The sequence below is a fragment of the Onychostruthus taczanowskii genome, unplaced genomic scaffold (assembly GCF_017590055.1).
Source record: "Onychostruthus taczanowskii isolate IOZ18803 unplaced genomic scaffold, ASM1759005v1 scaffold8, whole genome shotgun sequence".
NCBI classification, from domain to species: domain Eukaryota; kingdom Metazoa; phylum Chordata; class Aves; order Passeriformes; family Passeridae; genus Onychostruthus; species Onychostruthus taczanowskii.
The window spans coordinates 6,437,067-6,552,895 of record NW_024505892.1 but is presented as its reverse complement, the minus strand read 5'-3'; the positions used below and the strand labels follow the sequence as shown (position 1 = coordinate 6,552,895).

The 115,829-nt window shown below is 39.4% G+C and overlaps 3 protein-coding genes across 3 annotated transcripts in view; 2 read left to right on the top strand and 1 right to left on the bottom strand.

The window, feature by feature from the left end:
- Nucleotides 1-1,533: 1,533 nt before the first annotated feature.
- On the top strand, nt 1,534-72,958 carry THEMIS (thymocyte selection associated). Its single transcript, XM_041423952.1, has 6 exons — nt 1,534-1,624; nt 15,185-15,343; nt 23,118-23,576; nt 26,280-27,322; nt 62,915-63,065; nt 72,810-72,958. The coding sequence occupies exons 1-6, from the start codon at nt 1,534-1,536 to the stop codon at nt 72,956-72,958; spliced, it is 2,052 nt and encodes a 683-aa protein (XP_041279886.1).
- Nucleotides 72,959-85,085: 12,127 nt separating this feature from the next.
- Nucleotides 85,086-97,486, bottom strand: CUNH6orf58 (chromosome unknown C6orf58 homolog). Its single transcript, XM_041424003.1, has 6 exons — nt 97,168-97,486; nt 92,944-93,030; nt 89,344-89,528; nt 88,148-88,281; nt 87,460-87,698; nt 85,086-85,213 (listed from the first exon to the last, which is right to left on the bottom strand). Exons 1-6 carry the CDS (start codon nt 97,484-97,486, stop codon nt 85,086-85,088), a joined length of 1,092 nt encoding a protein of 363 aa, XP_041279937.1.
- A 17,405-nt stretch (nt 97,487-114,891) lies between these two features.
- The window catches only part of SOGA3 (SOGA family member 3), a 28,014-nt gene continuing 27,076 nt past the window's right edge, over nt 114,892-115,829 (top strand). The window contains 1 exon segment of the mRNA XM_041424031.1: nt 114,892-115,132. Within this exon segment, the coding sequence (XP_041279965.1) occupies nt 114,892-115,132 (241 nt within the window).

Sequence of the window (115,829 nt, the reverse complement as noted above, 5' to 3'; positions counted from 1 at the left end):
GATGTCCCACTGAAATAACTGAAACCACTCACACATTTCTCTGCTTTGTGCTTGTAAGAACCAGCTTTTTACCATATGGGTCTTTTGGTTACCACTGAATACATGTGATTTTTCCACTTCTCTCTCAAATTACATTTGCATAATTTCAAATATGTTTCCTTGGGAGGGGAGAATAAGTAATGTATTGTATTAAAATAGTTGATGAGTTGTTGGCTGTGTATATTCTCTAGGCTGGCTTTTAGTCCTAGATTCAAAGCCCAGTTACTTCTCTTCCCTGTAGCACCTGCAGCACTAATGACCAGCAATAGTAAGTTCTGCACTTGGAGACTCCCCACTTATAAAATCTATTTCACATCTCTAGAGAAATATTTGTTAAGACCAAGTTAATAAACTTTTCAGACTCTATAGGTAGCCCAGCACCTCAAAGGTGTTCAAAGGCCAGTGCATCCCCTTTAAGAATTTGAGACTATTAATTGTAAAGTTTTTAATATGTGAATAATATTGTCTCCTGCAAAATATTATATATAGAGGAAATGAAGCTAGCAAGCTTTTTGAAAATAAATGATTGATTATCTTGCTCACTATTTTGTCACAATGTCATGCTTTCTACTTTCCCTGACCCCCAGAGACACAGGAGAGCATTGCAAAAAAACATCAAATCACAGTCACATAGGTTTTCCTCATGATCTGAGTCTGCTGCTAATTTGCTATGGCCTTGTTCTTCAGAAGAGTCCTTCTGAAACAAGAGTGCTTGATCAAGTCCACATTGGCAGAGCTGGGATCAGTGCTGGGGGTTTGTCACCAGTGCAGTCTGATTTTCACCTGGTACTGTCTCTTAAAATTCTTTCCTAGCTGAAACACCTCAAAATCAAATTCCTACGAATTGTTGGTGGTATAAGAAAATGTTGACTGTTTTGTGTAACACTACTGTGTTTAAATGTCCGTTTAGAGGATGAAGTAATTTGTATTCTATCTGTATATCTTAAATCCAGATAAAATATTTAGGACAGCAGAGTGCTTCATCTCTTTTCTTCAAAGGCAATTTGGTTTTGAAGTGAAAAACCAAACTATTTTGCTGTGTTCCAAGAGGAGGAAAGAAAAACCAACAAACCAACAACACCCCACCCAGATATGGTGGTTTTTTCCCCACTCTAGGCAGGGCTGATGTTCAGTATCTTCTTTTCACAGGGCCAATAACTATCACTGATGAAATTTTGTAGCAGATCCCCCTTTTCTCTTTGGAGCCCAGTACCTACAGTAATCTCCCACGTCTCCCAGCCTGGCAGAGAGCCTTGGCGGGTGTGGGTGCCAGAAGCGGCTGACGGGACCACCAGCCGCCTCACCCCGCTCCAGCTGCACATATGGGAGGAAGCAGCCACAGAGGGAAGGAAGCAGAAGTACCTCCCCATGCCACTCCTCCCCTCTGCTGTGGAGCTTCTGAGCACAGCATGCACCAGGCTGAGAGTGTTGCTGCCTTGAGAACTTTTCACTGGTCTTTACGTGCCAAAGCCACATGCTGCAGTGCTGCGGACCATGGCCTCTACCCTGCAGAAGTTCATTCATTCTCTGGACCTCAGAGCCCTTCCCAGGGTCCTTCAAATCCAGTCAGGCATCTATTGTCAAGGTGAGCATCAAATATTTTCTGGCAGGGCTTTGAAAGCCTTTATTTGACATCAGGTCCGACTTCAGACTGGAATGTAGAATGTGGGGGATAAGGAAGGATGCTCATGGAGTTGTCTCCTAGTGGTTTCCCACCAGCTGAAGAATGGGTGTTTTATCAATAGCTTTGGAAATGCCTTTGGTGCAGTGTGCATTTGGTCTTCTCACTGACAGTGAAAAAGAAACTAGTTAGCCCTCATCATATCCCAGAAAGAGTATTGGAATAAGACATGAATTTGCTTTGCACTTACACAGACCCATAAATCCAGCAACTGCAAATCACCTCACAGAAGTTGATTTATTTAACTCATCTTGGACTTCTGGGGCTGCCATGAAGAAGTCTCTTCTGTCTCAGAAATAAAGAACCAGGGAGTCTGGAAAGTGACCATGAAGGACCATAAGATTTTCCTGAAATTCTGTCCTGTATTTGGGGGCACTTCAAGTGTGCAACAGTGCAAAGGAGTTGGTTTGAGCTGGACAGGACCAGCACAGGGGTAATATTTTACTGGGTTTTTCTGGTGCAGATCTATTTTTATGATATTTTTAGTGCTCTGGTTGTACACAAAACACTCTTGAAAGGTGGTAAAGAGGCTTGCATTAGATGGAAAAATCTGCTCTTGGTTTGGGCCTGGACTTTGTTCATTGATAGTGAAGACATCATGTCAAGCCCATGTATCAGTCTAGAAAAAGAAAATTACTTCCATGCCACTGAGATGGAAAAACATGGGTTCAACTAATAAAACAGAGAGGGTTTCATGAAATGAACTGAAGTCTGCTTCAGCTTCAGCTTCAGCCAAACACCCACTTCGGGATCCACAACATCTATCTTTATTTACATCAATCTAAATATTTCCATGCTGCTCCATAGTAGGAGAGAGGAGGTGGTCAGAGTCTGACTGGCAATCAGTAGCTGTGGCCAGAGTGGTGGTTTTTCCCTCCATGACAGCAGCCTCTTTGGGCAGAAAGGAAATGGGAAGGGGCATACTGAATTTGTAATGGTAGAGTATGTCCACGTGCTCCTGATTGCCAATCCTGCCTGCCCTGGAAACTACCTATGAATAATACTGATATATAGAAAAATGTTCTGGGAAATAAACTTAGCTAAAATTACCAGAAACTTTTGAAAATACTCTTATTCTGAACTTTGCTGTGTGGCCTGTTCAAGTTTTATCTTTTAAACTGGTCCTGCAGCTGTGACAAATAGGTTTTTGATAAGAAAATTACAGCCTAAGTGATGAAGAGTAGAATTAAAACTAAAAAGGAGAAAATCACCTACTTAAGCTGGAGTACCCACAGTATTCATCTCTTTTCACTGAGCTAGGAAGCAGAAGTAATCCAAAAACCAATTTATATGCATTTTTACATGTAGATATGTGTACATATACATATATATGTGTATACATGTGTACTCAAAATATTATGGGATGTGTGTGCATATATATAGATATATATATACAAAATGCTGTGACAAAATGATGGTAGCCCAGTTGTCTGCAGGTTTCTGAGTTCCTACAGTCTGCATCCTACTGCTCAAGGATGGTAAAACTTATACCAGTACATTTTTGTAGCCAGAGTATTTCAGTTTGTGATTTTACATGCTGTCTAAACCCTTCAATTTTCCTGAGGAGAAAAACACTGGTGAGTAAGCACACAGACCATTCTGTAGCAATTACTCACATGTGAAAGAAAAAGTCTATTCACTGTTGATTAGCCTTGGGAGGGGTGGTATGTGCTCCAAAGACTGGAGAATATTAGCATTAAAAAGAGACCTCATACTGCTCTGGTGCTTTTTTGGTCTTCAGAAGCACTACCTCTTCCTATCCTCTGCTCCTGGTGGCTTCTCAGCTGTTCTCATACTTGTCCCACCAGCGCAGCAGCTGCAGCACCAACAGCCATGCACAAGTCTCTTGTTTATACAACAAGAAAGACTGATACATTCTGCCTGGCTCCTTGCCCTCAGAGTCATCATATCCCAAAAAAATACTTGCAAGTACCTAGGAACACCAGTGTCTTGTAGTAGGCTTCTGTGGGTTCCTCTTCTTCCTTGCTTCAGAGGAAGATTGAGATGATCAAGGCACTCGGTGCCTGACAGGTTTGCAGGATCTAGGGCTACAAAAGGTCTTCTCAGGCCAGGCCCTCGCTCCCTTTCTCTCCCTCCTGAGCTCTCTGTCTGTGTCAGATCTTTCCTGAATATTTTCCTTCCTTCTGTGTCTGGCAGCTGGGGTGGACACATTGTTCTGTGATTGCATTATGATTTATGTTACATTTTCTGTTGAAATACTAGTGCTTCAAAGAGAGTCTGGAGTAACTCCTGTTATATTGCTAAACAGGAGAACGGGCCACTTTGAGCACTTCAAGTTTCCATTAGGACAACTACTCTTTAGTCCTTCCTCAGGCAGATGCCTCTGCCCCTGCACCAACCTTTTTGATGTCTCTTACCCCATGCAGTACACCAGCAATCACAGTGTGGGTAATGGCAGGTCTATCGGCAGGGAATATGGGTTTATTGCTCTGGATGCTGGGACCAAATCTGAGCGTTTGTGCACTGATTGTAATAGCTCCCAAATGGCTACACAGTCAGCCTGGTCAGCTAAGTGCTTTTGTGGAATGGGATTTCATAGGAATCTGTAACCATTCTCAGCATAACCTGCAGATAGTAAGGGAGAAGACCAATTGTTAAAGCATTACATGTGATCGTTTGGAACTGATCAATCACCAGGGATACTTAATTTTCCTGTATAAGAATTTAAAATAGGAAGAATTTTATATATGTAAATGTTAATGTATATTTCCCTCTTCAGAATCCCCCCACAAAAAGGGCAAGATTTCTTAACATAGTATAGGCGGGTATATAGAATGGCTAATGGAGTAAATAATGATCTATTACATCCATTAGAGCTGTCACCTTAAAGCTGTAGTAGCCAACCAAAGAAGGCTACAGCAAAATGCTTGATAATAAGACAACAGTGTGTAATTGATTCACTGCTCTTCTCTGGTGCTCTGTGTGCTGTGGGGATTAAACTCTCCATTTACTCTGTTGGAAGCAGTGTTTTCCACACACTGCACTTAGGTCTTATGATTTTGTGAATATAGGACTTGCAAACTAGCAAGTTCCTGACAGATTTTCAGTACCTCTGGAAGCATAAGGAAAGTTTAATGCTTTGTGAGGATGGATGTTTTCCATGTGGTGAGGTATTTTTATTAGAAGCTGCAAAGTCAAGCACCAGTGAGAGAGTGGGAATTTACTTGCCTATGGCAAGGTAACATCTCTGAAAGAATCCATTCTGCTTCTTTATCCATGTTGCACCAAATACAATCTAGGTCTCTCCTTTCAGACCCAAGCCTGCCTGCTACTGTTCCCAGTGGAGAGCAAGTAGAAAACATATGCTGTGTGCGCTCATTCTACCATTAGTCTCTCTACTGGCCTATAAAAAAAAATTATGCTTCTGCTGATACTACTGGCATGTGATGTATTTAGCTGTAGTTCCCCAAATTGCAAATGGACAGACCTTTATAGACCCTGCTTTCCATGTGGAATACTTTCAGCTAGAAAAGCTCTGGGCAATTGAACTTTTGCTGTTGGTAGTGAATACTATGTTTTAGACACCTTTCTCAGGAAGTTCTCTTGCTGTTTACCTCTCTGTTCTGGCCCTGAAGAAGAGGAAAGTGTTTTCTTTGAATGATATCAGTGATTTTCATGCTACACTTGGATTTTGGGGTTGGTGGAAGCCTTACCAGTTTGCCTCTAGGCAGAATAGTCAAGGTTGGAGGTGCTTATTCACACTCCCATGTTTCTGTTCCTCTTTGGCTCCAGCCGTGTGGGGCTGCATAGTCTGAGACCCAACCTGCAGTCATCACCTAACACTGTCTGACACTTTGCAAAGTCAGAAACGTGGGGTATTAGTAAGAGCCCTGAGTACTTCCAAAATGCTTTTCATCATCATATTCAAAAGTCCACACAGAAGCAGAGAAATTATTGTCATCCCTGGTTTGAAAACAGAAACACTGATGAAAGGAGATGCTGGTTCTGCTAATGCCAGTGATGCCTCTCAGGGCAGTTGCTTTGGACTCTGCAGCTGTAACGTCCTTGCTACAGAAACTGGACTGTTCTGTTGAACCTCTGAAGGGAATAGGAAAGATGATTTTAAAATGAAAGCAAGTCTGCCAGATACAAATAACTTGGTAATCAATGCTGATTAGAAAGGAACTACAGTGCAGACTGAGGCACATGATAATTTAATAGCTCATTAAAATATGTTATTAAAAAATTAAATTGCTGAAACTCCATTGGGGACTGATTTGATTGATCAAATATCTTTCTTTGAACATTTTAGTAAATATTGATACTTAGTGAGGTAAATACTGTCTGACCACTGATTTTTACAGATAGCATGCAAGTGTAGGCTTTCATTTTTATGTTGCAAAAATTATGTCTGTTTTAATATTAATATAATTATTTTATAGGTAATTGAATTTAATATTTTACAGGTTTAATTTAACCAATGGCAAAACAGTAAAAAGTGCCAACTTTAATTGTAAAAAATTAAGAACCTCTCAAGGCACCTTTTCTGTTGGTGTTTGTTATTTGCTTACCCACAGTCTTCCCATTCTTGCCCCACCTAAACACAGACATCAGTAATGGTATTCCCCCATTTCTTCAGGGGTTGGGACTTCCCAGAATATGGGGAGAGTTTGTAGCTCAGCTCTGTGGTTCAGTTATTTGAAACCAGCATGCATGTTGTGTAAAATGAAGTTCCAGAACATACCCTCTTTTAGAACAGGCCTGTGAAACACATCAGGAAATTCTGTGCTCCTTCTCTGAGGAGAAGGGAACTCTAAGGCAGCAGCCTCTGTCTCTGCAGTCTGGGTATGCAGTGAAGCAGTTTGTTGTAGCTGTGGTACTCCAGTCTCTGGGGTTCAGGAAAGTGCCAGATCTGTGCAGGGAGAAAATATAGAAAGAGGCAACTGTGGAACCCCACATGTACATCCTTGGTTAATGTCCTTCCAGACCTAAGGGATTTAAAGATTCTTAGAATTGACAGGTTGGGATTCCTCCTCTGGGCAGATGCTTGGTGCGCTCTGACAGCTGCATGAGAGGCAGGGCCAAAAAAAAACCAAAACCCCTTTGGGTGAATTGGTTTCCATTTCAAAACTCATTTTGGTCAACTCTAAACAACATGACTCATGGTTCCTCTTGCTGACTGCGTATTCACATTCACTCGCTGTCTCTGCAGTTTCGGTTTCACTCTCTCTGCTTTGGTGACTGGAAAATGGCAACTTTCCAGCATGCATTTCTACAAGCCTTTCAGGGAAGTGATGGGCTCTGCTGACCATCAACAGAGTTCAAAAGATCTTGTTAACCCTCTTATTGTAGCTAGGAAAACTGAATGCAAAAGGAATCCTTATCAATCCCAACTCAGCTGCCCCGAGTCCTAATTTAGACAAGAAATATCTCTCAACACTAACAGTTCAGAAATGATCACATAGGGTAGAACTTTTTTACTGTTTCTAAGCCAACCTAGAGAGAACAAATCCTTCTCCCTTGTCAAGTATGATAAGCCAATGAGTTGATGAAGGCTAGGATATGCAGTCTGTAATACGTACAAATAAAACAAGCAAACTGCCTCTTCAGGATTAATAAAACTACTTTTTCTTACAAAAAGCAACAAATAATTTAAACAGAGGCTGAGCATAAGACAGCTTTGATGAAGATAATTAAGGCAGTATTTCTTAGAGGTGAAATATCATTAAAAATTATTATCATTCTCTGCATTTGCTGGGTGGATTCTCAGTGGAGTGCATGCCAAGGAAGAACTGCATGTGAAATTTGTGAAACTTGCGGTACAATGCTTTCACTTACTAATTTGTGTCCTTTTTTTTTTTTAAGATAGAGAAGATTTTTAAAAGATAGATAAACATATCAAAAACTGGAAGGGTGGTTTCCTTTGAATACATTTGTTTCTGTTCCTCTTGATTGAGCAAGTTGGAGCAAGAGCCTTAAGTACAGCCAAGAGTAACAAATAGTTTGGATTATTTTTTGTGGTCAGTAGTTGGAGCATATTAGTAAATTTTCTCTATTAATACAAACCACTGAAACTCTCCTGCACTTGTTCAAGCTGCTTCAAATGCCTGTTTTATTCTAAACAAGAAAGAAAGTGTTCTTCAGTTGAAGTGAGAACAAACCCTGACTTTTTTGGGTCAAATATTGCTCATTTTATTCATACTGCTGCCCTCAATGAAATGACTCATTCAGACACAGTGAGAAAAATCTGACCCTGGGTAGCTGGCACTCAGGGTGAAACTGATTTAAGGATCTCCTTTGAGGGGATTTTCTTTCTGTGACATTCAATTTTGGGCCTCCCCACGGATGCCACAGGAGGTAGGAAGAATACCCAAATTGCTTGGTTTGTCTCAATGCAGGGGTTAACCCCTTGTCTTGTCTTGCTGAAGCTCCCTCAATGCGCTGGTGTCCTGTAGCAGAGAGCTCCCCAGCTGTCACTGCACTTGGGCTCCAGGGATGTGAGGAGGAGGAGGTCTGCAGCAGGAGGGGCCCTGTTTCCCTCCCCACAAACCTTTAAAAAGCCTATAAAAGTACCGAGATAATTTTCACAAACTCAGACTCTGGAAAGACAAAGGAACAACTATGTTAAATTGCATAGGAGGAAAGATCCTGGGGTAAACATCCCACAATACACAAGCACATGACCACACACTGTTTCTGAGCTACAAGGCTTTTGTGACACAACTTTTTCTTCAAATACCTGGTGATGTGTTCATGAAGGAATATGGCATTTGTCCAAGTCCACTATTTCTGGTTAGTTCCCTTGGACACACAGAAATGGCACAAGGGGCATCATGCTCTGATCTCAGTAGGGAAGATGCTTGAACAAGTTTCCAGTTCTGGACTGCACCTGTGAAGTGCTCAACACTCTGATCTGCTCCTGCAGCCCAGTTTGAGCAGCCTTCCTAAGCCTTGTCCAACAAAATCTAGTTTTCTGTTGAACATATATATGAATAAACATATTAAATTCAAAGTAAATTAATGCTGTAAAGAAAATTAATAAATCTAAATAAATCATGAACAGCTATAACAGTGACTAATGCTGTTCAAAATCAGGTTGGTCATTGTCTTCACTGCTGTAGTAATTCTGACTCATTTGGGTAAACCCAAATAAAAGGTCAAAGGTGTTTCATTGGGAGCTGTGGTTTTACTTGCTCTTTCCATTATAGTAGGTGCTGCATGCACAAAGCTCTGCTGCCACATGCAGTGTGTGAGCCTCTAGATAGAAGAGAATCAGAAGAATGCATTTAGCAAATAAAAAAGGCCATAAACTTATCAGGAAAGTAATAAATCAGAAACCTCAGAAGTATTTTTTTTTAAAGTCCATTATGATAAAATGGCTTAAAGCACTTGACATTTAAAGTTTGAATTTATATGGCAAAAGATAAATCTTAACAGCTTTTGTTTTTTGATGGTTTTGTGCTGGCAAAAATCAGATCCTTCACAGCCTAAGTGGGTATGATCTAGCTAAGATGCGTCTTTGCATCTTACCTAGAGTCTTTTGGAAGATTTGTGTCCTAAAATTATCAAACCTAAAGATTTTTGTTGCTTAGGACATGCTAAAGAGAGAAGAGTTTTTTGAAAGCCCAGTAAGTTGCTCTGTCACTTGACAAAGGACCTTCCACTCAAATTCACATTGCCTTCATGACTGCCATCCTCGGGCCTCTGGAGCACCATGTGGGCACTGGGGATCTGGGCTCACCTGCTCTCAGTGTGTGGCACCTTCTGGGGTTATGGAGGGAGGGGTGGATAAAAGCCATACAGGTGTTCTCTCCTGTTTGCAGCCACTCTCACAGCCTGGGGTTAGAGAGAGAAGCTGGGGCACGCTTCCTTCTTTGTCTGTCATAGTGCATGATTTCCAGCCTCTTCCTTACAAGGCATTAGATTATTTGAGTTTAGTGGGGGAAATCCAGCAGACTGCTGAGCATCTTTGGTGCTCAGGAGGTATTTGACTGGAAAAAAAAGCCACCTAATATCTCCCCATCTGAAATTGTTTGCTTTTCCTTCTGCTTAATCAGAGTATAAAACGATTTAAATGATTAAGCAAAACTCTCCTCCTTAGAACTGTAAAATAGATCTCTTTTCTTGCCAAAAAGCATAAACTCTGAACAATTGGCTAGCCCTCAAATAATGCCCATAAAGAATGATACCCTTTTTTATTGACACTAATTATAGATCCATTATGCCCTTCATATTACTTTGAGAGCCTGCAGCAGTCTTAATAAAAATGTGATTTCAGCTGAGCTATGTTGTAGGGGAGAATGGACTATTGTAATTCTGGCTGAATGGCTGCACCAGGGCATAGGGCCTTTATGTGAAAGCAGAACCATTTCCCCAGCCCCTGAAACAGAGTCACCTCTGATAGTGAAAAGAGCACCTATATGGGGAACTGATGACAAATTAATAGTGGAGAAAAGAGCACTGGGAAAAGGACACTGGGACAAAGTTCTACTCTTTCAGGAGATGTAGGGGGATCTTTCATCTCCCCACTAAGCAGCCAGGTTCCTGGTTCTTTGGATCTCCTTTCAAAGACTATTCATCCTGCCAGCTGCAATGAATTCAGTGCGTTACTGAGACATGAAAGAGAAAATATTTTCCTTCAAAGATTCAAACTCATGGGACTAGGCAGTCAATGCCTAGTGTTTGGCCTCCAAAGTAATCTGGTTTTGTTAGGAAAGAAGCTTGGTCTGTTACTAAAAAAAAAAAAAGAAAAAAAAAGAAAAAACCAGGAGGGGTGGGTACTTGGAAGTGCTTAGCAGCACCCTGTATCAGACAGGCTGTGAGACTGGGAGTCAGCCAGCCTGAGCTTGAGCTTCACCCCTGCTGAATAATCCTCTGTGCCACCTTAGTCAAGTCTTTTGTCTCCTTTGCATCGCTCTCCCTGGCCCTTCGTGCTAAAGTGCCCGGAGGCATTTGGCAGAAAGGAGTTCCACAGCAGTGATGTATTGCTGCTGTTTACTCCCTGCCCTGATTACGAGCCGCTTGTATCAGCATCAGTGAGGCGTTCACTACGAGAGCAGTCACCAATGGAGCTCCAAGCTGCTGGGAAGAAAAAGGGACATATTACTGAGATATTTTATTATTTCACCTTGTATTATAAAATATTTATCTCAGTGGTACTGGCAGATACCCTGACATTAAGAATGATATCCTCCATATCAGGCATTCACTATATTTATATTTTATATTGCTGTTTTTAATACAGAAGTGCTGTTCTTGTAGCTATAATGAGAAATAAATCAAATAAAGGGCTTATGTCAGGGACGATGGTGGTGTGGCTGTTTAGCATTTTAGAAAAGACGGAGGGAAAAGATATTGAACCAAATATGGTGTTTGCTTTGTTCTGATCACAGTGGTTGATAACACAGATTGTCAAACTGGAGATGAGTTTATGAAAGGATATAAATGTGGTTTTTATTGAACAAAGTAACACTTCAGAAAAGGTTCTTTCAAAGGCAACAAGCTCTTTAATTACAGCCTTCGGGGGCATTGTTTGATCACTGTAAATAAGCTGCTTTATTCTGGGTTCTGCTAAAATGTTGATTTGGGGGGTTTTTTGCATTCTATTGCATACCTCTTTCTCAAATCAAAAGATTCTGTTCTCAATGTTATTTGATTTACATTTTCAAAGAGTTTCATTTTCTTTGTGACTTGAGTGGGAAAAACAAAGTTATTGTTGTGCAACAACAAATAAATGTTTAAAAAGTTCATTTTAATTAAAATTTTATTTTTCAATATATCGTGTGAGGGGGTCTGCCTTACACAGCTGAAGTAAAATCTCTCAGGGTCACATTGTCACAAAGTGGGAATTTTCAAAAAGTTTTAAGATTAATTATCATGGCTTCTAAAGGAAAAAGTACTTTTATTATCCTTTTTGAAAGCGATGCAGTTTCCCTGGCTCCCTTTTACCAGCACGAATATTTGCTGCAAGTGCCTAGGTAACATTGTTCTTGTCTGAATGTAATCTTCATTGTATTATTCCAGGCAAACTGCCAAGCAAGGGCTAAAATCAGGGCCAAAGCAATCTAGTTGCAGACAAATATGTAATTAAAATCAATACTGTATGTGCAATCGTACCCCCAAAAATGTGGCTGGCAGATTTTAAATTTTACTTTTTTTTTTTCTAAATCCTATTATTGATAAAAATGAGGCTTCTGCTATCATGGTCTCAGTCAGTTAGCAATCATTAACCCAACCTCTCACCCTCATAATCTTTCAACCTCTTGGCCTATTTCAAATAAATCTGGTAATATGTGTTTTACTATTGATAAGCTGTTGAAAGTTGGTCTCTAACATCTTGGATGGAAAATGTGGTGGCATGCCTCCATTATTCCATGGTTATATGACCTATTCATCCAACTTCTCTTCTGCAAAAAAAAGTACTATCCTATGGTCCTTACTGGTGGTATTGCAAAGCATTTTGTTTGCCAGTGGATTATGTTCCCATGTTAATTTTTTTGACGGTAGGACAACGACCTCCCTTGATTTTAATTTTAATTTAGGGGGTTTTGTGGAATCACTCTGTTGCAAATATAGACTGAAATAATCATTAAATATTCTTCAATAACAGTTTTTTGAGAGCTTAACTCCTTAACTGCTCAATTTAGTGGATGAGGGAAAGGCTGTGGATGTTGCCTACTGAGACTTCAGGAAAGCCTTTGGCACAGTCTCCCACAGCATTCTCTTGGGAAAGCTGGCAGCCCACAGCTTGGACAAGTGCACTCATCACTGGATATAAAACTGGCTGGATGGCCAAGCCCAGGGAGTGGGGCGAAATAATAACAGGAAAGACATTGAGGTTCTGGATCATGCCCTGAGAAGTAAAATGGAGCTGTGAAGGGGATTGAACATAAATCCTGTGAGGAGCAGCTGAGGGAGCTGGGGAATTTAAGCTTGGAGAAAACAAGGCTAAGAAGAGACCTTGTCATTCTCAAAAACTACCTAAAAGGAGGCTGTGGTGAGGTGAGAGTCATTCTCTTCCCCCAGGCAACCAGTGACATAAGGGAAAAAAACCCCAAGTTGTGCCAGGGGAGGCTCATCTCAAATACTGGGGAAAAAATGTTCACTGAAAGAGTGAACCGGAGAGAAGCACCGGAACAGGCTGCCCAGGGAAATGGTGGAGTAACCATACCTGGAGTATTAAAAAAATGAGTAGACATGGCACTTCATGATCTTATTAGCAGCAGCCAGGGTCCTGATGGGAGCTCTAGCAATTTCCACAGAGACAGCTGAGTTAGTCTGTATTGAATTGCTAAGGGATTGAACAGAGCAAACAACTATGCGCTATTTTTACAATAAGAAAACCAGATTGTTCTTTTTTGTTAAAGGGCAGCAGTTCTCTTGGTCTTCTGCTCAGTACCAAAATTGTTGAAAGCATGCATAAACAGTGTGTATCTTCACCTGGCACTGGTTGATATTTGTGTGGCACTATCATCTGGAATACCTCTGAGTTAGTCATCATCCTGGTGTGCAGCAGGAAGCCTGCTGGGTGAGTTTGGAATCTAAGCACAGCAGGGACCTTAAGCCTGTATAGGGTCCTCAGCAAGGGAAGCCAGGGGATGTTGTCCCATCCAGCCTGTGAAAGGCATCTTCCAGATGTTTTTTTACTTTATTTTTTTCAATCAAGATTCCTTCTGCAGAGCTTTAAAAACCTACATCTTCTTCAGGGAAGCTGAGGACTTTCTGGTGTCCATCTCAATTGTTGAGAGCATTGTATAAGCAACCAGTAGGTTTGTCTGGACATCTATTCACAAAAGAGCACACGTACCCAGCTGTTCAGCTTTACTCTCCATCATTCTTCTGCTGTTTTGTGGTGCTCTGTTGAGGCTTTGGGTAGGTTTAGGCTAAAACAAGAATAAGTTATGCTCAGGCTGGGCTCCCAGTGACTTCTCTTGAGGTCTAGGAGATAGTCAAGCACTTGCCATTTGCAGGTGCTGCAGGAGAGTTAATAAATAGATCTAAGACTCAGTAAGAGATGCTTGTCAGTCCAGGCTATATTCAGGACTGGAATTGTTCTTGAATGAACACCAGGAAGATCAGTCAGCTAATAGTTGGGGTTTTTTGGTGTGACATCTGGGTGGAAAAAGAAAAAAGCTAAGCTGGTTTTTTTTTTTCTTTTCTCCTCACCTTCCCCACCCATTACAAGGAGAGATGTAAAGAGTGTTGCTCTTCAAGGAAGGGAGTTCTGCCAGCAAAAATGATATGTCAGTACTGGCCTTCTCAATTATTGATTGAAACTATGTAGCCAGAGGTCAGTTTTTAAATATTTCTCATTGCTTGATACCATTCTGCTTACCTAGGTTAAAAAAAATTTTAAAAGTAAAAAGACAAGACTTTAAACTGAACAAGATATAACTAAGGGCTTAGAGCAGTTGTCTGAAGGAAAATCTGTCTTCTCAGAGGAGATAAAGCAAAGGGCAAAATTAACCCTGAGAACCCTTTGGGGAAGGAAAAATGGAAATGAGAAAGAAAGTATTTTAAGTAGCTGAACAATATTAGTAGGAGAGCAAATAAATACACTCACCAATGCATTGGAGTGGAAATGAAAACAGTGTTTCTCACCACAAGGGAAATGAAATTTTGAGATGAGATTTCAGGACAGGAATGTCCACATTGCTTTAGGACAGATCTTGGTTAGTTCTTGGGAGGAAATGCCCAGAAGAATGGAAGTTAGTATTAAAGTCAACATTTCTGGTGTTCTGTGTTCAATGCAATTCTATCTACAAATGGAACAATATGTGTTCACTGTATTGCCTTTATATATAATTAATTGATCCCATGCCCCAAAGCTTCTGCTAATCTCCTGCATAGACCAGGAGGAATTTTCCTTCTTCTTCATAACTTGGCTTTTGAGTTTTTTGGATTTATTCTTCTCCCTGTACATCTGCTTCTGAAACAGTGAAGGTTGACCACAACTAGAATGGAGAAGGGAGGGAAGACTGGTTTTTGTGGGACAAGATACAGTTCCAGGTTTTGCTGAGGAAGTGCTGAAACACTTGGCTGGATTGCTTTGTTCATTTTCTCAAAGTTCTGAACATGACAGACAGAAAAGGAATTTTTTGCCACCAGGTCTGAATCAATATGCTCATTTCAACATGGGACAGGGGTTGCCATTGTTAATTTGCCAGTTTTCCAATTTCTAGTACTTTCTTCAGGTCTTCTGTCACCACAGGAAGCTCAAATGCTGGTTGCACTTGGATGTCTCCTGTCGTCTCCCTGGGTACGTCAAGGGTCTGTGGGTTTTTGTCTCCTGCTGTAGTCTGTTGTTTCCTATGGTATATGCTATGTCCTGTGCTGTGCAGAGGCACCTTTAGTGTCTGAGCTAATTAGGCTAATTATCACAAGATAAGTATTATTTCTTATATTTTAAGTATTATTTTTCTTTTCACTCAAAGAGGTAAAGACACATGACAAAGTGAGAAAAAGCTAAATAATGGTTTTCTTTCCTTTTGCATTTCTTTTCAGACTCCATCTATGAGAAGTTTGGAAAAGAATTCTCCCTCTCAACAGAAGATGTCATTAAAGTTATTGGCTTCAAAATTAATAAACTCATAGCAAGTATCTGTGAAAATAATGAAGTCAGCCAGTTTTCAGCCAAAGTGGAATTACCACTAAATTTTCCTGGTATAGTATTTCATTAATACATGTTTTTTGAGAAATTATATCCCTGAGTAATCACCTTTGTTCATTTTATTGATTTGCGATCTTGATTGATATTTGAGGTTACAACTCAGCTGTCAAGAATACAGTTTTATCAGATGATACAAGACACAGTCAACTAGTTTTTAAATTTCAACTCTTATAGTCCTTTCTCAAACCTGGATAGAAGTTATTAATGTTATATGGTTTCGTGGTAATGCTTTCCACACTTGGAGTCCCTTGGTGTAAGAATTACAACAAAAATCTTTTCGTTTACTTATGACTTTGCCAAACCTTGTCTGAGCTGAAATCTTCCTTGTTGTGTTCTTAAACTATGATGTATTTACCATTACTACACCTGTATTTTATTATTATGGGTACAAAATATTTTCAATACTTTGTTTTCAATACTGCTTTTGTTTTAATGATTTATTCCATGATTGCCAGAGTGGCTGTTCCATGCTTGGAAACAGGATTAGAGGGGAATGGATGTGTTTTTCTGGTTAAAAAGTCTCTCTTTAACTGTTCTATAGAGAAATCCAAATATATTCGTATTTTGGACGATGGACTTGAAATTTGGCATGTGGTACTGACTTGTTACTTGAACCATATTTTCCCCTCTCCATGTTGCCTTGTTAAGGAGAGCTGGTCAAGTACTGAACCCAGTACTAGTTCATCATGTGTCATATTTATTGATTTCTGAATTTGGCTCTCATCTCAGTTCCTCTAATGTTTGGGCCCAGCAGCACTGAACAGGGAAGTGATTAAAGCACAGAGGGAGAAGTGTGTATCCCATATGAGTATCCCAAGTGTGGGAAGTGGAGGAGACAAACTGCCTTAGGAAAATGGTAGAAAAAGTTTTGACCTGAGAGCATGACAGAAGGATGAAGATTTTTTTTGTGCAAAGATCAGAGGCTGGAGGCAAGTGCAGGTGGTTTCAGCAGCACAGGAAGACCCCACCCACCCAGAGGCTTGCAAGTAGGGCATTTAATATGCTGGGAGTGTTGTAGACAGCAGAAGTAATGGGAACCACTTGGTGAGAGGAGATGAGCAAACTGGAAAGCTGCATGAGGAGGGCAGTGGGGGTGGGAGGCAGACTGGGGCAGAAGCTTTAGGAAACTGCATAAAGGAAACACTGGTACAGAGCACACACAGAACACAACGGATTTCAAGAGTCTGAGATCATGCCCAGGACTCACTTTGGCCCTCAGTCTAGCTAATGGACTGAACGAGGTTACAGTTTTGTAAAAAAAAAAACAAACAAAAAAACCCCACTCTAAATATTTAATTAGCACTGTATTGTACTGAAAGCACATGGGAAATTAAATTGATGCTGCATTGGGAACATAATATGAGTGTTTTCTAGTTTTTGAGTGCTTGACTTAATAACCTCATTGACGCTCTTCTAAAGTCTTGCTGAGTATGCCAGAGTGTGCACGTGCATATAGAGGGTTTAGGTTATGCCAGCATCCAAGCTGGGACATGCTTTTTCTGCAGAGGAAGACAAGACACACTTATTGAAACAAATAAAATGTACAAGTCCATGGGAATGAAATATTTCATCTGAATTCTACAGAAAAATATCTTCTGCTGTGCCTTTATTTGCCATCTCTAAAATACATATTTCTCTCTGAAATAGTTGCATATACATAACTTTCACCCCCCCCCCCCCCCCAAATAGATCCTCAATTTACTTTCATGTTTCTCTTATGCTGTGAATCAGAGTGGTTTCTATGACCACTTATTAAAATACTTTTTTGGAATGCCATTTTCAAGCACTAGTAGGGCCCAGACGTAGACATCAAAGACCTTTTAATTATCTGTGGCTATCTAGAGATATTAAAATATGACTCTCCTGTGAACTCTCAAGATACTTGGTATTTTTCTTGTAATCCAAGTTTCTCTGATATTATTAAAATTTCTTCTATCTCTAAAATATATACACCGATAGAAATATATTCTAAATCTTGATTGACAGACGAGGTTGAACATTTGAATCCTAAAATATCCAACACCACAGAGTGATAAAAGTAATCCTAAATTTATTAATGTTGAAGGTCCCGATTGTTAGAACAGAAAGACTTGTGATTTCAAATGCTTGAACTTGGTGAATCGGGATTTATTTGCATTCAAGTGATCAGTTTTACAACCTGGCATTTGGATGCTGTTGCCCTGCTGAGCACATTTTCAAATTTGATCTAATCACTACAATTTTCATGCATAGTTATGAACTCTCCCAAGCAGTGTTCTAGAAAACTGGGTTATTTCACTTGAAAAATAAATTCAGAGTTCATTTTGCTGAAATTTATCATTATTATCCTCCACATGATGGGTATTACTGAACAGCAGCACTGAAGAGGGGCATAATGACACTTCTTATTAGCCCAACAGGGAGCACTTCTTTCCTCTTTTTCTCTGTATATGTACTCTTTTGCATTCAGGAGCTATTTGGTAAGACGTAAATTTGTCATTTCTCTAGTTTAGTTCTTAGCTGATGAATGATTCTGCTCTGCAGAGTCAAGGCTGCAGAGTCTCTTGCTCTTTCTTGACCTTTTTCCTTTTCACTTTATTACATACACGTGCTAAGATCTAACTGAAACATTGTACATGAAACACGGCTTGCCCCATCTCTTGAATGAAGCACAGAACTGAATTGGAGATTATCTTTTTCACACTGCCTTTGACTTAATTCAATAAAAATACCCACAGGTCTCCAGGAGGCTGACCCTGTATTTACACTGTATGTACAGTCCTCTCTTGCCAGCAAGATGCAAAGAAATCCATTTCTTTGATGCTCTTTTCCTTTGCCATGAGCTCTTTTGCATGTCATTGGCTCATGTATGCTTTCACTGTGTGCATGCTGTCACGAATGAGCAATGCTCCTATTTAGTTTACTCTGGGGATAGCAGTTCTGAGAGTGAAGAACTAGGCTCATTGGCCTTAAATGAGCCCTACTCTTTGTCTTTCTGAACATATTTGCAGTCTTCAGGACTAATTTTTTTCTTCTCTGGCAAATCAGATCCTTGATAAAGGCCTAATCTGTGCTTTGCATTACAGAAACCGCTGCAACCGCAAGTTCACTATCTGTGTTATTTCGTTTTATCCTCATTCTAATTTGTTCTTCTTCATGCCCCAGAGGACTGGGCTATTCTTTCTGTGCTCATACACTGGGTAAAATAATAGAAGTCTGCTGTTACTCTAGACACTTCAATGACTACATCTAACCACATTTTGAACTACAATTTTCACATCTAGCAAATTAGCAGACAGGTAATTTGCACAACAGCTGAATTGTTTGCCAGCACAAATGATTACATTTCAATCTGTTGTATTCCTTCTTCTGCAAAGAACATTCCTGGACTGCTCCTGTTCTCATGAGGTCCCTGGCTGTTGCTGCTGCTCATTCCTATATGGTCTGACAGACTCATAGCTGAGCATGACTGCCATTTTGAGTACTCATCTGTAAGTCAAAAGACAGAAGACTTGTCAGTGACCACCCAACACATCCGTGGAAAAACAGAGGTTAGGCATTAAAAGGCTCATCTCAGTATTAGGTGAGGAAGAGCTGGACTTTGGGACAGGATGAGAAGAGGAGGATGCTGAAGCAGAAGAGGTAGTGAGTGGGTGCTGGAGGTGTGAGAAAAGAGGAATAGCAATTAAGTCTTCTCCAGAGAAGGTAGAAACTGTGCTCTTCCCAGCCTTACTTTGGGAACAGAAACTGCTACTCTGGGACAGATGATTTGTTCTGCTCTTCTTTTTTCTTGAAAGCTGCTTGCTACTCTACTAGGCAAGCCAAACTATTGGTTTTCTCAGCTTTCTGTGGAGGAAAGAGAGTAAAATACTCCCTTCCTTCAGGACTCTAATTAAGACGGAAAATAAGAAGTTCATAAAGCTCCAGGGTGGTACATTTTACACTACAGCCAGTAAAAGAGAGCTGCGTATACTCTTCTGTAAAAAGGTGGTAAAAATATCCTTCTATCAAAACATGCTTTCCCATAGCACATTCAATCTTGTGATCCTCTGGCTATGTTTTTTCTCCCATACCAGTGAAATAATTTTCTCAAACTCTCTCTGTGTCAAGTTGTTGAAAAGATGGGTTGATGATGTTTGGGGCTTACTAATCATCATATTATGTCTAGGCAGACACTTCAGCTAGTAAAATGTCACTAGTTACAGAGGCTTCATGGAGTGGAATGGTTACATTTTCCTGTAGCATTATTATATATGTGTATAGTTCTACTTATATGACTGTTTTATTTTCCCTCAAACCATTGGACATCAGTACAGTTTGGTTATAGACCAGATTGCATTTAGAAAGTAGGAGCTATAGGAGCAATAATGCCAGATCTTGATAAACCAGATGGACTTTCTTCCAAATTTGTTATTCCCATCTGTCTTTCCTCCTTACCGTCCACCAAGATCTCTTGGGAATGTCTAAGTCAATTTGATTCAGTCATTTTATGGTTTATGAAAAAGTACAAAAATATTTTTGTTTGACCTCAAAATGTCCAAATTTTAGCATCTCAAACTTACCATATGTCTCCTCCTCCTGGAGGTTTCCTTGTTCTCTTAGATTTGGAAAACATTTGTTTTTTGGAATTTGATTCACAGTGATTTTAATAAGGCTCTGAATTGTTCCAGAGACTATTGTTTGGTGGTTTTTGTGGTTTTGTTTTGGTTTTTACGTATATACAGTATCAAGGAGGGCATTTAAGAGATGATATCATGGCAGAATATGGCAGTGACTTCCACCCAACATACCAAAATAGCCTTTTATATATTTAACTATGTTGTGTGTAGAGAGAAACATATGGAACTTTCCATGTTCATAGCCACTCAGAGGTGGCTCTTAGGTCATGTCAGGAGTGTTATCAATACAGAAGCTAAGTATGCAAGGGCACATAGCTCTTCTCTTGCTTAAGCAAGCATTCTGTCACCAGAATTATGAAAATTACTAGAACAGAAGGCAAACATTCTTCTGCTCCCATCCTTGACAAAGCCAGTCTGCCTGACCCAAGGGGTTAATCAGGTGTCTAGTTTTGCATGAAATGTGGTAATTATGCTTCCATGTGACACCTGCTGTCCAGCCTGGGATGTTCATCGGTTTCTTGCTGAAATAGTTGCCTTCCAAATAACTTTGTAGTCCCAGCAAAACTAGTAGCCCTAGACTATTGTCAAACTCATACAGGAGAAGAATGTTCCTCATATCTGTACCTTGCCAAATACTTTCAACTGGAAGTTTCTTGCACAGTTTATGGAGGCTTTTCAATGTAATTCGGGGGAATTTGTGGGAGGCATACACTTGCTCCTGTATCACAGATGGGTAAGCATAGTTACTGCCTTTGGGACACATCATAAGTATTTTGAATATCCTTTTTAATGAAGAATGTTCCTATTTGTTTTCTCTCAGCACTTCCAGGAGGTGATACCCATCTTGTGCTTGCAAAGCATGGTACTAGAACACTGTTTGTCTTTTCCGCAGTTTCAGTTTGTCACTGGTGCCTTGTCACAGTGATACTTTCTAAATGCTGATGAACCTGTTTGTGTTGATGTGCACTGACATGCTCCAGTGGTGTTTAGTACTGTGGTAGATAACTTCCTCACTAATAATTGTGTTTAAAATGGCAGTGAGAAACATAGCAAATATCAGTAGGAGGGAAAAGTGTGTTCAAGTTGTACTTTGTACATTCATGCATGTGCCTTCCTTGCAGCCCAGGTAAAAGTCTGGAGGTTTTCCTGCAGTGAGGGCATATATGTAGAGGATGCACTGACACAAGGGTGCTGACTTCACACAGGAAAAGCTGGCTGTCATACAGACAATTGTGAAGGCACAAAACTGCAGAAATAGGTGACATTGGTGCAACTGGTGACTATTTCTGCAGTAGATCAAAGAGGCTATTCCTGCTTAGGCTGCTGACAGGCCCTCAGAGAAGTTAGTTCCCAGAGTTACTAGTGGCCACATGGGACACACAGAACCAAATATGCCCAATCTTTTGATGAATCCAGTTAAAAGCTACTCAACAGACAGAATCTTAATTATGCCTCCTTTAACAAGAGTGATGCTACAGTTACAAAGTGAAAGTACAGGGTTTTGCTACTGTAAAGAATCACAGCAATCCTGTAACCAGAACCACCCCAAAAAATGATTTTTAAAAGGCTGTTGTGATAGAGGTAATTATTTGATATATCCATTTAAAGAAATACAATCTTAGGGACTCCCTGATACCATGCAGGTCCCTCAGTTTTGTTTATTATGGTCAGTAATGAAAGTCAGTCAGGGAAAATGTTTGGAAGAAAATAAGCACCTTGCTTATTTTCAAAAGAAACAATATCCTGTGATGCAATTTGTTAAACAATCCCACAACCAGGTGAGGTCTAGCGAAGGAAATTAGTGTCTTCCCAAGATCCAGCAGCAACTGTGTGTTCTGGCAGCATCTCACCTTACTGAAATCTAGGTATCTGCTGGGACATCCTGCACTTGGCTGAGGACAATTTAAAACCTTTCAGACATAAAGCTTGAACTACTCATGGGATTTGAAGCTGCCATAAAAGTGTATTTAGTGGTACCAACCAGGCTCCTTGATACCCCATCCCATGCTTCCTCCGTGACAGCCCAAATGGGAGTATACCTTTACCACAAAGAGCCCTCTCTGTGGTTCAGAGGAGTCAATAGCACAGGGGAGTGAGGCCATAGGATTTTTGTTGGTTGACTTTTGCAGACAAAGGGAGAAAAGGCAGTGTCTCCCAGGGAGCTTGGCTTCTTTGATCACTGTAGCTGTCGCTATTGTTTTATTTGTGACTAGCAAACTTGGCCTAGAAATAACCCTGTTCTTGCTTATATTCACTCGAAAGCAAGGCTTTGTCAATGTCTGTCTCAGGAAGCTGCACTGCAATTCCATAAGGCAACATTCACAATGATGCCACGCCTTGTGAGGAAGACAGATGAATCACACAGTTCAGCTAAGACCTGCTTTTTAGTCCTCTCAACCCTTCAGTTCATCTTCCTTTATGAAAACTCTCATGCAAATATAGAAATGTACACATTTTCTTGCAATGGAAACTCCTAATGAGACAGATCCAAAGGGCATGATTAACATGAAGTAATAATGTCCCTAGGAGATAGGGAAGCTCAGATACAGCTTCTGCCTTGCAGAACTTCAGCATTTTAATTGCCTCGTGATGGCTGGAGTGCTAAACACCCAGACTTTGAATTAATCCAGCTGGTGGACTGGGCTGTCAGATATGCTGAAATCTATTTGCTCTTTCTATCTGTAGGTGCTACTCTTTCATTTGGGATGTATCTTTAAACACACTTTGTCTAGGAATTCCCAGTCTTCATGTGGAAGGTAGCAGAGTACTGATGTTTATACAAGAAACTTATCCTGTATGAACTGATCACATTAATGTTGTGTTTCCTCATACCACATCTGCATTTAGGTCTCAAAGGCTGGTTTCCTGAGAAGACAGATAGGAATTTAGGATAATTTTTCTTTTTTCTGTGGCAAAGAAAAATTTTACTGTGGATTAAGAATGCTGGATGTCAGAAATCAAATACACGTCAGAAAGTGTTAATTCCAGCTGTCTATACATTGCACCAGCTGATATTACCTCTACAGAGTCATATTTTTAGCAATTGAGCTATCATCTATGAATTATTTGATGTGCTTTGCTCCCTATTTTAATAACATTCGCAGTGTAATATTTGGCCTGACTTTCTTTGTGTATTTCCCTTTTTATAATGCAAGTTTTCTGGTTTTAGGTCTTTACAAGGTTGTGGCAGATAAGACTCCATATATCAGCATTGAAGAAATTGCAAGAACAGTCTCTATTGGGCCAACAAGGTTTGGCCATCCTTCTTACTACAGCGCCAAGGATATAAAATTGGAAAATTTCACTATCAAACATGATGAGCAGATCACCTTCAACTCAGTGGAAGAGGTCCATGGGATGATGGCTGTGAACTGTGTCGTGGTCAGAAATAACCAGTCTCATTCTTTTACTTTGCCGCTTTCCCAAGAAGGAGAATTCTATGAGTGTGAAGATGACCAGATGTACACCCTAAAAGAGATTGCAGAATGGAAAATCCCTAAGGGTAGAAACCGGATTGTTAAACTTTCCAATACTTTACATAAGTGGGACTCCTCTAGTCCACTTCCTGAGAATTTTCATGGTTGTTTGATTCTCATGCCTGTCTACGATGTGCAGGCAGTAATGAAATGTAAGTAGGAATTAAAGTCAGTGTTCTGTTAAACTTGGTGTAGCAAAGTACCAAAGTACCCTTAAATACACAACATTTTCTTAAAATAACCACGAAAGATTCAGTTTGTTAAAAATTCCTTATCCATATTTGCCACTGTTAGTTTCAAGAGGAAGAAAGATAAAAACAATATTTTTAGTGTTTCTTTATCATCTGCTAGTTCAGATTATTACCTTGCATTTCTTTCTGTTGCCATTTTGTTGATCACTACAATTAAATCCTCACTGAAAATATACTGCATAGTAAATTCCTAAGCTCAGCTTTGTAAAAAGGTTAAGCTTAGGAATTCTGTCCAGTTCCCAGATTCTCTTTCTTTGTGTCTTAGACTTTGGCCATGGAGAAGCCACTTGATCATTTATGGCTATGTCTAGGAGGTAGAAAAAGAAAAGAAAAAAAAAAACAATTGCACATGTTGCAATACATGTGTTACCATTTAATTTTCAGAACGAGGATGTCAGAGAAAGGAAAATCATATTATCTTATTCTGTTGCAGAAACAAATATCAACTGAATATAGACACAAAAAACTCATGGACAAATTCTGAAACCTGTGGGCTTGAGCAAACAGAAATATTAGAAAACCAGCATCTTTAAAAGTTTGTACTCTGAGTTTTTATTTTAAAAAACTTCAAAATATTTATGAACTAGTTGTTCCACCAAAACCTTGATACAGCTGGGTTCTGACTGGAGGATAGTAGCTTAGCTTTTGGGAAGGTTTTGCTGCTCGTTGCATTTACTAGAAGCAAACCAACAAGCTCCGTAGAAATTGAATCTTAACAGAAGTATGACATTCCTGAGGATATTAAGCGAGACATCTTTTCACAATTGAGCATTTCTCTGTTGAATTATGTAAGCAAATGGACAGACGAGAAAGAAATAAAAGCAGGCAGAGACTGCTAACACAATATACCATAGTTGTTATATGCTTATCATAAGACATTCAGCTGTGCTTGCTATGTGATTTAATGTGTGAGTTTGGAAAATATAACTTCACAAGTTAAGGTAACTGTAATGTAAAAGTAAAATGTAAAAGTAATGTTTGCTGTAACTCTAGCTAGATTCAGAGATCTAGCTCATCTCCTGAAGCTCAATTAACTCAGGTTTATTGCTATGTCATTAGATATATGTGCAGAATCAATAGGAATTTAATGCCCCTGAAAACCTTCAGAAGATTCAGAAATATATGGTATTCACTTGTCTTTGTTGTATTTGTTGTTTTTATTTCAAGTTTCATGGTGTTCTCAACATTTAAGAAGCATTGCATATGTCCTAAATAACTATTTAATACAAACTTGAAAAGTAGGCTTCATGGTACATGAATAATTACTTTCTTGTGGACCATGAAGAATGGATTTTCACCATTTTTAGAAGACCTATAAATAGGCACAAGATAAAGTATGAGAATTACTACCCATTATAAAAAAAAAAAAGATTCCTGATAACTCGGATAGCTGATTACATTTTCACAGGCTGTGAGCAGGAATCTTCTATACGTCTCATTATTAATAATGAACAAGATTTTTGTGTGGAACTCTCACAAATGCTCATAGAAAGTTTCATTTTCACCAGTCATTTTCCTCTGTTATCTTTTCCTTGTGGTGCTCAGAATGTTTATCACCTCAAGGTGTCAATGTGACAAAAGCAGAGGTGGAACAAACAGACCCTGAATCACTGTCATAGAACTCTGTCATAGAAAATAAATCTGATACCAACTTTTCAGTATAAAATATTGGTATGTCCTGCTACAAGGAAGTGTGAATCCAGAATATACTATCCCTTTGTGTAAGTCTATGCAGAATAAATCTTATTGAAGAGAGTAATTAAATATTATGTGTTTGTTAATTTTACTGCCTTGGTCAGTGATCTGTTGTGTCACTGACTTGGAGCCAAATTCTTAAACAAGCCTTAATTACATAGTCAGCTTTGTTCTTGGAAGTTTTGCATTCAAAATTTTGCAAGTTCAGTTGTGGTTAAAGAGCTGTTGCTCCCTGTCAGGATGTTAAATTCACTGGCTCAGTTCTGAAAGTGAATAAAACCAGGTGATGCAGAAAAAGATGCAACAGTTCCAGAGAGGAACATAATATTTAAATGTCTTAATTCATAAAAATAACTTACTCTTAGTTATACAAAGGCTTTTCCATTTTGTTAAGTGATATTATTTCCTAATAATTACAGATGTTTTAATTATTCCTATAAATATCAAAATACCTTTTTTCTCCCAGCCTGGCTATAGCAGCAACATATTGTTAATGGATCCAAATGCTATTTATTTATTAAAAATGTTTCCCCACTCATTTCTTTAGAGAAACCCTAAACCACTATGAAGTAAAAGAATAAAAATACATCTTGCACCCAAGAGTTTGAGAAGATAAACAACTGATTAAACTTGGAGGTGTTGTGGGGGAAATGGTGAACTAGACTTTTCTTTTTCTTAAATTTGCACACCTTATTGTCTCTCTTCATTTGTGTGGTCTCATGCATATCTGATAACCATATCTTTCAAATTACTACAATCAGATTTTGGCTGGCCCAGTTAGTGGTGCACATTTACACAGGGACATGCACACCTCAGGGAAGGTACTTTTAGTATCTGGCCAACAGGATGTGTATTTTATTTCAGTGTCAGTTTTAAAACAAAACTCAATATATTTATTTTTCTTTTCAGTTCGAAAAGACATCATTCATATCCTCTCAGATCTGGATGTTGAGGTCAAGGATGTAACAGACCATTATGATGTTAGCTCTTTCCTTCAGCCACTTTCTTTGGAAGATATATTTGAGAGAACCAGCAAAGAATTTCCTATGGTTGCTGAGATAATGGAAGGGCCTTCAGGAAACCAAAAACCTTATAACTTATTGTCTACAGGGAAAGAGATTGTCATTTACAAAAAGTACCAGGCAGCAAGAGTTCTAGCCTCTGAGATGAGAAGTGATTCCTCCAAAAGACATTATTTAATCCCTATGAGCTACAAAGGAAAATTCAAGAGAAGACCTAGGGAGTTTCCAACTGCCTATGACTTAGAGATAGTGAGAAATGAAAAAGAACATCTTCATGTTGTAGCAACTAAAGCCTTTACCTCCCCTCATAAAGAGTTTTTTTCTGTTTCAGTTGGAGATCAATTTCTAGTTCAGCAATGCCAGACTAGTGAAGTTCTGTATGAGGGAGGAAAGAAACTCATAGATGTTTTAGCTTGTGAGCAAATACTAAGTGATTCATATAAAAAAGTGCTCCTCCCTATGTACATGGAAGGTGGCTTTGTGGAAGTGATTCATGACAAGAAACAGTACCACCTCTCTGAGATTTGCAAAGAATTCCACTTGCCTTTTAATGTCAAAGTGTCTGTGAGGGACCTTTCTGTCGAGAAAGATGTCTTGGCTGCTGCGCCTGGTCTGCAGTTTGAAGAAGAAATCACAGACTCTTACTTGCTGGTCAGTAGTGCTAGCAGTCCAGCAGAGAGCTGGGAGATTCCTGTGTATCGTTTAAACATGTTGGTCCATTTGCTCAGCAAAGATGTCCAGACAGTTGCACCGCCTGTGACTAGGGCAACTGTGGAAGAGATCAGCAAAGAGGAATACTATATGTTGAGAAGATATGAAAACCTAACCCTCCATCCACCACCCAGGCCTCCCAAAAAGCCCACAACAGCACCACCACCTACTCTTGCAGTGCCTAAGCAAGATGTGTCTGATGTACTACAAGCTCCAAAGGTAGGGTGTCTCTTCTTGTCCTACAACCACAGGTCATGTTCTGTGGGTTTAAACTCTTCATTTCACTGTTGTATCCTTATGCCAGGTACACAGATGGCTCTCAGCTCCCTGTAATGGGCAAATTAGCAATTACAGACAGGAATGGCTAAAATCTCCAGTGTGTGTTAATTGATCCATGAAAAACAACAGAACCATGCCGACTCACAGCAGAAATCTTGGCTGTATAATTTTGCATGGATAATCCTTTACTGCACCATTGTAAAAGTGAAGGGAGGGATTTGAAGTGCCTGTATTTAAATCTTTATTAAGGGGAAGCATATGTTTTCACGATGTAAAGATAATTTTGCTCAGCTGGAAACTGTGGAATTCAGTTCACAGAGAGACAGGTTGTATTGAAATTTTTGAATTCATTGTTTTGCACTCACTCAAGTGGGAAATAGGTTTGGAACTTAAAATAAAAATAAAAAAAAACCAAAACAACAACAACAACAAAAAAAAAACCAACAGTTCTTTTAGAATAGAAGTTGATGTTAACAAAAACAAAGAAGTGTCCCTTCCATGACAATTTTAATTAACTAAGACAATGCATTTGTTCATTAGTCTTTGTGAGGCTGAGGTGGAGTTGATTTTCTTCACACCAGTCTGTAAAGTATTTTTATTTAATCTGGATTGATAACACACAAATCTTTTGGCTGTTTTACAGCCATGTTCCCATAGTGTCAAGGCCTTCTTGATTTCCCAGGCTTCCCCTAGGAAGTTCGCTGGGGTTGGGCAAGAGGTTGGGAGAGGACACTCAGCTGACCAAAGGGATATTCCATGACACATAATACTGTGTTCAGCAATAAAAACTGAGATTGATTTGCCTAGGAAGGCAAACATAACTCAGAGACTGGTCAGACAGCAGTCTGCTTGTGGGAGGTGGTGAGGGACTGCCTTTGCATCACTGTTTTGGGGTTTTTCCCCCTCTTCCCTTCATTTATTAAGCCACCTTTATCTGAACCCACATGTTTTCCTATTCTTGCTCTTACTATTCTCTCTCCTGATGAGATCATCTTGACATCAGGGTGGACTGAGCACCCTGTGTTGTGACTGCTATGCTTTAAATACAATGTAACTCATGTTATTATATTTTGGGGGATTCAGATGGAATTCTTTTTTTGTGTGTTGTTATGCAACTGAAGTTCAATTGTAGCCTCTGAAAGGGCAGCATTTGTGAGTACCTCTCTTTGCCTGCTGGAGGTGTTCCTTCTCTCTTTCCTCAATTCCAAGACCACATGCAGGTCCAAAGCTCCACACAGAACCTGGGAAATGGTTCCAACAGTCTATAGGAGAATTGAATGGATAAGGTGGCTCCCTAAGGTAAGGGTACTACCAAAAAAAGATGTGACATTTTCTCCTGTCTTTACTACAGACAGGTCTTTCTTCTAATTTTTACAATGAACAATGGACAGCTTAAATAAGACGTCCCGTTGTGCAAGGAAGGATACATGAGAGACTTGTCCATGGAGCTCACAGGAAAGCAATCACCCTGGTACTGGCCAGGGATAAAGAACTGGGGGAAAATTCCCTAAAGCTCTGTTTCTGGTCAATCTGTACCCTTGTCAGGAGGATTCAAACCTCCTGCAGCTGCTGATGGCTGTGTGTGCAGAAAAGCAGGTGGATGCTGACTCCTCATCAGGCTCATGCAGAAGATAATATTTTCCTAAAGTGAGAAGAGAGCGGTAAGGGTAGAGAAGGGATGAGCTGAGGTTCTTTTGCACATTCATTAATGAGAGGAACCTTAGACTGCAGCTGTCCACACAAAGGAGATAATTTAAACACTATTTCAGAAGATTCTTTTTAATTTTTTGAGGGGCAGGTGCTGTTATAAATAAATAATAAACTGCAGTCAGAATGCTTGGAGTTATGCATATTGTAAATCTCCTCCCCTGGGAAGGTGAAACAAGTAGAGATCCTTTATTCACTAGATTAAACATCCTGAGCTGTAGCATATTGTGTTTAAAGTCACATAGAATACATTATCTTTTCTATCCTGAGCACCATGAGTCCTCTGAGAAGAGGTGGATGGTAGCAGCTAGGCTCTGCCTTGGCCCCTCTGCAGCGCTAGGGGACGTTGTGCTTTCTTTTTAAATCTATCAGGAACGTCTGAAGGTTCAGGAAGTCAGAAACTGTGCCAAACTGATAAATAGCCATCTTTGCATATTTTGTGACTATGCATAGGCTTATTTGCATAAATAACAGATGAGCGTCCTAATGAGCTGAACTTAAGCCTGACAAGGTGGCAGCCTGGGATAAGCTTTAGTGCTGCGTGAGTTGCCACGCTCCTCCTGCAGGCAGCTCCCTGCCTGGTGCTTGGGGAGTTCTGGCTGCTTACTGGAGAGTGGTGAATGGTTTCCTTGCACATCATTTGGGAAGCTCTGCTTGGTTTGGAGCTCCAGGATAAAATCCTGCAGCTGCATGGGTCCACAGAAGACTAAGATCTGTCTGGTTTTTGCCAGTACCTGAGGATTATCTGCAAGCATGGGTCACCTTTAGCTACAGCTTGTGCTTTGATCGCCTCAGCTTGCAGAAAGGCTGTGAGGACAGAGAGGCTCCAGCTGTCTCTTCCTGCTGTTCTCTGACCTTGGTAAGGAAACTCTGGGCCCAAGAGCAGGGCTGCGTGCTTCACTGCATAGTTTTGGTCATGTGAGTCACTGGATTGTATGAGATTGGCATCCAGCGTGGACTGGAACCACAGACGAGTGTGAGAACTGCCTCTGCTTGTGTGCAAGGTGCAATGTGAACTCTGCATGCATGTCTGCACAGTTCAGCAAAGTCCAGAGACAGCAGATGAATTCTCAAACATGATACAGCTGCATTAACTAAGCACTCTGTCCAATCCCTTCACAGGATTAATTAAGTTGGCTCAGCTCCTGCTGATGCAGTTTTCACTTCCAGAACCTGAGATCTCTCCTCTCCCCTCTACAGAACTGCATAGACTTTTCCTTCCACCTCTCATATCAACCTTTTGTTTGTGTAAGAAACATCTAGACCACATATGTTTGCAATTTTGTGTTACTTGCTCATTGAATTTAAAAAGACAAACCCCAAGAAAATGCATGTAAACTAAAGAAATGAAAAAAAATAGCTTGTATTGAATGATGAAAATAATATATACTTCATACACCTGATATTACTAGCCTACAGCAGGTATTTGTCCAATAGCCAATACCTCCACACGCATGCACCCCAACAGCTGAGGACAGGAATGACATTACAACTTGTATCCTTTGTCTCACGGCAAAATGTATTATAAAATTCAGCAGAAATCAACATTCTCTTTGCTAGAATCACTGGAATGCATTTCAGAGAGGGTTTTAACTGACATGTAGAATTAAATGGTCATTCAGCTCCTGGTTTGTGAGCCTATCTAGAAAGTGAGAATGACCCAATAAAACCCTAGAAGTTAATGCTACTGATTCAACAATAGAGCATCTCACCCTTTTGCCAAGAGGTTCCTGAAGTTCCTGTGGGAGTACTCAGTCAGTATTCAGTGTACTCACTCAGTACTCACTCAGTACTCACTTTCTAGAAATGAAAATTCATATAAAGGGAACAACCCAGATGTGCCTGGCTTTTCCACACATTAGAAACATCACTGCAAATATGACAAACCAAGTTTTCACTTAATAACTTCCTTGAAAATAATTTTCTAAAATTCCTTTTTCACCTGTTTGGGAACCTACTCTTTCCTCCCCTTCAGGAGGGTTCAAGCAGCAAAAGTTTTCTAGTTTTCTTTTTGCCTATCAGTTCAAGCAGTAAATATCCTACACATTTAAGAAGATGTTAATCTATGTCCCTCTAGTGCTTTTGTATTAAATTGAAACAAAGTGTCCACAACAAATATTGCTAAATGCAATCTTGATCAATGTATGGAAAGCCACAATTTAGCCTTGTGTTCCTAAACCTATAAGGGCACTGCTTAAAGGACAAAACAGGCAGTATTACACTCCTGATAAGGAGTAAGAGGAGTTAGCTCCATCCAATGCTAACTTCCAATGGTCTGTTTTGTCAAGTATCTAACCTGAGCCACAGTAGAATCAGTAAAATATCCACCAGCTGGATTGCTGCTAAATAACTTTATGAATGTGGAACTGGAAAAGTCAGTCACAAGCAGTAATCTGCTCATCTCTGGCAAGAAAGCTGAGAGAATTCCAGCCAAGGAAACTGGAATTTAATAAAATAGGAGCATCAGGGCATGATAGTTAATCGTCATTTTGTGCTAAGGTCCATTATCCTTTCAAAAGTCATTACAGTGCTAAGATACTGAGAACTTTCTTGCTTTCTTGCTTTTCATTTCAAAATTAAAATGAAAGAAAAATTATCACTTCCATCTGGCTTTGCAGTTCTACAAACTGAGCTATCGAAATCTGCCATTAACATATTTATCACATCTGTCTTCACAGCAGAATGAAGACTTATCTGGAATTAAGATAAGACATAAGCTGCATTTCTCAGCAAATGAGTTTTCCTGCAGCGTCTCCTTTCCTTGCTCTTAAGTATTTCTTTTCTGCTTCCAGAACATTTTTCACATTTTTGGCTCCTTTACAGAGTAGATTTAACACAAATATTTCTGCTGTGTAGCAAGAAACTAACCTTCCTAAACAAAAGCATTCTAGAAAATGCACACTAGACAACCAAGAAAGAGTAGGCAAGAGCAGACTTCAAGAATTAACAATCTTTTGGCTCTAGAAATGAAAAAGAAAAAAGAGGTTCATTAGTGGATGCAGAAATGTGCATATGCAAACATAAGGAGAGGGTTTCTCTCTGACAGGTGCGGAATTGCGGTTGTTGATGCTGCACCTGTGCTTCCTCTTCCTCTCTTTTTTCCTGTCCCCACAGAAGAGGATGTTTCCCACTCCCTGGAATCTCACCTTCCACCCTCTCTTTCCCCCTCCTTTCCCACATCCTATCTATTCTTTCTCCCTGTCATTTTCCAGTTGCTTTGTAAATAACATGTGAAGGATGGAAGTACAGATCTACAAGTTGAGGACCACCCCATACTGTCATTGTGGCCAATTTCCTGAAGTGTCTCAAAATCCTATCCCCACCACAGCCTCACCCGGTGAATCAGGCCCCAATTCCCTCAAAATCAGTTTTTTACCTCTCCAAGAGGTGCTGCAGCATTTTACCACTCCAAGAACAATGTCCGCACTGTGCTGTGGGTTCCTTTCCCTTCTAAAACCCATCTGGTGACAGACATGCCTGATTTCCCCCAGACCCAAATGTTTGGGTGCCCCCATGCTACACTTTCCATGTGCCCTTCACCCCACCCATAACCTATATGACATTGGTTCCCCAGTCCCCTGTACTGCTTTCAACAGGCTTGCCTTTTCCTGTTCCTTGCTTTTTCCCAAAACATCTCCTCTTCTTGCTCTTCTGTCATGCAGTGAGCTGAGGCCGAGGTCACAGGCACAAAGGAGTTTGAGCTGCAGGGACATCTCAAGTTACACACAGGCTTTTGTTGCCTTCCCCAGCAGCATGTGTGCCAAACCTCAACACAGGATCGGTCTCCTGCTAGGATCTTAGGGGAAAGCAGCGTCTAGGGGCTGACAAGTGTCAAGCACTTTGATTATCTTGTTGGCTGGACAGTCCAAGCTGAAGGATTTTATATTGATGTAGAGATCCTTGTTGCTGTGTTTGGATCTGCTGGAAAGCCTATCCACATCCTTATACTATGCTGGGCTGAAGTCTACACGTGTGCCATCCCACTTCACCTCCTGGGGTTTTCTCCAGAAGAAACCAAGCAATGCTGGCTGGAAACCAGGACTGCTGGGTACCCTATGGACTCTCAATGAACCAACTGGAAGGGGTTAGAGGAACTGGAAACCTTAAAGCCCAAGCTAATGAAGCGCTTGAGTTTTCCTGATATTCTCAGTACTCTCTTTTCCTTTTAAAAAATACTGAAAGCTTAAAATTTCCACAGAGAATCGTCAAGTCTGCAGTAGGCACTTACTGTGGTTTGATGTCAGTCTTAAATCTGAAATACAGTAGAGAAGATATCAGTGTGCCTGCCAGAAGGACAGACAGTACATAATTGCCTGAAGAAACAGCAGGGCAATCTGAGGTGTAAGTCTCATTGCAGAAAGACATTAGTGATACAGGAAATGCTGATATAGTACATGGAATTAAGGAAGGTACAGATGAACATTTGGATATGCTGACAGATGAAAATGCCAACTGGTTAAAAGCAAATTGCTTAATTTAGAGCTAAAAATTAATTACTTGGAGAACAAAGAGAAAAAAATATAAAAATAAAGAGGATGCCCAGAAGAAATAAAAAATTGAATCACATGAAAATATGGAACCCTTGATAAGAAGGAAAATCCTGAACAGAGAGTGTGAGCCAAAAGCCATTGATGTCAGTAAGGAAAGAACTGGCTGGAGCATTTTTTTTTCTGTCTCACAGAAAGCACATAACATAATAAAATACACAGCATAACAAAATCATATAATTATGTATAATTCTGAAGCAGGACAAAAATAAGTAGAAGAATAAATCTAAAATTCAAGGAACCACTGCAGCAGAATAACTCTCCAAAAATAGAATTTGGGGAGTGGGGGCACAGAAATGTCTTTTTTTTTCAACTTGGGTTCCAAGAAGCCTGACTTCACACAAAGCTGATCTGCAGGCTTTGAATTTTACTGTTTGTCCTCTCCCCACAGCAAGAAAATTGGAAAATTACGTTTGTGAATAGCTAGCTGTTGATGCACTAGCTGTTATGGACTGTGTTTTAGACTTCTGTTTGGAATCACTAAGGAATTTTCCAGTTTTAAATAGCCAGAGATAATCTAAAACCCAGCAAATTTCCAGCAGGAAGCACAGTCCCCGTACTCCTGCAATGCCCGTCTGCAGCAGTGGCAGTGACCAGCCAGGCAGCTCCCAAGACTGCCACAGACCAGCTGCCAGGGCTCTGGGCAGCTCCCAGGCTCTCTGACTTCACCCTGCTCAAACAGCTTCAGGAACTTCTCTGGGCTCTGAAGGCCAGCTGGCCTGGGGTGGCTGGTGTCCCTGCTAGTAACCCTTTGGACTCCTTATTTGTGGAATGGACCTTGGGGTGCTTTAACCACCAGATTAGGCCTGGGAACTGTGTGGAAAGAGGTAGTTGGCACAGGTTGAAATGAAGTACAGAGATGTTTTCCAGGCACTGTGTAATCAACTAGTGTTGATAGAGCCACTGCTAAAAAACTATGGGGGAAAAAAAAAAGAGATGGAGCTTCACTAAAGTCACTTAAGTGTTCTATGTAGTCAGTGTAAGGGACAGCACTGACATTGCCCATTCACATCATGCATTCTTTCATGAAATTCAGGATTTGGCAGTACTGTCAGCTGAGCATTCTGGTAATGAAAGCATTCCAGAAGGTTGGGATCATGCTTTGAAATATATGCCCCATGACAAGAAATGAGAAAGATGCTGTCAGTGTGACAGCAGGGTCACATCCTAAAACACCTGTAGCCATGGTTCACATTTTTCAGCGAGTCCTTGCAGTGAGGAATTGAGCGATTATCAAGAAACAGAGAGTGCTGCGGAGGGACTCATCAAGTCCATTAAAATTTGTAATGACTGTTTAAGCCCTGGGCTTTCTTTCTTTGCTTCTTGAATGTGTTAGTCCGTAGATACGGCATAAAAAATATGACGAGGGAGCTTTTAAAGGCTAAAAAAATAATGTATTTATTGTCTCTACCAGAAAAAATTTTTTCCCCTTATGTATGGAAGTATATCATTTACACTGAACTTTTTCAAGGTATTTAACAATAGTTTGGTCTTGTTTTGCCTCAGAACATGAAACAATTTTACTAGTAAATAGATGTCATGGCAGTATGTTGTGACATAGTGGTTCAGATTTTCTTTTCTTTTTTTTCTTTTTTTAAAATACAGAATAACAAGAGGAGTAAAAATGCACAGAGTGTTCAAGTCTGTTGTGATTCCTGTAGTGCCACTGAAAAACCAGAGCAGTGATCACAGGCTTGCAATGAGTGTATGCAGTGGCTTGTATCAATGGTTCATCTGAAATAGTGTGATGGAGTGTAAGTAGAGGGTCACTTAATAGGAGTGACTGGGGAAAAAAAAAAAAAAAAAGGAAAATAAAGAAAGTTCTTTGCTAGTTTGTGTCATGTCATGGGCCACCCTGATGGAAAACACTGGTGGTGAACTCTGCTTAGATCCTGCTTTAGTTTGGCCTCTAAATTAGCTAGAGTTGAAACTTGATTAATAAACCAGGATAAAGCTATTCCCAAAGCATCACTTTTAAACCTTAAATTTAAGAGTCTTTGAAAAAGTAAATAATATTTTATGTGTGAAATGAAGAAACCATATCTGGAAGCTACTTTAAGGCATCCATCTGGTTTGCATAAGTGGTAAATGCATGTTCTGCAGTATTAATGAGGAAAAAGTGGTTCAGTTTGCTTGTGAATTACTGTCATTTGAAGGGAAATGTGCCAAGCAATTGAACAGTAGCTCTACAAGAAAATTCTGGCCGTGTGAGGAGAGGGGTTCACAGGAGTTCAGTAGGTCTGGCTTACATCGCCACTTCTGTAAATGCTGCTTCAGTGACCACAGGCAAATCACAAAAATATCATTACCTCCAGATACATGAAGAAACTGCCAGGTGTGAAGAGGGATTGTGGATTTGCAGCTCATTAGTTACTTTATATGGATGCTTAAAGCTCAGGTAAATGCAAGATACATTGCCTCACTTTCAGTAAGGGTCAGAGCTACCTCGCATTTACTCTGGAGCAGTAACCACACAGACAGTTACCATGGAGTATTAAATGAGCTGTAAATCCATGCTCATTTACTAGGTGGCAACTTGTTCATGTAGCTGTCTCCTCTGCCTGTGAAATGGGACACGATGCTTCATTTTCACATCTTGGTTATTAGTATAGACAAGAATGATTTTTCTACGTATGCAGAATGTTGTACATTGGCTACTGCAATAGCAAGAGCAGTATTATCATAAAAATAATATCAACAATGGAATTACTGGAGATTAGTACATTTTAGCCTTATTGAAAGTTTTTAGCTGGAAGTTAATCTACAAAAGAGGTGAAAAAAACAGGTGACAGTTGTCTAGGACAGATGGATTCTGAAGAGTGTGTATTTGAAAGAGGAAGAAACAAGAAAGAATAACTTATTTAAGAACTTTTACCATAGCAAGGTGTTAACCCTGAGGCTCACTAACACCTTTGTGGGATCAGTCTTTTGTTGACCACTTCATAGTTTATTCTACTAGACACAGGTCTTTGTGCTTGTTTTCTGCATCTGCTGTGGTCTGTCTGGTGTCTTTAGCCTTGTCTTCACCAGTTTGCTTACAGAAGGTAGCAGTTAGTTTCAAGACAAGGAGAGTTATGGATGGAAAGTCAGACGTTTCTTATAATGCCTCCATAAATTTCCCCAGCTTGTAGAACTTTGGCAGACGTTAACATTACACTAAGGGTTTCATGTTAAAGGTTAGTTTGTGCAAGTACGAAAGGTGCCAGCAAGCGAAGAAAATGAGGAAAGAGATAGCTACAGTACAGGTTCCATCTATCTATCTGGCTAGCTCCCTAACTCTATATATCTGTACATCTGTACCTTATATTGATAAATCATATGTGTATAGAAAGTAATCAGACATAACTGATGATGTATAAATAAATGCTGGGCTAAAAGGTTATTTTTTGAAGTCAACCTGACACACCATTTATACTAGCAATGATGGAGCAGCACCTCCATTTGGGTGGAAGAGCAGATTAAGGAGCTAAGCTAGGAAGGTGAAATTGAGAACTAGTGAAACAGAAAAACAGAACATCCAGTTACATTCTATCAAACTGTGAAATGGGATGGGAAAGCAGAATTTATTTAGGATGGAGGGAATTGCATTTTTGTTACAAGAAGGCTGAGGGTGAGCACTTCTCTTTCTAAAAATGTTCTTTTCCCCTTGTGAATATCTTAATTCATATCAATCCTGCCCTCATTGTCTCTCATATAAAAGTGAAAAACAGTGTTATGTAAAAAAATCTCCTCTGTTTGAGACAGCTGAATGCATACATACATGGTGGCTAACATGAAATATCTGCTCTTTATCTGTTCTTTGCACCTCACTGAGCACACAGACCAGAGAGGTCTTGGTTTGCCTCATACTTCTACTCTGTATCACCAACATTTGATGCTGCGAACACCCAGGGTATCAACCTCCTACACTATTCATACTCCTACTCTGTTCTCATGGTTCAAGTAATAGGAATATGGATGCAAAAACATGGGAGCTAGAAGGAAAACAGAAACTACATCCTCAAACAGCAGGCTTAGATTTTGTATAAGGTTTTTCATTAGTTTGCATCTTCAGGAAAAATAGAGATAAAATCATCTCATGAAATATTGAAACCTCTTCTGCCCATACGAATAGCTGCATGTGAAACATCTCAGTCTATGCTCTGAAACAGAAAATAAACCTTCTTATGAATGCTATGAGTTATTGAATAATAATATGGCAGTAGTCTAATGCTGCTATTGTTGAACCTAAATGAAAACCCTTATTAATCATGGATTTGACAGCTCATTCAGTTATAATAATGTTTCCTGTCAATCCAAGCTCTCATTATAATTGGATCTTACTTAGGAAGGAAGATGCTCCATTGACTGCTCAGATGGAGAAAAATACAGGTTTGAAAATGAAAATATCAGCCTGAATTCTGTTTCCAGGGAGCCTGCTTATGCATTTACAAGTTGGATAACAGTTTAATCCTTGCTGCATGTCACATTTGGATGTTACTATAATAAGATTCTCTCACTGACTAGACACCAGCTCTACAGTCATGACAGTGAAAGTGAAAGCAGGAAGAGCAAATGGAACTTCTTCTCAGGGATGCTGGTGTATCATCACCGCGACCTAATTGCAAAGAAATAACTGAAATAGATGGCTTTTCTACAGAAAGTAGTGTGATCAGCTGGGATTTCACAGCTAATTTGGTTTCCTGCTTGCCCTCTTTTGTGGTTACTCAGTTTGCAGAAAGTATTAGATATTTCACGTGGCATTGAGAGGAGATTAAGTTGCTTCAAACTGAGGCAATATAGTGTGTTGTAGGAGTGTTTACAGAGAGAGTTAGTGGCAAGGAGCTGTAAATTCATTCCCTAACTTACTGCACAATATCTTTATAAACAAGGCCAGAGACAGAACAAGCAAAAGCATCCAAGGTGGTTATCAAAGCAGAGGAATATTCAGGGTGAGGCTGAAAACACTAGGAAAAGCATTTCAGATAAATGTCATTTGGAAGACACTCTGTGGGCTAAATCTGTAAATTGCATATTGGATGCCCCAATTTTGTGGATGTAATAGAGGAAGGTAGGGCATTCTGTGCAGGTCACAACTCGTTGAGGACACAGAAAACACAAGTAAAACTTAGACTCAAATTTAAAAAGAAAGGTTTTCTAAAAATCTCTTTTCTAGGGTATCTGAAACAAGAACTCTCACAAGGCGTTCATGTTCTTGTTCATTGGTAAACTGGTGTAATTACAATAAATTGGAATTTAGAGTCATTTTCTAATGAGTAATATAATACTAAACAGCATAGAGACACCAGACTGTTTTCACTGCCTTGCAGGACAAGGAGTAAAAAATCTGATAACCTCAGGAATTCTTTGCATAAGTATAACAGCTAAGTGCTTGTGTGCTTGATCCTACAGCAGACATGAACACTGAAAAGAAATTAAGTAATATTTTCTCCCTCCATGGCTCAACCAGAAGAGGCACAGATGGGAGGAGAATAGGCTATAATCCACACCAGAATTTAGTAGCTGCATTGGGACAATATACTTCTATTATTTGTCTTCAATCACAGCAGCTTAGCATCATCTTTTATTTTGCTTTGTGCCAAGTGAAGACAACTCAGGTCCTCACAGAGATTGCTTGAGAGAAATAAGGGCAAGGCCAAGAATGAAAGTGTTACAAATGTGAACGGGAATAAAAATCCAAGGGAAAGTGGAAACTGTTTGTTTTGGTTTTGTTGTTATGCCTTCCTATTTTATTCACAATAGCTGACTGATTTCTTATCTCTGAATGAAGAAATAGAAGTTAAGAATTGTTTCAGGTGAAAAGTTGATGCCAGAGGAGATTTCTTGTATTGTTACAGTGCAAAGATCACCACGTTACAGACAATCATATGCCTCTACAACCACTCATGCAGTGTGAGTTCATGGGGGTTATGCAATGGTTTACAAAGTGCCTGTTAGCATAAAATGCCTGCAAAATTTATCATGGAACTATGTAATTTGAATGGTGGAATAATAATTCAAAGAATACTTTTCAAAATATATAACTTGATCAGTAGCTGTTGAATCCATAAAATAAATATTTATATGCACGGAATAGTTCTGAAAAGGTCAAGTAGGAGACACTTTAATCCATGTTTTCAATTTGTTGCTATATGTTCAGAGTAATAAATCATAGCAGCTTTCAAAAATAACAAAGGCAACAGTAACATATGGCTCTCAAATGTCTGTGGACTGTAGATTAAACTAATTTGTTTTTCCACAGCACCTAAACACAATTTCATTATTTGTTGGTTGTGATCTCTTCTGTAATTACAAAAGGAGTTTTGATACCTAATGGCATAAACCATTATGCTAACAACTTCAAATTAATGGGCTCTTCCAGCTTATTTCAAAAGACACATTGCCAAGTGCTGCCATCATATTTTTCATAACTTTATCAAATGTAAATATATTTTCAGATGTACAAATGCAATTTGTATTTGCAATTTTCAAATGTAAATGCAGCATCTCACGCTGTCTGCAGGTACAGCACAATTGTAATAACATGACAGTCTGAGACACTAATTTGTTTATTTAAAAAATACTTTACAAATGTTTTATGTGCATATACATTGCATGCACCCCTAACCAAAATGCCGTGCTTGGTTTTCTCTCCACATGTCGTGTCATTCAGATGTGACCACAAAACCTCCTCTCTGGTATGAAGTCTCCTGAGAGAGCATTTGGTTTTTCTAGCTGACTTCAGTCCTTAGGCAGTGCTAAGCAGTTTCCTTTCTGAAACCTATGCTATGAGCACACTTTTGACTGCTGTGCTGTTTGCCCACCTCCTCTGCTGTGTATACATTTTAATGTCTGTGTCCTGTCTTAAAATGTCTAGACTTGGGTAGATGGACCTCGTGGGATATGTGTGGGAATGGTTTAAGGAAATACAGCTCCATTTGCTTTATTGGAATTGAAACCCCTGAATTTGGAATATTTGTTTAGGAAGAGCAAAATGGCATGAGTTTCTCTTCAAAGCTGGGCCAGCATGCTGCAGTGATGGATGGCCTGGTACAGCAGAGCCACAGAGAGGGGTGCCTTTGCTTAGGTAGTTGCATGTTAGAGATGTGAGCTACACCTCTATGAGTACGTTTCCACTCTGGTCTCTACTCTCAGTGGTGCCTAGAGAGCCAAGTAGACACTTTGTTGTTAGCTGGATGCAGTTCTTAACTGCATTGTGGAGGTTTTCTGACTGTAATCAGAGCAAGGACATGTGAAACATGCAGATGGATACATGTAGTTATGTATGTTTTTGTGCCTTGATCTGGAGCTGAACTCCACTGGTGGCATAGGTGCTAACCCAAAATGAATCATAGACCTGTTTTTCACTATAAGGCTGTGCTTAGTGCATTGTGTAGGGAAAGGATCACCACGTGATGGCTGCCAGTACGCACAACACCCATCAGCCACCTGGGGCCACAGATATGTTGACTTGGACTCTGCAAAATTGTGCAGGTACAAGGTCTGAGGGATGAGGTACAGCCTGGTTCAGAAGGAAATGCTTTGGCAAGGAAGGCTGAAGCTTAGGTGTCAGCCAGAAACCTACAGCCTAGAGGAAAGCCAACATTGTCATACAACTGTTTTCACCCCTAGCCTACAAGCTGTTCTAGTGTTTGCCTTTTTGGGTTCCCCAGGTAGGTAGCATGTGCCAATCTCTTAGCCTTGCTCAGGAATCTCATGGGGTCTAGAAATTTGGCCATATGCATATCAAAGATGAAGTTCATCCCTTCATAGAAATGGGCATAAACACAATTTAATTTAGAAATCAATCCTCAAGATAATGGTCTGGGTGGGGACACATGCTTTTCTGTTGTGCACATTTCATTCCTACTGAAGTCGAAATACGTTCAGGAAGAAATGTATAAATAAACATTTAATGGAATTACTTAGTATGGCTGGGCAAAGTTTGTTTTTTTGCAATTTGTTTTTCTCAGTAAAACTAAATCTTGCCATGCAAATTCTCTCTGGACAAAGAGACAAAGTAAAAATTCAAGTGCAAGCTAGTCCCCCTGTTTCCACAGCTCTTGCAGTGCCAGTAATTGAGAGGCACACTGGCCCTGAGACACTAATTTGTTGATTTAAAAAATACTTTACAAATGTTTTCATCCACCACTTTGCTTTTGTAGCATTTTTTGTAACAGAAACCAAAGGCACAGGTGACAAGATCCATACGTATTTCAGTGACATAAGAAACACTGGCCTGTCAAAAGCAACAGTCACAGTTTTTTCTTCGAACCTTTATTTAAAACAGATTGTGCTTGGTTAGAGGTTGATTCTTTGTTTGATGTCTTGAAATTGTGGAAGACTGTCCTTTGCCCTCTGCAAACATGCACACATATAATAAGTAACAAAGATGAAAACTGTTTATTCTGACAGTCTAATCCCAGAGCATGTCCCTTGCCTTTCTTAGAACAAGATGAAAAATTGGGATTTCTAAAATCTTCATATTTACTGCTGATAAAGATGTAAAGTATTGAATTTTTTTTTAAATAAACAATTTCAGTAAGTTTTTAATGCCTTTGTTGTGAAAAAGAAAACTTTAGTTACATCTGCATGTGGAAAATCCATATACATTGGCAGAAAAGCATATGATTTGTAGTTCTGCCATAAATTTTGATTCCTATATACTGAAACACTGCACACTTTAATGTGTCTGTTCATCTTCCATTCCAGGTAAGAAAATAGATACATGTGTTGTGGCTTTCCCTTCCTTACTGGTACATAACCCTTAAAATGTGCTAAAATCCTACCCCACACATACAAGGTTGCTTCATCAAATAGATCATCTCCTTCTCCCTCTCCATCTTCCTCTCCCTCCACACTGTATATTGATAATGTAGCATGACAGAAGCACACAATTTTTTAGCTTTCCTCCTCTTTTTGAATTTTATGAATCCATTTTATTCACGCTTATTACACAAGCATCTCACTGTATTAAACTTCTGTCCTAGATAATTTTCAATGGCAGATAAATGAAATCATCCACAGAATAATTTTGGTCTAAAATTATTTTTATTTCATCTGTATTTAATAAATGTGTCCCCACCTACTAATCTCACAGGGTTCATATTTTCTTTAATAGGTGCAATAAAGTAAATTTATTTCTCTTTCATTTTACTTTTTGATTTTTAGTTCACTAACATTTCTCTTTCATCTGGCAGATATATGTGAATAGATTGACTTTATAGAGAATTATGTTTTAAAATACACTATACCAATATTGGGAGCCCTTTCCCAAAACACTATAAATGTTTTTCTTCCAAAAATTTACCTGATATAATCATAGTTTAAAGACTGATAATCTTGGACAAGAAAAATTTGTTTGAAATCTAACTAAACTACTGATACACAACCACTAAGAGCATTTTTGTGCATCTATTTTCATTACATTTAAAAGCTTGTTCAGTTGAGGAAAGATGCCAACTCTACTCTTTCAAGGAGAGAAACCAAACCCATAAAAAGCACAGCTTTTCACATTAGAATTTTGTTTACTACTGCTTAGTCTAATAATAAATGCCATATTCATCTTATTCATCTGTATTTTTTTGAACCACTTAGGTTATGTTCTACACTTTATAATAAAAGGGGTGATATAAAATCCCTATTTAATAAATTCAACATTCTTGATAAACATTGCTGTCGTCTACCAGCAGAACATAACTAATGAGTAAAATGTTCTAGTAAAGCATATTCAGTAGCAGTTCAGAGCAAAGTCCTTGCTTTGCCTCTGTTCAGAGCCTAGCCTCCTACTATGACAAATCTTTTTTCTTCTTAAATAGTTTAATGCGTATTTTTAACACTACCTTTATCTTGTTTATTTGCTTTTTGGGGGTCCATTTGGATATAGTCTTTGAGAAGAGCATATGCATCAGCACTACTTTAAAATAAATGGAATTAGAGGTGTGAAAATAGGAGTGCAATTGTTGGCTTTCCAACATTCTCAAGGAACATTTAACAACAGTCTTGGTGCAATCCAGCAGGTAAAAGTACCATTACCTAATGTCTCCTGAGAGGAAAAAGAAAAGGAAAAAAACCCCTAAACCTACAAAACAATATTGTGTCACTTTTGAAGTGCCATCAATGTACCACAGAAGGATGAATAGCCCAGTGGTAGTCCCTCTGTTTGAAGGGATCTCAGCCAGTTGCAGTAAAGTACAAATGCTTTGCCTCCCAGGCAATGCTGAACACAACCATGTGACTGAGTCCAGAGATCTCGGGTCCTCCTCTTCTCTGAGAGTTCAGAGGCACAATTCCTTCTACCTGTAACTTGCACCTTTTTTTTTTTTTTTTTTTTTTTTTTTGGACAGGGGTTTAAATCTTCTTATTAAAAAAAAGTTGGATTTTTGCTACTGTTTTGTGACTCATATACATTCTTGCAGAATATTATATCCCATATGTGGATACCAATGGCACATAAGAACGACGTGAGGAGCTTGCTCCAGTGCTTGCCCCTTCTCTTCAGAAAGATTTAAGTTCTCCACCAAGGGAACTGAAAGTTCAGAGAATACACCGGCTCCGACAATAATTTATAGTAAAGGGATTTTTTTCTCTAAAAGTGAAAATATCTATTTTTTACAACCCTTTTCCCTGTTGGCAAATGTGTCCTTTAAAGCCAAAATTGCAGGAGTTTTGCATAAGCTGCCTGGAAACCTTGGTTGTAGATTTCCCCTGTCCTACATGGTTCAGCCCTGTGCTTCATGTTTTTGAGAGCTTAAAGGCTTGTCTTATCAATTCAAGTATCTATATATGCATTCTCCAAATCTACAGAAGTCGTAAAATCTATTCACTGGAGGTGCCCAGAGGATTAATAATTTGAATAAAAACAATCAGGACTGAGGTAGTGTTTTATAGTCCAAAAATGTCTTTTCCCTATACTATTTCCCCTTCTAGTGCATAAATAATTCCTCTAGCATTAGTGGAGCTATGCTAATTTATACCCACAGAGGACTTGGTCTCAAAAGCCTAATTTAGATGACAACACTGAAGTGCAAAGACTTGCCATTTTTATTTGTATGTAAAGCACCAGCACTCAAGTAGTTGCATGTCATTAAATTATTTCTAGAAAATAAATTGCCATTTGGAAGGTTTGCTCTTGGGTGAAATTATATCTTTTTGTATGAGTTTAGACAGATGCAATGAGTTAATTTGAACAGCTGCTCTTCAGTTCCCTAATTTTTTTCTATCTCCCATCTCTCCATTACTGAGCATGCCTTGTTCACCACATCTGACTGAAATGAATACATCCTTGGACAGTAGCTCCTGTACTTCATTGCAATGTTTCCTCTGTTCTGAAAAGCCTTGGTAAAAAATGGGGTGATAGGGCATAAAACAGTTCGATGCCAGCTATACCTCCTACGATAGCTGAAAGTTGGATGTTTTAAGCCATCAAAGGTTCTTCTTCCTAGCTGTAATTTTTTTTTTTTTTTTACAGCACAGAATTTCACCCTGGGGTTTTCACTGAATAGTGATGGATTTGATAACAGTCTCACTTGCACACTGGACATGTAACCATTGATGGGGCTCTTAATTTCAGAGGAACCATGAGATTAAGACAGGTCATGTGCTTCTACTTTTCAAGCCTCCTGTTAGTACTTTCATAAAGGCTGTCTTCTGTATTCAGCAGTCAGTTTTCTCTGCATTAATTGCTGTAGTATTTGCCTTAGTGGTACCTGAGGCATGCTTCCTTGTAGCTCTCCTCCAGCTCTGATGTCACACATTGGCCTTTCCTTGTGACAAAATTATTTTGAAGTCAGCAGGACGGCCATGAACATATGTAAATGTTTCTAAACATGAGAGGGCTGTCTTGTTTGCAAACAGGGAAGAAGAGAGGAGCCTTGCTCAAAGATCTTGTCATCTGGGGAGGAAAAAATAAACCTGCCAAAATAGCGTGTATCAAGGTTAAGGCTGGTGTTACAGTTGATGTAACTGAAACAGAAAACTTATGAGGCCTGAAAAGACACTATGGGTAGTGAGGCAAGCTATGAACTGATCCCATTGCTTACTCACATTTGCTTCTGTGCCTGTCATTTAATCTCAATATTCATCGATGCTTACCTGCCGTATGGCCCTGTGGAGTGCACTGTACTTCATTCTGCTTCCTATTTTGTGCAAGGCAGGCCCCCTTAGTGCCTCAGATAACACTCTGAGTGGCTCGGTAATTGTTGTCGTGGTGACCCAAATACCGGGTGAACCTTCACTAAATGCAGCCCTTTGTTTTGAGGAATCAGGTTTACATTTTTTTCAGTGGGTTTACGATATTGGGGTTCTGATGAGCACATTTATGTGAGGATGCCATTTTTTTGATAAACAAGTCAGAGATTATTTTCTTTATTAGCTGAGTATATGAAAATCAATTGAACTTTGCACCCTTAATCATAACTTCGGGGAAGTTCTCTGACCTCAGACATCTGCTTCACTTAGAATGGTTCCATCATTCTGTTCAAAATATATTTTATAAATATTTCAATATTTGTGATGTTGTGTGGGCCTGTTTCGTCAAGACTAAGGCAAGCTGGAGTTTTTTCCACATTTTCATGTTGCTATTGGCTGTACCAGAGAACTATATAAGGGTAATATGAAAAGAGATGGGAACAAAAGGCTGCTGCTAGCTATAAGAATCCTGGGGAGGTATTTAATACTTGCAGCTCTCCTTAGCTTCAGTTTCTAGGCAGCTGGAGAGCTTCTCACACGTGGGGACTTGCCTTAGCTGATCACTGAAAATAAGAGTAGGATGTTTGGATGAGATAAAATTCCACTAGGAAATGGTGTCATGGTAAAAATCCATTTCGCAGATATTTATAGTCATCATATCACCTACAGGGCCATATGGAATGAGGGTCTTGAGGTCTCTGAGCCCTGCGGAAACACGCAGTGAGTGGCAATCCCAGCAGATATCCTTATGTTCTAAATAGGTGGAGAACGCATGTCAGAGGGAATAGACAGCAGACAACTTGCCTGCAGTCACTCAGCAGGTTAGTGGTGAGGCTTCTTGGCTAGCAGACCTGTTTTGTCCAGAACTAAATCTCTGGGCAGAACTTTTTCTCTGTAGTTTTTAGCAAGAAAAAAAATAGAATAAGATCCCAGATACAAAGTTTGTCAAACAGTCAGCCTACAAAATGAATTCACAGCAACCACTTGTATTTTTTAAGGGCGTAGTTGTCATGAGTTTGTAATGTGTCCCTACACATCTCCATCAAGTCTTAGGAAGAAGTTCTGTGATAAAACAACCTTGTGAAATAATGTTAGGTATGAGTTTTTCAAAATAATTCTGAAGCAGGTGGAGATCATCGCCAGGCAGCTCTTTCTTGAATGACACCCACTTTTGTACTGACAACCAGAATAAATTTGCCTCTCCAGGAATTCCCTCCTCTTCCTCCCTTTATAGTGGAAAAATAAAATTTATGGAGGCAGGAAGAAATGCTATGGCACTTGACTGCTGTACTTAGCTCTCCTCGGGAACAAAATCCTTGACACTCTTTTGTGCCAAAATGTGTTGCTGTTTCCCTGGCCCAAAACACTGAATTTCATGATCATGAAAGAGCTGGTCAGAGGACTGCCTGAAGTGAAGAATTTTGGTCAGGTGTGAAATAAATGCTTTTAAAGAGGTAATTTTGAAAGGAAGAAATTTGAGATGAGCAAAAGAAGCTGTTTTTACAAAAATAAAGTTTACTCTTCTGTACTACTGCTCTGAACCTTTAAATTACTTTGCAACCATTGATAAATTGATTTTCATTGATAAAGCATCTTTCACAGTAGTGAAAAAGTGTGTGGTTCCATTCTTGCCTCTATACATTCATTAACCGCTAAAATCTGATCAACTGTTTAAGACTGGGATTTGATTTGGCCTCTTCATTTTATGCCTCTGTAAAGATACCATGTTCAGTAAAGGAACACCTGCCTACCTCAGAAATCTACTACAGACCTTCAGTTTAGCTATATCTTCCACGTAGGGCTGTGACCTAATAATTACCAAGCAAAACAAAGATACATCTTGATTTTATTTAATGTCCCTGTGATATATGTCTAGCAAATAATAAATAACTAAATAAGCCTTTTGGTCCATAAGAAGAAAAGCAACATACACCCTGATATATTTACTTGAACCAGGGCTGACTTCCCTACTTTTATCACAAGCAAGACAAAAGTAACCATTGGGAGTAAGAGATGTGCAAGACTGTAAGAAAACAGAGTATATTAATGAAAAGTACTCAGCAGAGAGCCTATTACAGTATCTGTCCTCTCTCCTGTGCCACTGCAGAGCTAAAAGTGATTGATAATAACCTTGTAGTTACTGTACAATTTTCCTACAATTTTATCGTTGCAGTCATGGCATTGATCTACAGTTAAATGAGATAATTCCTGTGTGCTATCTTGCCAGTCTGCCAGGAGCAATGTACCAACTGTACCTGTAAAGTCACAAAAAAAAAGAATACCTGCTTGAATCCAGGGCTTAATATAGAAGTTTTAGATAGCTACATTATGAAATTGCTATAAAGAATATTTTTAAGTTTGTAAGAGAAATGTGATGAGGACTATTCAAACCTAGAAATTTCTATCAGTAATACTGCTTTTATCAGAAGAATATTTAATAGTCTCTGCTTTTTTCTTTTCACTATATGAATGTTGCAAATCTTTTTTTTTTGGGGGGGGAGGAAGTATGAAACTTTGTAACTGCAGTCTTACTTATATTAAGTTCTAAGATATGAGAAAATGTTTATGTTACAAAACTGCAAAAGTTAGACTATTACAAAAAACAAAATAAAGTGACTCAAAATACAAGATCTTTTATTTCTGCTTTATTTCTGATGGATCAAAATTCAAGCTCTTAGAAATTTTACTGGAAAATTCTAGTGAAATCCTACTTTAGACTAGAAACCATGCAGTGCAGTGAAAACTTTATGAAGCTTTCAGAGATATGTGTGTATCTTTTACCCACATTTCTTCTCAAATGTCTCCTTTCACCCAACCCCCTAAACTTAAAATGAAACTTTTGGGTCACAAAACCACACAGACCACCTCCTGCAAAGGTTTGCTAAAACCAGAACACAGTAAAACTCACTGACTTCAAAAAGCTCTTCACTGTAAGTGTGGCTTCCTACTCCTCCCTGGGTCTAGCTCTCACTTGCATTAAAGCTTCTTTTTAGTTTTGCAGTGCAAAATGGGGCCTCAAAAGTTACTGTCACATGAGATGTGTTTCCCTGTTGCTAACACGCTGGCTATAGAGGTGGCCAAATGGGCTAGGAGGAGTCAAAAGTTGCTGACCCAATAAATTGTCTTAAAATGATGCATCAGGGATGCCCTCAGGTTGCCTATGACACAGCTTTTTAATTCACAGTAGGATTCAATAATTTGGGAGTTTATGTCTTTGGAAATTAATAGTGCTGAAGGGAAGGCTTCTGCTGGCAAACAAGACTGTGCCATCCACAAATGTTGCTGCCTCACAGATGCTCTTTGATGATCCATGTGAAATTAATGAGAGATTTCAGTCCAGCTCCAGGTAGATTTGAGAATTTTCTCCCTAGAGCCATTGTCACATGCAGTGTCACCTGCTGTTGATCTTATTAGTTATCTAGGAAGCTGAAGTGTTGGATGGTGAGACTAACCTGAGACCTGCATTACTTTTATAAGATTTCAAATGTCACAGGCGCCCAGAAAACACAGATGGATGTGTTAGTTCTGAAGTTTTCTACACCTAAATAAATAAAAGACTATTAACCCAGAGAATTAATGACAACAAACTGTATATTCTTTTATTCTTGTCAGTCTTCTTATACTTTCACAAAGAAGCAAATAAATAAATTATGTCAATTTATTTGCTCTGGTTTTTATTTGAATTTTGGTAGCACCCACAATATGTTAAGCATTGTCCTCATCTATGGAAATATACAGTTTGTTCCCGGAATACCTTTTGGTTTAAGATGTACAAGATTTATATATCCGACAGATTATTCATCTTCCTTCGTGTCAGAAAACACACATTACTGTAGAAAACATTGTTTCCAAGGTCCTGACTTTGCCAGCTGTTAGGTTTGTAAAAGACCGTGGTGAGATTTTCCACTTACCAAAGGGGATTATTCACCATAGTAAACTTCAGAATGTGTGAATGTGTGGGTCTCTGAGGCTCTGATCCTGTAAACAATGAAACATGTGCATAGCTGTACTCATTCAAAGATGCACACTGATTTCAATAGACTGATTTCTTCAGCTGGTTATTGCATTAATCTGTTTCTCACTGGGTCAAGAAGATACCAACAGCCAAAACCAGCCAAATGAATTTGAGAATTTTTGCTGCCTTCACTGAACTCTCAACAAGCCATTTTTCAACCAGCTTGAAACAAGTACCAGCCACTTCATCTTTCTGCAGCTTGGCCAGGCTCATTACAGGTTTTCCATTTTGTTTCAGCTGGGACAAGTTCACTTCTGCCACATGCATCTTTGCTTGCATGTTCCTCAGCACTCCTGGTATGCTCGTGGCTGGCTGGAGCCACAGCAGGGAGGCAGCCTTGTTTTCCCGGAGCTGCAACATTTTGCATCTGCTCAATGCTGTGCCCCTGTGCAGCACTCTACTTCAGCAAGCTGTGGTTTTGGTAAAATCACAGAAAATAACAGCTCTGAAGAGAGAAATGTCTTCTCACATCCGGCTTCTTTCTTTCCCAAGCCCTTTGTTTCTGGTTGGCAGTGCCTGGCAGTTTCCTGAGGCAACGACCAACTCCTGCCACTGCAACCAAAGGTCCAGCCTCTTCCTCTCCTACCTGCCCTCATTTTGCAAACCAGATGAAGGGAATTATAGAAGGTTGGAGGTCAGCAGTCATTTCAGCTGAGGAACAAAGTCCTGCTGTTGACAAAGCTGCCAGTTTGATTGGACACGTTTGCCATTTTTCTCCGGAGCCAAAGCACGAGAGCCAAGTTGGTAGATCTGGGAGAGCAGCCTGCAACATTGCTTGCAAACTTTTCTGCAATATGGATCATAATCATCTCTTGATAATCTGACATGTAATGCGTGTTGTTGAGGGGAGACCTAGCCTGCATGTTTGGGCTATTTACTGTTAGGAAGAGTGAGAAAATTTTCTTTCCTGTGCAATTAATAGAACTGCCAATATTACCTTTCAAAACTGGCATAAGATTGATGTAATAATAATCACTTTTAAAACCTCATGTGAACTCATGTAGAGTCATCTCAGTTTCCAAGTCCTGAGAAGAAAATATTCACATCTGAAAAAAAGGCCCAGCTGATCATCTGAATGTTGAGCACAAAACATCAGGAGAAGACAGCATTATGTTTTTAAAGGCTGGCTGCTGAACTGAAAAGCAAGTGAACAGTTAAGTTTGGCTCAAAGACTAACTGAGAGGAAATGTTAGACTGCAGAAATAAAATCTTTTCTAAATTCCCAAGGTAATTCTGTGGGCTGATGAAACCAAAGCAGTCTTATGGATGAAAATCATGGGAGTTACACAGCTCTTTGCCTTGTGTCAGTAGTTTAAAGAGTTGTCCACCAAGCAAGTACTTATTTGCCCAAAGAATCTTCTGTTTAGTGTATATATGTGGTCATTGTGAAAAAGCCCTGTGAAATCCATGTTTGTGGATGCCCTAACAGGGCAGAATTTCACAGCAGAACTCTCCATGCCAACAGCTGTTTAATGCTTTAGTCAGCTGCAACAGTGCTTAAAGCCCAACCAACCTGGATGTCCTCCTGGGTTCTGTAAATGTGTAAATGCTGGGAATTATTTACTTCATTATTTTGGTTAGGAAATGTAGATACTTACAATTTAGAATGTCTTCTGCACATAGAATCTTTCTGCAAAGTTTTGAACAGGGGGTTCAAAAGACAGGTTTGATACATTAAACTACCTGCCAAGTTCAGACACTATTTCATGAAGCTGGATATATGCTGAACATGAATGAACATAAACTGGGGGAGAGCAATCTCCACTTTCAAGGTTGTGCAATCCTTAGTGTCATCTACAGAATGGTTGGAACTAACAACCAGGTATATCTTAGGTATGAAGAAAAATTACTGAATATTAACCTTCTCCTGCTATTTGACATTTCCTAGCATATGAGCAAAGTACGACCATGGGTGTTTTCCATGCTGCTTCTTAGATTGACTTTCCAGTTGTCTTTTTTTTTTTTCTTTTGTAAGCTAGGAAACAATGGGTTGAGATCCTCTCTTTTCAGCAGACTATTTCTGAATATGCTTAAAAGGCCTTCTAAATGCCACTGAGGCATAGCTCTGAACACTGTTGGAGTGCCAGGCCTATCTACAAAGCCAGCTCTCAGGAGAGAACCTGGAAAGGGAGTGGATGCAACAAAAGCAATGGAAAACAGTTATGAGCAGAGAAGGATATTCAATTCTCATTCTCACAGCTTGGTGTTGGGGCTGACTGGGCTACAACCTCTCTCTGGGAGAGAACTCAGATCTCCAGTGGAGTCAGTGCTTAGGAAGGAGGGTGGTTCAAGGCAGGGTTTGGAGCTGGAGGCAGAAGTGGGCACATGGTATCACACAGTTTCATTTTGATACCCGGGAGTAAATGGTTTTGAAAGCCTTTCTTTCCCTTAATGTTTGCTCCCTGTAATGAATTGAGGAAATTCAAAATCTAAAATGCCAACAGCCAGAAACAGACCAAAATGTCTTCTTTTAATACTTTTGGTAAGTATTTGTAATCAGAAGTGATTTTTTTTTTCTGGCGGGTAGGTACTTCCCAATTTGCCAAAAGTATCAGGATGTGAACATCCTTTCTGATGAGAAAAAATCCAGATCCTTTACAGGATGTGATTCACTGTTGCCAGCAAACCAAAGACCCCTGTGACTTGGCTGGGTTTGCTCACCACTGGTGTGCAGTTCAGCACAGCTGCAAGGGAATTAATTGTCAGGACTTTGAAATTATGTCAGAGAATAAAGAATAAAAAAAGGAAGGGAAAAATGGGGCAGAATAGTTTCTTTCTGACACAACAGGCTGGCTTCTAGTGGGCAAGTTGAAATATTTATATACTCATATCTCTGTGTACATTTATATGTGAGTATGTGTGTGTGAAGGCAAAATTCTTGAAGGAATTGAAACGTTGCAGAAATACCTGTTAGAATAGCAATGGATTTTGCTAATAAAATAATCCATTTTCCTTTCACTCCTGCTGTTACATTCCCTGCTGTGGCCTGGAAACCAGATGATTTTGAAAAACAAGAAGCCTGATGCTGAATTCAGCCATGACTGAGCAAATCCAGAATAACGCTTTCAAATTACAGGGAATTAGTGCAGATTTGCACCCAGGGTCTGAGGACTGAATCCAGTCTGATGGATCCAGTAATTAATTCCTACCAACTCAGTGTCCTGCTGCCTTCCCCAGGCTGTTGTCTGCTGCACACAGCATTTTCTGTCAAGCAGGAAGTGGAGGTAGAGGGTGAGTTCTGCAGCTGGACTTGCAGACTCATGCTAGGAAGGCCAGCACAACAGTAAGAACTTGAAAGGAATTTATTTTAAAAATCTCACTCCCCCACTCTCCCCACACACACACACCCCACCTCATTCCCAGTCTCTGCAGACCCACAATTAGAGGAAATGGGGCAGGATACATTCAGACTAAGGGGAGTCAGAACAAGGCTGGAAGCAGATCAGGAGTTCAAGGGGAGACTGGACAAATACTTAGAAGAGACACCCTTTGAGTGTTACTAAGACACAAACCACGTCAAACTCAGGAAATTCCCTGAGCTGAAAATAGTAAGAGGCTGAGAGTGTATTTGGGTGTAATAGATCCTGACTTGCTCTGTTCTTACTCTTCCTTGGTGTCTGCGTAAGGTGATGGTGAAGCAAAAATACTCTGTGAGATGCATTTTGACCTGAACCAGTGTGGATGTTATTTAAATATTCAGGGGCAGAGAAGATCTGAGGACTGAGGGAGAGATAGATGGAACAACAGTGCAGTTTGGGCTACCTCCTTTGGAGTCCTGTGTCAGGACTTACAGGAAATTTCATTCTTCTTTTCATTTAGTTTCAATTCAAATTTTCCACACACTAAACTGCACTTACATTCACATCATTTTCAGTCTTCAGATTTCAATCTGTTGAGTATATTCCATCTCCAGTTTGGCAAACCTGCAGGTAATTATCTGTCCCTTGTAATTATAATTTCAGTTAATGTTCCATTAAAGACAAATAAAAAGAATCCGCATCTTCTGCTTAAGTAGTGATAGCACAAAATACAACATTTCATAGTCTTTGAACAAACAAGCAGTTCCATTTGCCAAGGTGAGGTGCATCTGTAATGCAGAAGTAGACCTCATTAATTTAGGTCTTCAGGTGTATACTTTTTTCCTTCCAAGAACTTCACTGTTTAGTGGGTGGCTAGCCTGGGAGAAAAGCAAAGCCAGCCTTGGTGTAAAGCATCAGACTCACTGTGAAACTATGGGATCCTTTTCTTACTTCCTTTCAGGACTCTTGTGAGTGTCATGGAAACTAGGATTTCCACAGGCTGATACTAACTGAGTTTCATTGCCCAATCTGAAACAGTCCATGCCTAATTTTTTAGCTGAGAGCTCACAAGTGTGGCTGCAATTTCTGTGCCCAATGGCAGGGAAGGCAGGCTGGTGAAGAGCTCAGGGTGTGTAGAAAGTTGACAGCTGGTGGCATCTCACCAGTTCCTACGCACTTTTTTCAAGCAATGTGGAAAAGAATGCATTTTGATTTGCCAGCACGTGAAATACAGAAAACAATACTTTTCTTTCACTGCATGGTGTGTTGAAGAGGCAAAGTGCTGTTTAAGACTAAGTACTCAGAAAAAAGGCCAAACCTTAGCATAAAGACATCACTGCAAAAATAAATGTAATATTATCATCCACATTATAGTAAAGATGAAAAAACTATTCTCTGCTCTGAGGCACTGGGGATCAAGCACTCCCCCCTTTAAGTATTTAGCAGAGAGAGAAAAGGGAAGAGATGGAGCTGGGAGAGCATTACGCAGCTCTGTATTTTGCATTTGAACTATTGTCAAAAGATTCTTAAATAGCCTTTTTGATTTCTAACACTAAGACCAAGGTGTAAGCCTGGTGATTTTATGCAGGCTAATACAGCATTGGTTCATCCCAAGCCACTCAAGGGTGCCCAACATAATTTTCTCTTCTCTTGCTTGTACACACACAGAGCAGGAAAAATATCTGGGAAAAAGGAGCTGACAGTTTTAGTTACCCGGAGATAGAAAAGATCTTTGGTAGCAAAACTTAATTCTAAAGTCTCTTGACACACAATCGGTACTATTCTGGGAAAATCTGGGGAGGAGAAAAAGATATCATTCAACAAATGATTAAACAAACACTGTGAGCAATGAATGAGTACATTAAAGTTATTGGATTAAGAACTAAAATCTTGGGGCTTTGAATTTTCAGAGCAAGCAAAGAATTTCTGTAGAATGCAATAGAAATACACTCTAGTGTGTTTTTTTTTATTGATTACATAATGCAACTTTTTTTGTTTCCCTTCACTGAAGAAAATTTACCTGAACTGTGTGGACTGTCAGTGAAGAGTGGCAGCATTTTCTTACCTCCTTAAAGCCCTCACAAAATTTCCTAAGAAAGCATGTACTGTTCAGGTACAACAGCCCTTTTTAAGGGCCATCCTATCAGCTGGATCACTTTTTTCCCTCTGTTTGTTATTCCCTGCCTCCCCCACCATAATAATTAAACCCCAGCCTGTTACAAGATCTTAACGTTTCACTATATTGCACCCCAAAAAATCATCAAATCTGATCAAGCCTTGTTTCTTCTCTCTGTAGTCCCAGGAATTTATCGTGTGTCGTTTCAAACGGGGGGAGAGGGGTGGACCAGAAGAAGTCTGTCGGAGGAGAAGTGGGATGCCAGGCTTTCCAGTTTCCAGGCTGAGCCGCGGTCCCGGCAACGCGCTCCGCGCGGAGCGCTCGGCCGAGCGCCGGGATGAGCCGGGATGCGGAGCCCTCTAGCGGTGCCCGCAGCCTGCTTCCCCGCTTATTCCTTTTGTCCTGGGTTTTTGTGTCATTCCTTCTATGTCATCGGTTGACCCAGCTCACAGACAAATTGCGTGTCGGGCACAGCACGGTGCCGCTGGTTTCTCCAAGACCAATCGGCTTGGCATATTATTTTATCTTATTTTTGTCGGAATGGATCTGGCTGGAACACGGCTTTCTGCTCTGGTTTGCTTTGGTTTTAAATCCAAATATTCTTATTGAAACTCTGAACAGGGATTGACTAATCCTGTCCCTACTATTAGGAAAATGTAAGAGTTTAAATACAGTATTCGAACCCTTAGAATGTGCCTACAGTAACATTAGCCTACAATCAAGAATGATTTTATTTATATTTTTCTCCTTTTTAACCTTTGGGAAAGAACCAGGAGCAACCTGGTCCTGTGGAAGGTGTTCCTGCCTGTGGCACTGTGGGTGGAACTAGATGGTCTTTAAGGTCTTTTCCAGCCCAAATAATTCTATGATTCTATGATGAAACCCAGACTACTGACAATGAAAGTCAAATTAACTGTGATATTGTTGGTATGTAGAGAAAGTACCTTGTGAGGAAGAAATTTATTAAGCACCTTAATGTGGATCACAAAACTTAATTTGTTCATGTGGTTCTTTCCCCTCTTTTAGGCAGACAATAACTCATAAATGAGCATAATTTTGTTTCTGTCTTTGAAATTATATAACCTTGACCTCTTCTCTGTCAAAATTGTTAATCTGCATTTTATAGTACCTTATGAGTCCTGCAGGCAAATAATAATTCTCCAAAGTGCTCTCATCCTGTATATTAATAAGACTAAATGAGGACCCTCTTTATTACCCATGGCCCTTCTGAAGTATCTTCTAACTAGCTCTTCTCCTTTTCCACACTCCAGTGGACTGTGGAAAATGAAGACTTGATACCATGTACTGGAATCAGTGCAATGGGAAAGACTGTTAAAAAAATCATAGACCCTTTGCTATGGGTACACTGTGACCCTTGCAAAAATTACCTCGATGTGCAAGGTAAGTTGGCTTGCCAATAGATCACACAAGAAGGCTACCTTGGGATACAAGTGAATAATAATCCAAAGGTAATTGTTTCTTTCCAAGTGGAATAAATCAATCTTAATTGTCTGCCATAATAATAGAGATTTTGAGACATGTCAGCAGTTCCCATATGTGTGTTCCTATTATTCAAATTTGTGTTTCCCATCTGTTAGGTAAGAGCACCCATTCAGATTTTTAGTCAGACAGTAGGTGAAATATATTATCATAAAATCATAGAATAGTTTAGGTTGGAAGGGGCCTTGAAGATCACCTAGTTCCAACACCCTGCTATTGGCTGGGACACCTTATGTTGGATCAGATTGTTCAAAACCCCAACCTAGCCTTGAACCCTTCCAGGGATGGAGCACCCACAATTTCCCTGGGCAACTTGTGCCAGTACCACACACCCTCACAGAAAATAATTTCTTCCTAAAATCTAATCTAAACCTACTGATTTTCAGCTTAAAACGACTCCCCTTGTCCTATCACTATGCTACCTGATAAAGAGCCCTTCTTCTTCTTTACTGTAAGTTCCCTTTAGGTACTGGAAAACTGCCAGAAGGTGTCCCCAGAGCCTTCTCTTCTTCAGGCTGAACAACTCCGGTTCTCTCAGCCTGTTTTCATAGGAAATGTGCTCCAGATCATGTTTGTGGCCCTCCTCTGGACCCTCTCCAGCAGACCAATGTTCTTCTTATGTTGGGTGCCCCAGAGTTAGGTGCAGTACTCTGGGTGGGGTTCCATCAGAGTGGCATAGAGGGGGGATCACCTGATGATGAGCATGGTGTAAATCTGACCAATGTAGTTACTCCAGAATGTGCTCCAACATATGCACTTCCAACCCAAAAGTAATTCAGATCTGTGTCTCAGGATGGTCTAAGGCTCTGAATGTGATGGCATTTACTCTGGCTGATACTTCATGGGAAACACGATCTGTGATTATTTTCTAACCCACTGTAGCTCCAAACTGTCTCTGCAGAAAGTCATGCAGATAAAATGACTGTGGGAGCAAAATTATATAGGTAAGTTGTAATTCTGTAGGTTCTGAAGCTTATGAAATCTTCTTTATAAATCAGCAGCTATGAATACTGATATGTCTCTCTCTACCACCCTCTCTCACAATTTCCTTGAAATACTCTGCAAAATATTTAAAACTAAAACTTCATCCAGCCTGGTTTGGGTTTCGTGGTGAATACAGTGCTGTGTGACCCTCTTACAGAAATGTCATTTGCAGCTTGTGGGGATAAATTTTCCTTTTTGTCTGTGTTTGGACAGTGAAATCATTCATCACATTTTCATTCTATGCATACATATTTTTCTTCTGGTGGAAAGGTGCATGCAGCAATTAAGCATTTTAGAGATAAATATATCCATGCAGTTTATGCCAAAGCAATAAATATGTATCTGGAGATTTGGCTTGGGTTTCTGATGGCTGTAAATACTGCCACTCCAAGTTGTTTTTAAAGATTGCAGTAAAAGGTTTATGTTCTGTATCTACCAGCATGGGTGACTTATAATAATGTACTCCAAAGGTGTAGTGCCATGTCCTGCACTGATTGCTCCAGCAATGAGTACTCCTCTTCACTGGAGTCATTTGTAATCATGTAACAGCTTGACTTTCAGCCTGGAAAAGCACAGTTTTGTCAGATTGGATTATGGCACTATATCTCTCACCACATTTTCAGAGGTTATGACAGCTGTTGGTTTCATATTTGCTTCCAAATTTTTCTGTACTTTAAACAAATGTTTCCTTCTTTACTCTGAATGTTCTAGAGGATGTTGAGGTAAAAAAAAAAAAAAAAGCAACCAAACAATAATATGCATTATGAACAAAAATTATTTTGGTTTTTTGCAACTAGATTTAAAAGACTTTTTTCTTACTTGCTCTAAGAGCTTTTCTTTCTTCTGTTTTATCTCAGTGGTTACAATAATTTTGGTGGACACCCCCAGAGATGGAGGAGGATGGGAGTTGTTTGTTTGTTTGTTTGTTTTGTGGTTTTTTATTGCTGGTTTTCGGGGGATTTTTGGTAGGTTTTTTTTGGTTGGTTGGTTGGTTGGTTGGTTGGTTGGTTGGCGTTTTGGGGTGTTTTTTTGTAAGAACTTCTGTGCTATTTTATGGGCTGATTGAGTATTTGTGGCCAAATACTGCTGTCTGAAGCATGTGTGGGATAGGGATTGCCTTCAGTATTTTTAGGTTGCATCTTGCAAAGGAGCAGGAATTTCCAACGTCTGTGCATCCTGAGTTATAACTGGACTCCTGGAAGGGGAAAGATTAAAGACCAGAAACTTTGCTACCTAAAGAAGGCGACTCAAGGAAAAGAGTAAAAATCTGAATGATGGGAGAAAAGTAATGAAATTAAGAGTTAGGGAAGTAAAAAGAAACCTTGCAACTCAAAGTTAATTTCAGAGCAGAAATAAACTCTGGAACTCATTGCCACATCACACTGATAACAGAAAAGTAAATGAGTTTAAAAAACAATTTGACACAGTAATGAAAACATATTCATATGGATACAATTGTTGCTAGCCCAAATTTTTGGAGGAGAACACAGCTTGGACCTGTGAGAGGAGGATGAGAGCAGACACTTATATTGTAAGGGATAATCAGCATTTTGGGGACAGGTTTTGTGCAACTGTGGCTGTAGATAGGGAAAACATTACTATTTGACCAGTGCCACTGATAAGAACTATTGTCAGATTTCACAGCTTTTGGAGCAGACAAGCAGAGGGAAACCTTGCTTGCAGAAGAGAGTTCATGTACACACACACACACAGATGCAGTGCATTAAACTCTTCAGGTGATGGAGGGAGAAAGGGAAATTAATTCAAACCCCTCACTCTGAAACTCAGTTTGTCTCTGCAGTGTTTTCAGTTTGTGAACCTTTGACAAACACTGCACTCATTTACGGCTTCTGCTGAATTCTGACACTTCTGTTCTTACTAAAGTGATGCATCTCCAGTCTTTTAGTTCTCACCTTAGCTCTCACAGTTTTTTTGTGTTTATCCTTTTCAATGTAACACCTCGTGTTTCCACAGAAGGACTGTTCATATTTAGACTCATTTACCTTTACAGATTTGTGCTTTGACTCCTTTGTTCCTGGACCACAAGAAAACCTGAGGATGTAATGGGAAATTCTTAGTAATTTCTGTAAAATTTTTAGTTTATGCACCTGTAGATGCTGGTTTTATTTTCCAAATGCAGAGATTTGGATTTCCTCATGAGTAGTCTTTTATAACAAATGACTGCAGCTCAGATTATGAGTTTTTAATTGAATTAATGTTTTTTTTCTGGCAGTAGCTATTGAAAATCATGGCTGATACCCTGACTTCTTTAAATTAGTGGAACAATGACTCTGCCTAGGTAGAAATTCTGTGCTGTTAAGTTTGCCAAGTATTTGAAAGACAACTGTAAGGCTTCTCTGTTACATAGTTATAAAAAAGAAACTTATCTTTGTTGGTCTCTAGTATAATTACTTTTTATAGTGCTATTAAGGATGCTAAAATGCTATCAGATTTCAGCATAAAGTGATGTGACAGTTCATTTTCTGTAATCCTATTTGTTTTTAAATGTTTGAGTTTTGCATATTTTAATTTGTTTACAAGGTGCCCCAGGTAACAATTTTTCACAGCATGTGGTTTTGCTGATGAATTATAAGATTAGCACAAATTCCAGATACATTTTTCTTAATGAGGGTATCTTTCTATTTTGATACCAAGGCCTGTGTTTAATTAGTTAAGGCAATGCAAAATAAATAAACTCAACATACTCATACATCACATTTATTGCTAGTATTAATAGGGTAAATAAGGAGCTGATTAGAAAATAAGAGAATTCACACTTAAAAAAAAAAAAAAAAAAACTTTTTTTTTTTTTTTTTTTTTTTTTTTATGTCTACAGTTTAAATTAAGGCTCCATCTTTCCCTGAAAGCTGACCATTAAACGAAAACTTTCTGTGTGCTAAGCATGCCAAACAACTGGAACACAGGAATAATCTGCCTATGAATAATAGTTACCCTAACCTTCCCAAGACCTTTAATTTGTGATAAAGAGATATGACTTGTGGAAACCCAGAGCACTGGGAATATTTCTCTGCCTGCTCTGAGGTGTCCTGATGACCAGGGGAGCACTGACTTTGACCCTCATTCATGGAGAAAGTTTCCTAAACTTCAAGACAGACTAGAATCTACAAAAGTGTGAAATAGATTATAGAGAGTAGTGAAGGTGTATCACTTGGTGAGAAATTTAGGTTTTGGGATTTTTAGTATGTTGTGGATGGAAGCAAGATGGAGGGTACAGGGTGTCATCCTGAGTTTCTTCTTCATGCTTCTTCTTCCTTCTTCTTCATGGGTTTGGGTGGGATTTTGTAATTGGGCAGAAAAGTGCTCGTTGCGAGCTAACAGGGATCAGTTATTGGGTTAAAAGGGAAAATAATCTAGGTGTCAGTTCTTAATTTAATAGTTTAGTCTTAAAAGACAAGAGATAGCTAGCCATTTTGCGCCTTCTAATGAAAAGCTGCCGAGCTCACAGTCTCAACATGAACTGTCGTCTCGAGTGCCTTCAATCCAGACCCAGAGAAATCAACAACTGGTACCCCAACAACTGATACCAAGGATGGGACTCGTTCAGTGGCGGCTCTGAAACATGGTTATTTATGCATTTATTTTCCCCAAGAAGAAGGTGGACATTTCTCAATAACTGCTTATAAAATGAGTGTTCATATAATTGGGACAGTCTGGCAACAAACAGGTGGGGTATACAGGCCTGTTTAGGTGCTGAAGGTCAAGAAAAGGAGATGAAAGAAAGGTCATGCCCTCCTGGTGAAAGAAAGTTAAGCTCTCAGCTGTGAAGAATTTCTTCTGACATTTCTGTCCTCTTGGCAAAGTATTTCTTAGTTGAATTTCTCTTTCACAAAACCCTGACTATTGTGTGAATTACATCACTGCTTACAGCTTTGCTGGGCCTCAGAGGTTCTTTTGCGACCAAGGCGAGCGCTCCTCAACCTTGTACAACCTGTAGAGCACAAACATGCATTGAATACTGTAACTCAGCTGACTCCTGTAGATAGATCCTGTGGGGTTTTGTTTAAGAAAAGGAGAAAAGTAACAGAGATTCCTCTATTTGAAAAATAAGAGTCTTCCACTTCTGCAGTGTTGTGACCCACCCACTGGGCAAAATCATGCCTATGTTTTATAGATTTCATCCTCATCTGTTTTGCTTAATATACTCTTCCAAATTTTCTATTTTGATTACCAGTGACTTCTTTCATTGCTAGCTGATATCTTTTTCCAAAAAGGGCAAATTTTTGTAAAATGTGGGGTTGTGTTGCGCCTTCGCAAATTGTGGGTTGATTCTGAAAAGATCAGATCCTCTTATTGTGTAGCTGCTGTCAGATTTACCAACTTGACCTTTTCTCTCTGAATAGGATGGGCTTTGTCATTGCTAAGGAAAAAATCTGCATTTGATTTTGAATGGAAAATCCATACTGATTATTTCCTAAAATATAGACTCTGGTATAATGATTGCAATTGGTCTGTACCTACACTGCAGCTACTATAGAGCTTCACCAAAGATATATTTTTGACACTTTTAATTGACTGTTACTTACATAGCTAAAAATATGTATTTGACTGAAACCATTTATGACATAAATACCTCAAAAATAAAAATAAAACAACATAATTATGGAAAGGTGTGTATGAAGCTTGAATTTCAAGGGATGCAGATATTGCAGCCATCTAACTTACTTTTCCCAATGTAATAAAACTATAATTAATAATGCCATAATTGTATGTTCCCATCATCTAACTATACTATGCTGTGAATGCTACTGGGTAAATGTAATTGAAATGTCAGACTTTATATGAGTTTGTGATGTAATATGTAACAGAACACATTAAATGACAATAGATACAATAAAAATAGTTAATCAGAAAGTAATCTGAATCAACCAAAAGAGATACATAATTCTCCTTTTTCTTGTGTGACACCATATAGCCAAAATAAAAGAGAAAAGAAAGACTGCAGATGTGTTTTAGAGGTAATGTCTTCACCTAGAGTGCCTCCTGGTCATGTTGTTTTGTGATGTACATGCCTGAAAGACAAGCTCTGTGGTAAATGTCATTGATGACTTTGACAAACAGAAAAATCTGTAGTTAAAACTCACAGAAATAACCCAAAGAATATTGCTCTTGCTTGTCACATCAGTTTGGAATAACAATTTACATGGAAAGTTAATGTGCTATTCTATCTAATTTCAGAATTTCTACGTAGACACCACCAAGAAATCATGCTCAGATCGAGATGCTGCTGTTTTGGAATTGCAAGTTAGCTGTCAAAATGATTTGGTGCATTGTGAGAATAAGGACATGACTGGGAAAGCTGCACTAGTGGAAACCACTGTGACTAAAGGTCAGTTAAGCTTTATGGCTTGAGCTATTAATATAACAAAGCTTAACCCCAGCCCTAATGAAAATTTGTCATACAGGAGTATCTTGTGTGATTTCACTTGGAATCTGTGGCTTAGTCAAAGAGGGAGGAAAAGGGAACTTTTCTGGTTTTCCTCCATAAATGCCATAAGGCAAATTCATCCAAGCTCTCAGCAGCAGCATGGTATTAAACTCTGTCTGACACTGCAGCATGAATATTCAGTGGCTTTTAGGAACAGACGATTGGAAAACATTTGCTGTCCTTTTGCTTTACAGTGACGCTTACACATAATCTGTTATTTAAAAAATACCTATCCCAAAATGTTATAAGATGAGAAAGCCATTTACATTAAAGATATGGAGATGCCTTCAACTCATATTTTTGTATTTTGAAGAACAAAATAATACTGAGCAAATTACTTGACCAATAATTATTTTAACATTTTTCTCTATTTGTTTGCATTTCCCATAATTTTGATAGATGGCTAATTTTTCTATTTTCAAGTTTTTCCTGTTTCAGAAATGAACTATACTGAAGTTGAAAAGCTAGACCATAAGAGGACAAATCCAAATTTATTTTACATATTTCAACTTTGCAATTAATATAAAAAAATATTTCATTAATCTCTTGGTCACAGGTTATATTTGAAATATGAAAAAATCACATTTATTACAACACTGGAACATTTCAAAGACTAAAGCACGAATATTCATCCTCACAGCATTTGTTAACTGATAATTGATGTCAATAGAAGAACTTCTTATAAAAATTCTCCTTTTTTTTCTTGTCATTCATTGTGTTAGACTCTTTAAAAGAATTGTCTATTTGAAAGTATGTCCATTGAAACTTCTAAAAGCTACATAAACCACTTTTCTGGAGAAGAATTACAGTGTCATGTTGAATATTCACTAATCCTTATTGCTGTGGAAATTGATTATTTGTGGACTGACTATTGAAAGTGATGTGATTTAATCCCTGTCAGCAACCAAGCCTCACACAGCTGCTTGTTCACTCCCCCACCAGCAAGATGGAGGGGAGTATTAGAAGGGAAAAAGCCAGAAAACCTGTGGGTTGAGATAACGACAGGGAAAGCAAAAACCACTCACGTAAACAAAAGGAAAAGAAGGAATTCATGGTTCCCATGGGCAGGCAGGTGTTCAGCCATCTCCAGGACAGCAGGGCCTCATCTTGTGTAACAGTGATTTGGGAAGACAAACTCGATCATTCCAAACATCCCCCTTCCTCCTCCTATCCCTTTGGTCAGTTTGGGTCACCTGTTGCAAACTCCAACTTCCCTCGCCAGCCATGGCAGTATGAGAAGCAGAAAAGCCCTTGGCTCTGTGCAAGCCCTGCTCATAAAAAAAGCCCTTGAACATTAAAAAAAAATAAATCTCCATATCATCAACCCTGTGTTCAGCACAAAACCACCCTGTACTAGTCATTGTGAATAAAATTAATTCTGCCCCAGCCAAAACCAGCGTGATATCTTGGTATCTGGCAGCTTTGAAATAAAATTCCAGATTTGTTATTTTGTGGCTTTGAAAAATCTCTTTTCAGGCTCTGTTTTTTCACTGTTTAATGATTTGATTAGATTTTATATAGGTAAATGGTGAAGTTTAAATGTCAGCAGGTACAAAGGACAGTATCCTCAGTTTAAACCCCACCAAAAAAAAAAAAAAAAGAAGGAATACCAACATAGGTTAACCTGGTACTCATTTTTTGTTAAGGGCACTTCCTGTAAATCACTGGGGCTTGACTTTGAAAACCATTGTCCATGCTACAGGGATTAATTGCCTGGGTTAGTCTCTGTGGGGTGAGGCAGACATGGAAAACAGAGGGAACACACCTGAAGAAAATATAACCAATGCCTCTTTGAGAAAGAAGACAGATCTAAAATTTATGCTGAGCACTGGCTTATTCACAAGCACAAAAGTCAGTGCTTGAGTAGCTGCTTAACTTTATTGGCCTAGACTCCTCACAGACAAGAAACATGACACAGGCTGAAGTCTCAAAGTGCTTTTATGGTCAAAAGTTTTCGAATATTTTTCAGAATGCAGCTTCTCAGTTTGTGCAAAAGTGAAGTCATAGAGTCAGTTCCTGTGCCTGTTACAGGAACTGTACAGCAGTTTCTAAGCTGAGCTCCACTGGCTGAGAAAAGCAGTATGGAGCCACTGTTACTAAAGCTTCAGCTCAATAACAGGACTGGGAGGTCACTTGGTCTTTCCATTTTTCTACTGTGAAGATATTTGTTTCTGCTTGTGTTTCTTTTGTAACTGGGCACCATTGAGAAGTGTCTGCCTCCATCTTCTTCCTATTTTCCCACCAGATACTGATGCCCAATGATAAGATCATGCCTGAGCCTTCTCTTCACCAAGCTGAACAGCCTCAGCCCTCTCAGCCTCCCCTTCTATTTCAGGTGCTTCAGGCACTAGATCACCTTCATGACCCTCTGCTGGACTTGCTCCAGAACATCCATGTCCCTCTTGAATTAGGAGCCCAGATCTGGACCCAACACTCTAGGTATGCTTTCACCAGTGTTGATCAAGGGGAAAAGGATCTCTGCTGGCACCACTTTGCCTAATGCAGCCCAGAAGGTGTTGGACCACTTTGCCACAAGGATACATTGCTGGTGCATGGTCAGCTTATCTTGAGGACCCCAATGTTTTCCTTGGAAAAGCTGTTTTCCAGCCATTCCTCCCCAGGCCTTGCATTTTCCTTCACTGAACTTCATGAAAGTCCTCTCTGCCCAGTTCTCCAACCTGTTCAGGTCCCTTTGGATGGCAGGACAACCATCTCAGCTGCTCCTCCCATTGCAAACCTGCTAAGGAAAGCTCGTTCCCATTGACTGCTCTGTTAATGAATCACTGTGTCTGTAGCAGGCACCCACAGCATCACTCATATTGGTCTCTCCATTAAGTCCTGACCCAGAAACTCTCAGGGGGCTCTTCAGGCAGAGACCTGCCTCTGACACCCATGGGACCAGCAAGATTTCTTCTTTTTCCTTCATGCTGCTTGTTAGCTCATGCAGTTCATGGTTCTGGACACCAGTAAACAGACTTGGACATTTTGTAACAGTTCCAGGTTTGGACCTTTTGCTGAACATGTTTCAGTACCATGGTGAAATGATGCAATATCGCTGACTGTCCCATCTGCCCTGCTTGAAATCTGTCCACCTTCTCTCTCTTTATTCATCCAGAGATAATAGCATTAGTCTTTTGTCCACCCCATTAAGCCTTATTTATATGTCATTGATAACTCTTTTTAACAATCTCAAAAAGCACTTGATTTTTATTGTGATTTTTCAGTTTCTAGCACAGGTCTGCTTTTCTTAGCCAATTCTTCATTTGCTTTTTATTCTGAAAAAATCTAATTGAGAAGAATGCTTTTTCTAGGGCCTTTTTCGGGTTTGAAAATAACTTTTCTTAATTGTTCTTGATCTATTTCCCTTGGCCCTCATTCCATCAAGATCCTAATATTTGCTGTGATATCCCTTCTGAGAAAGCAGAATTTACTTTTCTTCTGGTTGAGGCCCATATATCAGTAGTCATAGTAGACTGATGACTTAACTCCTCCTGCTTCTAGCAGACATATTTTTTTTAAACTTTAGCTATCAGTCAAGCTTATTTTTCTGATATATTTCCACGAGTTTATGGCTGGAGACCTGAGCTTTGCAGGTAGATTTGGGTGTATGACCAAGAGTATTAGAGAAAAGAGTGTTAGGACTGCTGAAGGCTTGCATGACTCTGGTACTGCAAACATTCACAGCACCAACTCTTCCCATGCATCTGAGTTCTTAGCCATGTATCTGATTCAAAAGCCCATCAGTCACAGGTCTCCTGCTTCATTTCCCATGAAAATTGCAATTAGTTCGTTTGAAGTTCATCTTATTCAGTCTTTGGGCTTAGGCTATCCACAGAACACAGATAAAAGATAGCTTTTGTTACTGAGGATTCCAAGCAAACTCCTAGTACTCTCTTAGTATACACACTGAAAATCATTGAGTAGTATCATAATGATACTTCTTTTGCAAGACTAGGAAATTGTTTCTTATTTAATTGCCTTGGAGTATATCCCTTTATCCCTTTACCTACTCTGTCCAAATTAGAGTATAGTGTGAGTTTGAGATAGGCAGATGTAACCCAGTCCAAAGAACAGTGACGGATTGTATGCTGACATACCCAAATCAAAGCTAAAGTTTTTTCTGGAAGTTCTATGTTAGTATAGTCCAAAATTATTTGGCTTGATTAAAAGATAATTGCAGAATTATACAGGAGGGCGGATTAGATTATGGAACAGTTCTTCCTGACCAGCCAAGGCATCCCCATGAGTCCAATGCTGCGTGCATCAAGCTTGTCTGTTCCAGAGGGTGTACTCTGCTCTGCTAATTCAAGAGATAATGGATTAGAAAATATGTCAAGACTAATAACACAGACACACTCCTGTAGGTTTTGAGTGGGAGGAAATGCACCATTCACTGACTAATCTTTAAACTTCTACTGATGAATGTTAAGCCACCCTCCAAAACACCAACCTGTTTCAAATTCCTAATAAGGATGTTGAATCTGTACTCTCAAAATCCCCCCTAGTTACAGAAACAACTTCTATTTCTTACCAAAGGCCAGATAGTTCCAAAAAGAAAAACATGTTTTTTTCCTCCATTTTAAAGCCTCTACTGTCTTTCTTTACAGAGCTCATGTGAATAAAGATAGGATTTATTATCCTTGATTCTAAGAAATAGAACCTTCTTCCTCTGTTGCAATTAAACCTGAATGGGCCACTAAAGATATTATCTTATTTTCTTATATTTGACTGAGTTTGAATTAATTAAAAATGGTAGCAATATCTGCAGGATAATAACTCTCATCAGAAATCTGCTGTATTAGTTTTTCTTTATCTTTCAAATTTATTCCAAGTGGAGTTTCTATAACATTACATAATCTTCTTGTTCCTGGCATAGGTTTCTGGAATAGTTACAGTCTGCAACAAAACAGTGTTTATGTTGATTTTGTTCATTGATGTCAGGATATTTTAGAGAAAGTATTTATATATTCTGTCTTTAGGTGCTTGATTTAGGAGGCTAGTGGGCTGGGGAAAGAAAAAGAGGATTGTGCCTTCCGTTTGTGTTTTAGGATGCACACGTGTCTACTAAATTTTCAAAGGTGGTTTAAGAAATTTCTGCTCCTGTAACTTGCTGTCCCTTTAGTTAAGACAATGCATTTGACTATGACACTGTGCTCTAAAACAAATATTAAAATGAACAAAAAGTAAAAACCCCAAAAACTTAAAGCAAAATGTAGAATTCTGAATTATTTTGAAAAAAAAATAAAAGCTGCTCTTTTTTTTGATGACATCACAGGGATTTTGTATTAGTGTTCTAAACTAAGTATATGGGAATAAGCAATCTGAATTAGGAATTCTTTCCTGTATGTATGTGTGACAACTCCCTCCAGCTTCCCCACTCAGCTCGGCCTTTGATTAGGGAAAAATTGATATCAGATTCTTTGGCTCCCATGGTCTTGTAATTTTCATCTGTAAATACAAAATTTATCCTTAGCTGACACTTCTTCTGAGGTAAGTTTAAAAAAAGGCAAGAAAATTACTGAAAATATGGAGATCATATCATTTTATAGGATGTGACTACACTTTAGTAAATGATATTGAAATATGTTCAATCAGCTTTACTCTCAACCAAACTCTAACTTGTTTTACATCAGGGAGAAGAAAGCACAGGCTCTGAATCCTTCTAATTTCACTGGTTTATTAGATGTGACTTATTTAATTGTGATAATATTCAGAGATTTCAGGCAGGAGTTTAGGTGGTTCCAAGGAGGAGGTATGACAGCGTTATATGTAGTTAAACCAAAGGGTACTTCATCTTCATGTCACTCTCTGGCAGTGCTGCTGGCTCTGCTCCCCCAGTCCTGTGCAGAGCAGCACTTGAACGTCTCCAATGGTGCCCTGAGCCCCACTCTGCATCCTCTTGCAGGAACTTATGATGAGACAAGAAATATGAGACTGTTTAAAACTTGTGGCAACCATTTCTCATCTGCAAGAGCTGTTGTTACACTGGGGATTTATTTTTTATAAGGCAGTAGTGAAACAGTGGAAACTAGATCTCAAAAAGTTCAGTAAAATCAACAAAACAGACCAGAAAAAAAAACTGACAAAGAAAAACATTTTAAAATAAAAGGACAGTGAAAAGTGTACAGTTTTCTATTTCAGGAAATTTAAGAGTCTTTTAAAGAAATTCAGACTAATCTTTTCCAAACATTAGTTTAGGAGATTCCAGAGGAAGATAAATATTACCCATACATTAAATGCAACCCTACAGTTTATGTGAAATATTTTGATTGTGGCACATAACAGTTTTTAAAGATATGCTACATCATCACATGAAGTAATGGTTGATGGATATCAGCTCAAGGAACAGTCCATTAGTTTTATGGGCTCTGATTCTTCTATCACTGATCGGTTTTCAGCAGCACTCCCTAAGGAATTAGTTCTCATTAGCACTGAGGAGCATCAGAACCAGGCTCACAGCAAATAAAATGCTGCTGCTCATAAAAATGCTTGGTTTATGCATATACCTTTCGTTCTGTGCAGTTTCACTTAAGTGATGTGCAGAAATAAGGATGTGGTTCTACCATGTTGAGTTCATAACATTATTATGTAGAATATTTCACAACTGGTTTTTTCAAGTTAGGTATAAATAAACAATAAATGCTGTGTGATTGGGTGTTAATTTATGCAGAGTTAAAACTGATCTGAAATATTTACCAGAGCTCTAAAACTATGTTACGGTCACACAGCTAGAAGCATTCAGGCGTGCAGAGTTGTACATGTACATGAGTTGGGGTCTCTAACTCTTGTTTCTTTCAAGCAAGGGTCTTGATGAATTGGGTCACTTCTGTTGCCTACCTTTTGAAGAAGGGCAAAATGGAGACTTATGACAAGTATTTCTGACCTTGAAATTTGTGAAAAACAGCAAGCATATTCCGAGAAAAAAACAATACATCCTCCTCACTCAAAGACACGAGTGAAATTAATGGAAATTTTTAGTCTGCAGAGCACTAGCCTTCCACTATAAAGGCAAATATAATTATACAAATTGTTCCAGGAAAAGCAGAATTAATGAAATTTTATTTAATAAGTATTCAGGACTGTTGTCCCCTACTGCTCCTCTCTGTCTTTCCTGATAATAACCAAAACTCTCCTTGCAGTGTTCCTATCAAAAGAAAAAGAGCAGGTCTGGAGCTATGTGTGTGTTGAGTGGCCAACCAATATGCACAGACTGATTTATCCTGCTGTCTGCTGCCAAATGGAGTGGATAACAGCTGTGTTCTGCACACTTCTCTTTCAGTAGAGGAACTAATTCAACTCTAGCTTTAGTAACCACTGTGAGACTTCTGTCCCCTTTTCAAATCTGACTGAAATTGGCAGAAATAAACTTGTAAAAGTACTGAGGAGATTGATGGATGGATGGACAGCACGATGACATAAGCCTTGTTTTCTCGGCAAACTGAGGTGGCCTATCTGATTCAATAATTCAGTGTTGAGGCTAATAGATTTTTATTTTTCAAACAGGGAAGAAAATTGCATTGATTTCAGTGTTCAGAATCCCCCTTGGACTGTTCAGCTTGTCTCATTAATTGCTTAATGCTTTATTGAAGTGTAAATATATACATTTCAAAAGGAACTCTGAACAGGCTTGGGACTGGGGACAGCTGTGATTTAGTCTGGCCTGATGACATCAACGTTCTTTCTCCTTGAGCTCTCTTGCTTAGGAGTGTATCAATTTGTTTACATGTGTTTGGGAAAGAAGAAAGCCTGGCTATGCCATCTATGAGCAATCTGTACCTTATATCTGTATTAGCAAGTCTAAGTGCACAAACAACATTTCCCTCGCTGAACCACAGGGATTAACTTATTCTTTCAGTGCCTGTTTTATTCATTAGTTTGCTTTTACTGATATCAAGCACAGCCAAATTGCAAATGAACTACAAACCAGGAAATGTTTATTAACAAGTGGCCACATGTGAGGTATTCCATGCATTTCTAATCATATGTTTGGGGTTTTGCTTTGGGATTCTTTTTCCTTTTGATGCCTAGATCTGGAAATACTTTGCTAGTTCAGCAGTGGGGGACTCATGCTATATAAGTCCGTGATAAAGTCTGCACAGGTATAGCCAGACAGATACTTGATTAACCTCGTACTTATTTCCAGCCTTTGAAAACCTATAAAGGAAAGAATCACACCTTCAGAAAGAAATTACTATTACCCAGTTTTCAGTCTCAGTCAGACTGACTGACTCTCTCAGTCATGGAGAGTCTCAGAAGGAACACAAGTGGGATTTGGAGACTGCTGGCAAATTATAGAGTTATTCTCCTGTTGAAGGGACACACGGTGGTTACAAGTGTAAGACTGGGAGGATTCTTAATTGAGAAGTTTGGTTTCATAAAGAAGAACCTGTTTGACAAACATGGCTTGCTGGGAGGTCAGATAGTACACTATGGTAAGTTCTTTCAGGTTGTGCCCTAGAATATTAATCAGCCAGGAACAGCTGTACCCACAACAGTGTTGCCCACTGGTTTGCAACTTCAAGTGAATGTTTTGGCTTTAAAAATACAGTATCCTCTCAGCTCCCTGACCTATGAGACTTCTTGGTAAACTCTAAGGATGATTTGTCTTGCAGGGGATCTGTGATGATATCAGCACCATCATCTCAGCTCTAGTTCGTCCTGTTGCCACCACAGGCTGGTGTAAGGGATGGGGTGGCTCTGAGGGGTGAAATGGGCACTCATGGACTGATCCTTATGGAGTTTAGTTCCGTGAGTTCAGTGGTCCCACATGTCCTGAAGAGCCTCCTCTAGCCTCAGGGGAGTGGTGGACCTCTCAAGCACAGGACGAGACCCTGGGGCTTCCTGGCAGCAGCCAGAACTGTGACCTGTCAAGTAAAGTTGTTACAGTACCCAGATGCAGAGTAGAGCCTGCCACAGTGCTGGAGCCACTAAGAGGATCTCTGCTCTTGTGGGAAAACATTCCTGTTTTCTGAAAGGTTTGTCCTCAGTGATGCTTCAGGCCAGTCTAGGTGGATGTAAAGAAATGCACTCCAAAACCTGTCATTTTAACCTCATGCCATTCTCAACTCCGTGTCTCTGTTATATCACCTTCTAAATAAGAAGCAGCTGGGGGGTTCTGGCTCTAGGAAACCCCGAGGTAACACTGTGGTTCCCTAGCTGCAGGGCTCCTCTTGTCAGGCAGTGAAACACAAAAGCATGGGAGTGCATCTGTGGTAAGGATGGTACATGCAACTCATGGCAGGTGGACTGCTCTTCTCTTGAAGAAAATGGTGAGATAATTTTATCTGCCTGTTTTCATGCTGTTAGTGATTACACCAGCTAAACTTCTCAAAAAACTTTAAAGTTATTTATGGATAGATCGCAGGGAATGGTCAACTTAGAGGTACAAGCCTATGCAAAAACTGAAATAGGAATTTTTGAATGAAGACACTTGTAAAGTGCTCAGCTCATTTTCATTCTTGTTCTGTTACAGATACTGTTCAGGAAGTTGAGCAAATCATTTAGGATCTCTGAAAAATATGAAAGTGAAGAGAACATTGTTTTCTCTGCTTTTATGGTTGTCTTTTTGATTTATACAATTTTTCTTCTCCAGGCCAAGGGCAGAATCTTCCGTTTCCTTAGAGTTATTTTTTGCTGATTTTTCAGGCCTAGCAAGAAACTATGAGGCAGAAGAGGAAGAGGAAGAAGAGCATGACTACAGCTATATTGATGAAGACATAATTGAAAACATAAGAAAAGTATTTCATGGCACCAGCATTAGGAATGACCATACACCCTCCAAAGGAAGAAGGTGAGTGTAAGCTGGGATCACTTGTGGATGCAAACAAGTGCAGGCAGAGTGATTTTTCAGTAACCTGGCTGGTAACTTTCACTTCCCAAAACAAGAGAGGTTTCCCCTGGGAACTTCCGCTGTTGCTGCAAATGTCCTGTGAGTAAGGCAGAAAAGGCTCCTCTGAGCTGTCACCTGTGACCTCTTAGCCATGTCACCTTTGTTAAAGGAGTGCCTATCATTGTTCTGGGGATAGAAGGCCTTTTTTCTGGTTTGTGCCAATTTGCTCTGACATCATAGTGCTCTGAAAGCAGCCCTTTCCCTCTTTCTGGAAGTGGATGCCTTGTTGTCCATGACTGTTTTGATGCTTTAATAGCTTTCAGGCATTATCTGTGCTTTCATTAAACTGCAAGGTTCTGCTCTGGCAGTCTGCAGTGACTTTAAGTGCCAGTGAAGAGGGCCTTTATTTCTAAAAATCTCTAGGTGTCATTTCCAGCTAAACACAGATGAGAATTTTTCTAAATATGAGTGAAACTGTGGTCACAGTTCTTTTCACTCATAGTTGAACCTTCTATGAATTTCACTTGGTTTGGCTGAATTGCTTCTTTTGCAACAAACCCTTGAAAACTCAGGAAAAACTTGAAATATTGTGTTTCAGAGATTTAATATGAAGTATTTAATTTCAAAATGTACTGTGTATTTATTTTTAAATTATGTGCAACATTCATATTGTGTTTAAATTAAGCAACATAGTGAATATGAAGTAAGGTGGGTTTTTTCTGCAGTGCTCAACACCCTCAGAATATCCAGGGCAGTGTGTGGCCATGTCTCCCTCTACTCACAGATGGAGAGACTCCAAAGGTACAGAAAAGACTAAAAATGAACTTAGTAGGACATTTCACATAACACATTTCTTCCTCAGTCCATGTGCTGTTGAGGTTCTATCATGTAAAGAAGTTGAGAAAAAGAGAATTAAGTTCTCTTCTGACTAAAATATCCCTTCTGACCATAGGCATTAAGGGGAAAGCATACTTTCAAGAAGCAACACCAGCCTAGAGGATTCACATCTGTTTATACCACTTACTGTTGTGGCATCAGCTCTTCAAAGTCTTTACCCACCTGCCCTTTAAATTCCTGTTAATGGAAGCAATGTTTCACTTTATTAATTGTCCTCTTTGAGGTTACTAGCAAAACATGAAAGAAAAGGACCTTTGCTGCCTTGAGGGAGATCACTCTCTTTCGATAATCTTTGGTTTATAAAGCAATCCCAAAAAATTTTGTCCTTAATGGCTGCCAGATATACCCACTCTCTGAAATCATTAGGCAGCCAAGGAGCATGTGGCTTCTCCAGCCTGCTGCTCTCCCCCAGCCATTAGAAATCTGTGCTATGGCTTTTTTCTAGCATAATAAGTTTCTATCAAGATTCCACACTTGCACTTGTGAGCATTTTGGGAAATAAGGATTTGACGAGGGCATATGCAATTAATCTTTAATACAAGCAAAAGTCTTAAAAAATATGTAGACAGATAAAATAACCAAATTGGCTGATTTAGGCTTATATACAGGATAATAATGCACCAAAATATGTTGTCTCTTTCTATAAAAAGTGTCAAATACCTAATATCTAATCATCATAGTTCTTGAAGAATTAATCAGTTAACCATTTCCTACCTATGGTGCCTCCTTTCCTCAGGATATTTATGCCATTTATTAATATCTACTTTTAGTTATTTGGTATATATGATTTATCAAAATTAAGTCAATTGATCTAAAATACTTTTAAACAGAATTGTTAGGAGGAAAAATAGTTTTGATGAAATACAGAAGTAAGCCTCAGCAGTTAGGTCTACATTAAAAAAAATCAGTATATAGTATTTGCAGTGTTTCACCAGTGACCCTCTCAAAATCTTTCCATGATCAGGGCTGAAGTATGCCAGGTGATTCTAGTAAAAGGTTAGTCCTCATCCTAATCAGGAGATAAAAAGAACAGAGAGTTGTCTCAGGTCATTGCTATGTTAATTTTGATAGAATAAATGTGCCCAGAGGGTCAATGATGTTAACATGACCTCATCACTCCAGAACAACAAACAATTAAGAAAGAGACTTCATTACAGATGCCTGAGTTTGCTATAGCAACAACTATCATTAACATATTTTAACCTTTCATAAAATATTCAAGAGAAAGTAAAAAAGAAAAAAAACACACCACCCCGAAGCATTTAAAATGTGTGGCTTTCTTTTCAGCATGACAAGTTTCTCTTCTTAATGCCATGAGTTGTTTCTTCTTTTTTTAAGGAGGAAAGCTCTCAGCTTGACAGTCTTTTGGACGGTATTACAAATATCAACAGTGGCTTTTCTGGTGTGAGAAAATGGGAAGATTGAAAGTCCATTGCAACCATTGAATTAGAGTAACTCTGGTGCTGCTGTAATGTCTCCTCTTATGTCCCTGACACCAAAAATGAGATGGAGGCATTCAGGAACAGGAACAGCAACAACCATAAAAAATTCATCAGTAAAACCAGCAAAAGGCAGAATCTGTCTCCAGTGCTGCTAGCTGCAAGGCTGGAAAAGGACAGAAACCTTGTGGTCCAGACATCTGGAGAGCTGAAAATGAGTGCTGGTGCCAGGCTGTTTCGGGAGGTTGCTTTCTGGACTTGAACTGCACACAAGTGCCAGAAAAGGAATGGTCTCAGTTAACTAAGCTCCTGTGCTTATTAAATAGGGCACCAAAAAAAGGAAAAGTAGAAAAGAAAGGGAAATGCAGTAAGGAATGAAAAAGCTACACAGCTGTGTTTTCCTGTTCTCATGAACTCAACATCTGAGGTGGTTTTGTTTGAAAAAATAGTTTTCTTTATTTTCAATTTGTACCAATTTTTTTAAAACTAATTGTATGAAACAGATTAAGGTGCAATTTTTTTCTTTATTTTTTACCTCAGTTGTGCTGAGATGCAAGTTACCTCATATTTGAAATCTAAAGACAGTGCTACAAATGAAAATCACCCTTTCTGACTCCAGTGCATCTTGATTAATCCTTTTTTACTGTTTTTCTAGGACATTTCTCTGGAGCTGTCATACCACTGACCCTCTGAGCAAGCTGTTTCTTTCATAGAAAAGCCTCTGGGCTTTTCTATGGTTGAGGCAGATTTTGCAGGTTTTGTAACCTTGGATATACTGGAGTGAGGAACCCAAATCCATGACTGTAGTTGTGTGTTCTCAGCAGTTTTGAAAGTCCCCTTCCTAAGTAACTCCCAATGCAGATTTGCGGGCATCATCTACCTTGCTAATTTTCATGGCAAGATAATTTTTCAGCTGCCTGCTCTTTTCATTTTTCTCTAATATGAGAAGTGAAGCTTTTTTCCAGGTTGCAATCAATGGTGATTACAGAGAGAAGAAAGAGTCAAGAGGGGGCAAACAAGTAGTGTGTTGCTCTAAGAGCTGCAAGTCTTAGCTTTGACTCAGGCAGGACTTCAAAGGATCTGTCTCAAAGCAGCTGAAGGTTCAGAGAGCCTTAGGGCAGGGAAGACTACCATGATGATCTAGATGTTCTAGACATTCTTCCTTCTCAAACAAGCCCTACCATTCCCCCACAGTGCATATTCAAGCATGTTTTTATAGTTGGCAGAGCTGGGAACACAGCCTACTGGTGAAATCTGGCACACTGGCATACTGCCGCTAAATATTAATTAAATTATTAATTAACTTCCCTCCAGGCCTGCAGCTCTGTTGCATCAGTCACAGGGCACATCCTTAGGAAAGCCTGTCCCCAAGAGGAAGGTATCTCTTCTACTATGTCTGCCAGACCAGAATATGACACAGGGGACACCATGTAATCACAGTGGAGATACACCAGGAAAGATTTTTTATGGATACTGACTAAATGAGGTCTTTCATCCTGTGAAGGTTAAATATTTCCCTAAACTGCACCAGCTATACCAGTAAAAGAAAAATTTACTGGTAAGATTTTCACATACTTAAGCAAAGTTGCTGGCATAGCTGTGTTGGAGTCATATATTCGCTTTATTTTTGTTGTAGTCTTTGGATTGCTGTGTAATTGTACTGACAAACCATTTCGTGGTACAGACAAGCCCCAGCTCACAGCCATTAATTTGTCTCAAGAGCTCATTCACCTGTGCTCCCTGTGCAATTTTTAAATCCAAATATAAAATTTCCTGTTTCACCCTGTCATTATGTTTTGTTTGTTTTCAGAGACATCTGAAGGAAAATAATTCTGAAATTAACTGGAAACAAGTAGGAAGCTATGTCCTTCGCACATCAAGATTGACCACAGCTGTAAGAAAAAGCTGCTCATGAAAGTGTCCTTCTTGACTCAAGGAGAGCATACAAGGCTGTAATTTAGCTATAATAATCCCCTGCGAAACTAAACTGCTTACTTGTCCTAAATAAGAAGTCAAACCAGCTAATGTCTCATGACCCTTTGAAGGGACAAAGCTCTTCTGTACATATTTATTAGTGAATTCAGAGAATGATGCCAAGCCAAATCCTTCATTCTTATTGCGCCTGAAATTCCAGTTATTTCCTGAACCTCTGTAGGGCATATGCAAAAGAAACATCCCTTACTGAAACAGCTGCATGGTTGCTTCCTTTGGGTTTTGGTTTTGGTTTTTTTTGGTTTTTTTTTGAGGAGGAAACGGTAGTAAAGGATTATCTAAGGTGAACATTCATTTCTTTAGCCAGTTTTACGTGCTTCAGGTTAAGGCTCAAAACTGGAAATGACCAGATTCTGCCACTTTTTCACATGATGAACAAAGCACAGTTAGTACCATTGCACAACATGTAATCTGCCCTGGAAAGCAAAGCCAGTCCTCTCACAAAGTCTGGGAGTACCTAAATTATGTAGCATTGCCATCTTCATATCCCCTTGTACCACTAATATCCAGAATCACACTAAAGCCATTATATTCAGCAATTTCCTGAAAATACAGCCACAAATGGTAGACAGAAGCTAGAGCTGAAGAATTTATGTCCATGCCATCCCTATGCAACTAGGATAGGTCCATAACCCTCTGGCAGTGATTTGAATTTCAGGGAAAACTATCAAGAACTAATATATAAATACACAGTTGATGTGCCAGGGGTTTCCCGAGTCAACAGCAGATTGAGCAGAGTGGCATATCCAGAAATCAACAGGGTGGAGAAATGGAATGTGTTTAGAAAGCCTGGACATACCTTATTTTTAGTTCTATTGAGGAGTTAAAAAGCAAAAACTCCAAAAATGCCTTAGTATACTTTAAAGCAAAAGTATTTTCAAGCAGACAGTAAAGTGTCTTCAGACTTGTCTATTAAAATTCTACTGAATGATTAATTTTCACCAATGCAAATTAATTTAGGATATCTTAATATTGTCTCACGTTAATTTATTCAATATAAATGTTCATCCTCATTAAAATCAGTTACAATTTAAGTACTAAGAATATCGCTTAGAGTACTTTGATTCCATGCATATGTAGCATACAATGTTTTGCATATCACTGGTTAATACAGTTTGCAGGTGTGTACAAAAGTGGCTGTCACATCACTTGTGGGTATTTTAAGTACATATTAAGCATTTTAAAAATCTATATGTCTACTTTAGCAGCTCAAAACCGTCCCATTTGTTTCGGCAGCCTGGTATCTGAATAAAATAATTTTTTTGTATTCTACTGACTTTTTTTTACTTTACTACTGAATGCGATGTTGTCATCTGCTGGATTTCTGAAAGGTATGATATGTTACTACCATGATTTCCTTCAGTAAAGTACCAGGTTTCTACAGAAGAAAGGAAGAGAGGAAAGTCAACAGCCTTCTGGGCTGTGGTGGCAGGATGTGCCAGCAGGCAGAGGGAGGTCATTCTTCTCTCTGCTCAGCACTGATGAAGCCACATCTGGACTAGTATGTCAGCTCTGGGGTCCCTGGTGCAAGAAACATGCAGATATACTGCAGTGAGTCCTACAAAAGCCCATGAGGATGGTTGAGGACATGGAGAGTCTGACATACAAGGAGAGGCTGAGATAGCCTAGAAACAACAAAGTGTCGTCTAATTGCTGTAAGTGTTAGGATGGGTGTGAGCAAAGTGGGATGCAGTTACTTTCCCAACAAACCTAAGATTCTTTCAGATATCCTACATCAGTATTTGGGAGCTAGTGAAAAAACCCAAAGGCTTACCAACCCTTTCTGTAAATTCTTCCCTTCGAAATGCTTCCAAAGAAGCAATTTCTCTTCTTTGCATAGATCCTCTCACATAAGGAGCCTGGTTCTGTCACCCTTGTCATGTGATGGAAATTCTGTCTTGTATATTCAGCTGCACAGAATCAAATGAGTTTCATTTTTCTGAGTAAAGGTGGCAGTTTAATGAACTCTGTAAGCATATAAGTAGCAGAGATGTCTCCCACATCTTTTCCTCAGGCATGTGAGCCAACACCATGTCCTATGACAGAAATGGGAGCTATCCTGGCTGGTCAGTTTACATGACAATGGGACAATGCCATTTGCATTCAGTTCTGGATGAAAGAGAGAACATGGTGCTGTCTCGTGCTGTGAAGAAAGAACATCCCATCTTGCTGGGGAAAGCAGAGGGGAGGAAGGAGACATGAAAAAAGATCCTAATAAAAGGCTTGTGTTCAATATTAAAGACTTAATAAGTATTGTGGTTCCCTTACAGTGTACAGATGGCCACGGTGATTTCATACTGTTTGCTAATACATGTTTGACAAAGCTATAATGTCATGGCAATCCTTGAGGGACATGGTTATCACTCTCAGACATTAATGCTCAAGAAGACTGCATTCAGGAATGGAAAGCCATTTTTAGTTGAACACAGACCACAATTGCTATGCCTGAAGAGAATACAAGTGTATTTAAATAATAAGATATTTGCTTTGCAAAAGATTGGCATAAGCTTTTGCACAGACTTGTTAGCTTAAAGGCTTATCTCTTTTAATGCTAAGAAGTATTTCCAGTGAGTTCTCACTGAGGACCTGATCAGAAGCAGCTGTTTCCACAGCACTCCATGTGTGCATAAGCCCTTAGTGAGACAGAATTTTCTGTTTGGATGATCAACATGCACATTTTTTTACATATCCAGCCTTTGTGTCTGGGAAGATAAGAAGAATCTTCCCCCTACATTCTTTAAACTCCAAAACTCTTTTGTTTAAATGACACCTGTCACAGGAACACTTATCTACCACAATGCTCCCAATAAGAAGTCACTGTTTATTCACTTAACATATATGATACCTTTCCTACCCCTTCTAAGAATTTCCAGGTGTTTTCCTTACATTTTTAGTCTTTGGTGCACTTTTGCCATGTAAACCTTCAACTTCCTGACACCATGTTAAAACTGATACTCTCCGAAGAGAATGTTCTCTTGCTTCTACTTCATGTATTATTGTCAGGTTTTGCTGTTTGTTTGATTTTTAGTTTTCCTCCTTTGTTTTCTTAATGTATCTGTGTGCTGGGAGTGTTCTTGTGCTTTGCAATAATACATCTCTTTGATAAACTTACTCTGTATCTTTTCTTGGGTTTTTGTATTTTCTAAGATAACCTTTCACAACTCTTTTTCTCTGGGACTGATAAACCATGTGGGTTTGATGTAAGTGCAGACTGCCAGCTGCTGGCAGGCCGAGAGGAGAGATTACCCTGCCTTTGCCTTGCGTTTGCTGCTCTTGCCCCAGTCTACTGCTGCCAGCTCCATCCAGAGTGGGGGTACCAGGATGGATAGCTCGGTCTGACCCTTTTAATTTTCTCATGCAACTTTAAATCCCTCATATTTGTTAACATTGAGGCGTATGTGGGAACATTGTCATGTTGTGTCAAGGGGTTGATTCCACCAGGATCTAAGAAATGCCAGTACATCCACGTGCCTTATCCCCATGTCTCTGTGACACTATCCCTGAGACTCTGGATGCAGCAGTGCTGGCAACCAGAGGCTCAGGCCAGCCACAGAAAGCAGTACCTCTTCCCAAGGCAGCCTCAGATGTTATGATCTTCCTTTCTTCTAAATACACCACCCTTCTGTAATTCCTCTGGTTCTCATGGTGCAGAGGAAGGATCTGAGTGGGGCTCAGGATTGCCCCACACGGGGCACTGCAGCTACCTTGTCAGCAAAAGACTCTTTTCCTTTTTCCCTCTTATTTCAGTTGCCTGCTCTCTTAGGTTCAGTGATCACATCTGTTAGTATGTTGGGATCTAATGACACACAAAAGGAGAGGTAAAAAGAGCCTTTCATTCTGAAATTACTTTACTTGTCCAGAAGCCTGGTTTATACTGCCACTATCTGTCCACCTTACCTGCTGCAGCCCTTCCTGCAAACACACACAAAAACAGTTCATGCAAATTTTCCCACAGCTGCAAACTGTTTGCAGAAGGAAGTGAGAGACATTAAGGATTTTGTTTTATTGCTCTTTCTGTGTTGGAGAATTTGATTAGGCATTAATCAGTTAAAAATAATTTTTACATTATCATGTTTTTTCTACCCATGTTTTAAGTAGGTATAAATGTCTTCTAACAAATCTTTACATGATTCTGCCTCCATTCCTCATCTTCTGAACCCCATTTTGAGCCTTTGCCAGTGATTCCCAACTGAGCAGCCCTTTCCAGCTGGTGCAGTTAGGCAGGTTTGCAGCCCCAGGCTCCTCTACACCCTCCTAGGGATCCTTGACAGCCCCTGCCTGCAGCAGTTTGTGCCATGCACATTGTTCTTAAAACACCTCATGGCCATTGTGTCTCATTGTAAAAAAGAAAATTAAATCCATAGTAAGCTTAGACTCAGATCTACAAACATATTCATGTTTTTAAATTATATCAAAACCAGAGAGGAAATGTGCTTCTCCTGAGGTCACTGAGGTTAAGGCGACGGAAATGTTGTAAGAGGTCCCCATCATCTTGAATCTCACTGCCTTTGGTAGCAGGAACTGAAGGTGCACAGCCTCCAAACCCTGCTGAGAGAGGCAGATAAAATGCCTTGGTCAGAGAAAGTAACTGAACAATTTGGGTTTGAGAAATGCAGAGGGTTTTTAATGCTGTGCACAACAGCTAGAATACTTAGATGGGATTAGTTTTGTTTCTATCTGTCAGAATCCAAATCTACATCTTCTGCTTCCCTGCAAAGCCTCCTATCTGCCACATTAGAGGCCGCCTTGGGCAAGAATGCTCTTCCCTCCACACTTGCCAGGTGTGATTTTCCCATCAGAAAAAAGTGCACTTTATTATTCATTAGAGAGAGTAGGCTGGAAAGGAACGCCCAATTCTCCACAGATTAGGTTCACAGGGAAGGGAAAACCTAGAAGTCCAATTCCTACCTGAAAGAAAAAAAGAGGTTTTTCACATTTTTGCTAATGACTGTCTTGGGTGTTTGCCCTGTAAGCTCCATGTCTTGATGCCTAAGAAAGTTAAAGAAGTGCCTGCTGACACCTGTCTGCCGTTCTGTGAAGGCACAGGCACCTTTCCTAGAGAAGGACAAGGTTGCTATTCCCCTTATGGAAGAATAGGTGGAGACGTTAGCCCTTATGTATTTCTGCGATGTAAGTTTAGTATTTGGTAAGGCACAGCAGCTGTGTTGCAAATACATGGACAAGAATCTCACTTCTGACCATTCCTCAGAAACTGATTGCTCAGTAGCAAAGGCACTGAAAACTGCAGAGTGCTCAGAAATAAGGAGCTGACCTGACTAATATGAGCTGTGGAGATGGGGCTGCACAGTATTCAGCACTACTGCCCAAGTTTTGAGGATGGACAGGCTCTTCTCTGGTGTGTTTTTGTTTTCCCGAATTCTTCCTTTATCATGTACCACATGGAATTTCTAAATTTCCCTTCTTCACTCCCAAGAGTTGTTTGTTCCAATCCCCTTAGGCTTGCTATTTGCAAGTGTGTACAGAAGTTTAACCCCCTGTCTTTCTGAAGCCTGCTGTGTCTTTGCTTTTTTTAAACACCACCTCTGTCAAATAGGAAGTATCCCTACTTAATGCCAGCCATTCCTCAGCAGAAAGACAAGTGTAAAAGGCATGAGAAGAGAGCAGCAAACCCCAGACCAATGCTGAGCAGGAAAAACCTTTATGCTTTGGGAGCCCTACTCGCTGGGCAAGCCCCAGCTTAGGGAGTCATCAACTTTTGTTAGCTCTTATTAGCAAGCAGGCTCTTTCAGTGCTCTCCTATTCCCCTCCAAAGCCATCCTACCACACCTCTACAGCTTTCTCTTGATGCTTTTTTCTCTGTTTAGTTTCTGATACTCTAAAGTTTTCCTGTGAGAATTCATCTATTCTGTTTCAAGATACCTGGCTCTACTCTGCTTGTAAGGATCCCCCATCTCATATGTTGTATAAACTTTTATACATTCCTCAGCTTCCACGGAGCAATCACTGAGCAATCAATTTCTAAAGTCTTTGCCTGACTGGTTGTCTTGTTGGATTAGGACAAAGTGTATGAAATACATAAATGCTTGATATTGTATTAAGAAAGAAGACTTTTTCAAAATTCGGAACTATTTCCTAATGTTTCATAAATTCACGTAAGGAGTAATTTGCTTTTTAAAAATGTGTTTTATAAATACTCCCTCAAGTGCAGCAGTTTGCAATTTAAAAGTTTGTATTAATAACTCTTTTTGTTTTCTCAAAGCGTACCTTAAGTTCAATCTCAATTAACCACAGAAAAGGTAAAAAAAAATTTCTAACTTTTCTGGAGCACAAATAACCTAATATTTAGCAGCTGGCAGCTGTGGTGATTACTTTTGGATTATATCTAAAGTCTGCTGGAATCTAATTACTGTGATCTATGAACCAGGTAATTAAGGTAAAAACTCCCACATTTTCTTATACCTCATTAATGTATTTCCTTTGAAAATTGTTAGCTAATGACGGTACATTAAGAGTTTATCCATTACATGACAATGAATAATTAACACCTTTGTCCTGGGACATTAAAGGACAGAATGGTGTTTGACTGCTCAATGTGATGATAATTGTTTCTTAATTTACAGTGCAAATATCATGCAAGTTTGGGGAGAAAGGACGAATCAAACCTGGAAAATGGAACGTAAGTAAATTATTTCTTTTCATAGAATTGCAGAAGGATTTGGATTGGAAGTGATCTGAAAGTTCATTTGGTTCTAAGCCCACTGCTGTGGGCAAAGACATCTTTCATTCATTTCCTACTTTCCCAAGAAACTTCAAGCCCTGTCTGCGTGCAGGACCCCTGGCTCACTCCCCACAATCTCTGTTTTCAAGTTATAACTGATTCCAAATATGTATTATTACCCCGAAGACTGAGATCAACACTTGGGTTTGACTGTTCCAGGTACTGGGAGTGCAAACATTGCAAATACAGCTTTTCCTCAGTAACCAAATCCAATATATGACACACTGCAACAAGTGGATTAGACATGGGGCAATGGAAAAGCAACCTGTGGTTATACAGGACACATAAATCATATAATCACATAAATTCACATATAGATCAAAGTTTTCTTGAAGAAAGTGAAATGAATGAAGTACAAGAAATCTCTGTTGTCATGTAAAAGCCGGTATGGAATAAATTAATTTGATTCAGGTCTGCTTGGGACTGGCTCTGCTTTACCATGTGAGGCATGTACTTGTTGCAAAACAGCATAACAAGGGAATCTATCTGTACTCAAGTATCTAATCTGAAAAGCCTGAAAGCTTCCAGTTTGATTGCAGCTGCTCTGCAAAATAGCAGCTTTGCTGGGAAACAGTCAAGGCATTACTTTTAGACCAGAACTTCAAAAGAAAGGTTTCTCAGGATCATCTGTTAGACCATCAAGTAATTAAATATCTAGTGGAATCCCTGCCTAGAGGGAAAAAAAACCCCAGTCTGAAACAGAATATATTTTGCTTTTAATTTTGTCTCCAATTAGGATACATTATTTATAAAGCCACAAAAAGTAGTAAAGCAAGATTTTTTTGGTGAGGTTTTTTATTTATAAGGAATTGAGTTAAACAAATGAGATAATTAGGAAAATTAACGTTAAAAATATTGATTCCATATGAGGGAGAGAAACGCATGGCTACTCAGGAAATCCTGCTCTAAGAAATTACCAAAGCCAGATTACCAGACACATCTGCTAAAAGAATAAATCAATCCACCTTGGAACCGCTCTTTCTCGAGGAACTGGGAACTTTCAAATCATCTCCTTCCAAATAATCCTAAAATCCTATTAGGTCAAGGAGTTCGAACTTCTGGCTCAAAGGCAAGCTTTCAATCAGTTCTCGGCCCTTTTTTCTTCCTGCTTCTGTGGACATAGCCTTTTGCCAGAGCTTCAGCAGCAGTCCTCCTTGGAAAGAAACACAAAATTACATAGTCAATTTAGCATGGAGCGCATGCAGCTCGCGGTGTACAAAGGACCAAGTGCGTGTCTGGCAACAAGCACTCGACACTCTCCTGGGGACACAGAAATGTGGACAAAGCTGGAGCTTGCGGTGGGGTGATAATTACCTACAAGTGTGCAGAGAGACACAGACCATTCATTCAGTTCAGGATCTTTTGTATTGACAGACAACGGGGCTTGTTCCCTTGTCACCAATGTTGCAGGTCGAAATGATTGAAGACTTATGGGAAGGTCTTTGTCTGCTCTGGCACGTAGCTCCGTGGTTTATGGAGCAGTAGCCTGGGAGTTAAAATCAGGCCTGTTTTCTTTTTCACTCTAAAACAAAAAGTGTTCACTTTCTGCCAGCTAAGACCTCAAGCTAAAGAAGCAAATTATCCTAATACTTTTTTCCAGGCGATAAACAGTGGCTCTCTAGGACATTTGGCTTGGCCAACCCAGCCTAGCATTAGCACCGGTTTGCAGGATAGTCACTGCTTACTCCTCACCCCACTCAGTGCTCATCTTTAGAGTGGATAGAGGGGAAATCTGAGAGTAAAAATATCTAGTGTAAGAAGAATTTATTCTCCTCCTGTTCTTCCTGTGGGTAAAAAGTTGATCTGACAGTCCATGAATAGAAAAGCTTTAGAAGCAGCACAACACTCTCAATACAGTTCCTGCTGGACTAGCAGGGGCAAGTGAACGAAAATAAAGAGTAATCAAGCTCTGAATCAAGAAATCAAGTCTCACTCTGGGTTGGACAGTGTCTCGTCCTAGGAGGTAATAAGACCCTCTAGCTGCTGTTGAAGTTTGTAGTACCAGTAGAGAATCCTGTCACAGGATGTACTTAAAAGCATCTACAAAACCAGTATATTTTGTCACCTGTGTTTTGTAGCACTAAGGTAGGGTCTTTCAGGTCCCTGATGAGGCTGTGGATTTAGATGCAGTCAAATTTATTTTAAGGCTCCTTTTTCTGATCTGCAAATCAGTTACCAGGCTGAATTAGCTGGCATTTAATTCTCAGCTGAATTCAAAGCTCATCCCTTAGAGCGAAGTCAGGGAAATCTCTACCTGCAAAATAAGGGATTTCAGCTATAGGATTCATTATGGCTGCACCTGCATGAAACTTATCTCTCTCTTCTTCCATTTATGTTCAACATCCATGCATCTTTCCCTCTCTCCCTGCAGTGCTGTCCTCACTTGATGTGCTACCCTGGTGCTCTCATCCCTCCTTCCTGTCCTTCTGGTCATGCTTTTCCTTGCCCTGCTCCTCTCCCTTCCTGGAGGTATGTCAAGAAACCCTGAACTGTGTCATAGGCTGCCAAGCAGGTGATAGATCTGTTCAGACCCTTATTCAGATTCTAAAAAATAATGCTATGTGAAAAATGTGAGGGAAGCACTCTGCGATGGGAAGATGCTCTTTCGTAGCACTGAATAGCTTTATTTCACATCTTTTTTCAGCTTTAAATCCAACTGGTGAGAGAATTTTCAGTGAAATGTACAGATAGAAGAGGATCACAAGTGTCATAGCTAGGCATGCCAATTTTTCATTCTTTTAATTTAAAGATTCAAAATAACTTTGCTTCATAAAGGTCAAACAAAAATAGCTAACCCAGAAGTAGCTATGAAAGAACTGAATCCCCAGGAGAGTGTAATTCTGTGTTGCACCACTGGATGGTGATGTACGACTTATTTTGGTGAATACGATGAACTCAGCATTGACTAAGGATACAGTTTTGCTGGGACAGATCTCTGTTAAATCAAAGACGGAGAGAAAACGAAAAACTGAAACCAGAACACTTGTGAGCACAAAAACTGATGATCATGATAATTTACTTTTTGTTTGTTTGTTTTTGTTCAACTGGTCTAATAATTTAATTTACAGTCTTAATGGTTTCAGATTCAACTGACAAAAAAAAGTCTGTTTTTAAAGTTCCTGTGAAAATTGGGAAAAGAAAGAGTAAGATCATCTGCTCCCAAAATACTTTTTTTCTCACTGAAATCCCTCATATTGCCAGTGTTATCCCACCAGCATTTGCTGTCTGGTGTGTGGTTTGTTTATGGTTTTATTTTTAATTGTTTTACTGTTAGTTTCTAAGATGTGTTTATGCTACTTTATATCAAATATTCACTGTATTCATAAGGAGAGAGGTATGTAGAGAGAACAAGATATTAAATATCTGTGGACAACAGACATCTGTAGGTCAGGCTCATACCTGTCATTTTATTTACTTTGTGAAGAGCTCTCAGTGACACCAGGACCTTATTTTGCCCTGGACTGAAATCACTAATGGATGGGAGAACATCCCCTTCAACAAGCATCCTCTGGGGCAGGAAAGCCTGGAACTCGTTTGTGGTCACTAAGTCTGTACTGAAGTGTGTGGCGGCAATGAAATCTACAGCATTAGCCCAGTCTTCACCAAAATGTGCTTCTGGATCAGAGAGATATTTTAAGCTGAAAGAGAAGAAAATAAAAATTGCGGCAGATAACTGAACTCTCCTGTAGAACACACTAGTTGATCATTTATCCCAAAGGTTTTTGCTCAGTATAAAATCCTGAGCAGCCTCAGCGCCAGTCACTTGAAGCCTCCTTAAGTACTTTATACCAAATTTCTCCTGGCAACCCTGCCTGTTCCCAGATTAAAAACAGCTCCTGAATCAGGCCCTGGCTCCCAGAAGGGAACCAGCATCTCATTTTAAGCCCAGAGCCTGACTGGACATTGCAGTTTGGGCAGCCATCTCTCACTGGTCATCCCACACTCTGAGAGAGAGGAAGGAAGAGAAGAGCCTAAAGAGTAGATGCCTAAGGTACAGGGGCTCATACAGACTTTGTTAGGATACCATCCTTCCAAAGAGGCCTGGAGGTGGAAAGAGCCTCCATGGACACCGCTCTATTCCCCTTACCTGTCCTGGAATTTGGGGAGTGCGTAAGCAATGGAGGAGGTGTGTGCCTTCCACATGAGGCCAAGGGCATCGTCCATTTTGAAGGAGGAGAGGCTGGCAGAGCTCAGAGCTTCGTATTCTGTAGATAACAGATACTGCAGCAGCAGGGAGCAAAAAGGGCAGAGAATGTGAGAGGAGGTTTAAACCCAATTCTTATTTTTTTATATAAGAACATACCTCACAAAATAATAAGCTAAAGGAATAGTTAATGATAGTTGCTGTTCTTCAACTTCAACATTGCAAAGGTTTTAGTCACATAATTTCAGTATTTGGTTACAGAAATTCAATGGACTTTTGCATCTGAGTGCCATGGAGTATTCAGTACTGAAATAGGGGACTCCTTATTATCTTAAAGAACTTATCTATGTTCTTTTGACCACAACTTTCTGAAAGTTTTCTGAAAAGTAAGAAAATTATCCTTGTTGTCATTATGGTTGTTTGAGTAGTCGATATTTTACAATAACTTCTGAAACATGATGCATGGGAAAAATGATCTTATGAAGACAAATCCAGTCTTATTCTTAAACCATCTACTTTCACACACAAGGGGAACTTACAGTTTAACAGTTCTGCTCATTATCAATTTTTTGACTATTAATAAAAAATATTGACTGTGGTAGTCTAGCTATAAAAATAGCTATTAAATCTATGAAGTAAGAAATATTGTTATTTTTGGGATTAGAGAACAGCTGAGTGAGCAGGAAAGAGAATATCTACTTGCATAAATAGGTGTACTTCTGAATGATGTTTCAGCATTTTCAAGTTTTTAGATGTTGAAAGAAATAAACAAACCTTATAAAACCAACCAAAGGCCACTTTTTAAGGGCAGTGTTCCACCTCACAGGCTTATTGCTAACATAAGCAGTATTGGAAGAATACAAATATAATTGAATACAAAACAGTGTCTTGGAACAGAGGCCAAAATACAGAACTGTCTTAAAGGAAGAGAAAAATTTTATAACTTTTAAAAATCCTGTCCTACTTCTCTCTGACTCACTGTATGTTATGCTTTCCATTTTTCCTGCTTGTTGTTTTTATATGAAGCTGCTATTGAAAACAAACTAAGCTCTCTAAATCTTAAAAAATGACAGTAATAATAGTTTTTAAAGGTAATATATTGGCATAATTTATGAACATGTTTTTTAAAAATTATTTACTTCAAAAAAGGCCTTCCAGTCATCCATGAGCTTGGGCATGCGAGACCGGCAGTCTTTAACGCTGTAACAGAAATCATCTTTTTGCTCTTCTGGTGGCAATATTTCTATCTCATATGGCAGCTGCCCAAAGAGACCAGCCTCCACTGCCCCCAGAAAGGGTATAATGGACAGATAGTAATTCATACCTGTAACAACAATTAAAAAGTAGCAGGTGTTAATCACAAGTGAATGAAAAATTCCCACATAAGAAAATGAACTCTCTCCCACACTAAACACAACTGTCTCAAATTGCCATGAATACAACTGTGTTCAGCAGTGGAATAGATGTATTGAAATGTAGTAAAGATGACACTTGTATTGATTTAGATATTATTTGTAGTGTTCATTTATGCATCATCATTTAAGAGCCTTGTATGAGTTTCCACTGTGCTTTACTTTGCAGGAAAGGAAAAAAACAAATGGAAAAAAGTTAGACCTTTGTAGGCTGTCATGGACAGGACAAGAAAAGTCTCTCAAATATTAATTGCAAACTAAGTATAGAAAAACTAAGGGGTTTTCCACAAGTATTGTTGCTATTAAAAATCCCTCTTCTATGTGCCCATGACCTATGAGAAAGGAAAATGTGATATTTTACTGGAAAATAATAATTTTGCTTCTAAAAAATATTTTACTCACTAAAAATTGCTTGGATGTTACCTCAGTTTATCTGTTTAGATTTATTTAATGATGATGGCTTTCTTTGGTCTCATCCATAAGTTGGAGCAGTCAGACCCAAAATATAGGAATTTCAGGCTCAGTTCTCACTGGTACCAAATGTTGTCCCCAGTGAGAGTGCCTACAGGACTATTTGATATTCCTCTCTTGAAAGGAGAATCTGAAGTTCTCCTCTTAGTTATATCCCCTTTGTAGAAATGAAGTTTAATAGTTTTGAGTGAAGAAAACCCTGGGGATCTGTTGTTCTCCCTCTTGGGTGGGTGCCTCTGAGCTGTTATGCTGAGAAGACATTTGCTCATGCGTGGTCTCAGCAACACAGACTGCACTGACATTTTGTACAAAATCCCAGCAGTGAGAACCAAAATTATCAAAACCTGAACACCCACCATGTATCCATGTCCTCCTAATGGGAAGCCATTGTTCCACCTTATGAGAGAAGATGACAAAATAAAGTTCACGAAGAGTGTGTGTGTTGGCTGTAGTTCAGCAGGGAGTGGCCTGCACACCTTAGGAGCAGGGATACTGAGGGATTTCAGTGCATTGCTCTAAGCAGGCGATGAAAAAAAAGGACGGAGCAGCATGGAGGTGCTGTGGTCATGGTCTGCTGAAATCAATGCAAATATGAAACAAAGGATGGAGCAACAGAGCAGTGTGGTGGTTATGCTCCACTCAAAACATGCAGCTAGCAGGAGCTAAGCTCAAGGAATGAACCAGACAGTAAGCAGAAGCTGGCCTTCACTTCATTATCTTGAAAATACATCTTGCTTTTCACACTCTACATATACTAATGACTGAAGCACCACATCAACATGAAATGTTACCAACTGTAACTTAACCTTCTCTTTTCTCTCAAAAGAAGCAATATAAATCTAACTAAACTGGGGAAGGAGGTCATAACTTCTGGGATCAGTCAACAGGTTGAACTTGTCTTCTTCCCCCAAAGGGATGCCTATTGGGCAAGAACCTCATTCTGTTCAAGCTAAATTATTATCTCTAGCTAGCTTTAATTGGAGATTAGAATTGGTCAATATATTTCTTCAAATTCATTTTTGCAATCAGTTACTATCAGCAGCAATCTCTGAACCTTAACCTGTCACAGCGTTCAACTATCAGTGTCTTTGTAAATAAAGCGTGTTAGTCAGTACACTGTTTAGTGTGAGTCCTTCAAGAGCACTAAGGGAGGAGTGGCCAGAAGCAAATAAGATACTTGACAAAACTGGAAATATCTACCAATTCCAAATGGGAACATTGTTGGTGTGTGACCCTAAACAGGTTGGCCAAACCACGCTCCATAGAGTGAACTGTTTGGTGGGATCCCCATAATGGGGCACTGAAAGGCTGGTCAGGCACAAGGGTTTCAACTTCTCTGGGGGTGCTGACTGAACAAATATAAAGGGTTATATATAAAGAGAAACCCCTTGTCTCATGTGACACAGCTCCTAAATGTGGACCTGGTTGGAAATTCAGGAGAAAATGTAAGGCCAGTCAGAAGAGTAAAGGAAAACTCTCAAGTGATGAGAAGACAGTGTTTCACTGAGACTCATTACTGAACCGGCTCTTGCTTCTTGTTCACTGTTTTCGTAAAAAGTATGGAAACCTTGATCTCACATCACAAAGTTCTTATATTCTTTTAATTGTTCTTGCCTATATTATATGTTTGCACCTGCTTGGGTGACTTAGAGGACATAAAACAATACAGGACAGGACTAGACTAAATATTATTCTAGGCAAAGAGATTGATATTCTTAAAGCAGGTAGTATCCCATACACCCAAGGTATATTCAATGTGAGTTTCTGGTTTGAACTCGTTCCTGGTTTCATGTGACTGCTTCTGCCAGAGTGGGCTGCTCTGAAGGCCAGCTGAAGGTTTTCATATCCTCAGAACACTGAGACACGTTTCCATGAAGTCTCAAAGACCCTTTGCATGTTCTTGTTTCAATAGGATAAATCAAAGCTGAGTTTATACATTTTCTGGAGGCAACAAAATGGATATCAAGCAAACATGCAATATTTAGAAGTAAATGAAGAGCAGGAATTCAAGCACTGAGAAAGTAAAAGTGGTAGATTCTCTTCCAGGAAGGTCCCCTGCTTGCAAAGGGCTATGCAGCGACTCTTGTTACCTGACACTGTGTGGGACACCATCCCACAGAGCACTAGTGCTATCCAAACACAGAGAGGGAAAACCAAAGCTGAAGTGAGTACCACAGTCAGTTTTATCCTATGTTTACATTTTTAATTTTATCTATGCTTATGTCTTTGTTCACTTGAAGACTTATACATTTAACTGCTGATTTGCAGCCAAAAGCTTAATTCAAATGGCCACTGAAGGAAAAATGTTCCTGTGCAGGGAAGGGACAGAGCTGCTTGCTCAAACCTACTGACAGGTCTGGGGAAAAGGGGAACTTACAACTTAACAGAACATCAAGGAAGCTGAGGGAGCAAGGGACAAGAGTGATGGAGGGAAAATATGCTAAGGGAAAAAGAACCAAGATATAGATATAAGAATCACAAAGATTCCTGCTTGACATTTTCTCATAAAGTTTTCATTTGAAGTGCAAGCACCTAAATGGAAGAAATCTGCTCTGGACTAATTGTACAAATATATATACCTGTCATAATGTTTCCCACACATTTTCACGTGAATATTTGCAGTATGAGTATTTTTAAGGCTGCAAACTTTTTTCCTCCTTCCTCAAGTTGTCAAAATCAATTAACTTTAATTTACCCAATCACACTTAGGTGTCTTGTTGCAAGTTTGTGATGGAGAATTACATAGCACTGAAATGATAATGTAATAGAGAAGTCTAAGGGGAAGAAATATTTTCAGATGGCTTTCTAGGACACTAATTTATTTTGGAGAAGAACAGTGTGACAGCATATACTTACAGGACCACCAGCTTCTTACAGATTGGCACAGGATCTCTCCATTTTCATACCCACAGGAAGTCACACCAGAAGGATCTGCTAACCTACCTGAATGAATCAAATGAAATAATACAACAAATACTTCTCAAACTTTTCATACAAGAAATCCCACTGAGATGAAAAAGATATAGAGGAATAAAGCAAGCAGACTTTTGTTTAGAGAAGCAAAACAATTACTGCTGCTTTGCTTCATAAACTAATGTCCTAGAGTAGTTGAGTTTCTCATTGCATAGTAATTTGATTGTGTTTAAATTTTGAGCTATTCCTCACTGTAAATGTATTCTGGGAATTTACTGAACTGTTTGAAATCAAGACATCACAGTATTTTTAGTGACATATAAATATACATTCATATATAGACATGAACGTGCATAGCTAAAGCATCATTTCTAATAGATGTAGGCTGCTAGCTCAGTAGAGCTGCTAAACAAGCAAAATAGCACAAACTAAATGTACTAGTAATTGACTCACCTAATTGGGTTGTGTGATACAGAATCACTTCCATCTTAATCACACAGACAAACGTGGCCTTACTGTGAAGCTGAGCATGCAAACATTGTTGTAACTAATTAGCAAAGTTTGCAAGCATCTGTGCTGTGGAAAACGTGCAAGACATTTCACAATTACTCATGACAGAATATTTTACTTTAAGCATGCAGCATGAATAAATAGCCTAAGTCCTAAAAGCATGCCATACGTGTACATTAAGTGTTGTCATGCAGGGTGTCAGGAAGTCTGCTTTAGGTGCATGACATGCAACTGCCATGGCCTTGTGCAACGACTTGAGCTATTACAGAAGCTCCCAAACTGCCCTGCAAAGCACTTGCTCTCCAATAGTCAGCTGAATAATGGCAGTGTCATTGCTGTCAGATTAGGACTAAACCTCATTACCAAACCAAATTTTCTGATACTTATACTCAAGAATGTGCATACAAATTATCCTAATTATTCTCCCTAGCTGACTGGGCAGAGCTTGTGCTTTGGGGCATGCTAGCTACTCAAACCTGTATCATTCAGTAGCCAAGCACTGAGAATTTGAACTTGCAACAATGAGGGTTGCAATTCAACCCATTTTTTTTAATGAAGATTATATTTTTTAATATTTACAGAAAGATTCAATTTTTCAAGATTTTACCTCAACAGACTATCAAAAAACAGGCAACAATAGATCACTCGTGTACAGATAAGATACTTGACAAAACTGGAAATATCTACCAATTCCAAATGGGAACATTGTTGGTGTGTGACCCTAAACAGGGGATGAATGGGAAGGATAAAGTATGAGAAGAAAAAGACAATATGTTGCAAAAGAATTGTACATGAGGTTTACCAAATATTGTTAGCCTTGGTGTTTCAGGAAAATTAAGGTTTCCCAGGCAGTATCAGGGATAATTATAAGACATGTAGAAACTGGAGCTGGAAACATTAACTGCACTTACAGGTCTCCACACTATTTTTGTTGTCTCTGCTTTCTCCTATTCCTTGTGCTTAACACAATTGTTTTTTCACTCTTCAGGTCTACCCAAGCTAATCTGTATTGATAGTGCCTTCCAGCTGTGTTATTGACAACTATGTGAAACCTCAGCAGCAAGATTTCTCCACCTTTTTTTTTTTTTTTTTTTTTTTTTGTGGAAATGTTGTTACTGAAAGTGCTAAATGTAGTTATTCTCATCTTGCTGATGAAGAGCTCCTAGCACATCCTCCACTTAGCTGCAGATTTCTTTTAGCAACAGTTATCACTAAATTCTCCTTCAGGTGTTCCTTTACCAGATTGCAGTTCCTTTGTCTTGTAAAGTATAATTGAAAAAAATTTCATTCTAAGCTTTGCTTTTACAAAGGGAGTAAATGTAGTTCTGAACTTTGGAAAAAACCCAACATTTGTTTTATGAAAGAAGATATCAAATTCGCCTGACACAATCCACTTTCAATTCACATATCCTGTGCTTTCTCCCTTTTTCTATCTGGTTCCATGTCATTAAATATTCTTTCCTCCATACTTATTCTAATATCTTGTTTACTGCTGATATAAGACAAATAATTATATGTGCTCTTATCTCTTTTTTCTTCTTAAGTACAGGCACAATATTTTCTGCTCTTGAGACATACAACACCATGTGAATCTTTCTTAAAGTTCCTGATCCTGGATTTGTACTTCTGTATGTGAAGTGGAATAGAGTCTATCTGGTTTCCTCGGTTTCTGTAGGTAGAACTCTCAGTTTAGCTTTACCTCCAATGTGACAATTTCTGCTTCCACAATCTCATTTCTAATAGCTATGCTGTCTCAAGATCATTGTCTCTGCTGTAAATTTAGGCAAAATACTGATTTCCTTTTATGTCCCTGAGTGGATTATCACAAACCTTCGTACCACTCTTATTAAGTAACAGCTTCACTTGTTCTTCATGGTTTATACAGAGCCATCTCCATAAAAATATTCTCTCAGTAACATAACTTTCATGACAAGACAGAACTGTTAATTCAACAAATTTTGTAATATTTTCAAAGTTCTGTTGTCTTGCATCATGAACTCAAGTCCTGCTTTTGTTTGCCCAAGCTTATTATGTTGATATACAAATGCTTCAGTCATTCATCACTAATCTATCCCACTGCCTACCTGGATTAGGTTTAGCCCTTGCTAACCTCACTACTGTATGCGCCACAATTATGTTATTCTTTGTCCCTTATCCATTTATCCTTCAAAGGCTCACTTTTCTTTTTTTTTTTTTTTTTTTTTTAATGCAAAACTACTTCCAGCTAAGTGATATTTCTCCTTTTAGTATTTTTTTAACCTTCTGGTCATGTAAATTAAAAAAAAATTATCTAAGTGTCAGCCCTATGACTCTTTAGCAGGTGACAATACATCTTTACCTGTCTATGCAACCAGGGACAAATCTTCCCCTCACAAACTATGTCCCTTGTCTCTACTTGGAAGTTGTCACTGTAACAAGGCAAATCCTCATTTTCTGGATGAGGCCATACTCTACAACTCCTCCTTTCCAGCAGGTCACCACTCAGCTGTAGCTGCTGCATCCAGTCATCATTGCCTTGGCCACACATTGGGTCAATTCTCCTGCTGTACCAGCCATCTGTTTCATCAGCTCTTCTTTTGGTGTACATAAAGAAGGGAAAGAGGAAAAAGCTTGCCTAAACTCCAACCAAATTCTTTTTGTTGCTATCTGTTTGCCAGTTAGTTTTCTGCCTGGATTTTGCTTACTATCTTGTTTTCCTCATTTTTAATTAGGAGTAAATTTTCCATTAGGTGTGACTAAATGCTGGCAGCCTTCCTTCACCACCAGGTGCAGGACCTCTGTCTTCTCTCAAACCTACAGTGTCACCCAAACCACCACCACATGTAACTACAGGTTGCATCCAATAAAGAAAACAGGCAGTCAGATATGTTTGTTTACCCCCGATAAGATATTGCAGCCTTAGCCTTAAGGAACCTTTGACATGCATTTCTGTCCCTGGCAGGGACAACAAGAAAACCAGAATGACTGCCCTAGACAACAACCAGCTTTTAGGGGATAAACCCTTAGAATCTGGACATAATTTAGAACAAAACAAAACAAAATAACCAAACAAACCCCACAAACAAGCAACCAGGGAAAAAAAAAAAACAAAACAAAACAAAAAACCACCCAACCCAAACCAACAAACAGAAAAAGCTTTAATTTTTGTAAAAAACATATTTAGAAAATAAGGAGGCTATTTCTAAACTGATCATGAAGAATAAATGTAAATAGGTTCTCAGAGGGAGATGTGAATATGTCAAATATGTCTTAGAAATAAAATTCAAACCACCTCTAGAAGCTTGTAGCATTAACAAAAATAAAAGCCTATTAGTTAACAATTTAAGGATATCATTGTAGAATGTATGCCCTGAAATCTGTCTACATAAACTGAAGCAACTGGGAATGCCTTTCCAAAGATTTTTAGTTAGCTGAAATATTGCCCATCTATACCATAAATCTGGATTCTGACCTCTTCCTATAAGGAATTTTAATAGCTATTTCTCAGCAAGGTAAGGGTGTTCACTCAGCACTTCTTCTTCAAATTGGCAGCTCTGTCAAAGGTTACACTGTCTGAGGCCGTACTGGCCTTGTGAGGGAGAAACCTTGGTAAGGAAGCCTCTAAGCAGATCTGGTAAACACTTTGCTAAGCCAGTATCTTAAGAAAATAATTCATACCTGTACGAAATTGCCATCCATGCTGCAGTGGTAATCCCCAGAGAATATTGCCACTGTTTTGGGGTCCAAAGGCATCAAAATATTTGGCTGAAGCACTCAGCAAACTCTTATACACTCCCAGTCGACCTTGATAGTTCCAAGCACTGATGACAATTTTGTTGTCCTTTACTGGGAAATCCAGCAGGCTTTCGGGGGCCAGGTCCCACAGAGGGGGATAGACACCTCCAGTGACATCGTTTTCACTCTGTGCCACAACAGTCGCAGGACTCAGGGTAGCAGCCACTACAAGAAGAGCGTGTAAGCCAAAGCAGGGCCACATTGTGAAGGCTTGTGACCCAGGGGATTGTGGCTGCAGGGCTTTTATCGGTAAAGGTGAGGGCTGGACAAAAAGGCTGACTCAGACACACAAGCCTTTGTCTCTCTTCCCTTTCCCAGCCATGACCCTGAAGTGGAGTTGCCAGACTAGCAACTGTGAGCAGTGCTCTGTCTTCTCTGTGGGATCTAGGGAGCACCAGCAGGTGTTTGAGAGGAATCAATCTAATCCGTGTCCAAATCCACGCTGTCCATGACATATGTACACACTTCCAAAAGGTTGAGGTGCTACTATACTGATTGTATAGTTGCACTATAAAACGTTCTGTGTCCGTGTTTCTTACAAGCTGTCAGCTTCCCTTTCCCAGCCTAATTCCTTTGGGTAGAGAAGGGACAGCAGTGGCAGAGATCTCACCTCAAGACACGCACAGGCTATGGGTGAGGCATTGTGGGGAGGACTCCAGGCACTGATAAAAGAGCATCACTGACACACTGCCATTGTCAGCTTTGTCTTTTGGCCTCGGGACAACTGCCTGCAGCCTTCAAGTCACAGAAGTGTTGGAAGTAGCCAGACCAGTCTTCCAGCCACGTAGCACCTGGCTAGCTGTAATTTTAGTACTGGTTTGTCTTGTGTAGAAATGGTCATCATTTTAAAGTTCTAAGGTACTGATATCCCATGATCCAGCAGACTCCAAAGGGAACACAAAGCCCATGCCTCCAGTGATAAAATTGGTGTCTAAGTTATACTTCAACAAAAGTGAAACTGTGCAGCTGCCTTCTTCTCACCTACTGCCAGGAATTCTAGGACTTTATAATCTTCAGCTGCTTTTTCTCAGCTGAAGATAAGCAATGTTTTTTTCAGATAAGCAATGTTGCAAAAGAACACTCAGCAAACAAACATGTGGTTTGTTATCTCTCTATTCTTTTATTTGAATGAGAAAAATTGCAAATGCTGCTTTTCAGAAGTAATTCTGTGAGTTTCGGTTGGGTTTTGTGTGCCTAAAGTACCTGGCTGCAAACTTCTGATAGTAAATTCAAAAGAAATGTATCACATTCAAAATTTTTCCATTTACTCTATTTATTAGGAAGACTTTCTAGTAAATAGCAGAATTTTTCAATGATCACGTTTTTTTTGTCTGCTTGTCCCCAGGTGACTGAGAGAGAAACCCAAATGATTTTGAAATACAGAAATTAACACAGATCTGATCGTGCTGTCTTGAAGAAGTTCCAAAAAATCAAGTTGTTCTTTCATTAACTTCTATGGATGGCATTTATCTAACCCAAATGTGGGCATTTTAACATTAACCTAGCTATGTAGATTCCCTTGATATCCAAATCGGAGAATCAGGCATATCCAGAATGTAACTCATTTAAAGCACACCACTGAGACATGTATTGTTCCTGACTGACTGTAAAGGGAGTAGAAATTACAAGTTTACCTTTAGACACAGAAAACAATATTTTTAGGTTAAATAAAATCAGTATTCTTTCTACTACTTTTCTGAAATAATTTCTGATTTATATTGTGAAATAATAATTTCAGAAATGTTTTGAAAGGTACTTCTTTTTTTTTTTTTTTTTGAAATAAGGCATTCTATTAAATAATCCTGAGGATAAATGCCAAGAACTGTGCTGATTGCTGATTTCATGTATATATATATATATGCACACACACTAGGATTCTAACTGAGGCAATGGGCAGTAAGGGTCACCTAAAAAGGAAGGATGATGAAAGGCATCAGCTAAGGCACAAGATATATGGAGGCAATCTATGAAATAAAAAGCACAAAGCTCATAATTGCACTAAGGCAGAAATTTTATTTAGGAACATGAAGGAGTGAGTAAGAATGGTTGGCTTTTTTTTTTTTTTTTTTTAACCATCACTGAAGAAAATGTCCAAATTGGGAAGCTAAACTCCTTCTGTTTTTCGTTAGTCAAAGGGGAGAGTTTGAATTTTTTCTAATGAAAGACACTGACATTTGTATTACATGAGTGGTTTTGCTTAAGGTACGTAAGACAAAGAGAGGTGAATAAACACCTTCACTTTTTTTTTGTAGAGATACCATATACATACATCCTCATGGTAGATCACCTGGTAGTGAACTACTGGTTCCAAGTTTCTGTGGAACTTTACTGTGCATGGAAAACTGTTCTCCTGCTCTGCCTTCTAGAAAGGAAAACCCTACTAACACTAACCTGGGCAGGCATGAAAATATTAATCATTAGTGTAAATGCAAAACCACACTTTCTCAAAAGACTTACAGTACAGAATTGAGATAAATTGATGGCTTTATGCTCCCCTTATATCAATTTTTGAGCTATTTGGTATAAAAAAAAAATTGTGTTATATACTAAATGGGAAATAATGAACAAGAAAACATCTACTTAGAAAGAGTGCTGAGTCCCTTAACTTTTAGAAGTTTCAGCCTCTCATCTTATTATGGTAATAGAAGGACTTCAATAACCCAGTAAATCTTTAAAGAGTCAACAATAATTTTTGATTAATATAATAAAAAATTCTTCCTGAAAAATACTATAATTCAGTTTATAGACCTTACTTCACCTTTGCACTTATCTGTGTGTGCAAACAAGTTGCTGAAGTTTCTGTAAGACTTTAAGGACAACAGGTTTTCCTTTGAGAAATATTTGAGCTGGTGTTTCCAGTTTGGAATCCAGTCCAGTTGGTTTGGCTGTCCTGAGGGGGTAGAGGGGAGGGTACATGTGACCTCAATTGGACTTGAGTAGTGTTGGGTCTTGGGCCATAGCACCCCTCCAGGGATGCCAGCATTTTAAGCAAGGGGGAGATCAAGGAAGACTATTAGTAATGCCAACACCATTATTCACCACTAGTACCCTAGTTAGCAAGCACCCTACCAGTTACTCAGTAAGGATGTGTTCCCAGAGACATTGCAGCAGAACCACATGCTGGAAAAAACTGTAGGATATGATTGGTGGTAGTTTCAGGTCTGATACATAATTATCAAGTTTCAAGAGAGAATGCTGCTGTTTTCAAGTGAGCTACAGATTTTGCTTCAAGAAAACTGCAGGAAAGCTAATAAGCATTAATTAGATTAGTTGAGGTGACCACAAGAAGAAATGGCAGCCCTAAGCCCCCAAACTCTCAAAACATAAGGTTCCTTAGTCCTGTTGGGTACACTGAGGAAGGAGCTGGGAAGCCAGTAAGGAAGGGATGTCAGTACTCCCAGTGGAATTAATTCAGAACTGACACAGAGTTTTGCAGGTGAGAAACCTTTAGGTAAACTGGGGATATCATTACCCTTCAGTCACATAAAATAGCACTGAATGGGAGGGTTCACCTACTTCATTTTAGGGTAACAGTCCTAAGAGGAAGAATAATGAGTTTTCATTTGTATGGGATATTGCTATGAGCCTCCCTATCACAAGGCACCTTGTTTCGTGCCCTGACTCTTGCACCAGAAATTGTGGGTGCTCCTTTTCTGTGATCTGTTTCAGGGAGAAATGATTACACTGTCGCTAAAAGTCTTCATGTAATTCACTGAATAAGCTAAAAACAGTGGATATATTTAGGTTTCTTACAAATCTCTGTTGTTATTGTCCACAGCTATTGTCTTGAACAGGCTTTCTATTTCTTTCTGTCACAGGCCTTTAGTATTTGGTAGGGAGGATCTCTCTGGCTGCAGTATCCTCCAGCAAAACCCCTTAACAGGGCTATAAAAGGGTTTATAAATTGCTACTGGTATTTCTGTGAGTAAAGGTCATCAGCCAAACCCTGTGGTCACATGAGTGGACCCAACCACTAATGCAGTAATACACGCTGTGGTAGGAGCATCTGAGGGGAAATTATACTCTGTGTGTTGTGGATCTAGCAGGAGGTGCTGCATCATCATATCCTGGCTCTTTCCTACATCCTTGATGCTAACATTTCTCCTTCTTTGGAAAACATCTTTCCCATGTTGTCTATTAATCTCATTCTCCCCTCTGCAAAAGCCTTCCTGTGTTCCCGGCTGATCTTGCCTCACCAAAAAGAGTAACCTGCACTGAAGATCCTGACAATTCAGACTATAAACTGCAATTAATCAGCACACAGAGAAATGCCAGATTCATATCTGTGGTGGGATTTTACCAAATACAATTTTTCCTTCCCAGACAAAGCAGTATTCTTTCCATGAGGCTGGCTGGGTGGAAGTCTGGCTGGACAAATGGCTACAAAGGCAAGTGTAAATCCAACATTTCCAGAGCTCTAGTTCATAATAGTAAAAGAAGATTAATTACCACCAAGGTAAAAATATGGATTGAGGTCAAGCTACACACAAGATGTGCAATGAGTACCTGGTGGTGTCCTAGGTGTACTTCCCAGATCACCGTGCTCCAGAGGAGTCAAGACCATGCTCAAATTTCTTGAATAGATTTGCTTGCAGGACCAACGTTAAGATGTGCATATATATATATATATATATTTATATAGATACATATGAAAGAAACCAGCCAATAAAATAAATATTTATCAGACCCAAACCATGAAAAGTGTAATTAACCTATAATTTTCATTTTTGTGATGATATTATGGAGGTATATTTAGCTTAGAGGTTAGTTCAGATTATACCATAATCTTCACTGCTTTTTTATCTTTAGCTTGAAGGTGAAGCTGATCATGGAGTCAGCAATCTGTAGAATTTAGCACCTACAGCGTGGTCTTCAGTATCATCTCTTCAACACCTACCATAAAATACTTCAGCCTTATTTTCACAGTGTGATGGAATTCATTCCATTGAGTCAGACTACACCAAAGATCCACTCACTGAAACATATACTTAAAAGTTGATACAACCAAAACAGATGTATTCCTGACAGCATCTGAGTTGTAAACACCTGTTTAATGGAGGAAGATGATAGTAAATTTTTAATATAATATGGCTATTTTTTCTTAGAAATTGTTGTGAAACACAGCCCTAAGACTGCTTATGAAGCCAAGAAAATCTTTCGGCTGTTTATTTGTATAAATAAACCACAAGGGAAAAGAGTAAACTGCAACAAAAATTACTAGAATCACATTGTGAGTGGGGTTTATTTTTCAATCTGTCATTAATTATGCATTAATTTATAAGACGAATAAACTGAATCTTCACTTATAATTTTAGCATAACATTTTAGTAAGGAGAAAATGAGAATAACTAATCAGAAAAAAAAATCAGCATAATGGAAAAGATTCATTAAAAGAAAGACACAAGTATCCAAAGCAGTAAATCTGTGGCTAGATGCTAGTGCCCAGATTTACTGAGGTCAAATATGCAAAATGACTGCATCAATTAGAAACTTGGACCAAAACAGCTTTTTTTTTGTCATTTGGAAGGAGTAAACAATTATTTCAGGAATTAAAATCAGCTCTTGAAACTCAGAGACTGCAGAGAAAATTTTAAGGAGGCTGTCAACCATCTTCCAGATGCAGCCATTTTCCTTAGAGTGAAAAATAAAAGGGCAGGGGGAGGGGAGAAGATTTCTTGCAAGAAAGGAAAGGAGAGCTAACAAAAAAATTTCTCAAAGAAATAGATTAATCTTCACTGTGTAAGCAGGAAAAATAAATTTTAGTACAAGACAACTGGAAAGAAATGTTGTAAAATAAAACATGAGGTATAAACTAGCCTCACATTTATTGCCTAATTTTGCTTCTGTCATGGGCAAGAATAACACTCTTGTTGTTTCTAATTGGTATTCCGTGTTGGTATACAACACACTATTTTGGTTCTGTTGTTCATTTGCAATGAGAGAGGAAATAAGGGTGATTTTCAAGGAAAACAGATTTGAGTCTCATTTAGAGAAGTCTGAATAACTCACGAAAAACAAACTCCAAACCTGTTTGATTAAACTAAAATTTATATTTCTATTATATTCAACATATAATTCCTAAACAAAATCAGTCATTTTTGAAGAATAATTAAGGTACTATAAACCCAGAAAAAGTGTGTAAGCAGCAAACATGTGCATGGATAAGTGTTAAAAAACAGAAATGACTGGGTTTTCACAGATGCTTGCACAACAAAGCGAACATTGAAATGAGACCTAATGATAACATATGGAGAGATGTCACATCACCAAGTTGAGAGATGACAGAAAACAAACATTTTTTCAAACAGAATACTTTTTTCTGGAAAACCTAATAAATATTTCCTTTGCCCAGTTTTTCATGCTTTTCTTTCCCTTAACTTTTATTTCTTTTTAGAGCACACCCCAAACTCCAGTATTTGGGTGCCTTGAGAACTCTGCTTCTGAGATTTCACACATGATGTGATTTCATACATATCAATACTTATTCCATAATGCAAGTGGCCAATGCATAAAGACTCATGTGAAATTCATTTCCATTATCTAACAGCCACCTGCTGATATACAGCAAACATAAATATGACTAAGATCCACAAAGGCCACCAAGTTTGGGACCATAAAAAAATTCCCAAGGCACACAGCTGGGCAGCTATTGCAGGACAGGAATTTCTAGTCCCTTGTCTCAAGTCATCAAAATATTAGGCCTTGGATTATTAAAAGGGCGCAAGTGAAACATGTGCTTAGTTTTAAATATGTTTGAAAGGAATTCATTTAGCCCCCACATGTTCCTATCAAACAAGATCTTCTGAGGACTCCCTGATTTCACTAGAAAATTGTCCAGCTGCCCAAATATTCCTGGTCTATTTTGAAGTGCCATTTCCTCAAATGAGTGTGTTACATGACCTTACTAATATTGAGTCATACTTAATTGTCCCATTTAATTCTCATCAAGAAGAAGAGAATAGTTTTTTTGGTGGTAAGGATTGCCTCCCTTAGCCTCAGCTGGCTGTCCTGCTCCTACGTTATTTTCCAGTATAACCTGTCTTTGTCTCCTCCCTGCCTGCACCAGCACTTGGCCATGCTCTGTGGTCTTTGCAGGGAGCCACAATATGATGCTTACTTACAGGAGATGGCTTACCATGGGAAACCATCCTACAGAAGAGCCTGGGGAGATGTGACCTGCATATTTTCTGCTGTTTGGGTGGTGAATGGAGCTGCTGTGCTCCCTAGAAACAGAGGTTGCCTTTTCCAGAGTGATGAGACCTGCTGGAGATGCTTAAGAGTGTCATTGACACAGACACCAGAAAGTCTTACACTGCAGTCTAGATTTAAATAAAGGACAGCGGTGCTGACGCCTTGTGAAGGCTGACCTAGAACAGAGGCTAGATGGAGATAAAGAATAAAGCAGATATTTATTAGAAGGCCTCCATAGATACACCTTGGGCAGCACAAGAGCCCAGCCAGAGCTACACCCAAGATGAACCCAAAATGGTCACAAAATGGATAACCAGTCATGGGGTCTCGCACTTTTATAAGTTCTGGTCCATTAGCGTATTGGAGCTAATTGTCCAGTTGTAGCTTTAGCCCATGAAGTCCCATCCTTTTTGTTTTTCTCTCTTCATTCTGCTGTTGTTTATGCTCTTGGACCTGAAATTTGGATCATTTGTCCCATACCCCAGCTAGAGAAGGAATTGTTTTGTCTATCAACCCTGTGAAGAGAGCTTACTATCCCCTAATATGAAGCTCAGAACTACACAATAAAGCAGCACATAATCTGAAAAATATGAGCTAAAACCTGAGGCACCAGTACTTTTTTTCCTTCTTTATTTTCTCTTTTTTTTTTGCATTAGCACAGACCTCTCTACTAGCTATTCTACACATAAAACAACAGTACACAGTTAAGAAAAAACAATATTAAAATTTTGAAATCTTAAGCTTTTAAGATTTTTTTTCTCCCTCCAGAAAAGTGAACATAAGCAGACATGTTTTATAGAAGGCAGGTTTCTGAACTCTGTGATGTCCTCCTGGATTTCTATTGTGTTTCCTTCAAAGTAATTTAATTTAAAATTCTTAGCCTTGGAGACAATATTTGGATTCCTGTTCTGATTCTCTTTGTTTGAACTAGTGCTTAAAAAATAAAGCATTCTAATCCTGGGTTTCTACCATCCTTATATTAAAATCACACACCAAAATTCTTTGGCTTAGCCTTATCTGTTAAAAACCTTGCAAGAAAATACTTAATATTCTTGCCCCACTCCTGTGAATGCTAACAGTATGGGTATAGCACAGCTCTTTTTATTTTTCTTTTTTTTCCCTTCCTTAGAGTCCACAGGCCAACAGCTGGAAATAAGGAATTTATCTCACATTTTCCTTTGGAGTCAACACTGGTGCCAGTTAATCTGAATACTTGAGGGTGACGAAACTGCAGGCTCCTGTAAATTTGTATATGAACACTAGATGATGCTATATAACTTTTCAATCTCTCATCACTTTCACATGTAACTGAAATAAAAATTATATAGAATCAGAAGACTGGACTAGAACATTTTTTTTAATATGCTGGCAAGTATGCACATATGCCAAATCGTAACACTGAAGTAAAAAAATCTATATTTCTCTCCCAGTCAGCTGTCTCCATCTCAAAGGACTGGTGCAAAGAGAGGGTAGATCTACTTTTAGGGCTACTTGTGCCAGACATTGTGGCAATGTGCTACAGAAGGATTTTACACAAATGCTTAATAGCAACAATGCTTTCCAAATGCTTTGGCAAGAAAATTACTTTGGCCAGCAGTTTTTATACTGAACCAGGTATCAACTCTTTTGCTGCAGTCAGGATAATTCCTTAAACTGGCATAAACATCACATGCTGTACTTGGACTAAGTTAGCTTGGTTTTGGTCCAGATGAAACTTGCGCTACCAGGTAACGTGGTAGTGTACAGAAAAGGGCTTTGGCTCAGAGGAAAGGCTTTGAAGCCATTGTGGCTTCTGTCTTTCCTGCAAGAAACAGCTCCTCTGATCCCTATGACCCTCGTGTGTATGATGTCCTTATGACACAGTTCAAACACTAACCAAGCTGTGAATCCATGTCTCAGGGTGGATATAGTTACAGACACAAACAGGTCCCTGTCCAGATATGTTGAGTCTTGCATAATTTGTAGAAATATTGAATGGGAGAATCTCAAATGCTACTGTCTGGGAAGTGGACTAGCAACTGCTCTTGCCCCAGAGAGGTTTTGATCTATGCTATTTCCAGAGCTCCTTGGTCAGGGGCAGTGCCCATGCACTAATGTGCTCACCAGACAGCCAGGTTAATAACTCTGTGTCGTGCTCATTCCACATCAGTGGTGCAGGTCACCATTGCCTCAAGGGCTTGAATCAGGCCATTTGAAAGGGTAGTTGATCAGAGCACATGGGCTTGAGTTACACTTTAAAACTGCTTGAAGAAACAGCTTGACCCTTTGCCAAAGCTTTGATATTAATTACAAGATGCACACAGACTCCCAATGGCTCACAGAACATCCTGCAATGAGAGACTGACACCACAACAGTCGCTGAAGAAGACATTTATTCTTTAAAGAGGGCTCAAGTAGAGTTTTCTCATGTGTCTTTTTGTGGGCTTTAATGGTAGTGAAACCTACAAAACTAGAGTTTCTGGTATTCACGTTATTAAAAGTATGGTAAACAAAATGAAAGCTGAATTTTTGCTTCAACTCAGGTAAGCACCTTTTAAATTATGATGGATTAATGGAAAGTGCATGCGAATGAAAAGTGAGTAAAAGACTTTTAGGATTTTTTCCTTAAAAGAAATTAACCCAGTCATCTTTGAGAAAAAGGACTTAACTTTCCTGAGTTAGTCTGTTACTCATGTCTCATTCCAGAACTAGATCTGAAGGGTAGGCAAGGAAGACATGGCAGCAAATATTATCATGACTTTGGGGAACTGTAACTGGAAGTCATAAGGCACATGGCCAGCATCAAAGAGGAGATGGGATACACTGCCTGGCTCTGTGCCTGAGCATTAGCAGCTCCAACTCAGAAGAGAGAGCCTTCCTTTCCAGTAACTACAGATTTCCTTTTGAAGGAAAAAAATCGTTATAAAACTAGGAACATTTACTTTGTTGCATTAAATTATTTTTATTTTTCTTATATTTTTAAGTAATAAAAAAATTTTGTAAATGCAAAGACAATTGATGTTTTAATAAAATCAATTACTACAATTCATTATTATTATTATTCACAGAAGTTCTCAGGTTGTATAAGTATTTCAAGTGAACAGAACATTGTTTTATTCTAGTCATGGCAGAAGCAATCAGTGTTTTGAAAATAGATGTTTACTTTATAGCAGTTGGCTTAGTAAATCTTCTAAATTAAATCTGTCAGTATTCAAATCAGCATGAAGAATCCTGTGCCAGCTTAGAGGAGACAATGACCAAAATGTCCAAGAAATCCTAACATTAGGGATGGTCATTTTGACAAGAGTGTGACATTAGCTATTGACCTTAATGGAGCCAAGATTTAGCCCCAGAAGATTTAAAGGAATATCTCTGTATAACGAAGATTTGTTGCTCTCTACACATGCTTCTTCTACAATTACAAGACAACTTGGATTGTGGGAAAAGCAGATGGGTTTGAAAAGAGTGGATCACAGCTCTTTTGAGCAACTATGACTACATGGCAGGGTGAGTTTATGTGCCTTCTTTGGACTTCCTTCCTCAATAATGAATGAAACTTGGAGGGCATCCTCTCCTGTATATATATCTCATTAATAACTGATTAGCTTGGCCAAACAAAACCACTTGGGTTTATTGCTGACTTTGTTGGGATAGATACCAAGTTAACCTCACTTTCAGACTCAGAACAGGGGGAGCAGAAAGACTCATTCTGCAGCACCCTTTTCAACACAAAGGCATTACCTTAAGCTTAAGGGTCAATTATGCTTCAATTATGGTCTCTTGCACCTCAGATCGATAAAGGATTATCTCAGATCTGTCCTGCAACATCCTGATTCTCTGTGGGCAGCAGCATCAGCTGTCCAGGGCTTGCATATTGCTATGGCAATGTCACCCAGAGCCTTTTTGCAGGACTGCAGTGTCGCTGGGACTCCACAAAGCTTGATTGTTGTTTTGGCCGTAATAGAATTACACCAGGGTACATGCGTTGTGCTGAAAAACATTTCTCTACAGGGACTCCAAACAAGGTCAGGCCATCGCTGTCATGTCTGCCGTGCTTTCTGTGAGATGTAAGGAGTGCAGGGTTAGGGTGGACGAGCCCAGCATGTCCCTGGAACTTGCCCTGCAGGGACTGCCTCTGTCCATCCCCTGACACTCTGACACTACAACACACCAACACTGATTTCTCAGGCTCCTCCTTGGAAACACTCCGTCCTTGCCTCCCCCTCCTCTCCCTCCCCAGCTCCACGGAATGGAAGAGGGGCTGCTTGATGGGGTGACGGCAGGTGAAGTCGCCATAGAAACGGGGACTTGGCCTCATTCGCGCAGCGAGCGGTTCCCCCGCAGCCCGCAGAGAGCACGGGAGCTGTTCTAGGCGCAGCCGCGCCGATACACTGTCTGCCGCTTAAAACCATCTAAAGCAATATCAGCAATATCAGATTTGGAGAAAATAATTTTCTCACTTGTTCTTTAAATCGGAATCAAAATTCGGTCCCTGAGCCTTGCAACAGATCTGCCATGCGTACTTCTCAATACACCTACAAAGCTTTTTCTGTGCGCGTGCACCAGCTGGAAAACCTGATATCCTGATTTTATTGTTTTGATGTGTGCCAGAGTCCTCTAATTTCTCTAAAAGTGCTAGGGCATTATGTAAGAAGCTTGCATATGATCCAGGATGTAGATAACAGCATAACAGGCCTGATAAAAAGCCCAGCAAATTGTTGAACAAAGGATCTCATTCACTGTTGATTTATTATTCAGCAGCTTGCCTAATTACAACGATTTTTTATAGGATTTGTAAGTGTGAATTAGCAACTAAAATGTCCAGTCATCATACACAAAATCCAGTAAGACATAGAAACAAAAAAAACTTATTTTCAGGATTACTTATGTTGAGGTCTCACAGGTGTTTAGGACAAAAAAGGAGCAGAGATAAATTTGACAGTATTTTCAAATGTTTCTAGTCCAATAGTTACCTCTGAAAACTGCATTAAGCTTAGAAATGGTATGTACAAACATCCACTGATCCTAAAATGCAGGTTGTAGTGAAAAAATAGCAGAAAAACCAAAGGCAAAGTAAAGAGAGATTATCCATAAGAAGAGGACAAAAAGGCAGAGAATAATTGAGGAGGTATCACACGTGGAAAAGAAACTAATTATCTAACATCAGGTCTTGGAAAATCTAGGTGGAATTTTCATCTGGAAGCTTATGTATATGGTAATGCGATGCCACCTGGAAGCCAGAGTAAGAAGATACAGTCCCAGCCTAAACAATTATACACTTCCATAAGTTATCAAAACAAGCACAACAAATTAACAGGGAGGAAACAAAAAATTAATTAACATTAAATGAGGAATAAATAAAAACATAAAACACTCTCAAGCCTCTCAGCTAACAAAATGCAGACTGTTTATTCACCTGTTTCCTCACATCTTCCCTGCCTTTCCAAGCTAGGGACCTAAGTCCCCTAGCATTCAAAGGGAATTGGGCATTCTAGTGCCTACAAATAAATTAAGAAAAATCACCTACTTGGAGACCCCTGAAAAGTACTGTGTTCTGTTGGCCACCAGATGTGTGAGACTAGGATGGCCCTGCTTCTCCCAAACTCTCTTTAGGCACAGAGGAAGGAGTCTGCAACCCCCCTGGCATGCTAGAACCACTGTTTTCACTTGCTTTAAGCTGGGATGGAACACCATGAGGTAAGAAGCTCTGCAGTCTGCTCAGGAAAGTCACAATGAAGATTTTAAAGATTAAGATAGACAATAAGAACTTCATACTGTTTGTGGGCAACCTCTCAGCGTGAAGCACAGGTTGTGGCACAGCCTCCCTTTCAGGAGGAAGCAGGCAGATCCCAGAATACAGCCTGCTCATGACTAATTTCTTTTAAGACCAGTCATTTTAAGTCTGAGATCACCCACAGTTGATTATCTGCATCAAAAATACTTTGTATTTGAAATATCTTCCTGGAAAAGCTGTTTGAACATACTGGTACTGTGTTAGTGTCCAAAGAAATATTGTTTACCTTCAGCAGACAGTGAGCATGCTATACAAAATTCAATGAGACAGGGTACGAGTCTGATTAATCCAGAGAAATTCCATATTTTGGCTTTCATTCCCAGAGTCTTAGCTATAAAATTTTCTCTACTGTTCCTCTACCATTAGCCTCATTAAATAATCAATGAGGTTTAGATACTAATGCAATATATAGACTATTCAGATATGTGCATACATGATTGTATTTATGCAAGTCTGCTGTAATCTTATCCTCTGAAAAGAGTATGAGAAAGTAGAATGGCAGCAAACAGGGCAATACAGAGACCTTTTTCAGTGTCTTAAATTCAAAATTGATACTATTTTTTAATCATTCTAGTAAAATAAAGTATAGCAATATCAGAAGAGACAGAGAGAGATTGATAGAAATTTTTTTATCATTAGAAATGGTTGAGCAGAACTGGCCTGTTTCAGGGCATGTTCAATTCTGTTGTTATCTCTGAACAATAAGTACAATTGATTGCAGTAGAAAAAAACCCCAGGATTATGAAACTTCCTAAAGCCTTTGGAAAGGTTGAATGAAATGTGTGATAGGAAAATTAGAACAAAGCCGTTATTTTAAAATAATTTAGTTTGTAAAGGCAAGAGACCTAATTTCACCTAGTTTAATTCCTCATTGTTGGAACAAGATATGCCTCTAATTTTCATTACGATTTAAATTTTTTGTGCCTTCTCACAATCTTGTGGGTCTGAGAAACCAGTGAGCTGTTTGAATGCAAGGGTTAAACCAAGAGAGGTCTGACAGAGTGCATGAGATCCAGACTTCCTGAACTGGGATGCAGGTGATCCCTTACAGGTATGGTAGCTGAAGCTGCTTCCTTTACCAGATGACTTGCCAGGGAGGGTGCAGATGGCACTGCTGTACCTTTGGTGGGGCATCCTGTCCCCTTGGTAGGTAGGGTCTGCTGATGAACAGAAGGTGCAGCCTCAGTGTGCCATGCTATAGCTGTCTCTGGCTGAGAAGGAGCTGTTAAGGAGGAGGAAAAAGGAGGGAGAAATGGCAATCAGACCACCATGACTTTATATAACGATCTGGCTGAACAGGTATGCCAAACTATGTGTCTTTTAACAAATTATTTGGTGCTGTTATTTCCATTCTACTGAGTTGTATGAACTTAAAATACTTGGGGTTTAACTTTGTTTTTTCAGCCAAGTATTATTCTTATCTAACATCAAGGTTTCTTCTTTTTGAAGTGTGATGATTTGGTGCTGTACTATTCTGCTATGCAGTACCTCTTGAAAGCTCTTCCATTTACAAGTATATAAGAAAATACAAAAGTTGTAATGTATTCATTGTTTAATCTCAAATTTCCACTTGAGTTGCTTAGCTGACATATTAGAAATAGGTGAATTAAAGAATTAAAGTCTCAAACTTTTTTATTTTTTTGTACGGACAGAGAAAACAGGCCTTGGCCTGGGGTGTCCAGCACATCCTCCTGGGCAGGGAGATAAACTGCAGCCTCTGCCAGCTGGGGCAGTGCCAGTACCATGAATTAGCACAGCATGCTCCAGAAGCTTCTCTTTCTGAACAAGCATAACCCAGCATATTCCCAAGAGGGCAGAGGAGGTGAGTAAGCAAGTGCAGAAAGTACAGCAATTGTGAGCAACCCAGGCATTTTCCTGGAAAAGCATCCTCTCCAACCTGCTTCTGAAATGTTATTAAAGTATTCTCTACGGAAAGCTAAGAGGTCATGCTTTGGTCACATTTTTAGGGTGTTATGTAAATGGATTCTCCTCTTAACTTAGGAAAACAAACTTATATGACTTAAACTGTACTCTACTTGGAGGAGAAATTCTTCCTCTCCTTTCTCTTCCTCTACTTTCATCTCTTGCTTAACTGCATACAACTTAATTCAGTTGTAGGCTGAACACAAAAATGTGTCTCTACATGAGCAAGCAATACTGGGGACTAGAAAATAAGGTATTCACAGATCTAATTTGAGTAAAAACAATTCTAGCTATTGAAAGCAAAAAAGTAATGAAAAAATCATAGGTATGGTCTACCAGGGTGCAGCAAGTTGCCAGTGCTCTGCACAAAAATAAATCTAAGGAGGAAGAATGAAATAGAAATGAAGAAAACAAAATAAGGTGGAAAAGAGAAAGGGGTGAAGCTAGCATGATACTAACAGGATAAGAATTGTCATACAGAGCCAGATCAAAGATTTTTTTATCTTACTGATAGGTGTCTAGCTGTGGTCAATAGATGTTGGAAGAGAATGCAAAAACACATACCTTTCTTCCAGACCATCTCTCAGATCAAAAAAATAGTCAGAGGAGAGGTGGATTTTGAGCATGTTCAGCCTCTTTTGTCTCAAACTAATTTTTCTTCCATTACTTTCTTCAATCACTTTTTAAACTCATCTAGACCCTTATATTCACAACATTCTGTGTGTCAGGGAGTTGAATAGCTTAACCACAAGGACTGTTCTCTAGGTTTTTGGAATATATCACCTGCTTGTTTCCTTCCTTCATGTTTGCATCTCTGCACCATTTGTGTGGGAAGATACTGTGAGTGACAGTGAACCTTTTACACTTGTTTACCTTCCTTACTAAAGTTTGTAGGGACTTGAATCACATTTGCCCTCAGTCACCCTGTCTCCAGTCTAAAGACTCCTACCATACCTCATCATTCCTTGAGCAGAGACACTTCAGGCCCTGGCCACCCTCCTCTGAACCTTACTCCTTTCTACCATGCCTGGTTTGAGATGGCGAACCAGAACTGCTCTCGGTAATCAAAATCACTCCGCGCCATGGAATTATACGAGACCAGTAATTATATTTTCTGCTTTGTTCTCTTACTTCCTACTAAATAATTTCTAGTATTCAATTTCTGTTGTTTTCCCTGACATTTGAGCCAGTGTATTTGTACAACTGTTCTGCACCATGTCAATTGTTTCATTTCTGAATGACAGTAGTCAGCTGAGATCTCCTTGTTTTCTGTGTGAAGTTAAGACCTTTCCTTCTATGTACTAATTCAACACACAGGTTTTTAGAGACTCTGCAATAAGATCTGCTCATAAATGGAATTTTTACTGTATTAATTTGTATATATGGGTCTCTTCATACTGCACCTACTCAAGGGTAGACATAATTATTGTATCTTTTATATCATCATCTGTTAGTAATAGAAAATGCCCACAGAGATCTGGCAAAAAAATTCCTAGTGGAAAATACTTCTTATATTAGAAAAAGAGTACTTTAACTTGTACTGATTTTATCCATTTCCCCAAGAAAAGTAAATTATATGAGTAGAATATTTTTGTGCCCATGTCAATTTTTATAACTCTGTCAGCACTGATGTTTAGACAGAATGGCAATTTTGAGAATTAAGTCAACCGTAGCAAACCACACTGAGAAACTGGCAATTTTTACCACCATAAGATTGATCTTTTCTGTCAGACATATGGCCTGACAATGTAGGTGAAGATAATCTGATGACCTGGTTTTCATTTGGACACTACTATGAGAAAATAAGAATCTGTACCTTTCCAAAAGTATGATAAAACTTGTTGTAGGTGGTATGAGATGCCATCACATTGCATAATTGTTTTCTGTAGAAAGTTCATCTAGGCAACTCACCCACCAAGGGAGCAGAAAGGATGGTAAATAATGTCCAGTGCTTAAAAATAGGGGCAGCTGTGCTTGTCCTTCTGAACGATATTGTGTAAATTAAATGTTATGTTGTCCTTAATATTTCTATTCTGTATATTCACTGAGATCAGAACATAGATGTTCTAGCAGAATCTATCTAGTGCTTCTTTCATAGGAAATTTTCTCAACTCCTACTCCAGAAATTTTTTTTTATTTTCATTCCTCATGTTTTCATCCAATTATTCTCTTTACTTAGTATGAGTGCAGTTGTTCTTTATGAGTTTCAAAGGCCTAAAAAGTCATTAAATATTAATAATTTTAAAAGTATCTTTTCATCACTCCAGTGATTTTCTTATTCTGCATCAATGTTCCATTTCCTATTTTCTGATTGCCCTCAACTCATCACATCTATATATATCCTGTTCATGCAGTCCCAGGGCTCGAGTCTGGAGGACATGCACCTGCATGGGGGAAGTACCTTTTTGCACGCCAGACATGCTGGTTTAGATGTGTTGAGTCCTGCTTGGCATACCAGGAGAGGTGGAGAGGACTGTCAGGAGAGGGGGAGCTGGAAAGGGGGCAGCCTCTCTCCCCTGAGCTTGCCGTCACCCAAGGACCGCACAAGAACCTCAGAGATAAGTATCTACATGCAATGTACAAACCCATGCATGTGTCTTTTGTAGGCGTGCTAGCACTTGTGTATGCACACACATTTGTGTACAAATGTAAGCCCAGTGGATATGTGTACATACAGTTTATATATAGATGCATGCACGCATGTATATGCTGGCATACCCATGGGCACGAAATCATCGCTTAATTATCCTCCGGGAGGAGTTTCCAGCCCGGAAACCCAGTCTCCCCACGGCTGGAGAGAAGTGTCCGCCGCCCCTCCTGCCGTGAAGGCGCTGCCGGGGTTCAGGCAGAGCCCAGGAGCTCCCCCGAGCCTGTCGGGTGCTGCAGGAGGAGGGAGAGGGACCCCAAAAGGAGCGCTGCTCCCCCTGAGGCTGTTCTTGCTGGATGTTCGCACAGGCACAGGTGGGTCCGGGACACTCCCACACACAGCCATCACATGGCGAGGGTCCCTCCTCGGAGGGAGGGGAGCGAAGGCAAACCTTTCCCCGTTTTTCTTTGTTTGTAATTGGGAAAGACTTCAAGCGCAAAGTCTTAAGCGCCTCCTGAGGTGCTTCAGAACAAAGGTAAATTCACCTCACGATAGAACAGAGAGGTAAAACAGATTTGCCCGCTACACGAGTAAATAAAGGGTCAGTGACCCGTTGGTCCCCGTGTTGAGGCGCGTAAATAACCTCAGGGAATGTTCTCCAGCAGCCCAGAGACGGGACCGCCTTTGTCTCTGCCCCTCCGGCGGCAGCGGGCTCTTGCCGAAGGGGCGCAGGCGAGGGCGGTGAACAAAGGGAAGAAAGCTCTGTCACCGCAGCCCTGCCCGTACAGAAGGTGCGGGGCACCCCTGCCCGGCCCAAGCAGGCTCCCCTGAAGGGGACGCTAAATAATGGATCATAATCGATCGCCTGCTTGCATTGGGAAGCGAAAGCGGGCGCATCCCTTGCTTGCAGCCTGCTCCTTCCCCCATTTGCGCTGTAATCCTATTCCACCATGTGCAGATAGATGGAGGGACGTAATTCAGCCTTCAAGCCTGGGCGGGGTTCTCGCCGTTTAATCTTTTCCTTTCTCTTCCCTTCGCCGCTTTCTTCCCTTCCCCCCCCCCTCCCCCCCC

Bases quoted from the DNA above. Each gene is read 5' to 3' on its own strand.
- THEMIS (XM_041423952.1), top strand. From the start codon at position 1,534: ATGGCCTCTACCCTGCAGAAGTTCATTCATTCTCTGGACCTCAGAGCC. The intron at 1,625-15,184 runs GTGAGCATCAAA...ATTTCTTTTCAG, and splicing joins GTCAGGCATCTATTGTCAAG to ACTCCATCTATGAGAAGTTT. The intron at 15,344-23,117 runs GTATAGTATTTC...TTCTGGTTTTAG, and splicing joins ATTACCACTAAATTTTCCTG to GTCTTTACAAGGTTGTGGCA.
- CUNH6orf58 (XM_041424003.1), bottom strand. From the start codon at position 97,486: ATGTGGCCCTGCTTTGGCTTACACGCTCTTCTTGTAGTGGCTGCTACC. The intron at 93,031-97,167 runs GTATGAATTATT...TGATTCATTCAG, and splicing joins TGGATGGCAATTTCGTACAG to GTAGGTTAGCAGATCCTTCT. The intron at 89,529-92,943 runs GTAAGTATATGC...TTGTTGTTACAG, and splicing joins TGTAAGAAGCTGGTGGTCCT to GTATGAATTACTATCTGTCC.